Source organism: Haliotis rufescens, unplaced genomic scaffold (assembly GCF_023055435.1).
Source record: "Haliotis rufescens isolate VD_foot unplaced genomic scaffold, xgHalRufe1.0.p SCAF_12, whole genome shotgun sequence".
Classification (NCBI taxonomy): Eukaryota; Metazoa; Mollusca; class Gastropoda; order Lepetellida; family Haliotidae; genus Haliotis; species Haliotis rufescens.
The window spans coordinates 23,806,486-23,950,664 of NW_025963802.1; the positions used below are offsets into that span (position 1 = coordinate 23,806,486).

General features: G+C 39.3%; 3 protein-coding genes across 14 annotated transcripts; 2 read left to right on the plus strand and 1 right to left on the minus strand.

The window, feature by feature from the left end:
- The first annotated feature begins 18,285 nt into the window (after positions 1–18,285).
- On the plus strand, positions 18,286–77,080 carry LOC124111698 (LIM domain-binding protein 2-like). 8 transcript variants are annotated; one of them, XM_046471462.2, is made up of 12 exons: positions 18,311–18,391; positions 20,167–20,251; positions 29,298–29,417; positions 46,052–46,127; positions 65,840–65,942; positions 66,177–66,349; positions 67,024–67,146; positions 67,937–68,017; positions 68,867–68,996; positions 71,090–71,191; positions 73,378–73,538; positions 74,810–77,080. In XM_046471462.2, the coding sequence occupies exons 2-12, from the start codon at positions 20,217–20,219 to the stop codon at positions 75,044–75,046; spliced, it is 1,341 nt and encodes a 446-aa protein (XP_046327418.1). In that variant the 5' UTR covers positions 18,311–18,391; positions 20,167–20,216; the 3' UTR covers positions 75,047–77,080. The 8 variants fall into 8 exon arrangements, with proteins under 8 accessions (XP_046327420.1, XP_046327418.1, XP_046327415.1 ...); XM_046471464.2 differs by lacking the exon at positions 20,167–20,251 and having other exon boundaries at positions 18,286–18,391; XM_046471459.2 differs by lacking the exons at positions 18,311–18,391; positions 20,167–20,251 and adding an exon at positions 18,396–18,533.
- A 10,770-nt stretch (positions 77,081–87,850) lies between these two features.
- LOC124111697 (serine/arginine-rich splicing factor 10-like) lies at positions 87,851–96,538 on the plus strand. 2 transcript variants are annotated; one of them, XM_046471458.2, is made up of 7 exons: positions 87,851–88,001; positions 91,669–91,699; positions 92,965–93,073; positions 94,796–94,907; positions 95,241–95,270; positions 95,640–95,696; positions 96,125–96,538. In XM_046471458.2, the coding sequence occupies exons 1-7, from the start codon at positions 87,937–87,939 to the stop codon at positions 96,201–96,203; spliced, it is 483 nt and encodes a 160-aa protein (XP_046327414.1). In that variant the 5' UTR covers positions 87,851–87,936; the 3' UTR covers positions 96,204–96,538. The 2 variants fall into 2 exon arrangements, with proteins under 2 accessions (XP_046327414.1, XP_046327413.1); XM_046471457.1 differs by lacking the exon at positions 91,669–91,699 and adding an exon at positions 90,185–90,289 and having other exon boundaries at positions 87,855–88,001; positions 92,970–93,073.
- Positions 96,539–98,646: 2,108 nt separating this feature from the next.
- On the minus strand, positions 98,647–105,740 carry LOC124111696 (serine/arginine-rich splicing factor 10-like). Of its 4 annotated transcripts, none has more exons than XM_046471455.2 (7): positions 105,583–105,740; positions 103,544–103,648; positions 101,409–101,512; positions 100,807–100,930; positions 100,581–100,610; positions 100,164–100,245; positions 98,647–99,008 (listed from the first exon to the last, which is right to left on the minus strand). In XM_046471455.2, exons 1-6 carry the CDS (start codon positions 105,645–105,647, stop codon positions 100,176–100,178), a joined length of 498 nt encoding a protein of 165 aa, XP_046327411.1. In that variant the 5' UTR covers positions 105,648–105,740; the 3' UTR covers positions 98,647–99,008; positions 100,164–100,175. The 4 variants fall into 4 exon arrangements, with proteins under 4 accessions (XP_046327411.1, XP_046327409.1, XP_046327410.1 ...); XM_046471453.1 differs by having other exon boundaries at positions 100,180–100,245; positions 105,583–105,739; XM_046471454.1 differs by lacking the exon at positions 100,581–100,610 and having other exon boundaries at positions 100,180–100,245.
- Between the last annotated feature and the right edge of the window lie 38,439 nt (positions 105,741–144,179).

Here is a 144,179-nt window from a genome sequence, read left to right on the forward strand (position 1 = left end):
ATTGAATTTTTCGCTAACTCTATCGTAATCAATGTGAGTGGCCGCCATGTTGTTGATATTGCCAACCCAGTATTGAGGCTGGTTTGTAACTCGCATTCTGATTGGTGCATTAGACTGAGTAGCGTAGCAAATCAAATTGGATCCAGGGGTTAGTGTAGGTTTACCTAAATGCCAGCCCTGGAGGTACAGAGGATGGGACTGTCAGCACAACAAACAATGTGCCCTTACAGATGGACCATGGCAAATGACCTTGGAACTGAGGTCAAATATATAATCATATTTGGCCATCCTTTCTTTGTTATATAGTTTACTCATGTATAACAGATGCGGGTCAGCATATTGATGGAGACAAAATTAATTGCAAACTGTCTTGAAGGATAAGATGTTTATTTTCAGTATGATAAAAAATATTGCTTCTGTCAGAACAGTAGATAATTTCTTTTATGTGTTATGATTCAAAACTAGAATTGATCTGTTGATATTTAAATGTTTGAGCACTGATGTATTGCTGCATTTTATATCTTTCCTATTTTGATCAACACAAGATATCGGTAAAGGTTGATCCGTACAGTGTCACATGTAGACTGTTAATCAAGTGAAAATATTTCAGAAGAATAAAGCACACCATGTGTTTATGTCAGCTGAATCCAATGTCTGTCATTCAGCATCCACAGCCACTGACCATCTTCCATGATGGCTGTCACTTCCTGGTGTCCATCAAGGGGGAATTCCCATCCAACTGAAACATTGCTGCTACCTGGCATTTCATCCTGCCCCGAGTTAGTCGTCTTTGGATTTTGAAAGTTGTATCACTTTCATAAACTGATTTGTTAATATCTGTTTCTAGATGCCAGCTTATTTAGAATTATGTAAAGGTGAAGGTGTGCATGTCGGATGCAACACTACCAAGGATGATGTCAATACACACATGGAACATGGGCTGTGTTGTCCTGAAGGGGTGCATGGTGGAAACACTACCAAGGATGATGTCAATACACACATGGAACATGGGCTGTGTTGTCCTGAAGGGGTGCATGGTGGAAACACTACCTGACTTATGGCATCCCGAAAGACCAGCTGATGATATGACATGGGTAGTGCATGTTATTACATGCTGCAAATCGGGCACAAGTACTGGGAATGAGGCACGTTATTCCCCGTTAAGTAAACAACAAGTCAAAAATATCATGTCGGACATTTTAATTAAACTAAAGACAGAAACACAAACCTTCATTGCCACACTAACCAAATCGCCCCAAAATGAAATGTTTCTATATATTCATCGAAAGTGAATAATTGACCACTTTCTGTTATAAAGTGGATAATGGAAGTTAATTCTAATATTAGCAAAGGCAATCTCCTGACTGGAGCTCTGAGGACGTCTTCGTCCCACAACGAATAAATGTCAACTTCCACATGTTACCCCGTTCAACGTAGTGGTCCGTCACATCAGCATGACACGCACGAGATTTACCAAAAACAAGAACATGCGCAACGGGTGTGTTTGGGCGAGCACTTCCATATTAATCGAGTGTATTTGGACGAGCTATACCAACCCAACCAAGAACAACTGTTTCCTTTTGTTCATACCCCCCTCCTTGACAGATTCCTGGCAACACAATAAATACAATATCAACACAATACTAACACTTCTAGCTTTTGCAATGAATTGAAATACAGTACAACACGGATATAACGAACTACTAGGGATCAGAGAAATCAGTTCGTTATATCTGTTGTTCGTTATACACGTTTTCGCTCGGAAATGTCCGCCATCTTGGATAAGACAAAACACAATACACACGTAACTGCAGCATTAATTGTATTAGCAGTGATCATTCAATTGATATCAATTTACAACATTCATTTAATAACATTAAATTCATAACATTTTCTGAAGATTGTTATCAAATACATGTACAAAATTTAAACATATTCATCATTTTTCAATTTACATTTACTCGTAAAATTTATATGTTTAATGTTTGTTTTACAGACAAGATTACATGTTACCGCTGATTGCATACAGCCAATTGTCAGTGACACTTGACACTGAGTGAGATTTCTCAGTTCGCTATACACGTCCCTAATTAGTGATAAATGGGCTTGTCGGTGATCAGACATCAGTTCGCTGTATCCGTTAGTTCGCTGTAGAGAGTTCGTTATATACGTAAATTTTATATGATATTATATAGGAGATAAATCGGGGATTTTTTAACAGTTCGTTGTATCCGTTTTTTCGCTATATCCATGTTCGTTATATCCGTGTTCTACTGTAAAACTGTACCATACTTACAAAATGAATTGAAATTATAACAATCCAATAGTCCTTGAATATCCGTGAATGCTCATATCACATTTTACAATGTCACAGTTCAAGAGTCACAGTTCACAACACATTTCAGTTTCAAGAAGTCACTGTTCACGACGTCAGTTCATGAAGTCACATTATCCGAAGTCACATTATCCGAAGTCACATTATCCGAAGTCACATTATCCGAAGTCACATTATCCGAAGTCTCAATCCCGGATCACAGTTCACAGTTGACCACTCCAGTGGACAAATCTTGTTTGCTGCTCTAGTAATCACTGATTGTCCGATCCGTACATCCACCACACACACATGTCCATCTCTTCCTGGGTATGTCTTGACAATTCTACCAAGTGGCCACTGTCCCCGTGGAGTGTCAGGAGATATAAGCACAACATCATCGATCCACAGGTCTCTGCTTGGAGTTCGCCATTTCCGTCTTGGGTTCAGACCTGGGAGCCATTCCTTCATCCAACGCTTCCAAAAGTGCCTCATCAGTTCCTGAATACGTCTCCAGCGCTTCCTTTGGTGATAATCGGTTGTGTCTACGGATTCCGGAGCAAACATTCCTCCAATCTGGCCATGCAGGAAGTGATTCGGAGTCAGAAGAATCTCATCTTGGGGATGAGTCGACTGATATGTCAGACGGCTCGAGTTGATCAGCGCTTCAGCTCCGGTGAATGCCGTTTCCAGTTCCTCATCTGTGACGTCACCATTCCCCAGGATAGCGAAGATAGCACGCTTAGCCGATTTTATCATCGTCTCGAATACCCCTAAAAAATACGGCGAGTATGGAGGGTTGAAGTGCCATTTCACTCCTCGATTGGCCATGGAACGCCGAACAGCATCTTGATCCAGCATGTGAAGAAGTTCCTTGAGTTCTTTGACGGCACCAACAAAGTTTGTTCCATTGTCAGATATGACATCTTGTTGTAGACCTCTTCGATTTACCATTCGGTAAAACGCATTTAGGAATGCGCTGGTGTCCAAGCTGTATGCCATCTCTAGGTGAACAGCTCTTGTAGTCAAACAGGTGAATAGACACAAATAACGTTTCTGACGTGATTTTCCTCTGCCTTGGACTGTTATGAAAGGTCCAGCATAGTCAACAGCAGCCTGGCTGAATGCACGGAAGGATGTTCGAAGTCTCATTTTTGGTAACGGAGCCATCATTGGATAGGCAGGTTTTGCTTTGTCCCTATGACATCAAGCACATTCTTTCTCCCATTCACGTATTGCTTCTCGTGTTGAGATAATCCAGTATTTAGATGACACTGCAGCCAATGTTTGGTTTGTGCCCAGAACATGTTTACCATCTTCGTGATACTGCTTTATGATGAGCTTTGTCACCCAACTTCTACGAGGTAGAATTATAGGAAATCGTGCTCCAAGTGGCAAACATTCAGCATCGCCTAAGCGTGCACTCAATCTCATGACCCCATTTTCATCTAGTTGTGGCTGAAGTGTAAGGAGTTTGGAACTGGAAGCCAACATCCTACCTGACAACAAAGTTGCATATTCAATTGAAAATGCTTCCGCCTGTGCACCGGCAATGATTCTGTGCTCAGAGTCTGCTATTTCCTCTACCGTCAGTTCACCTTTCATTTTGTAATCATCTGACGTGGAACAGTTATGCAAGAATCTGAAAATCCAAGCATTCACACGTGTCAATTTTCTCCAGCTGGAGAATCTGGAAGGGTCAAGTCTCCACGTCTCAAGGTCAGATTTCTGTATTGAAACTAGAGCAACCTGCTCATTGCTCGTTCTTCTTTCATCATCATTGATCATGTCAAGGGAAAATGCTTTATCAGATGGCCATTCAGTTTCATCTCTGAGCAAAAACGTAGGACCAGACCACCATAAGTCATTGTATATGAGTTGTGAAACAGACAGACCTCTTGTTAAGTGATAAGCAGGATTTTCTGCAGATGGTACGTGTCGCCATTGAGATGGATTTGTGGTCCAGTGTATTTCTCCAACTCTGTTTGGCAACAAACGGTTTGAAAGTACGACTATTGTTTCTTATCCAACACAAGACATTCCTACTATCTGACCAGAAGGTAACTGTTTCAATCTCAATCTGAAGGACTTTGACCACTTCAGAGACAAGTCTGAGGCCAAGTACAGCTGCCATCAGTTCAAGGCGTGGTATGCTACAGGCTTTCAACGGAGCTACATGACTCTTTGCAGCAACTATCCTGCTTGACTTCTTTCCGTCCATGTAAGTATAGATGGCGTAAACAATGGTGCCATATGCATCCTGTGATGCATCAACAAAGGTATGAATCGAGACTGAACAAACCTCAGCATCAAGGTGCAAACAGCTGGTTACCTGAACACCTTGTACTTCTTTCCATTGTACCAACCATTTTTCTATTTTCTGTTGCAGGTTCTGAGACAGTTCATCATCCCAATCGTTTCCTGTTAACCACATTTCTTGTAACAGAATCTTTGCAGTGATTATAAATGGTCCTATGAATCCAAGAGGATCAAATAGTCTTGCAATTTGCCTGAGAAAACCTCTTTTAGTGGTTTCTTCTTCAGGAAACGTACCAACTTTGAATGTGAACATATCTTTTTCAGCCACCCACATTAACCCAAGTGCTTTCACTGATGGTAAATGGCCTTTACAAAGATCAATTTCAGATGCCCTATCTTCTTCAGGAATGTTATCAAGGACATTCAGGGAATTGGACAACCATTTCCGAGCATGCATTGAAGCACTGGACCATAACTGAGTTAATTGTACAGTTCTATACCTTCATCCACATTCTCTACCGAGTCCATACTGTCATCCATGTATGTGGATTTTATGAGTTTCTGCAGCCATAGGCAGATCTACAAGATGTGCCTTAGCATGTTCCTGGGTAACATACTGAGCCAAGAAAGGAGAAGAGGTGTTCCCGAATACAAGACGACTGAACTCGTATACCTCAGGAGGCATATCTGTATTCATAGATCTCCAGAGAAATCTGTGGTAAGGTCTATCTTCCGGTGATATTTTGATCTGCAAGAACATCTCTGCTATATCACAAATGAGAGCTACTGTTTTTTTCCTGAACCGTATCAGCACATCAAATAGCTCACTATGAAGCTTCGGACCTGGACTGATTACATCATTCAATGATGTGTCCTGATACTTTGCCGATGCGTCAAAAACAATACGGACATCTTCCCTCGATTCCTCATGATCTACTTTATGGATATAATCTTTTTCAACATACTGCAAGATGATATTGTCATAGGCTAGTGCCGTGTCCTGGTCTTTGGATAACTTCTTTTCAGTGCTAAGCAGCCTACGAAATGCCATGGCATAGTCATTTGGTAATGATGGAACGTTCTTCCAAGGAATACCAATCTGGTATTGGCCATTCATATACACTAGTGTCTCCTGTGCTTTGTGAAGAGCTTGCTCGTCATCTGGTATAAGGCGTTTGAAAGGAGTCTTCAACTCTTCAATTTCCCAAAATGACTTCACCAATGAGCACAATTCACTGTCTTTGCTGTATGTGTGGTATGTATATGCACAGTGTGTTTGGGATGTTGCCTGACTGCTTACATTGCCTATGCATGTCCACCCAAGAGGCGTTCTCCTTGCAATAGGATCACCTACATCTCCACAAACATCTTCGAATGACTGATGTAATTGCACATGATCAATACCTATCAGGAGATCGATAATTGGACGTCGCCCAATACTTGGAAAGCTTATGTTCTTCAAGTGACTCCATCTGTGTCTACATTTTTGCCAATCAATCACTTGCAAGTCGCCCATGACCCTAGTAGTAGTCAGTGCTGTCATTTCCATATCCACCCTACCATCTTCACTCTCAATTCCAAATACCACTGGCTTGGTCTCAAATGTCTCTTTCTTACCATTCAAGACACTCACAGATATTTTCTCTATTGACCCCTGCATCCCTAATTCTGAAGCTACATCAGCATTAATGTATGACCTGGTACTTGCATCATCCAATAATGCGTTGACACGGATCCTTTTAGTTCCATTCTTCAGCACTACTGGGACTGTCCGAAGTGCTGTGAACGGATGGTCAAATTCCAATGGCATAGTTGCATGTGCTCTTTCAGAAAAGCCCTGGTCATGACCTTTTGTTTGAGAACCTACCTTATCCACAACTAAACTATTTTCTGCAAAATCCAAATTGCCTTGTGCAATGTCAATTCTGGGTATGTTCTCATGTAAGAGTCTATTGTGGGTTTTCGTACACCCATTGATCCCACACCGATATGCATATCTACATTGTGAGCCACGATGATTACCACCAAGACAGCGAAAGCATACTTCCATTTTCTTAGCAGTGTTCCATCTCTCAGAAACATTCATATTCTTGAACACATTGCATTTCCATAACACATGCTGTTCACCACAAACTTTGCATATGACCTCCCTCTTTGAACTTCTATTCAGCTGACTGACAAATGAGCATGACTCTCTTCTTTGAACTCTAGTCTTTTGCTTTTATCAGAAACACCATGTATTGTTTCTGCAGCTATCCTTTGGTATTCAGCTTCCTGAAGTACCCATTCTCTTAGAGTCTCGACAGACTCTTGCCTATCTCTGTCATGAAGCCATCTTTAGTATTGTGCGATCATTGACTCAGTCATTTTCTTTTGTAAAGTGGCATACAATAATCCATTACCAAGCTCTTCTCTTCTATCTGCTTCTTTCAGACTAACGACTGCAATGTCCAAGACATCAGCAAATCTTTAAACATCTCTAGCATTCCCTTGGCGAATAGGCTTCAAATTTGTCACTTCTTCTAACTGTAACGCTACTTGACGCCTCTTACCACCATACTTTCTTTTCTAGGCGCTCTAATGCAATGTCATACGCTATAGCGCTATGCCCCAAACCTTGTACTGTTTTCAAAGCTTCACCAGAAAGATATTGCCTCAGCTGTAATAGCTTGTATTCAGCAGTTGCTGGTGCTTGGTCTATGCATGTCAGAAATGCAGCTTTCCAACTTTCATAGCATTTAACATCACCAGAAAATACTGGGATAGAAACACGTTTGAGTTGTTTCCATAGCTCAGTGCCTATTGCATAACTGTATGACTTTGCTTTATAGGCACGTGTGTGTTCATGTGGTATGCTATGAACATCATGCCCAATGTCTTTCTGAATACATGGCTCACTTCCCGCAGCCTGTTGTTCAGGTCTATACAATCTATTGCATCCCCTACTTGACACGGAAGTCACATCTGACCTATTATCTAAGTGAAATTGTGCCTGTTCAACTACAGCATTAGTTTCATCCTCAAGATGACTAATCTCTCGTTCAGTTTTAGCAACATTTTCACCTTGCTGATTCTTTGCAAAAGCCAGAGTGAGTTGTGTCATAACATCTATTGCTTTCACCAGACTTTCATTTACTTTATCTATACCATCTCGTATGTCTATTCGAGATGGTTGGTCAGAAGATGCTAGTAAGCTGTACAGCTTGTTTTTGGCTTTTGTAAAGGTTGATTTAACATTTGCTTTTTGTTGTTTTAGTTTCAAAATATTCTCCAGTTTTAACAGAGACCCTTCTGTTTCTTGGGCCAGAGACTCATTGCTCTTTACAGAGCCTCCCTCCTGCAGATACGACATAATTAGTTTGACTTACCTTTTTGAAACCATGCTCTGCTACCATATGGGAATGAGGCACGTTATTCCCCGTTTAGTAAACAAGTCAAAAATATCATGTCGGACATTTTAATTAAACTAAAGACAGAAACACAAACCTTCATTGCCACACTAACCAAATCGCCCCAAAATGAAATGTTTCTATATATTCATCAAAAGTGAATAATTGACCACTTTCTGTTATAAAGTGGATAATGGAAGTTAATTCTAATATTAGCAAAGGCAATCTCCTGACTGGAGCTCTGAGGACGTCTTCGTCCCACAACGAATAAATGTCAACTTCCACATGTTACCCCGTTCAACGTAGTGGTCCGTCACATCAGCATGACACGCACGAGATTTACCATAAAAAAAGAACATGCGCAATGGGTGTGTTTGGGCGAGCACTTCCATAATAATCGAGTGTATTTGGACGAGCTATACCAACCCAACCAAGAACAACTGTTTCCTTCTGTTCAAGTACCAACCCAGTGTTTTCGTTGTTGAAGGAAGCACAAGGCTTGTCCATGTGTGTGGTGATGTCCTCCACTGCTGGGGAAAAATGTTGTTTCCTCTGGATCACCCACTTTGCCTGAATCATGTTCACACATGGATTGTCAGGATCTCTTGGTGTCAGTTTGGCTTTGGATTTGGGATGGGACCATCTACTCCATGATGTCCAGCTCCTTGAGTCACTACAGTATGTCTTCCACATTTCATGCTAGTGAAATGATGTGCATCTGTGTGGCTTCTACAACGGGCTTAACACAGGAGATTTATGTGCAGTCTGATTTGATTCCCACCGAATTCCTCACAATGTCCTTGTCCAGACTACTTGCACTCAATGCATTGATAGTGGGCGGCTCCAACCGGCATGCTGTGTCAACACCAGTGAGAAAGGGTTACATAGGATGTAGTAGATTTGGTTGTGTACTGTCACCTTGAATAGTTAAAGGAAATATATTTGGTCCCTGAAGCCATTGGGTAAAAACTTTTGTCTGCAGTCGCAGATGTGAGGCAATGAGACAACGTCAAAATGTTTAACACGGTGCATTCCATACCATAGTTACAGGCTGTACGACGGATTCAGTGGGATAAATGACTTCAAGATTTAAGTACTCTGGGCTTTTTTCACAAGGTAGCTCTCAGGTAATGCTGAAAACATATCTGAATCAAGATTGATGCACACTGGCTTTTTCTGAAACAAGAAAAGTAGAAATGCACTGGTGAGTCCATTATAGAGTGTCTGCCTGGGATCGAACCCATGACCTTAATCTCTCCGGGCAGACACAAGACAACGAAGGCGGTCTCAAATTGTAGATGTCTTGTAAATGTCTGTAATGTTTCTAGCTTGTATTACTTTATGTCACTCTGCAGATGACAAATACAAATACAAATAAAACAACATTGAAACATTCAATCAGGCTTACTGTAATGGCTGATTGCATGACATCCGGCCCGATGGTGTGGACCATTGCTCATCCTTTTAGTCTCTATCTTATGACAAAACTTGCATTTCCGATATGATCGATATATTAACGCAGAAAGACAATCACTAAAACTTGAACTGTGGTCTTTTCCCTGAAGACAACACGTCCCCTGTCATGGAGCCCTGAAGACAGCACCACCTAGATAATAGATCCCTGAAGACAGCACCTCCTAGATAATAGATCCCTGAAGAAAGCACTCCCCTGTCATAGATCCCTGAAGACAACACCTCCCCTGTCATAGAGCCCTAAAGACAGCACCTCCCCTGTCATAGAGCCCTAAAGACAGCACCTCCCCTGTTATTGATCCCTGAAGACAGCACCTCCCCTGTCATAGAGCCCTAAAGACAGCACCTCCCCTGTCATAGAGCCCTAAAGACAGCACCTCCCCTGTCATAGAGCCATGAAGACAGCACCTCCCCTGTTATAGATCCCTGAAGACAACACCTCCCCTGTCATAGAGCCCTAAAGACAGCACCTCCCCATCTATGACAGGGAAAGTGTTGTCTTCATGGCTCATATGACAGGGGGGGGTGTTGTCTTCATGGCTCTATTATCTGGGAGGTGCCGTCTTCAGGGATCTATGACAGGGGAGGTGTAGTCTTCATGGCTCCATTATCTGGGAGGTGCTGTCTTCAGGGATCTATGACAGGGGAGGTGTAGTCTTCATGGCTCCATTATCTGGGAGGTGCTGTCTTCAGGGATCTATGACAGGGGAGGTGTTGTCTTCATGGCTCCATTATCTGGGAGGTGCTGTCTTCAGGGATCTATGACAGGGGAGGTGTAGTCTTCATGGCCCTGAAGACAACACACACACACACACACACACACACACACACACACACCCCACCCCACCCCCCCACCCCACGTCATATGAGCCATGAAGACAACACCTCCCCTGTTATAGATGCCTGAAGACAGCACCTCCCCTGTTATAGATCCCTGAAGACAGCACCTCCCCTGTTATAGATCCCTGAAGACAACACCCCCCCACCCCCCCACCCCCCACCCCACCCCCCACCCCCTGTAATATGAGCCATGAACACAACACCTCCCCTGTCATAGAGCCCTGAAGACAGCACCTTCCAGATAATAGAGCCATGAAGACAACACCTCCCCTGTCATAGATCCCTGAAGACAACACACCCCCGTCAGGGATCTATAACAGGGGAGGTGGAATGCAATACGTCATCCGGGCACGTGGCGGTTATACCCGCGACTTATCTGTTTCACGTGCCATGTCAAGTAGACTTCAAGGAACATTTTCACATGAAACATCAAACGTAACTCGTTTACCTAATCTTGCAGCTCCATACTTTTTTGAGGTATTGTCTAAGGTTAAAAACAGTACCTGTGTTACCATTGTGTTTTTGTCAGTAAATTTCAATCACAACTCACCATATCTTCTTTATTTGTTGTCAAATGTTTGTTCTATCCAATGACATTGGTATCGCCCAGCTCCTGTGGTCAGTCATCCCATGCCAAGATTTTTGCCATTGGTCATGGTTCAGAAATAGGGGTGTGCTTAACGTTTTTCTTTGTGTATATATACTGAACCGCAAAAGAAACGTCACCCAAAGTAACATTGCATGAAAAGTTGTCATTTAATATTTGGGTATTTTTTGTCAACGTTTCTAAAATTTAACAGAACCTTGTCCGGAAAAATTAAATTTGATGATAAAAGAAACAAAGCAGATGACAATAAAAACGATGATAAACGCACCACGGCAACGGCCATGATAACCCGATGCACGTGAGTTCCGTGCAAATTGAAATTCACATCCGTTCCCCCATTTCTTGCCCTATAAAAATCCACCCAGATCGGATTACATTCATTCGTTATTGAGTTGCTACCACATGCAAAGAATAACAAGAAATCAGCGACACCAAGCCCTTGGACGATTGCAAAGCTTGACAAACCGCACGGCAAGTAGTCAATGCATTTCAAGTCAACGTAAGGACCATATACAGGCTGCAGCAACGGTACCAAACCACCAACACTTCAGATGACCGACCACGTAGTAGAAGACCAAGGGTCACCACCCGACGTCAGGATCGTCAGATTGTGCGACAGCATCTTCAAGATCGCTTTGTTACTGCTGTGGAAACTGCTCGACAGACCATGGGGACACACCAGCAACGCATTAGTGCGGACATCGTGCGTCGACGATTGACGAGCAGACACCTCCACTGTCACAGGCCACACCGAGGACCCATTCTGACACCACGTCATCGCCGGAACCGTCTTCAGTGGGCAACACAGCACCAGCATTGGCGCCACCAGCAGTGGAGAAGAGTTCTCTTCTCAGACGAGAGCCGTTACTGTATCTCAACAGCAGATGGCAGAGAGAGAGTCGGATGCTTGTGTTGTTGAGAGAGACTCGTGGGGTCAACCGACTCAGTCATTCCATGTATCGACGTTGCACGGCAGTCATCAATGCACATGGCGGACACACGAGATACTGACTTGTGATGGCATTTTCTCAGAGGCTAGTGTTGTGTTTCACATTAAGAACATTTGACACTTCAATTTCAACTTTGATTATCAGTTTTGCCAAGTTTCATCTTTTTAATATCTCTCAAAGTATGTTTACAGTGTTTGGACAAATAAGGTTTCTCATATATCTATCCTTGGTGACGTTTCTTTTGCGGGTCAGTATATATTTTTGTACATTCCAAACGAATACACATAGACTCTAAATACACCAGACAGTTGCGCATACAATTCTCATCTTTAGTTTAACAGTGATAGTCGTTGTAAATAACCATATAAAAAATGCTGTGTGTTTTTGTGGGGCCTTGCATGTCATATGAACTATACTTTTACTTATGATGAATTACACACACAGAGGGCGGTTAGGAGGAAAAGAAGGTTGGTAGCATGAGAGTTGTATCATTAAATGCGTCATGTTTGGTATCCCGTGAGGATTCCGTGTACGAATCTGGTTCCAGATCAATTATTTACAGACTACCGCCCTTTAGCCTGGGATACTGCTGAGAGTCGCGTTAAACAACAGGGTATTGTCCAGAGAGCAACGCGTCTTTGTGTATATAGGGATCGAGCGGTCTTGCCATGCATAGGTTATACATAATGAAAATTAAAAATATGAAATTGGGAGAGACAAAAACATTTTGAGAATTACTAAACGGGTCAGATTGTTCATCTCGTACCTGGGAGGATCCGGGGTAGAACTGGTCTTCAGCAACCCATGCTTGTTGTAAGAGGCGATTATGCTTGTCGTAAGATGAGACTAACGGGATCGGGTGGTCAGGCTCGCTGACTTGGTTGATGCATGTCATCGTATCCAAATTGGTTATATCGATGCTCATGATGTCAGTCACCGAATTATCTGGTCCAGACTAGATTAATCACGAACAGCCGTCTTAAGCTGGAATAGTGCTGAGTGCGGCGCTAAACAACGAACAGAATAGACATTGACCTCACAACTGAGGCGTACATTGTAGGCACACTGCTGTCAACTTAACATTTATGTTTAGTAGAAATACACAGCTAAGGGGCATAATACAGCGAGTAATAGTTTTACTTTGACGTGATTGGGGAATGTATACCTGCAGTGAACGCACCTGATGTGGTGAAATATTATAAAACCATCACTATACGTAATGCTTGAAGAGATCTTAACAATGTTATGCGCATAATGGACAGTATATCTTGTGGCAAAACATGAGACATTATAATACTATTTTGAAAACAAATCGCACCGGAAAAGGTTTGGCTATCATGTGCAGGTTCCAAGGAGGCTGCTCAAAATAAATACTGCAGGGCTGGTAACTAATACCTATGTATAAAGTGATGAAATACTGTCTAATACATCTGAAACCAACACATTGGTTCAGTGGTTAAAAATTATTTAACCACTGAACCAATGTGTTGGTTTCAGATATTTTAGACAGTATTTCATCATGTTGTGAGCAACATCTAACTACTGAACTAAGCCACCTCAAACAAGTATTTACACAGTATAACCTCTATCCTGAGCAACTAGTACAACAGACGATAAAGAACATCACCAAGAAATCTCAGAAATCCCCACGTCAACAGTCTGCACCCTTTGAGATCAGCCTCCCCTACTTTGGAAGTTAGCCACAAAATCCAGAGAATCTTAAAGAAACAGGCCAACATTGATGTAGTTTTCAAGAGAAGTCATACCATTCAGAACACAATTAAAGCCACAGGGAAACCACCATCCAGCCACAAGCTAGAACCATCAGGAGCAGTGTACCACATTCCATGCAATTGTGGACAAGCTTACCCAGGAGAAACATCTAGGCCCCTCAAAACCAGAATAAAAGAACATCAAAGCTCAGTCTCCAAAGATGACTCTAAATCAGCTCTATCAGACCTCATCCGTGACAACACAAGCCACAGCATTCAGCGGGAGACAGTCACAGCCCTCACCACCAACCTCAAAGACTTCAAGATCAGGAAACTACAAGAAGCCATCAACATCAAAAGACTCTAGACGTCAATCAACCGTGACCAAGGCTATAACATACCCCCGGTGTACCATCAACTCATCAAAGACCCCAATCAGCCATAATCCCCTTGTTTATATTACTGGCTTCACCCTTTGTTTATGTCACTGACTTCACCGATGATTGTCATCACTACCCTTGTGTGTACATGACAGGCTTCTCTACTCCAGTATAACAATATCTACTCTAGTGTATAAACATTGCCTCCTACTTGTATATATACTTGCCAACCACACTCTGTATATCACTTGCTTGATAACGGTGTTAGAATCTACACCGAAACGTCGCTCTTAATTGTAATAAAGAAGTTGTTCGTCCATAAATTCTTATCCTTAGTTAGTACTCCAACTTCTAAATGCCTATCAAAGAAGAGTCTATGCATAGTCCAATCTAAATCGCGCAACGAAATGGTTCGTAAACTGCCATGCAGATTACGGTCTATTGCAGGATTTGCAAAGCATGTGTGCACCGCAAACTCGTTGTCAACAGATGATTACCAAATTTTTTCATGTTTTTAATCAAGGTGCTCACGTGATTTGATGCAAGACCCGTTTTATCACAATATAGATCTTGATTATCGATCAGGTCTCCTGACGTGGCGAAGCAAATGCAAGTGATACGAGAAGTGGAATCTGATTGGTCCATAGGAGAGGCTTAGAAGGGACATAACTGGTAATAGCCACTGGTGGCGCTACGATCGAGTCCAGGAATTCCAGCCTAGTTCGGCAAGGGTGGAAACTGGACTTTTAAAGTCAGTTAACTCTCTTGCCTCGGGAAGATGCACTCAGCAATATTCCAGCAATATTACGGCGGTCTGTAAATAATCGAGTGGGACAGACAATCCAGTGAGTGACATCATGAGCATCGATCCACGCAATTGGGATCGATGACATGCGTCAGCGACCCTGACCACCCGATCCTGTTAGTCGCCTCTTTACGGCAAACATAGTCGCCTTTTATGGCAAGTATGGGTTACTGAAGATTTGTTCTACCCCGGATCTTTATGGGTGCATTATGGTTATATGGTTATAGTGTACAGTATGAGATATATGGTTATATAGTGTACAGTACAGTATGAGATATATGGTTATAGTGTACAGTATGATATATATGGTTATAGTGTACGGTATGAGATATATGGTTATATAGTGTACAGTATGAAATATATAGTAATATAATGTACAATGAGATATGGTTATAGTGTACAGTATGATATATATGTTTATAGTGTATGGTATGAGATATATGGTTATATAGTGGACAGTATGAAATAAATGGTAATATGTGTACAATGACATATGGTTACAGTGTACAATATGATAGATAGAGGTTATCACGCAAGTATGTTTGGGGATGGTAAATATCCTGCATTCGGAATAAACATTGTATTTAGCGAGCCTTGGCGAGAGCCTTTGTCAAAGGGGAGCTACTCTAACCCTAGTCTAGTGACCTCACGGCCACGTTCAGACGTTGCTGACAGTCGGCCTGTCCTGTCTTAACGTTAAGTGCAGTTAGATGTACACACAGCGAGAAAACGGACATGGTAACAATACAAACATATTTCGGCCAAATGTAACTATTTTAATTTGTAGAAAAGGTTTCAAGCCACAGAGGTCTAGATCTACAAGCACAGATATGGCTACTGATCCCGCTTGGCTAGGCCTTGTGCCCTCGCTAAATTGTTTCGAAATTTATATCTCCAAAGTTGCCAAAACTTATAAAATTCCTTAGCTACGTCACAGTTGGACACTGATTGTCAGTATATTAGGCTTTTCTTTTTATAATTATAGCAATTATCCCTTTAGTTTATCCAGATTATGACTCGATCGCCGAATGACAAGGGCGACGCCATGTTTGTTTATAAACACTGAAAGTAGTCCCTACTTGACCTTTGATATTTGCATCTCTATCCGAATATGACCCCAACGGATATCGTTTTTATCCGTTGGCTTTATCCTGCCGAGAAACCTACGCATTATATGATAAACATGGTTATAGAGTACGGTATGAGATATATGGTAATATAGTGTTCAATGAGATATTTGGTTATAGTGTACAGTATGATATACATATATGAATTAGTGTACAATTAGATATATGGTTATAGTGTACAGTATGAGATACATGGTTAAATAGTGTACAGTATAAGATATATAGTTATAAAGTGTACAGTATGAAATATATGGTTATAGTGTACAGTATGACAAATACTGTTAGAGAGTACAGTATGAGATATATGGATATAGTGTACAGTGTGAGATACATCGTTATATAATGTACAGTATAGGGCATATGGTTATATAATGTACACTATGCGATACATGGTTAAATAGTGCACAATATGACAAATATGCTTACAGAGTACAATATGAGACATGGTAAAAGTGTGCAGTGGGAGATACATGGTTATAGTGTACAGTATGAGATACATGAATAAATAGTATACAGTATGAGATACATGGTTAAATAGTATACAGTATAAGATATATAGTGTATAGTGTACAGTATGAAATATATGGTTATAGTGTACAGTATGACATATACCGTTATAGTGTACAGTATAAGATATATAGTGTATAGTGTACAGTATGAAATACATGGTTATAGTGTACAGTATGACATATACCGTTATAGTGTACAGTATGAGATATATGGTAATATATTGTACAGTATGATGTATATGGTTAAAGTGTACAGTATAAGTTCCATGGTTATAGTGTAGAACAGTATGAGATATATAGTTATTGTGTACAACATTATATATTGTTGACATTGAAAATTGTAAACAAATTATGATAAAGTCCTTTGTTTGAAATTTATGTTAAAAAATACAAAAGAGAATTAACAGTGAAATGAGTCAGTTAACATGAAGGAGTGTACCTATATAAACAAGACATTTACTGGCTTGTCTCAAGTCTAGGGAATCCCAGCTACAACTTTCCTGGTTTAAAACCAAAAGCCACGATGCAATCATGTCTTTGGTTAATACTTGTATCTGCATGGCGCATATAAAGCAGATAACATAAGTGTCCAAAGAAATACCTGCATTGAAGCTTTATCTAATATAAACTTTGTATGGGTTCTACCTGGCATACCCAAGAATTGAGGCAATCAGACTGAAGCGCCAATAAAATATCTTCTATTTCTGTAAAATCAATCCAAGAAAATACTAAGGGATGTGTGTATGTACAAACATCTGCTTTATTGTTAACATGACAAAATTACTCTATGCGCTATAATATTTTCATCCCTGATACAGCAGTGCAGTTTTCATCGAGTATTTTTTCCTTTAATAACAACAATAATTATGAAAGATAGTATATATATTTTTTATAGTTTTGATAGTTATCGGTCGCATTCTTTGTTTCATTCTACCAGATTTATAACCATTTATCGAAGACGATTGTATATACAATCTCTCTCTCTCTCTCAGAATTTCCCGTTATCATTCATGACATTTCAATAGTTCATTTCAGTTCAAACGACTCATTTCGTGGACAATGCTAGTCACATGTCACATACATTAATCAAACATCTTCGATATATTATATTGTCAAAAAATCGGTTGGAGATGTCATATCGTTAATTAAAACAAAACACAATACTTGATATTGATGCGAAAATGTGACATGTTCTGCCCTGACCGAGCTACAGACGGGAACGTTGTTAGAGAGAAGGCCAATTAAAAGTCTAACTATTACTTTTTGTTCTTAATCGCACCTCATATTGATTAACGAAAGGAAAATGGCCAGATGTCGCCATATAAATGCAGCTTCCGTCTTTTGTTCTAAAATGTATTCACACCAAGCTGGTATAACAAGCGATGTTATCAGCCATAAATATTTGATGTGGTTTTATATGAAATTAATACAATGAAATTAATAACGAGACCATTTGACACACAATTAAAAAAGAGACTCTGGAAATGTGTTATAAGAATTGATATTGCCCAAGTAAAAAGTTAACAATGTGAAATATAACCATGTGTGTGTTTGTCATACTTTTGTTATAAATAGTTTCCCAGGAAAAGCGACGCATAAATTTACTCATAAGTGTTTGGTTTTATCTGAATTTTTATATCATGTTTATATAGAATAGTTGTGTTGAGCTTTGGACTAATTTGCATACCGTTTTGAGATGAACGAGGCCTCTGTCATGTCAGTTTTTTCGTTAACAGTTTCAAACTCCGTGTGTTTGCCATCATTGTTTATTCTACTGTCTCAAACATGATCTCATAAAATACATATAATGATAGATATTATTTACATTTATAATATTAAATCTACTCTGTGAACACGGTATTATTCCTTTGTCAAATATATCCCCCAGATAGACTGACGGTGTACCCGATTTGCCCCCAGAATGCAAAGCGTTCTTTCATGTTCTATTTTTAGCTCAATTGCCATCCCTCGCTCCATCGCGATCGACTGCGCGTAGCAATTTGGAAGCAGGAAATCCACATCTTTTCCAGTGAGTATTTTGTATAAATCGTCATTTTGGAGGGTGATCCGGGTAGGGAGGCCACAAAGTCCGCTGCAGATTTGAGTTATCGCACAATGGACCGACCACCAATGATCCCGAGGATGTTTCTAGCTGCGAATCAAAATTCAAGGTTCAATCACAAAATCGCATGTTGTGATGGTCGAGTCTTCACCATTTTTGACGATTTTTCGAATTTTCCCACGGCCTTGAAACTCTGTCGACCACCCGACATGATAGGTTTTACATTTACGCAACCGCCCGACCTAACATTGTTTTCTTGTTCTGCGTAAAACAATCGTAAAGCAGTAGATTATCAGTTGCTTAGAGATCTACCGGAAGGTCAGCGAGAGAGTGACCCGATGATACAGGCCGAGCTAGCGTCTTTGTGTAGCCCGGGGGTCGGGCCGGGGCTGGGGGGTCAGCAGCTAGGGTGATGATGTCTTATGGGCTACCGACGCCACCCTAAGGTTACGATAAGGAAGTAGCCTACTTGATATGATCAGTGAGTTATCACTATCCACAAAGACCAAAACAATATTAGTGTGGATTCTCGTGTATAGTAAGTTATTATGGAAAAGTGTTGGGTGGGACCAACTCACTAGTAGGGTATTAGATTTACAACGAGTGATTGTATTTATGTTAATTCTGGTTATAAAATGTTAATGTAAATATCAAGGACCATTTGTGTATAATTTGAGTCCAAATAATAGCACATTGGAGACAGATGCATAACCGCTGGCCCGTTTAGGTTTATACTTCAACCTCAATAACTATGTAAAGCTTGGATCAAAGGCAGGACTCACATCTGTTTGAGATTCTTTATCTATTATAGACTTAATAATGTGACATTTTCATCATAGATTATCCTAGTATTAACTCCATTTACATTATAAATTCATTGAAAATTGGACAGTACATGCCATGACATACTTGTAATTAATGTTACACTGAGGAATAGAGAGATTTGATTTTGTATAAATATCAACATCCCAACGCAGATGTGTAGCAAGCAAAGGGTTGTAAAGTTTGTACAAAGTCTGTGGTTGGAAAGGAATCAAACCATAAGAGTATCTCATCTACATGACATCATGTCTATTCCTGCCTTTGATTACATCAAACTTGAGTCTGTTCAAGTTTCTTTAGCTTTTCTAATCTAAGCTTTTATCTTACCTAAGCTTTTATCAATGCATAATATCACATATGCTATCATGGTTAGAAGAGATGACTAGTATCTAAGTCATATTATTTAAGCCTTTTTGACTGAAAAGAAATTGACGCCACAAAGTAGACAATCCCACAAATAACATGGGTGAGACCTTCACTACATATCATCACCATGTCAGTTTGCTTCCAAACACTTGTGTTTACATATCAAAGTTTAAGGAATGATCTGTCAGTACTAGCCATGGTAGTTGCCTGTTAATGAACAAATCCTACCTATCACCAACTTGACCATTGATCATATTACTATATCATTACGCATGCATGTCAGATTCAGTAACAAAATGCTATTTCCCATGTATGTGCTGCAGTATGTTGATTGGTTCTGTCTATATGGACCATGATGCTTTGCATAGACTTAATCATTCCCAAGATAAAGAAGACAGTTGGTCTCATTTTTAAGATAGCAAAACACCTGATGTCTTTTTTCATGTAAACCGTGTACGCCTTAGAAAGCTTTGATCTTTTCTTATGCTTAGGACATGTTAAGTAAATGTCTGAATTATTTCTGATTTACAGTGTGTGCAATTGTTTTCTTTCAGTATTTCTTGCACATTCTACACCAGGGTCTGTTATTGGTGGAGACCCTCGAATGTCCGGATATACCCAGGTTCAAGATAACGACTGGTTCGTTACGTACAAAAGTCTGAGATAATCATTGGTACATTATGTACAGAGGCCTGAGATAACCAGTGGTACATTATGTACAGAGGCCTGAGATAAGCAGTGGTACATTATGTACAGAGGTCTAAGATAACCACTGATACATTATGTACAGAGGCCTGAGATAACCAGTGGTACATTGTGTACAGAGGCCTGAGATAACCATTGGTACATTATGTACAGAGGTGTGAGATAACCAGTGGTACATTATGTACAGAGGTGTGAGATAACCACTGATACATTATGTACAAAGGTCTGAGATAACGAGTGGTACATTATGAACAGAGGTCTGAGATAACCATTGGTATATTATGAACAGAGGTCTGAGATAACCAGTGGTACATTATGTACAGAGGTCTGCGATAACCACTGATACATTGTGTACAGATGTCTGAGATAATCATTGGTACATTGTGTACAGAGGTCTGAGATAACCAGTGGTACAATTTGTACAGAGGTGTGAGATAACCACTGATACATTGTGTACAGAGGTGTGAGATAACCAGTGGTACATTATGTACAGAGGCCTGATATAACCAGTGGTACAATTTGTACAGAGGTGTGAGATAACCACTGATACATTGTGTACAGAGGTGTGAGATAACCACTGATACATTATGTACAGAGGTCTGAGATAACCATTGGTACATTATGTACAGAGGTCTGAGATAACCAGTGGTACATTATGTACAGAGGTCTGAGATAACCACTGATACATTATGTACAGAGGTCTGAGATAACCATTGGTACATTATGTACAGAGGTCTGAGATAACCAGTGGTACATTATGTACAGAGGTCTGAGATAACCAGTGGTACATTATGTACAGAGGTCTGAGATAACCAGTGGTACATTATGTACAGAGGTCTGAGATAACCACTGATACATTATGTACAGAGGTCTGAGATAACCATTGGTACATTATGTACAGAGGTCTGAGATAACCAGTGGTACATTATGTACAGAGGTCTGAGATAACCAGTGGTACATTATGTACAGAGGTCTGAGATAACCAGTGGTACATTATGTACAGAGGTCTGAGATAACCAGTGGTACATTATGTACAGAGGTCTGAGATAACCACTGATACATTATGTACAGAGGTCTGAGATAACCATTGGTACATTATGTACAGAGGTCTGAGATAACCAGTGGTACATTATGTACAGAGGTCTGAGATAACCAGTGGTACATTATGTACAGAGGTCTGAGATAACCAGTGGTACATTATGTACAGAGGTCTGAGATAACCACTGATACATTATGTACAGAGGTCTGAGATAACCAGTGGTACATTATGTACAGAGGTCTGAGATAACCAGTGGTACATTATGTACAGAGGTCTGAGATAACCAGTGGTACATCATGTACAGAGGTCTGAGATAACCAGTGGTACATTGTGTACAGAGGTGTGAGATAACCAGTGGTACATCATGTACAGAGGTCTGAGATAACCAGTGGTACATTGTGTACAGAGGTGTGAGATAACCAGTGGTACATTATGTACAGAGGTCTGAGATAACCAGTGGTACATTATGTACAGAGGTCTGAGATAACCAGTGGTACATTATGTACAGAGGTCTGAGATAACCACTGATACATTATGTACAGAGGTCTGAGATAACCATTGGTACATTATGTACAGAGGTCTGAGATAACCAGTGGTACATTATGTACAGAGGTCTGAGATAACCAGTGGTACATTATGTACAGAGGTCTGAGATAACCAGTGGTACATTATGTACAGAGGTCTGAGATAACCACTGATACATTATGTACAGAGGTCTGAGATAACCAGTGGTACATTATGTACAGAGGTCTGAGATAACCAGTGGTACATTATGTACAGAGGTCTGAGATAACCAGTGGTACATCATGTACAGAGGTCTGAGATAACCAGTGGTACATTGTGTACAGAGGTGTGAGATAACCAGTGGTACATCATGTACAGAGGTCTGAGATAACCAGTGGTACATTGTGTACAGAGGTGTGAGATAACCAGTGGTACATTATGTACAGAGGTCTGAGATAACCAGTGGTACATCATGTACAGAGGTCTGAGATAACCAGTGGTACATTGTGTACAGGGGTCTGAGATAACCACTGATTCATTATGTACAGAGGCCCGAGATAACCAGTGGTACATTGTGTACAGAGGTGTGAGATAACCAGAAATACATTATGTACAGATGTCTGAGATAACCAGTGGTAGATTATGTACAGAGGTCTGAGATAACCAGTGGTACATTATGTACAGAGGTCTGAGATAACCAGTGGTACATTATGTACAGAGGTCTGAGATAACCACTGATACATTATGTACAGAGGCCTGAGATAACCAGTGGTACATTGTGTACAGAGGTGTGAGATAACCAGTGGTACATTGTGTACAGAGGTGCGAGATAACCACTGATACATTGTGTACAGAGGTCTGAGATAACCAGTGGTACCTTATTAACAGATGCCTGAGATAACCATTGGTACATTATGTACAGAGGTCTGAGATAACCAGTAGTACATTATTTACAGAGGTCTGCGATAACCACTGATACATTATGTACAGAGGTCTGAGATAACCAGAAATACATTATGTACAGATGTCTGAGATAACCAGTGGTACATTATGTACAGAGGTCTGAGATAACCAGTGGTACATTATGTACAGAGGTCTGAGATAACCAGTGGTACATTATGTACAGAGGTCTGAGATAACCACTGATACATTATGTACAGAGGCCTGAGATAACCAGTGGTACATTGTGTACAGAGGTGTGAGATAACCAGTGGTACATTGTGTACAGAGGTGCGAGATAACCACTGATACATTGTGTACAGAGGTCTGAGATAACCAGTGGTACCTTATTAACAGATGCCTGAGATAACCATTGGTACATTATGTACAGAGGTCTGAGATAACCAGTAGTACATTATTTACAGAGGTCTGTGATAACCACTGATACATTGTGTACAGAGGTCTGAGATAACCAGAAATACATTATGTACAGAGGTCTGAGATAACCAGTAGTACATTATTTACAGAGGTCTGCGATAACCACTGATACATTATGTACAGACGTCTGAGATAACCACTGATACATTGTGTACAGAGGTCTGAGATAACCATTGGTACATTATGTACAGAGGTCTGAGATAACCAGTGGTACATTATGTACAGAGGTCTGAGATAACAACTGATACATTGTGTACAGACGTCTGAGATAACCACTGATACATTGTGTACAGAGGTCTGAGATAACCAGTGGTACATTGTGTACAGAGGTCTGAGATAACAACTGATACATTGTGTACAGAGGTGTGAGATAACCAGTGGTACATTATGTACAGATGTCTGAGATAACCAGTGGTACTTTATGTACAGAGGTCTGAGATAACCAGTGATACATTATGTACAGAGGTCTGAGATAACCAGAAATACATTTTGTACAGACGTCTGAGATAACCAGTGGTACATTATGTACAGAGGTGTGAGATAACCAGAAATACATTTTGTACAGAGGTCTGAGATAACCAGTGGTACATTATGTACAGAGGTCTGAGATAACCAGTGGTACATTGTGTACAGAGGTGTGAGATAACCAGTGGTACATTATGTACAGATGTCTGAGATAACCAGTGGTACATTATGTACAGAGGCCTGATATAACCAGTGGTACATTATGTACAGAGGCCTGATATAACCACTGGTACATTATGTACAGAGGTCTGAGATAACCAGTGGTACATTATGTACAGATGTCTGAGATAACCATTGGTACATTATGTACAGAGGTCTGAGATAACCAGTGGTACATCATGTACAGAGGTCTGAGATAACCAGTGGTACATCATGTACAGAGGTCTGAGGTAAACAGTGGTACATTGTGTACAGGGGTCTGAGATAACCAGTGGTACATTATGTACAGAGGTCTGAGATAACCAGTGGTACATTATGTACAGAGGTCTGAGATAACCAGTGGTACATTATGTACAGAGGCCTGATATAACAACTGATACATTGTGTACAGAGGTGTGAGATAACCACTGATACATTATGTACAAAGGTCTGAGATAACGAGTGGTACATTATGAACAGATGTCTGAGATAACCACTGGTACATTATGAACGGAGGTCTGAGATAACCAGTGGTACATTATGTACAGAGGTCTGAGATAACCACTGATACATTGTGTACAGATGTCTGAGATAATCATTGGTACATTGTGTACAGAGGTCTGAGATAACCAGTGGTACAATTTGTACAGAGGTGTGAGATAACCACTGATACATTGTGTACAGAGGTCTGAGATAACCAGTGGTACGTTATGAACAGAGGTCTGAGATAACCAGTGGTACATCATGTACAGAGGTGTGGGATAACCAGTGGTACATTATGAACAGTGGTGTGAGATAACCAGTGGTACATTATGAACAGAGGTCTGAGATAACCAGTGATACATTATGTAGGTAGGTCTGAGATAACCAGTGGTACATCATGTACAGAGGTCTGAGATAATCACTGGTACATTATGTACATGAGGCTAAGATAATCACTGGTACATTATGTACATGAGGCTAAGATAATCACTGGTACATTATGTACATGAGGCTAAGATAATCACTGGTACATTATGTAGTCAAGGCCATTAGTTCTTGATGTGCGGCTCTACACAGGTAGACACATCTTCCCGAGGCAAGAGAGTTAACTGACTTTAAAAGTCCAGTTTCCGCCCTTGCCGAACTAGGCTTGAATTACTGGACTTGATCGTAGCAGGTAGACAAGGCCATCAGGTGCTTCATGTGTCTCTCTACACAGGTAGCCAAGGCCATGAGGTGCTTCATGTGTCCCTCTACACAGGTAGACAAGGCCATGAGCTGCTTTATGTGTCCCTCTACACAGGTAGACAAGGCCATGAGGTGCTTCATGTGTCTCTCTACACAGGTAGACAAGGCCATGAGGTGCTTCATGTGTCTCTCTACACAGGTAGACAAGGCCATGAGGTGCTTCATGTGTCCCTCTACACAGGTAGACAAGGCCATGAGGTGCTTCATGTGTCTCTCTACACAGGTAGACAAGGCCATGAGGTGCTTCATGTGTCTCTCTACACAGGTAGACAAGGCCATGAGGTGCTTCATGTGTCTCTCTACACAGGTAGACAAGGCCATGAGGTGCTTCATGTGTCTCTCTACACAGGTAGACAAGGCCATGAGGTGCTTCATGTGTCCCTCTACACAGGTAGACAAGGCCATGAGGTGCTTCATGTGTCTCTCTACACAGGTAGACAAGGCCATGAGGTGCTTCATGTGTCTCTCTACACAGGTAGACAAGGCCATGAGGTGCTTCATGTGTCTCTCTACACAGGTAGACAAGGCCATGAGGTGCTTCATGTGTCCCTCTACACAGGTAGACAAGGCCATGAGGTGCTTCATGTGTCTCTCTACACAGGTAGACAAGGCCATGAGGTGCTTCATGTGTCTCTCTACACAAGTAGACAAGGCCATGAGGTGCTTCATGTGTCTCTCTACACAGGTAGACAAGGCCATGAGGTGTTCATGTGTCCCTCTACACAGGTAGACAAGGCCATGAGGTGCTTCATGTGTCCTTCTACACAGGTAGACAAGGCCATGAGGTGCTTCATGTGTCCTTCTACACAGGTAGACAAGGCCATGAGGTGCTTCATGTGTCTCTCTACACAGGTAGACAAGGCCATGAGGTGTTCATGTGTCCCTCTACACAGGTAGACAAGGCCATGAGGTGCTTCATGTGTCCCTCTACACAGGTTGACATGGCCATGAGGTGCTTCATGTGTCCCTCTACACAGGTAGACAAGGCCATGAGGTGCTTCATGTGTGTCTCTTTGCACCCAGTTATGTATCTAGGTTTGTCAGCATCATAACCCTGCTCTATGGTTTCACCAAAGTGGTAAACATCTGAGACCTGCATCATTTTGAGCTTTCCTCCCACACCTTGATATAACTGAAATACTGTTTAAACAGCATAAACCCAACTCGCAGGGAAATTTAACTGATGCATGCAACAGGGTGGTCAGGTAGCCAAGTTGTTAAAGCATTCGCTCGTCACACCAAAGACCCCGGGTTCGATTTCCGACATGGGTACAATGTGTGAAGCCCATCTCTGGTGTCCCTTGCTGTGATATTGCTGGAATATTGCTAAAATATTCTTTTGCTTTTCTCACTTTTGCTTACAACAACATTCACTCACTTCATTGTGTTCACTGTTTCATAAGTCTTGTTATTTTAGAGCTTGTTTCTTATGAGTTGAATTTATTTACATCCAATTTGAATATGGGTACAGATAATAAGGGGGCTTGAGGTAGGGAGTGGGTAGTTCATGACGAAGGGAAGTGGAATGGGGACAGGTAGTTCATGATGAATTGAAGTGGAGTAGGGGACAGGTAGTTCACGATGAAGGGAAGTGAGGTGGGGGACAGGTAGTTCATGATGAAGGGAAGTGGGGAGGGGACAGGTAGTTCATGAAGAAGGGAATTGAGGTGGGGGACAGGTAGTTCATGATAAAGGGAACTGGGGAGGGGACAGGTAGTTAATGATGAAGGGAAGTGAGGTGGGGGACAGGTAGTTCATGATGAAGGGAACTGGGGAGGGGACAGGTAGTTCATGATGAAGGGAAGTGGGGAGGGGACAGGTAGTTAATGATGAAGGGATGTGAGGTGGGGGACAAGTAGTTCATGATAAAGGGAAGTGAGGTTGGGGACAGGTAGTTCATGATGAAGGGAAGTGGGGAGGGGACAGGTAGTTCATGATGAAGGGAAGTGGGAAGGGGACAGGTAGTTCATGATGAAGGGAAGTGGGGAGGGGACAGGTAGTTCATGATAAAGGGATGTGAAGTGGGGGACATGTAGTTCATGATGAAGGGAAGTGGGTAGGGGACAGGTAGTTCATGATGAAGGGAAGTGGGGAGGGGACAGGTAGTTCATGATAAAGGGAACTGGGGAGGGGACAGGTAGTTCATGATGAAGGGAAGTGGGGAGGGGACAGGTAGTTCATGATAAAGGGAAGTGGGGAGGGGACAGGTAGTTCATGATGAAGGGAAGTGGGGTAGGGGACAAGTAATTCATGATGAAGGGAAGTGGGGAGGGGACAGGTAGTTCATGATAAAGGGAAGTGGGGAGGGGACAGGTAGTTCATGATGAAGGGAAGTTAGGAGGGGACAGGTAGTTCATGATAAAGGGATGTGAAGTTGGGGACAGGTAGTTCATGATGAAGGGAAGTGGGGAGGGGACAGGTAGTTCATGATAAAGGGAAGTGAGGCGGGGACATGTAGTTCATGATGAAGGGAAGTGGGGAGGGGACAGGTAGTTAATGATGAAGGGATGTGAGGTGGGGGACAAGTAGTTCATGATGAAGGGAAGTGGGCAGGGGGACAGGTAGTTCATGATAAAGGGAAGTGGGGAGGGGACAGGTAGTTCATAATGAAGGGAAGTGGGAAGGGGACAGGTAGTTCATGATGAAGGGAAGTGAAGTGGGGGACAGGTAGTTCATGATGAAGGGAAGTGGGGAGGGGGACAGGTAGTTCATGATAAAGGGATGTAAAGTGGGGGACAGGTAGTTCATGATGAAGGGAAGTGGGAAGGGGACAGGTAGTTCATGATAAAGGGATGTGAGATGGGGGACAGGTAGTTCATGATGAAGGGAAACTGGGTAGGGGGTGGGTAGTTCATGATGAAAGGAAGTGGGGAGGGGACAGGTAGTTTATGACAAAGGGAAGTGGGGTAGGGGACAGGTAGTTCGTGATAATGGGGACTGGGGAGGGGACAGGTAGTTCACGATGAAGGGAAGTTGGGTAGGGGACAGGTAGTTCATGATAAAGGAAACTGGGGAGGGGACAGGTAGTTCATGATAAAGGGAACTGGGGAGGGGACAGGTAGTTCATGATAAAGGGAACTGGGGAGGGGACAGGTAGTTCATGATAAAGGGAAGTGGGGAGGGTACAGGTAGTTCATGATGAAGGGAAGTGGGAAGGGGACAGGTAGTTCATGATGAAGGGAAGTGGGGAGGGGACAGGTAGTTCATGATAAAGGGATGTGAAGTGGGGGACAGGTAGTTCATGATAAAGGGAAGTGGGGAGGGGACAGGTAGTTCATGATGAAGGGAAGTGGGAGGGGACAGGTAGTTCATTATAAAGGGATGTGAGGTGGGGGACAGGTAGTTCATGATGAAGGGAAACTTGGTAAGGGACAGGTAGTTCATGATAAAGGGAAGTTGGGAGGGGATGGGTAGTTAATGATGAAGGGAAACGGAGTAGGGGACAGGTAGTTCATGATGAAGGGAAGTGGGGTAAGGGACAGGTAGTTCATAATAAAGGGAAGTGGCGTACGGGACAGGTAGTTCATGATAAAGGGAAGTGGGGTAGGGGACAGGTTGTTCATGATAAGGGGAACTGGGGAGGGGACAGGTAGTTCATGATAAAGGGAACTGGGGAGGGGACAGGTAGTTCATGATAAAGGGAAGTGGGGTAGGGGACAGGTAGTTCATGATAAAGGGAAGTGGGGAGGGGACAGGTAGTTCATGATAAAGGGAAGTGGGGTAGGGGGTGGGTAGTTCATGATGTAGAGACCTGTTGTCAAATGTCTGGAATCAGCTCCTTTGAACTCCAGGTCTGTAATAGTATGCATTATCTTAACATGCTTAAGGTGGAGTATGACTGGCCCATTATATGACTGTATTGATTATGCTGCCCATGTGGTGATCAATATACTCTGAGTGGTTGTTCAAACGTTGTTTTTGTGGTTATTTAGTATTGCTTAACATGCATGCTCACATATATTTTGACTTTTCCATTCAGGCCAACTAACAGTCGTTTGATGAGTGGACTAGCTCGACAACACTGGCTCATGTGAGACTTGATCAGGCAGCCAGTTTACTACCATTCCCCTTGTGTGTTGCTGTTACCCGTGTATGTTAGACGCTTGCAGTGAAAGTAGTAAACTGTCTACATGATGGTGTAACATCTCCTTCTTCTGCTTCTTGCAGGCATATTTTGATGCACGACAAGACCGGATCAGTCACTCTGGACGGACTACCGGGACTCCCCCCTCCCAGGATGCCTTCCCAGCCGATGCCCAGTCCCATGGACCGGGAACACGGCATGGGGTGAGTGCACTCTCCTTCGCTCTCACACCTACGTACCCGCTTGCCACAGCAACCTGGTGATGATTGCTTGCTGTTGATACAAGTGTAAACCTGGACAGGTGGAATAGGGTCCATTCTACTCGCTAAAATAAATTAGTTATGACTGGTTTAATTACACCTACCACCACCCACACAGCCACCCCTACCCAACCCTAGCATTTTTGACAGTCAAATATTGCAAAATGCGTTGTAATTAGCTTTTCAAGTTCACAACTAAACATAACCGCTACAAACCTAGTTGGCAGCATATCAACATTGTCACCTCCTATTGTTGAAACCCTTGATTATATTGATAAAACTAAAATTATTTTCAAATCATCAACTGTCATCTCACCTGCACATTTATTACAAGCAATGTCAAACCATCTCACATCAATTGACATTTTTTAAAGTGTCTCTGAGATGTCCAGAAGGTGATGTGACCAGTTTTCGTGGTGTATGTCACAAGACTGCTTGCATTCTTTCAAGCACTGTGAAACATGTTTATTAGATTGTCAAAGTTATTTTGTTACTAAATATGAGAATGCCCCAAAATTGAGGTCGTTCTGACGTGAACCCTAAATGGGATGTCCTCAGATCTTTGTTTAGCGGTAGCAAGAACTAAGATCTGATTTTAATGAGATTGAAATTGATATGAATCATTTTTCCCCAGTTCTTTCAAACATACATGATATGTTCAATCCAAGTTTCTGCATACTTGAATAATTAAATATTCGTTGTGTTCATTGAATCGTTCTGATTAGCTGAATTGGTCACGTGTTATTGCATTCATTTCCCAATTAAGCCACGCCCACTACGCCATTCTAACCCACATTTTTCCAAGTGTGTCTTCACGTTCTCAGGGACGTTATGTTTGAATCTGGCAGTAACTGACCATGTTATTTGAAACAGCTGCCTTCTCCCGGACATATTTGTTCTGGTTCGTTACAGTCTTTCTGTTGCACTTATTCTCACCATTTGCCTTGGTTGGCAGGTCCAATGAACATTGTTTTGATCCTACTCTCCGTTGATTGGCTGCTGACTTTGTAGGCGTATAGGCATGTCAAGTTATGTGCATAAATTAAACAATCACCTGATTCCTGTCATGCCAGTCTGTATTCCAACACCTGAAATGTTTATCAATGTCATCATTTTTGTCTGCTGTGATATATACAACTTTGGGGTTAAAATATTGTAGATAAAACATGTTTCTTTGTCAAATTATATATGTTTTAAGCATTGACTGTGTATTTTTTTCGGTTCATTGAGTTATGAATAAAAAAAACAATGTGCAAACTTTTGTAAGAATCCGCGTAACAGTTTGCACATGGGCTTTTCGATTCAAACCTCAACATGCTCAATAACCTGAAAAAATACACAGTCAGTCCTTAACTGGATTATATTGTGCATAGTGAGGGAGTCCCAAGTAACAAACTACAGCCATGAGTCCTGTGTGTGGTTTACTGTGTCTGTATCACACACGCCATGAGTCCTGTCTATGGTTTACTGTGTCTGTATCGCACACACCATGAGTCCAGTCTATGGTTTACTGTGTCTGTATCGCACACGCCATGAGTCCTGTCTATGGTTTACTGTGTCTGTATCACACACGCCATGAGTCCTGTCTGTGGTTTACTGTGTCTGTATCATTATGCCATGAGTCCTGTCTATGGTTTACTGTGTCTGTATCACACACGCCATGAGTCCTGTCTATGGTTTACTGTGTCTGTATCGCACACACCATGAGTACTGTCTATGGTTTACTGTGTCTATCACAAACGCCATTAGTCCTGTCTATGGTTTACTGTGTCTGTATCGCACACGCCATGAGTCCTGTCTATGGTTTACTGTGTCTGTATCGCACACGCCAAGAATCCTGTCTAAGGTTTACTGTGTCTGTATCACACACGCCATGAGTCCTGTCTATGGTTTACTGTGTCTGTATCGCACACACCATGAGTCCTGTCTATGGTTTACTGTGTCTATAACACACGCCATGATTCCTGTCTATAGTTCCGGTGTCTGTTTCACACACGCCATGAGTCCTTTCTATGGTTTACTGTGTCTGTATCACACACGCCATGAGTCCTGTCTGTGGTTTACTGTGTCTGTATCGCACACGCCATGAGTCCTGTCTATGGTTTACTGTGTCTGTATCATTATGCCATGAGTCCTGTCTATGGTTAACTGTGTCTGTATCACACACGCCATGAGTCCTGTCTATGGTTTACTGTGTCTGTATCGCACACACCATGAGTCCTTTCTATGGTTTACTGTGTCTATCACAAACGCCATGAGTCCTGTCTATGGTTTACTGTGTCTGTATCGCACACGCCTTGAGTCCTGTCTATGGTTTACTGTGTCTGTATCGCACACGCCATGAGTCCTGTCTATGGTTTACTGTGTCTATCACACACGCCATGATTCCTTGGTTTACTGAGTCTATCACACACGCCATGAGTCCTGCTGTGGTTTACTGTGTATGTATCGCACACGCCATGAGTCCTGCTATGGTTTACTGTGTATGTATCGCACACGCCATGAGTCCTGTCTGTGGTTTACTGTGTATGTATCGCACACGCCATGAGTCCTGCTGTGGTTTACTGTGTATGTATCGCACACACTTTCATGATGTTCATGTCCCATATACTTGTTCAGTTTACCTGTACTGAAGTACACTGATCATGTGTACTTGCCCTAAGTTCCACACACTTAGGAGTATTTGTCCCTAATCACTTTCAGGTCCCAACCAAATCAAGACGATGCTTTTGAGAGTTTTTGCTGTTATGGTGATGTGACTGATATAATCATTTTGTATGGATTTCAGGTGAACATGGTTAATATGTTGATAAAGACAGTGTGGAGGGTCTGAAGCTACCTCATGATAAGCAAGGAGGGGTTGGGGTGGTGTTGCCATGGTTACACAAATTGCAGTTTACCATCTCATCCAACGTCCAGTGTATCACACTTACATATGTACCATTAACATTGATTGAAGGGTTCAAGTAATATGTGTTTTCATACTGACAAACACCTGCAGACGGAATCCTGAATAATTTATTATGGTCACAACAAGCGTGTGTGAAGAACCACCATTGCAGCTCTGCAGTGTCCTACTTTGTCCCAGACTGTTTACCTGTAGTTTGTAGAATGACAGGGCATTATATTTTATGAGGTGTGAGCCGAGTTATTGTATTTACCCTTTTTACTGACAAAACTTACTGATGGTGACAGTGTGTATAATTATTAATACCATGATTAACCATGCAAATTGAGTAGCAGCTCATTGACCAACACGTCCATCAGTGATTTAGAGATTGAAATAACTACCATGTAGGCTTTTGCCATTAGAAAGTAATCATGATTATCAAAGAGATGCATTTGGATTGATGAAATGTGTATCAGGTTTGATCCTACTCATAGATTAGTGACACTGTCTAAGCGCTTAGATGATCGTACTCCCATACTTTAACATAGGCTTACAAACGTCGTAGTGCTAAGATCGCTTTGTGAAAGTGGGCCCTGGTGGCCTATATAGTGACATTGTCTGTATACAGACCCATGTCCTGGTGGTCCATATGGCGAGACTGCTTGTATACTGACACACATCCTGGTGGTCAGCATGGCGACACTGTCTGTATACTGACACACATCCTGGTGGTCAACATGGCGACACTGTCTATATACAGACGCACATCCTGGTGGTCAGCATGGCTACACTGTCTGTATACAGACACATGTCCTGGTGGTCAGCATGGCAACACTGTCTGTATACAGACACATGTCCTGATGGTCTGCATGGCAACACTGTCTGTATACAGACACATGTCCTGGTGGTCAGCATGGCGACACTGTCTGTACACAGACACATATCCTGGTGGTCAGCATGGCGACACTGTATACAGACACACGTCCTGATGGTCTGCATGGCAACACTGTCTGTATACAGACACATGTCCTGGTGGTCAGCATGGCAACACTGTCTGTACACAGACACACGTCCTGATGGTCTGCATGGCAACACTGTCTGTATACAGACACATGTCCTGGTGGTCAGCATGGCAACACTGTCTGTACACAGACACATGTCCTGATGGTCTGCATGGCAACACTGTCTGTATACAGACACACGTCCTGATGGTCTGCATGGCAACACTGTCTGTATACAGACACATGTCCTGGTGGTCAGCATGGCAACACTGTCTGTACACAGACACACGTCCTGATGGTCAGCATGGCAACACTGTCTGTATACAGACACACGTCCTGATGGTCTGCATGGCAACACTGTCTGTATACAGACACACGTCCTGATGGTCAGCATGGCAACACTGTCTGTACACAGACACACGTCCTGATGGTCTGCATGGCAACACTGTCTGTATACAGACACATGTCCTGGTGGTCTGCATGGCAACACTGTCTGTATACAGACACACGTCCTGATGGTCTGCATGGCAACACTGTCTGTATACAGACACACGTCCTGATGGTCTGCATGGCAACACTGTCTGTATACAGACACACGTCCTGATGGTCAGCATGGCGACACTGTCTGTACACAGACACACGTCCTGATGGTCTGCATGGCAACACTGTCTGTATACAGACACACGTCCTGATGGTCAGCATGGCAACACTGTCTGTACACAGACACACGTCCTGATGGTCTGCATGGCAACACTGTCTGTACACAGACACATGTCCTGATGGTCAGCATGGCTACACTGTCTGTATACAGACACATGTCCTGGTGGTCAGCATGGCAACACTGTCTGTATACAGACACACGTCCTGATGGTCAGCATGGCAACACTGTCTGTACACAGACACATGTCCTGGTGGTCAGCATGGCAACACTGTCTGTATACAGACACATGTCCTGGTGGTCAGCATGGCAACACTGTCTGTACACAGACACATATCCTGGTGGTCAGCATGGCAACACTGTCTGTACACAGACACATGTCCTGATGGTCAGCATGGCAACACTGTCTGTACACAGACACATGTCCTGGTGGTCAGCATGGTGACACTGTATACAGACACATGTCCTGGTGGTCAGCATGGCGACACTCTCTGTATATGGACACACGTCTACCAGGTGTACCAGTGGAAATAAATGTTCATGTTGAGCTTGATGCTGTTTGGTGTAATGAGATGTTGTTTGTCAGCTTGAAGGCAGGAGTGTGTCTGGAGGTGGCTTATCAAGGCAAATGGTAATTGGAACAGCTGGAAGCAGTGCACACCTTTCACACACCACTATCAGTGATAGGTGGTCTGCTGCTCGACAGTCTCGGGAGACCCAACTCTCTGGGACTGTGAATTACTGTTCATTGTGTAGACAATGACTGAATATGTTGTGTGCGATCAACCCAGTTATACATCAGTTGTTGGATAAATATTGATGGACTTACATGAAGAATTCAACACATGCATACTCCCAATGTAGTGAAATCAAAGAAAAATTACACAAAGCAACCAGAAAATGTTTATTTTATATGAGACCGCCTCTGGTCCTATGGTAGAGCGTCCGCCCAGAGCGCGGAAGGTCCGTGGTTCGATCCCTGGCCAACTAGAAAAACATGGTACTTGTTACCCTGTCTGGGGCTCAGCAATAAGGGGCTAAAACAAGAACTGGTCGGCTCGGAGTCAGTATACTGTGTCTGAGTGGGGTATTCATGTTATACTGTGGCATGGTATCTCAGTGAGCTAGCACTATAAATCGGCATCAGTCCGGACTAGTACAAGAAGCCACACACACACACATGTGCATGCACATCGCTATATAAGTGCAATAATCTTGGACGCGACGTTAAGCCCAATTTCACCTCACCTCACCTGTTAGAGATATAAGTTGCTTTTCAAAATATTATTTTGACTTTGACATAGAATTTATAAAGATCTGGCTCAAAATTTAGACATTTTAGTTGCGGAATTTATTCTGGACAAAGAAGATGCTCAACACAAAAGAAGAACCCAAAGTAGTGTTAGTGTGTTAGTGTGTGTGTGTGTTAGTGTGTGTGTGTGTTAGTGTGTGTGTGTGTGTGTGTGTGTGTGTGTGTGTGTGTGTGTGTGTGTGTGTGTGTGTGTTAGTGTGTGTGTGTGTGTGTGTGTGTGAGTGAGTGAGTGAGTGAGTGAGTGAGACAGAAACTAGAGAATACAGTCAAGTCTAACACAAGTAACAGTGAAGCTCAGTTCTACTTGTCAACTGGAGACTTGTATGGCTTGCAATTCAGGGATGCTGCATCCTAGTTTTTGTTTCTTGTCATATCATAACTATCAAGGAATGAAAATAAATAAACTATTACCACAGTTGAGGGAGGATAAGATACGGATGAACAGCTTCTTTATTCCAATTTGGAGCGGTTGGAGTAGGTTCTAACACCATGGTAACCCTTGACTGATAGTTAGATTTGTCATTGATTGGTACACATTGGAAACATCTTTTCATCACAAACATACCTCTATATGTTTCTATGGTTCGCATTTCTTTTGGTGGTAGGTATCCTTCAGTGTGAAGTTGAGAAAAGTGATATTTTCATTGCAGTGAACATTATAACACTTTGACGGAACTATTGTCTTCCAAGAGTTACCTCCCCACAGATTATTTCCTCACAAAGTGTCTAGCCCCAACACAAACTGTTAACTTCCTATTTACTATGTTTACGTTAGTTCCACATCAACATGGCAAAATAATGACAGATGGTCACTTATGGAGTTAATGTTGCTTCTTGCTATTTGTTATTCTCTTGAAAATGTTTCGTTATAAACTGTTATTTTCTCATTTAACTCCTCAATCGAGACTTTCGTTTCGCAAAGTGCGCATTTTGGTACATGACCAGAGTGTATTCCTTCACTTCCAACAGTGGTCATGTAGATTTTTTAAGAATTTGCAAACTGCAACAGGACTCCAGTTCAGTGCAGTTGCAGCAGCAATGAGCAAGGGAGGTAACTCTTCCATCCTTATCTGTAGGGTGATCAGTTGAGGACATTCTAAGATTTGCACTTCTGTGTGCCAACTTGCATCGGTTGATACTTCATCCTCAAGAAAGAACACTGGGACTTTAATATAGATGCTCATTGTTTCTGCTAACAGTTTTAACTCAACATAAGTTGTATTAGGATTCAAGAAGTTTACAAATAAGATTTTGATAATATTATAAGACCCTCAACTTTGTATCTTGATTCAATATTTATTATGGCACAGATACTTTCAGTGTGTTAGGATAGTTATGGAGGCTAGGAACAACAGGTTTAAGAAAATCCAGCGTTCGGCAATTATCAGGATTATGGTCATTTTTGTTGCATCACACATTTTTGCAGAACTTGTTGGAGGGAAGAAAATTGACTACCATATTTTCTTGAGTATAGTGCACACCCATGCTTAGTGTGCACCACCTGTAAGGGGTGCAGTAACTTTTGGGAAAAGAATGAGCATTTTGCGCAATTGTGTGGTATAGCTTAAAAATTCAGCGGGTGATCGGACAGGAGATAATAAACTTGGTCAATGAAAATTTGACATTTTGCAATAAATCATCACTAGACATGATGACTTGCCATTTACATCGTATTTCCTGTTCTGCCCCCAAACCCCCCTAGAATGCTTCACATCTACGGTGCCAGCAGCTACTGCATCCAAGGGGATCCCAGGCTTTTAGGGCTTATCTGCATCATGATTACTGCATGTATTTGTCTTGTAAATGAAGCTGGAAACAGGTATCAGAGGTACTCAAATTTTCTTCAGATCCTTTTGTGATTCAGTTAAAAATGCCCAATAGTATGACTAAGACAAATTTTGATGCAATCATAGAAAGAAATTGTATCCTAAACTATAATTTTACCAGCAATAATATATTATGATATTGTCAAATTTTAGTTGCAGCTTTGCTATATATGTTTGAAAAACTAATAATCGTAAGCTGAGCACTTTGGTGTATTGACAGATATGTATTAATGTTTTGTTATCTGCGCCATTTGCATTAATCACAGATGCCACAGATAAAACCAATGACCATGGCAGCAAGATGTCTGCAGCTTCTTCTCTTCTGAGTTAATTTTGGTCTGGGTTAAGGATCAATGATGCCTGATTAATTTGTCAAACTATGATGTATGATGGAGCACTGTACATGTTGTATTGATTTTGTTGATGATTTAAAACAAAAATCTGAGTAATAACTACATTTTGCAACATGTGGGAGGAAATAATATCAGTAATAATTTTTTTACTTTTTCCACTTTTGATGAAAGTAGGGCCTCTGGATCCTTGATCCTACAAATGAAACCAATTTAATGGTGTTCTAATAATGCGCTCAATGAGTGAAGGTTGAAATATGCTTTGTTCCATGTAAAACAGATATGATAAAGAGGCAGGTAGTTTTCCTATTCAACTGGCAATTTGGTTGTTTTCTGTCCAGTCAACATGATAAAGCATGATAAAGCCTGATTATATATTTATTAGCTGGCAACCTATGAGGTCTGGATTATCTGTCCTGAACTTTCATTTAGGTTATTGTATATTTATACTCGATGTACTTTTATAAGAAGAGACTTTGAAATGTCAACCCACACCAGCGATGGTATCCTGTTCAGATGACGCAGTATGACGTCTACTTCAACTAAAGTCCTTGTGAATCTCAAAAATGCACGAACAAATATTGTTTGTTATAACACATGATTTTTCTATTTTAATAAGTACTGTTTCCAATTTCTCTACCTGCTTTAATATTTCATATGTCAGACCTTTATTACTGACTTGCTCATCAAATGAAATTGACAATTTCACCATGTTTTAGTGGGTTTAGATGTATCGGTCCTTTTTGAGATGATCTTCTGCTGCATTTTTTATATGCTTAAAGACGTACAGAAGCAGCTGTCTGCTCATCGAAGCATAATTGCAGTTTTCCCATAACAGTATGAACAGAGGATAATTTGTTCTATAAATAATTCTGATGTCATGCGAAATAATCAGTGATAGTCATGTCATATCAAAAAGATTCTAACAATAGCAGGTCTTACTGACAAGTATGATACCTCTCTAAAACAGAGAGGGCATAGGTGATTGGGAATGTGATTTGTTGTGTTGCTGCCTGGTCCTGCTGATCAGTGTTCTTATCCCAAATAGGGCCCAGGGTGGCACAGTCGTCTAAGGTGCAGCAGTTAGCTGTGCATCCCCAGGGCACGCCAGAAACCTATTGTTGTGGGTTCGAATCCTGATTATGTTTCTTGGTTTGACAGCACCATACCCGTGTGCAGGGTTTCACCAAAGTGGTAAACGTCTGAGACCTGCATCAATTCATCTTTCCTAAGACATTAAGCTGACACACCGTGGAATACTGTTCAGAGCAGCATTAAATCCAATTCACTAAGTCACACACATATCCCAAATGGTCCCAGCTATGATCCTTGGTCTTGTCAGCATCACAGTGGGCTAAGCATCTACGACTGCATCCACTTTTATCACGTGTTTATCCCACATTCTATCATGAATTTGGGAAATACATACTCTGTCATGAATTTTGGAAATACTCAATTCTGATTGATCAGTCAGAGGTATCAAATTGCAATAACCTGATTCAAACAACCAATTTGACAACCGTATCACCGAGGAAGATAATATTAATAGCAAAGTTCTTCTTTCTCTGTCATTGATAGTTTTAAATAATTATATGTACACTTATTAGGTTATAAAATCAGATTTGCTGTAACTACAATAGTTATAGTGTGTGTGGCAGTATGATTTGTGCAGAAAACATGGTAGAAATCTGAGAGAATGTATTTCAAGTTTGGGGGACATCAGAGAGCTTGAAATTGTGCGCTTTTCTAAGCTGACTGTGACGTCATATTTTCTGTCACAATGAACAGTGTCACGTCATAATCGTGACATGCAGTGTAGAACTAAACCTTGCAGAGCTTGCTTACTCTTCTTTAGGGGTGCCAGCTTCACGCTGGCTTACGAACTTGATGAAAAATGATTTGCACATTACGCCATTATTTCTTAAATGGCTTTTAAGTATTAACAGTGTTTTCTGAATTGAACAATTCAAAACTATTCATGCCGCTTCACATAACACTTTTGCTGAACCCACTGACTGAAAACACTGTATGTGTTTCTCGTAATTAATTCATTAGCCCTGTGATATGGCTTAGAAACTTTTTAACAGTGTTGAGTGGAGATTACCCACATATTCGGTCACATGCCCCCTCACATGCCCCATCAAATGCTTGCTCTAATGCTCACTCAAATTCTTGCTCACATCATGCTCAAATTCCCTCTTGTGTTTATTGTGTAGTGACAGGAGATATAGGGAACTAGTATTTTTGTGTTTCCTGCTTCATGCCTCAAATGTGTGTACGACAAGAGTAAATTGGTTTCATTCCATCTCTTACTTGACGGATTAGTTATATCATAATTCAATGGAGCATATTATCATGTTGTCCCATTACGTCTTTGTTACATTCGTCTCTCTCCATACACAAAGCATTATGAAAGGATAGGGGTGAAAGACACATGTGTTCTAATTAAGTGTCATGCGCCAGTTAAGAAGCTGGAGTCTTAGGCTTTAACACAACCTAATTATGTATTAAGATTAAAGTTCTCTTCAGGGATTCTGGTGTGTGTTGTAGTCAGACAAGTGTATTGGTGATCATTAGTGTCTCGTCCTCACAAACCCCTCTCCTCCTCCCCCTTTACCCTCCCGTCTTCCACCTCCCCTCCCCAAAGTGGTTGAAGACATCTGCACGGCTAATGCGCTTCGTGTGCTAATAGGCTCCGCATTAAGAGGGGTTAATAAATAGACACATTCTGTGAATAACCCAGATTTATAGATTTGCTGACTGATGCCAGTAGAGTATCGAACACGCACAAAGGCCGAACAATAACCATGACAACAGTCACATGACCTGAGCCTAGTGACAAAAGGCATCGAAGCCATGCTTGAGTTGGGAGAATCTGTGTGTAGATAAAGTTTACTTCATTAGCTGGTCAATGACAACCGACTTGGATTTGAAATGAACGCCTGTTTGATGGTTTTAACCAGTACATGCCGACAGCAGTTGTGAATTTCAAGCCTTTTCCTTTTAAAGAATTTTGTGGACATTTTTTTAGCCTATTAGGTAGGTAAGAGGTGATTGACTGATTGATGACTGTGATGTTGATAGCATGTACATCTCGCAATCAATAGCAGTGTTGCTGATATTGTCTTTGTTGGCTGTATTTGTTTTAGCACTTCTTTACTCACTTCGATCATAAAGGAAGGTTTATGTGATAACATTGTATTGTTTGTGCTTGTCAGATCCGATATTATCTTAGTTAGGAGAGAGGAAATCTGTGAATGGAAGCATTTCAGTTGGAGTTCAGCTGGAGTGTGAGTTTGATTGTAAGAGTACTTTCAGGGTGAGTGTCCTGATAATTGGCCATTCGAACAAAGGAAAGATTAGGGAGGATTCTTGAAAAATAAATATTAGGAATTTCTGAAAATGAAATACAGCAATTTATGAAAGTATTTCTTTGATAGACTGATGTGTTTGCCCTTTTAAGTTCGATATGTCTGAAATAACCATCAACAGTGAATACATTTCAGCTTAATTAAACCAAACTTTTCCAGATAAATATTCAAACAACAAATATTTGAGTACTGAAAAATTATTAAATTGTTTTTCCATTCTGAGGAATATGAAAAATACTATGCTACCAATAACACCAGAATTTCAGGGGATTATCTCACATTTTGGAACTATAACAAGATGAAAATTAGATGTTATAATACCAAAGTTTCATGTGTATGTTGTTTTTGTAATTGGTGATTGTGTGTTGTTGGGCTGTCTGAGTAGTGAGTTGATGGATGTGTATTGGATGTTAGTACTGAGACGGTCTAATCTGATTACTTGTCACGACAAGGAGGAGGGGGCGGCACCGACATGGAATTACTCTCTACTTGTTCTGTTTCAAATAAGTCAGTGCTTACCAAGGTATAGATATCTAACTGATGGACGCAGCATTTCAACACAACTTTTTGTCTCTTTTTTTTTATCATATCAAAAAATATTCGACAAAAGTAATGATCTTGTTCTATTTTCACAGTAATCATTCATTATCGGAATCATTAATATGCAAGTGTGACGAGATGATGTGGTTACTAGTGAAGAATTCTATTTTAAAGAGCGCCTCCATTATCTGGTGCTCATGTCCTGATTTGGTCTAGACACAATAATTACTGTCTTGTTCGAAATTGAGACATTGTCGCTGGTATAACTTAGACAGACAGTTATTGCTAGATTTAAATTATCATTAAACTTTAGTTGGCAAATGAGAAAATTGTTGTTTTGACAGACCTGACTCAAAGTTGATAGCTTTAGCTACTCTTCCATGGTATTAATATGTGATAGTCTGTTTCCCAAATTTAATTTGAATGTCTTTAATGTTATTTGTGTGTGCTTTGTAATGGGAAAACATATTGTGAAATAACATTTATTTAATGCCCAACGCTAAGCAAAGATGTTGAGGTAAAGTGGAAATTCAAGATGGCCTTTCGTCAGAACTGTTTGTTATATTCAATCGCACCCTAAAAAAGGTTATGCAATGTATATATACAACCAGGACCCCATCTTTGTCAAAAGGCTTTGGTGCATTTGAAAAAATAATTTGTTCACAATATATTGAAAATAAGCTTTAGGATTTACACACAAAATATTTGCTGAACATGGTGGATGTCCTGAATAAAGTATGTAGTATTTTTTATATAAGTTGATAAGGTCCTTTAAAAAACAACAGTTGTGTCTTGAAGCAGTGAATGAACAGATATGTTGTCTTTTATAGAAAATCTCAGCAGGATTTTAAGATCGTGATCTAGTCAGAGTTTTAGATGTACAAATGTATTACTTAATTGCGTGGTGCAGATAGTTATCTGATTGTTCAGTCACACCTATAGTATGCCTATCTTTACTCTTAGAGTCAGCAGTACGGCTGCATCATAGAACGTGTGAGCAGAGTTGTGCGAGGAAGGAGGGAGGGCCATGATGTCTGATCCTCAGTGTAAGCCTATCACAGGGAGCTCCTGGAGTCTGTCCATAGCCAGCTTATTGACATTATAGCAGTGGGTAAAGCCACGACAGGTTTTAGTCTACAACTGTGACAGTTTACAAACCCACCCATCTGGTTAGGAAATGTTTGTTCAGTATAATCATTATTAACATGCTCTTTGCATATCTCTATAAAGCTGTATACTATATTGATGAAGTTCTTCATCAGTCTCTCATGTCTTCATAATGTTTTTGTGTAGTGACACACAATTTCCATCCATGTATGCCAAACAAAATTAAGCTCCATGTTTGAGTCATTAAGTGTTATGTAAAAAGTTTTCGGTGGAGGCATTATTGGTTGACTTCACTAGCTTGATGATAAGTTGAAGGGAGGTAACTCCTGCACTCCAATATGGCCAGACAATGACACAGGCAGATATATATTGTGGCCAGAACCTGACATGGCGGAGCACATGTATCGTGATGAAATGCACAGATTTATGGTGTTGGATGTTAGGTCAACCAGATGTAGTTTCTATATCTGACCACAGCCCAAAGCCTTCTACCAAATAATAAATAGACATATTTTACAGTGTATTACGCTACCTGTTCTCATTGATAGATTGGAATTATGAGAATGCAAACCAAGACACAGTGACTGAATCATGATAACAAAATAAAAATTAATGTCTGTAAGAAACTTAGTTGTTCATTGATAAGATGCATGGTATACTGGTGTTTCTGGTCCCTGCAAACATTTTGTACTGGAGAACCATCTCAGACCATGATACTTGACCTTTTTGTTCAAGGAGACCTTTCTCTGCAACAGAGAATGTTTATGTTAGATAATTTACTTTGGCACCAAAATATGCTTGTGTTTACAAGTTGTTTCTAGTTCTTGCCCCCACACTACACCTTTTGTGGCACATGAAATATGTAAGACAAACATCCTTTGCCGATCCAACCCAACTTTTCTCATGTTAATAGCACTTTACCCCTAGCCAGGAGGATAACCAATGTTGGAAGTATGTCACTTATATTATATTTTTTATAAGTTTTTAATTGTTTTCATTAAATCCTTCAATTCAAATGTTAATAATCTTTTTTGGAGAAAGTATTTGTTTCTACATATATAAATCATAATCTCTTCCCGACCTACCTTGGTTTTCCAGCCTGTTAATTGTTTTGACCCAACAGTATTTTTATTGAAGTTAGCAATAAAGGTAAGAATTAAGCTCAAGACAGTTGATAGAAATGCCTCGAGTCTTTTCAGTTTTTATTGGCCCAGTTTTCAAGGTTGAGCAGTACGCTGTGCTGAGTTGCATCCCTAAGTTATGCCAGAATCTGATGATAGTTGGTTTGAATGACAGGTTTGTTTGACAATGATTCTTAGTTTGTCAGAGCCATACCCATGCTCGTCAATTTCACCAATGTGGTGATTGCTTTACTTGGGCTTTCATCATTGAACAAACTGTGATGTGACTGAAATATTGTTCCAAGCGTGCACACTCTCATTGTCAGGTGTATTGACTATGGATAGATTCAAACTGCAACATGATGTAGTTGTGATAGTACTGAGCATGTGATTGCCTGTGTCTATTTCTGTCCGTGTATTGTAACTGCCATCATCATTAAGTTATCTTTTCTAACTACTTACATATGTAAATAATGTATCTGAGCCTTGGTGTTCCTGTATGTCACAGTAGGTCGATGTGAACAAATGACAGTGTTGGGTTGAATGTATACCAGGTTAGGGTAACGGTATACTACAAAGACTTACACCACAGGTTAATACATGTCACAGGGGTCAAACTGTTGGGGCTCAAAAACAGGAAATAAATGCTATTTGACCTAGATTTTGAACAATACATATTGAGGTAATGGAGAATATAAAGTGTGTGTCCTCCACTGTCTTATCTGTTCCCATAGGCCATTCCTTGACCTTAATTCTCGCCATTTCTTTATCCACAGAGCTTCCCTATCCTTCCTGGAGTCTTTGTATTATCTTATTACAAGCATACCAGCATGAACACCGTCTGTCTTCCTAAACTGATTACACTGGGGATGTTTTGTGCAGTGGACATTTTGTCTAGTGTGGATGTAGTCGATCCTCCGTTGGTCTTTTGGGTAGTTTAAGATTTGAGGAATAACTGTAGCTGCTAAGACTATGTTACTTGTCTCTTCTGGTGGTTCCTTAGTTCTAGACATGGCTTACTTGGTCCTGTTGAAACGGAACAGAAAACAACAAACAGAACAAGCTTGATCAACATGCTGATGTACCTTTATCCTTGCTTTCATATCAGGCTGGATAGTTTATCTCAAATGTCACATGAAACACTTCACTGCAGGTTACTGTTCAAATTGGATTGTTCCTGATGTTTTTACTTGCTATTTTAGTAGATTTCTATAGGTGTTTGTTTTAGTTGATCGGATGTTTGATGAAGGAACTGATGTGAAAAGGAAATGGTTTTGAGTTTGCACACTTCACAAACAACCCAACACCACTCAAAGACTTTATCTGGATTTCTTGAAACATCAGTTGACATAACTTTTAGAAAACATTTTTACAGTAGACTATTCCTTCCTCTTTTCATATTAAACTGTTTAACTTCTGTGAGTAGTTCTAGTTAAAGTCAATATTTATTCAATTGCCATAGCAAACACTGTTTGCTGCTAGACACCTGAGGAATTATGTTCAATGTGTATCTTCTCTCCTCAAGATATTTGAAGTTTTGAAGTATATCATACAACCGGCCTTCAAGTCTGAACTTAGGTTAATATCCACACCTGGAACAATAAGAAGATGAGGAATGTAATTTGATCAGGTTCCATTTTGGTGACCATTGATTTTACAAGCTAGAATAAGCTGTGCATTCCTGGCTTTGGGTGTGTATGTAAATATTTCATGAGAACATATACATATCACATGTGTTGCAATGATATGCCCAGTTTTGTAACACAATCCTAGCCTAGAACATCGTAAATTGCCTGTAAATTTCATCACCAAAATCAAATTAGTGGGTCGTAAGTGGATGAGGGAATTTAGTCTTGATTAAGCTTGACCTGTGAAGGCACCTCGACTTCAGTAGTGTATAGCGTACTATGTTCTATATGCAAGCACTTCTCTAGCCTCAGCTTAGATTCACTCTGTTTGAGTTACCGGAGCCCTGCGCAGACTAAAAATAGCCTGTGACCGGCTGATAGCACATGGACCACTGTTATATAGAGCTGAGGTGGAGCTAGCAAGTGGCATCAGGATGGGGGAGCAAGCATTGCAGCTCCCAATATTGTGACTTCGCCAGCATGGGCTTGTCCAACCTTCAAGCATGTGGTTTGCCTTAGTTACAATAGTACTATCATCTACAGAGACTGGAATCATGTGTGGAGAAACTGTGGCTTTATTGTTGGAATGTAAACAGCCAGAACACCCCATGTGCTTGGTGTGACTGTCAACCGCTGGTCACTCTGCCTTTCCTGTGTCAATTTCAATGTCCAGCAATTGAGTGTCCATGGTGGCGAGATTGATCGGAAAAGCTTGTAATGATGAACATGAACCCTGACCCGTTCTATTCCTCTCCCTTCTCTACCTATTACAGGAGGCCCACCCCCTATATGGGCCAGCCAGACTACCGTATCTATGAACTTAACAAAAGACTGCAACAGAGGACGGAGGTAAGATGTTTATTATTTACTTTCATACACCTAAATAACATATAGAAGTTTATTTCACTCTACAGCGATATTCCATGTTGTGTGCCTTACTTTTCTTTCATGGTCATGGTGATTTTATGACATACGTCCCCCCACCCCACCCGTATATATAGTGTGTATTGTGATTGTGTGTATATTCCTGAGAAGCAGTGAGCAGTCATACCTCACCTTCTCCCAGTCCCAGTGTTATGCATGAGCTAGGTTTCTGTACTGATGTTAACCCTTCCCATGTCATTGCTTGCTTCAAGAACACTCAGCCCGCTTGTCATCACAATCCATCAAGTTTGCTTTATCTGTTTGTTGGTGACACACTGTGTTGTATCTACATGAGTGTTGTGATACACAAGATTGTAATAGGAAATGTACCATTATTTCTATCTGGATCATATGATCAAAACCCTCTTACAGATTAGAGTATGCATCACTGTAGTCATTTCAAGCAGTACAGATACTCTGAATAAAAAAATGAAAATGATTGCTGCTTTGGTTCACAGGTAAGAAAACTAATGTATTCAGTGGTACAGGGTTACTCGTTTTGTAACACAATCAGGCATCATAGTACGTTCCATTTGCATATTACATGTACATGTATTTGGTGTATGTTTCATGTTTTGTTTAAAAAAAATGAATTGTATTGAGTTTCCATGTATTGCAACACGTGCAAATTACAACAATGAAGTGTGTCATCTTGACAAATTCAGGAACTGGAAGCATATTGAAAATAGTCAATAGCTGCTTGACAAAATAATAGACACAACATGTGTTTGAATAACAGCTTACATGAAATACAGCTTCAAATGTTAACCCTGACTATTAGGGCCTTTTTTAACTGCTGCAGTTGTATTGCAATAGTATTGCGATAGTGTGAAACAAACTTTAAGGCTTGATCATTATATTAATTAATAGAAATGAATCAAGTATTGGGGGACGATGTCAAAGTCAGCGATTTGCCTCACTGTTGCTGCTCAAACCAAAGTGAAGTAAGTTGCCGTAATCCTTGCTAATCAACACAAGGCAGGATTGAAATTTGACTTTTCTGATGCATAATTTATGTTATATTTAAGGCCATCCATATTTTTATTATGTGTTTCACATCTCCAACCTCCTAATTTCCACAGCAGCAGGGAAAATTAAAATAAGAAAACGTTTTATTATTTCACGTCAGAATGAAAATTCAGGGCGGGCAGGAGATAGGAAACACAGAAAAAAAACCTGACAGCCTAACTAATTGTGACTAATGAGACTATCGATTGTTATCCATACTATCGACAAAACTATCAGCATTTTTAAATTCCTATCAATATAATAGAATTGTTGGGTAAACAATAGGGCTGCAACAACACAGGAAGGTCAAGATACGATACATATCTCGATACTCTGGTCACATTACACTATGTATCTCGATACTCTGGTCACAATACAATATGTATGTGATAATGTCGATACTCTGGTCACATTACACTATGTATCTCGATACTCTGGTCACATTACACTATGTATCTCGATACTCTGGTCACATTACAATATGTATGTGATAATGTCGATACTCTGGTCACATTACACTATGTATCTCGATACTCTGGTCACATTACACTATGTATCTCGATACTCTGGTCTCATTACAATATGTATCTCGATACTCTGGTCACATTACACTATGTATCTCGATACGCTGGTCACATTACACTATGTATCTCGATACTCTGGTCACATTACAATATGTATCTCGATACTCTGGTCACATTACACTATGTATCTCGATACTCTGGTCACATTACACTATGTATGTCGATACTCTGGTCACATTACACTATGTATGTCGATACTCTGGTCACATTACACTATGTATCTCGATACTCTTGTCACATTACAATATGTATGTGATAATGTCGATACTCTGGTCACATTACACTATGTATCTCGATACTCTGGTCACATTACACTATGTATCTCGAGACTCTGGTCACATTACACTATGTATCTCGATACTCTTGTCACATTACAAGATGTATGTGATAATGTCGATACTCTGGTCACATTACACTATGTATCTCGATACTCTGGTCACATTACGCTATGTATCTCGATACTCTGGTCTCATTACACTATGTATCTCGATACTCTGGTCACATTACACTATGTATGTCGATACTCTGGTCACATTACAATATGTATCTCGATACTCTGGTCACATTACACTATGTATCTCGATACTCTGGTCACATTACACTATGTATCTCGATACTCTGGTCACATTACACTATGTATCTCGACAGCTGGTCACATTACACTATGTATCTCGATACTCTGGTCACATTACAATATGTATCTCGATACTCTGGTCACATTACAATATGTATCTCGATACTCTGGTCACATTACACTATGTATCTCGATACGCTGGTCACATTACAATATGTATCTCGATACTCTGGTCACATTACACTATGTATCTCGATACTCTGGTCACATTACACTATGTATCTCGATACTCTGGTCACATTACACTATGTATCTCGATACTCTGGTCACATTACACTATGTAACTCGATACTCTGGTCACATTACACTATGTATCTCGATACTCTGGTCACATTACACTATGTATCTCGATACTCTGGTCACATTACACTATGTATCTCGATACTCTGGTCACATTACACTATGTTTCTCGATACGCTGGTCACATTACACTATGTATCTCGATACGCTGGTCACATTACACTATGTATCTCGATACTCTGGTCACATTACACTATGTATCTCGATACGCTGGTCACATTACACTATGTATCTCGATACTCTGGTCACATTACACTATGTATCTCGATACTCTGGTCAAATTACAATATGTATCTCGATACTCTGGTCACATTACACTATGTATGTTGATACTCTGGTCACATTACACTATGTATCTCGATACTCTGGTCACATTACAATATGTATCTCGATACTCTGGTCACATTACACTATGTATCTCGATACTCTGGTCACATTACACTATGTATCTCGATACTCTGGTCACATTACAATATGTATCTCGATACTCTGGTCACATTACACTATGTATCTCGATACTCTGGTCACATTACACTATGTATCTCGATACGCTGGTCACATTACACTATGTATCTCGATACTCTGGTCTCATTACACTATGTATCTCGATACTCTGGTCACATTACACTATGTATGTCGATACTCTGGTCACATTACAATATGTATCTCGATACTCTGGTCACATTACACTATGTATCTCGATACTCTGGTCACATTACACTATGTATCTCGATACTCTGGTCACATTACACTATGTATCTCGATACTCTGGTCACATTACACTATGTATCTCGATACGCTGGTCACATTACACTATGTATCTCGATACTCTGGTCACATTACACTATGTTTCTCGACAGCTGGTCACATTACACTATGTATCTCGATACTCTGGTCACATTACAATATGTATCTCGATACTCTGGTCACATTACAATATGTATCTCGATACTCTGGTCACATTACACTATGTATCTCGATACGCTGGTCACATTACACTATGTATCTCGATACTCTGGTCACATTACAATATGTATCTCGATACTCTGGTCACATTACACTATGTATCTCGATACTCTGGTCACATTACACTATGTATCTCGATACTCTGGTCACATTACACTATGTATCTCGATACTCTGGTCACATTACACTATGTAACTCGATACTCTGGTCACATTACACTATGTATCTCGATACGCTGGTCACATTACACTATGTATCTCGATACTCTGGTCACATTACACTATGTATCTCGATACTCTGGTCACATTACACTATGTTTCTCGATACGCTGGTCACATTACACTATGTATCTCGATACGCTGGTCACATTACAATATGTATGATCATGATGATTCTAAAAAAAACCCAGATAACAGTACTCGAGTACGCCAGCGTTTATTAAGTTTCAAGACTTCAAACATGTCAAGATTGGACCTTTCATGATTTTGGAACAGTTACAATTATTTTATGATAACAAGACTACTGAAGTTGTTAAGCTTCAAAGTGGAACTTTCTCTACTTTCCTTCCAAACACTTCAAATTTCAAAACAGCTGAAAACTTCAAAGTTCAAACACCAGAAAATAATCAATGTACTTCACAGTCTGAATAGTTCAACTTCAGGTTCTTTGTTATAAAAATTAATATGTCAGCATTGTCAAAGGGATAGTGATGCCCGCTGGGTACTGACAATGTCACAATTGAGTGTCAACGGAGGTGGAGGTGGAGTTGTAGGGACATGGTCTGCCTACCAAACAGGATCTACGATGTGCGTTTCACAGTTTGAAAAAGTTTAGAATTGTAGTTTTTTATGATTCATAGTGTAATTCAGGTGAATTCAGGTGAACGAACAGGTACAACAAACTTCTTGAAACTTGGTCAATAAAAATATGAAATTTGATTTTAAACATCACTAGACATGATGATTTACCATTAAAATTGTATTTCCTGCCCTCATAGGCATGATTTTATATGCAAAGTATAAGATTACTGTGTGTATTTTCTCGTAAACTAAGCCAGAAAAAGCAATCAGCTGTACACACGTTTTCTCCCATTCTACCGGTGATTCAGTTAAAAAGTACCCAATGATAAAACTTCAACAAAATCTGATGCAATTGTCGGAAGAAATTGTATCTGAAATTGTTTTATGAGGAATAATATATTCCAATTTAGTTGAAGCTTTTACTACCGTATTTGACGTAATAAGCGCCCACAGCGATATTTGCTAATATATTCGTGTTTAATACGCACTCGTGTTATATGCACCCTTAATTATGGGCAATTAAATTCTGGAAAAATAAATCTCTTGTATATAAACATTTCAGGCTGTCAGCATAACCATGAGATTTATCTTTCAACTCTGTTTTTATCTACAAAATAATATGCCAATAAGAGCCCCCTATTTCTTATTTTGAGAGCGCCCTGGGCGCTTATTACATCGAATATGGTATATATATTAAAAATTGTAAGAACCATAAGTATAGCACTTTGGGACAGGTAATTGCTATTGCAAGATATGTTAGTTAGTTTGTTGTTTAACGCCACACTCAGCAATATTCCAGCTATAAGAAGGCGGTCTGTAAATACTCGAGTCTGGACCAGACAATCCAGTGATTAATATTATGAGTATTGATCTACGCAATTGGGAATCGATGACATGCATCAACCAAGTCGGCGAGTCTGACCACCTGATCACGTTGGTCGCCTGTTACTGCAAGATTTGTTTATGTATGGAACAATTTGACCAGTCCACCGTAGGGACTTCCTGCACTTCATGTTGTGAATATTGACATAAAATAGTCAAATTGCCACAAATATGACTTTAAACGACTATTTAATGGCATTTAATGTATATGTATCCATTCTCTGGCAACTAATGTTCACTTCAAAGCATCAATAGCGGGAATCTTACTGTGGTTGCTGTAAATAATGGTGACTTGTTTGATCTACTGATCAATGTTGATAGAAATTTTGAATAAAATTTTGAAATTATATTACAAACGCAAGTCCAGATATACAATGAACACATTCTTATAACCAGATAATAAAATAATGGGATTGAATTGCATAGTTCAGTTCAGATTTGTTGACTGGTATTTCCGGTGTTACCTGCTCATGGTGATAGCTGATAATGTTTTTTGAGATAGGGAAAAACATTGTGTCAGTGTAAAACTTGAGCTTATTTAAAATGTAAGTAAGTTTTGGGAGCCATGCATTGGGTGCAATAGTTAGGGTTTCATGTACTTAAGATTTGCGTTCTGTATCACGGCGTATTGATAAATAGGCCCACGTGTGTTGTGTATTGTATCTTGGGTGAAGTACGCGATGCATCTGAATATCGGTGTATCGTTTCACCCTAAGTAGCCATTCCTGATACATCGATAGTTTGCTATATCGACTAACAGGTTCGGGTAGTCAGACTATTGACTTGGTTGATGCATGTCATTGTATCCCAATTGCGTAGATCGATGCTCATGATGTCATTCACTGGATTGTCTGGTCCAGACTCAATTATTCACAAACTGCTGTCATATAGCTGGAATATTACTGAGAGCCATGTTAAACAACAAACAAACAAACAAAACAAAACAGTGGGTCTATCCCACTCATGGATGGTTGCTGTCAACCATTATTATTTTTTAGGCCAAGACTGCAGTAATATTGATGTAACATTGCTGTCTATAGTGTCAAGTGACATTGGCTCACTCACTCACTCGCTCACTCGCTCACTATTTTAAACATTGTTCCCTTCAGCGTTTTGTGAGAATTGTAATTAGATTGAGAAGAAAGTGGGATTGTATGATGTCCTCTACAATCGACTGGGACCCAGCTGTGATGTTTACAGGGCCTTCCATGTGTACACAGAATGTTATATTATCAGATAACATTTAACAGGGGCAATAAACCAAGTAGATTTGGGGTATGGTAGTTTATTTATTAGTTTTGTTGATTATCAAACATTGTCAAAAGAGTTTGTCTTTCTTTTAATCTGAAACTAACATGTGAAGGAATTATTGTTGATTATGAAAAGCTATTGGCCTCATTTCCTGTAAATGTCATCTGAAGGATTTAGCCTGATTTAGTCCTGGAAGAAGGGTGGCCCTGAGTAGTACATGAACAACACATGAAGTTGCTCGTATTTCTATGGTACGTTTGTAAATTATGGAAACCCTGATAATCATCAGAAAGGAGTTTTATTAAAAGTGAAATTCAGAAAAAGTATCAGAGTTCATGGTGCACATATCATGTCTGATACAATTTCAGTGCGGAATGTTTTGTTAGGCAGACAGTGTGACGAAACAACAGGTGGTGCAGCTTCTATAGGCTGTGTTCCATGTAACATGTGTCGTGCAATATCTGGGATGCTCTCAAAACTAGTTACACTTGTTACAGTACACAGCATGTCAAGATAGGTCACACTTGTTACAGTGCACAGCATGTCAAGATAGGTCACACTTGTTACAGTACACAGCATATCAAGATGGGTCACACTTGTTACAGTACACAACATATCAAGATAAGTCGCACTTGTTACAGTACACAGTATGTCAAGATAGGTCACACTTGTTACAGTACACAGCAAGTTCAAGATAGGTCACACTTGTTACAGTGCACAGCATGTCAAGATAGGTCACACTTGTTACAGTACACAGCATGTCAAGATAGGTCACACTTGTTACAGTACACAGCATGTTAAGATAGGTCACACTTGTTACAGTACACAGCATGTCAAGATGGGTCACACTTGTTACAGTACACAGCAAGTTCAAGATAGGTCACACTTGTTACAGTACACAGCATGTCAAGATGGGTCACACTTGTTACAGTACACAGCAAGTTCAAGATAGGTCACACTTGTTACAGTGCACAGCATGTCAAGATAGGTCACACTTGTTACAGTACACAGCATGTCAAGATAGGTCACACTTGTTACAGTACGCAGCATGTAAAGATAGGTCACACTTGTTACAGTATGCAGCATGTAAAGATAGGTCACACTTGTTACAGTACACAGCATGTAAAGATAGGTCACACTTGTTACAGTACACAGCATGTCAAGATAGGTCACACTTGTTACAGTACACAGCATGTAAAGATAGGTCACACTTGTTACAGTACGCAGTATGTCAAGATAGGTCACACTTGTTACAGTACACAGCATGTAAAGATAGGTCACACTTGTTACAGTACACAGCATGTCAAGATAGGTCACACTTGTTACAGTACACAGCATGTAAAGATAGGTCACACTTGTTACAGTACACAGCATGTAAAGATAGGTCACACTTGTTACAGTACGCAGTATGTCAAGATAGGTCACACTTGTTACAGTACACAGCATGCCAAGATAGAATGGACATCAAGAATATTAAGATTGAGATTGGGTATGTTTGGCAGTAAATGCTTTTTCTGTTGTAATGAGTTCAAATGCTGCATGGGCAGTACTGGTATTAACTTATTTACATTCACATCTAGATTATGCCCACATCCTCTTCTCATTCTCACATTTCTCTTTTTAATTTTTGTGTGGCCAGTAGCTTAAACTTTTGATGATTATTATTAAATTTCATGTTTCATTGTTAATGGTGAGTTTTTATGAGTGTTTATAAAGTTAGATATGTCAAAGTGGCATGGTTGATTTCTTATTGGAAACTTTTGCTGAAAATGCTGTGTCCATCTGTCATGATTCAGCTCCCTCTCTTGGGGTATTTATATGCCAGTGAGTCTGATGTTGCTGTTGCCATAGCAACTATCCTGCTATTTCTGATGGGAACTAAAATGGTTACTGTGTTATAAGATGATGTAGACTGTCTTGATTGTAATTTGCTTTGACCACAGTGTTTTTTAATAAATGTTCAGTTTATTAACAACAAGTGTATGAAATCACCTCAATGAAAGTTGTGTGTATGAGATATTAAAATTAGCATTGTCAGATTTGAAATCATTTAAACTGCATAGTTCCTTTTGGCTACTTTTCAATTTTTTTGTTCCAAGTGAATATATTGGCCTATTGTAGCTTTTCTTGATGACCGCTCTGATGTTATATGTCTACAATCAAGGCATTAATAAACCTGAGAATCAATTCTTTATTCAGATATAGTTTACAGTCTTTGATTCTGAATGACATATCTTGTATTTCAAAAGAGTAATTTGTCTTGATATGTTAAGACTGAATTTCTTTTTCAAATCAACTTTTGGCAAAACGCTGATGGTTCCATTACTTAGTAAAAATCATTATTCTATTTCTGTCAAAATATCGTAATGTCGAACATAATGTTGAAATGTTTGCTCAGAAATATTTGTGGATCTTTCAGTGTATCTGCATAAAGGTCACTGCGTCTGTTGCCAAAATGTTAAAAAATTCCCAGTAAATGCTAAAGGGTAAATGATCATAACAGTAAATATCAAGATATGAAGCAGTATCTATTTTATTGTGAGACACAACTGCAGGCATACATTGTTAAGAGTTGTATTGCCACCCAAGCATGACTTACCCCAAGTTGATGCAGAAAGCTATTAGTAAGCAACTATACATTATTGTTTCAAAATAAACTTCCTTATTTGAAATTGGAATTGATTCTCCTCCGTTTAATTTCATTTGGGAATTTAATTCCTAATTGACAGTTGTTATTTTCCATTCAGCTAGTAAGTTGTGCAGTAAGTGCTAGTATGTTTTTCATGCTGCTGTGAATTCAAAATAAATGACGTACTGTTAAAAACTATTGATGATGGCTAAGTTTGTGGTTGCCAGTCTGAAAGGGGAAGTCCTTGGTTTTGCCTTTCTACATGCAGTTATACACTGACTTTCTCCCTTGTCATAGTGGACCTTTCACCTCTGTTTCCAGGGTAAAATATAAATTAATCCGATTCTAGCTGACCCTTGTCCTGGGTAGCATTAGAGCCTCATTATAACGCCAGATTCTTATAACAAAGCTGGTGCATTTCTGTAATTTTCTTTTAAAACTGTCCTGCTTTGTTTTTGAATGTTTGTTTTATATCAAGTATAAGTTTGAGATTTTAGGAGGGATTTTGAACTGACCAGCGACGAATATCCCCCAGAATGCCTTATAATGAGGGATGTGTGTTGTGCGTGTCAACCAGTACTCCCCGTTTTTGAAATGAACTCATCCATACAGTCTGACCTAATCCTTGAAATCATGAAGTCAACTTCAGTTAACCCTTTCAGTACCCACTTTTAAAAATGTTTTCAATATTATAATGCGTTCTTGACATTTGTTTGTGATAAAAATTGTATGTTTTTAGTCTGAGATTGTTTTATAGGAATTTTAAAAATTGATAAGTAGTTCTTCGTTAGTAAACATTTCCCTCATTTATCAATATTAAATTTGTTTTTATGGAATTGAGGGCACAGGTGGCACAGTCGTCTAAATCGTTGTAATTTGCTGTGCAGAGTAGTTTCCCTTGGACACACTAACAACCTGTGATCGTGGATTGTATTCCTGGTTCAGCCCGATTATGTTTTATAGGTTTGTCAGTACCATATCCATGCTCATGGGTTTCACCAAAGTGGTTAACATATGATACATGCATCACTCCTTCTTTCCTCCAACATCAAGCCTTGATATAACTGGAATACTACTAAAAACTGCGTCAAACCCAACTCACTCACATGGAATTGCGAAAATAACTATCCATAATCATGATAAAACCTGTTTTTATACGTCAGTATGATTGTATTGTAATTAAAGTTCAATTTTGTCTCTCTTTTTATTTATCAGTATAAGTGGGTTTTTAAAAAAACCAAAACAATTCTTAGAATGCTTTTTCAAAAAATAGTTTATTAGAAATACATGTAGCCTTAAAATATAGACAATAACATGTATACAATGTTCCCTTCTTGTCCTTTGTGAAATATCTTTCATAACAGAAGAGAGCAAAAGAGAACTGACATTTTATGGGTTAATATGCCATTTCTTTTTCAAATTCACCCTTTTGCTTTTTAGATGTTTAGAAAATGTGCAGTTTAAGGATTTTTCCTGCCAACCCCATGATTATTATCAAGCAATACCTTTTTTACATTTGCAGTCTTATGACTAAATCCATATTACAATTCTTCATGAGATACAATAATCAACGAAAATATGCTTTCTCTTCAGATACTGCCCCTCAAAGGGTTAACACAGGCCTAATGTTTACAGATTAACCCATAATACCTTAGCAACAGCTAAGATGAGAGAATGGACAAGATTCTTGACCAAAAACCTTTAAATCGGAATGAGATGGTGTTAAATCGGAAGGGCTGGCACAACTCCCACTGGCAGTAAATAATCATGTTTGCAGCTAATTTCTAAATCCAGAATCGATGAGCTAGGGGGTTAGGAGATACAGGGTTAATACAAGACTAATGTTCATGGGTCGAACTCAACATGGCCTGTATCTCTGCGTTGCTTGGAATAATCCACAGGTCTGATCGCAAGGAGATCTCGGTGGTGTTTGCATATTTAATCACAACCTTAGCATCTCTATGCATGAGTGATTGCCCCCTCCCCCTCCCGCACAGCAGGGTGCTTTACCAGCTGGACTTGCCATCTCCACGCCACCCATTGTCTTTGGTTGTGCATCCAATCAGCATATTTATCGAGAGGACAAAGTATCAGTATTGATTTTTTCGCCACCGGAACATAATAAGTTCAAACAAACAGGTTTGGGACAGGCTGTTACTTGAAATCTGATTGGCGATGGTGAGATCGAAGCTCACTGACCTGTAGCGAGGAGGATCCAGGTCACATGCTTGTCCTTATGGGGACTTATCTCTGGCTAATCACAGCATTCTTGTCATTTGTCCACAGCAGTTTTAATGAACAACATACCAAAGCGAGAATATTTTTCTTTACTTTGAGTATGACAGAATATCTTTTTAAGATGGGATATTGAAAATAACTTATATTACATCCGGTCATTGAAGATCTCAAATATTTTTAATAATATTCCAAAGCATTTGTCTCAAGAAAAAAAGAATTGAAATCAAATGTTACATTTTGGATATTTTTTTATCTTTACTCAGTTCATGATGATGTGATATATCTGGAGTCAATGAAGTACAAAAAGAAATTATCCTCAGTGATGTGACTGTGTGATGATCATCTCCTACAGTTAATATAAGCTACAATGGTTTAACCAGTGATGTCAGTCAGTGTCACTGTGGACTTGGGATGCTCATAATTCTACATGGTAATCTCTGCAAAAGAACTGAATGCTTTGTAAATCCATGATGGATTTACACAAAATATTTTCATAATAACATTTACAAGTAATCAGATTTTAGTTTGCAAATCTATTTTGAGTGTACTGTGGACAGCTGCTGTCACTACAGACAATTCACAATCCTCCACTGCCTTTCAACTTCAACAATACAATTTGTGACAAAACCTTTTGTGCCTGCTAGCCTGAATTTGCCTTTTAGTATCAGGGTTCCGACTTAGGGCTCGGACTAATGGCTAATGTTGCAGATTGACAATATATTCACAAGAGTCTGTATGCAAGTTATCAGCCAAAGTGCAGGCCACTGTAACTTAATACTGACCTCGTTTTGCATAACAACGGGCAATTATCAATCATGTTGCCATAGGCCCTCATAGCTAATCTGCATATACTAACGTAACCAAACACAGTGTCAGACTGTATCGGAATGTCTCTGTCGACTTGCCTGATTGACTGAGTGCCTCACAACTCAACTGGTGATACATTGATCGATGATGTCCCGTCCATATATTCCAAGAAAACAGCGTTTCAGATGAGTGAACACTCAACACATGGCAGATGGAAGATAAGGTGAACACTACAGCATCATGCAACATTTAGCGAGCATTCTGATACTTCGGACATCCTTGCAGGTGACAGTATCAATCATTGCACTGTCACCCATTTCCATGTCAATTATAATCATTGCATTGTCAATGTTCATCAAACTCCAAAAAAAGTTACCTTTGATTAGGTTAAATAACATCTTCCCGAGGCAAGAGCGTTAACTGACTATAAAAGTCCAGTTTCCTGCCGAACTAGGCTGGTATTATAGAGTTACATTTTGGCTGGACTAACGAGTCTATGCATAGTCCAATCAAAATCGCGCACTGAAATCAAAATCCGGTTGGTAAACTGTCGTGCAGATTTCGGTCGATTGCAGGATTTGCAAAGCATGTGCCCCGCCAACTCGTTGTCAACAGATTTTTTCCAAATCTTTTCATGTTTTTAATCAAGGTGTTCACGTGATTTGATGCACTTTGCGATGTAAGATCCATTTTATCACAATTTAGATCTTGATTATCAATCAGGTCGTCTTGACCGGGTGCCGCCATTTTGTTTGAAGCAAATGCAAGTGATGGAATCGGATTGGTCCATAGGAGAGGCTTAGAAGGCATGTAACTCGTAATAACCACTGGTGGCGCTACGATCGAGCCCAGTAATTCCAGCCTTGTTCGGCAAGGGTGGAAACTGGACTTTTATAGTCAGTGAACTCTCTTGCCTCGGGAAGATGGTTAAATAACAGCTCTCTGATGTTGACGGCCAGTGTCTCTCTAACCTCTGTCGTGTCTTTTGTGTGAATAACAACCACAATACATTGCTGTTTGATTGGTATGTTCGGGGGTATTAGCATGCTAAGGATACACATCCTCTCCATTTTAGCTGTAAAAACATCATTGCCATAGGGCAGTTAATGGCAGACCTCAGTCTCCTGCAAATGATATTATCCTTAAAAATGGCGTTACTCTATTACTACATTTATCAAGTATGACAGGCTTGTCTATGGTGTAATTCATTCTCGTAGGGAGGGCCAACTAAAGTGAGGATGGGTGGCTGACAGTGTGAAGTGTCTGTGTGTCAAACATACTGTCCTCTAAGCGTGGTCCTATGCTCATGTTGCAAACACAACTTGTAAGGCATTCTTATAAAGCCACAAGTTACGTAGCTCTATTAACAGTATTATTTTAGGTCGCAGGATGATTCTACCCATGTCAATGATTATTTAAGCTTCAGGACATTTGTGAAAGGTGAGCCACAGAACCTATGGCTGTGGTGTTGCTGTTCTTGATCCTGTGACAAGTAATAAAATCCTATTTAGTCACACATTCTAACAAAACTTCAAGTGTTTCATTCAATGTCAGTTGGTATAGACATTTTGTGCATCCATCATAAAATTAGGCCAGTGTCACTAATTCATATTTCCAGGTAATTTCCGTATCATGTTGTTCCTCTTCTTTAATGATGGTATCAAGTGGGGAGGTATACACAGAGCATCCTTGTTGTGAAGTCCACCAATCTGTCATCAATAGACAACAGACAGGGTGGTGAAAGTCACTGGTGCCGTATTGATTTTTAGTGGAGCAAATTTTGCCAGTTTTACAGTGAAATACATCTTCTTGTGTTAGAGGCTGCAGAATTGTCTGGGTAGAAAATTTGCGGGGCCCAGGTCACTTGGTAACCAATGACTTGATTAGTTCTTGTGCCCATTAGACTCGGCCAGACAGGGCCGGGGAGCATCTCATGGTAATCAAATCCCAAACCTGTGACGGGCAGGATTACATTGAGGACTGGCATTAGTATTCTTTGTCATCAGCTTAGGTCAAAGACGAGAATAATTCTTTTTTGATCAGCCATTTTCATCTCATATTGATGTTCTCTGCGATCAAACTTTTGTATATGATTCAGAAAGATACGTGTAAGATTTGGGGTATATTCTTTTGTCAGTGTATTTTGTTTGGTGATAAGTTTGAAACCACATTACAGATTTGGATATGTGAAGATGGAAGAATAATTATTTTTTAAATAATGACAATGATTTCTGGGACAAATACAAATGCAGTCAATAAAGTAGCTTTGAGGAGTGAACGGTTGGACACAATGGTTGTTTTGACACCAGTGCACTAGTTGCTTTTGCTTCTTTAAATCAGTTTTGAATTTACATACCTTTCGTATTTTGAAAATATCAGCAGTTTACAGATCACAACATACCAGACAGGTGGTACATTGAAGTAAACGTTCATCATGACTTTCACCTTATATCAGTATATCAAACTATATTCATGTCAGCTTGTAAGGGGTTAACAATACCTGGCAAAAAAGTTTTGTGATTTTGAGACTTTCCCCTTCCTGTTGGTGAACAGACCAGCAGACTGAGCTGTTATCTTGTGACCTAGAATAAATAACTGGAATTTTATTCCTTGTTCTGCAAGCTTGTACTTGTATCACTGATTTCACCAGTGATAACTAGTGGTCATCAAGGCAATTAGGAAAATAGTATAATTTGTAGTACACTACAAAGTCCTATTTGTCCTGACTTTAATTTGTGGACATGGTTTTAAAACGTGTATTAAATGTTGTCTTTTTGCACTCTCTAACAGATAACTACTTTCTCATTAAAAAAAAAAATACTTTTAAAAAGTTTCTATTTTATCTATCTTTTAAGTGAACACACATTTTCAAGGATAATTATTTTTTCTGGTAACACTTGTAATCCTATCTCAATTCAGATGAAATATATGTATAATGTGGGGGCACTATCAAAAGTTCTAATGTGACATTTATGTGTCAGTTTACTGAATAGCTAACGAGTCCTGCCCCTCCGTGAAATACGTCAATATGACACAAGCAATGAATTATTGAAACAATATTGATTTTCACTCTTGAGGACACCAAAAGAAGATGCATATTTGCCACAAGTTTTTTGGTCACCAGACTTTGGGGATCTAAATCAGACAACTTTCTCCCCAAGCTGTCGGCTAGGAAAAAATACAGGCTAAATTGAGACAGTAATTTGTCTGACTTAAAATAGCATATGGACTTCAGAAAATAATTGCATTGATATATTATAACTAAGTAGAATCAGTGGGAGACATGTAAATATTCCTGTATGGTTTCTATTAGAGTCTCTGTCCTTGAAAATCACTTGTAATCTTTGTATTGACCTGTAGTAGTATTTAGGTTCAGGTGCCTAATTTAGCAAGGCCATGTTTAGGGATGATCAATCAAAAGCCTATATGGTATGGCTGCAGTTAGTTTATCTGCTCACCTCACACTTTGAAATCTGCTTCTTGGCAATTCTTATGATGACAGATTTGCCATCATGGCAACATTAAGATTCTAGGATTACTGTAGGGCTGTGATGAGTTGAAATTTACTCCCCGGATACCTGAGCCCCTATTACCCGACCCTACTGTAGTACCGGCTGTAGGTATGGAGTTGGCGACAAGATGTCCCACTGGGAGTTGTTTTACCCGTAGCCCTAGCAAAAACTATTGACATACACTTATAAAATTGGCTCACAAATTTCAAAATCAAAAGGAATGCAGCATAGTCACAATGAAATGCAAACTTTGGCGACTTGGGTAACCATGAAGTTTTACTGTTACTGTCATTAAACAATATATCATGTGACTAGCCACGGGTCAAGGTAGTCCTGTGGGTCCCCAGGTCATTCTCAGCATCCACTAGACCCGAGTACCCGAGTTACCCTTCTCAGCCATGGTACAAGGATCCTACAGACACAGTTTTTATGTTGTTAAACATGAAATTCCTTGTGTTAAAGTATTCATAGAGGACATAAGTTTTGGCCAATCTTGCAAAACATTTCAAATTAATAGTGTATTTCAAACTCTGTAGCAAATCACATACCATATAGTGCTGTTTTTAAGGTGAGTTTTTCTGCCTAGAATATGGGGGTTTTCAAGGGGGTTCGTCTTATACACAGGGTTGAAGACTTTTGAATTTTTTTCCCCAACACAAAGACATTACTGTGAGCAGGTAACACCGGAAATACTATGTCAACAAATCCGTACTGAATTCGGCATATTCATCATGTAATTACACTGTCTGGTTATAAAAGAGTTCATTATATATCTGGACTAATGTTTGTAATCTATTTTATTAATTGTATTCAAAACTTCATTCAATTTTGTTTATATTCATTTTGGCGAAATCATATGTGAAGTGATCGGAAGATCGCACAACTCACCATTATTTACAGCAACCAGTCATCATATTACCGCTATTCAACACGCCTTGAAACGAACTTTAGTGGATAGAGAATGGATATATATATATATCATAAATGCCATATATTGCATCACCCAAAGTCATATTCAGTGTAGTTTGACTACTATATTTCAACATAAAGTGTTTGCTATCACGAGCGCGAGAGCATCAACGGTAATTTGTCATATTGTTCTATACGACAAAATATCCGTTAATAGCGATCTGCTGTACCAAAGTGGTATGCTTATTAATTTATTTAAAATATTTTTGGCTAAAGCTGAAATAAAATAACATGATATTGGAATAAATTATTCCTGATAAAATAATAGTTTCAGATAGTTTTCTCTGATCATTGTATCAAAATTCTTTAAGGTTATATTAGTGGGTAATTTTTAACCGAATGACCAGCAGATTCAAAGAAATGTGTGTACAGCAGATTGCTTCTTCCGGCTTAGTTTACGAGAAAATACAGATGGTAATCTTAATCTCTTCATATAAAACAATGCCTATCAGAACAGGAAATACAATTTAATCGGTAAGCCATCATGTCTAGTGTATTTTTTATCTTAAATTTCAAATTTGTCTTGACTAAGTTTCCCTGAATTCGCTGAAGGCATACAATGTATTTGTTTCTGCAGAAGACAAACATGTTTTTATTGTAGGGATTGTGTTTGTGCTTATGACGTGCTTCATTCCGATTTGCTTTATAGACGGGGTATATAAATTTGCATCGAATTTTGAAGGCTTGTACAGGGGGGTCCCCCTTTACGTGGGGGCGCTTTATAGACGGTGATATACGGTACTAGTTGAACAATTATGCCAGTTATCAATACTTGAAACTGAAAAAAGTAATTTTGATGATATTGAAGATGTGAATTCTAGTTTGGTGTTTCGACTGTACAAACTACTCGGTAACATACTCCTGGGTATCTTCATGGCATGGTTGTGCCGACAGGTTGTGCCGACAGGTTGTGCATGTCTACTGGTATGATGTTCTGCTGCAGGGCTTGACCTGTTATGTTAGCTGCATGGCTTGACCTGTGTATCAAAATTCTCCAATGACCTTGTTTGTCTGTCACCTCCAGGAAGCATGTACTAAACAGTCAAATCATCAAACCTACATAGTTTCATATTAACAGTGAAATAATTCCAAATGGACACAGCTGGCTTATTCTTTGTGGAAAACGTGAACATGTGTTGCACCTTTGCCTTGGCCTTCCCTGGCCTCCCATCTGTAACCTTGATGCAGGATGTACAGCATTAATGTAGCATCATGTAACTTAACATGTTGTTGAGGAAATGATCCTATGCCCAATGCGTGTAAAAAAAGTGGCCTTCCTTATGTATATGTTGTTGAGGAAATGATCCCATGCCCAGTGTGTGTAAAAAAAGTGGCCTTCCTTATGTATATGTTGAGGAAATGATACCATGCCCAGTGTGTGTCATTAAAGTGCCCTTCCTTATGTATATGTTGAGGAAATGATCCCATGCCCAGTGTGTGTCATTAAAGTGGCCATCTTATGTATGTTGTTGAGGAAATGATCCCATGCCCAGTGTGTGTAAAAAAAGTGGCCTTCCTTATGTATATGTTGAGGAAATGATCCCATGCCCAGTGTGTGTCATTAAAGTGGCCTTCCTTATGTATATATGTTATTGAGGAAATGATCCCATGCCCAGTGTGTGTCATTAATGTGGCCTTTTTTATGTATATGTTGTTGAGGAAATGATCCCATGCCCAGTGTGTGTCATTAAAGTGGCCTTCCTTATGTATATGTTGTTGAGGAAATGATCCCATGCCCAGTGTGTGTCATTAAAGTGGCCTTCCTTATGTATATGTTGTTGAGGAAATGATCCCATGCCCAGTGTGTGTCATTAATGTGGCCTTCCTTATGTATATGTTGTTGAGGAAATGATCCCATGCCCAGTGTGTGTCATTAAAGTGGCCTTCCTTATGTATATGTTATTGAGGAAATGATCCCATGCCCAGTGTGTGTCATTAAAGTGGCCTTCCTTATGTATATGTTGTTGAGGAAATGATCCCATGCCCTGTGTGTGTCATTAAAGTGGCCTTCCTTATGTATATGCTATTGAGGAAATGATCCCATGCCCAGTGTGTGTCATTAAAGTGGCCTTCCTTATGTATATGTTGTTGAGGAAATGATCCCATGCCCAGTGTGTGTCATTAAAGTGGCCTTCCTTATGTATATGTTGTTGAGGAAATGATCCCATGCCCAGTGTGTGTCATTAAAGTGGCCTTCCTTATGTATATGTTGTTGAGGAAATGATCCCATGCCCAGTGTGTGTCATTAAAGTGGCCTTCCTTATGTATATGTTGTTGAGGAAATGATCCCATGCCCAGTGTGTGTCATTAAAGTGGCCTTCCTTATGTATATGTTGAGGAAATGATCCCATGCCCAGTGTGTGTCATTAAAGTGCCCTTCCTTATGTATAGGTTGTTGAGGAAATGATCCAATGCCCAGTGTGTGTCATTAAAGTGGCCTTCCTTATGTATATGTTGTTGAGGAAATGATCCCATGCCCAGTGTGTGTCATTAAAGTGGCCTTCCTTATGTATATGTTGAGGAAATGATCCCATGCCCAGTGTGTCATTAAAGTGGCCTTCCTTATGTATATGTTGTTGAGGAAATGATCCCATGACCAGTATGTGTAAAAAAAGTGGCCTTCCTTATGTATATGTTGAGGAAATGATACCATGCCCAGTGGGTGTAAAAAAAGTGGCCTTCTTTATGTATATGTTGAGGAAATAATCCCATGCCCTGTGTGGGTCATTAAAGTGGCCTTCCTTATGTATATGTTGAGGAAATGATCCCATGCCCAGTGTGTGTCATTAAAGTGGCCTTCCTTATGTATATGTTGTTGAGGAAATGATCCCATGCCCAGTGTGTGTCATTAAAGTGGCCTTCCTTATGTATATGTTGAGGAAATGATCCCATGCCCAGTGTGTTTGTCATTAAAGTGGCCTTCCTTATGTATATGTTGTTGAGGAAATGATCCCATGCCCAGTGTGTGTCATTAAAGTGGCCTTCCTTATGTATATGTTGTTGAGGAAATGATCCCATGCCCTGTGTGTGTCATTAATGTTCCTCCTCCTGTTCCAGGACAGTGACAATCTCTGGTGGGATGCCTTTGCCACCGAGTTCTTTGAAGATGATGCCACACTGACGCTCACTTTCTGTCTAGAGGATGGACCAAAACGCTACAGTGAGTGAATAGGACCAGTTCCATTACAAGATTACTATAATGTGATGAAAATAGATGAAGGGGCTCTGATAAGAAATATTGTATCTCAGTTTTCTTGTGTGTTTGCATTGAGCACACTGAGTCAAAGAAGCTTATTTTGTATTGCTAATTTGCCTCCAGTTTATTTAGAATATGTCGGAAAATATTGGAAGAAAATACAGAAATTTCTCTAATCGGAATTATTTCTGTTTGCAGCAATTGGGCGGACATTGATCCCCCGATATTTCCGGAGTATATTTGAGGGTGGCGTCACTGACCTGTACTATGTACTCAAACATCCCAAAGAATCTTTCCACAACACAACGATAACTCTGGACTGTGACCAGGCCATGATGGTCACACAGCATGGCAAGCCCATGTTCACTAATGTAAGTGGAACTTGAGGACTGTAGGGGTGTGGGAGGCAAGATAGGGGTGGGTACAGCTGAGTCGGGGATGCTGCTGGGGTGTGGGAGGGAACACAAAGGGTGGATGCTGCTGGGGTGTGGGAGGGAACAGGAAGGGTGGATGCTGCTGGGGTGTGGGAGGGAACACGAAGAGTTGATGCTGCTGGGGTGTGGGAGGGAACACGAAGGGTGGATGCTGCTGGGGTGTGGGAGGGAACACAAAGGGTGGATGCTGCTTGGGTGTGGGAGGGAACATGAAGGTGGATGCTGCTTGGGTGTGGGAGGGAACATGAAGGTGGATGCTGCTTGGGTGTGGGAGGGAACATGAAGGTGGATGTTGTGTTGGGATGGATGATGCTTGAGTATCGGGGAGGGGTGGATTGTGTTTAGGTGTGAGAGGGTAGTTTAGGAACTTTCATGAAGGTGTTCCGAAAGATCAGAGGGGAGGTTGAAGTGGCATTTGAGTGGAGGGGTTGGGACCGCTGAGAGCAATATTCATGTTTTTAGAGTGAGAGGATGGTTGCTTTTCATGTGGAAAAAGTCATATAATGTATGGCAGCCCTGCTCTCACAAAATGTCCTGATTGACTAATATGATTAATGTCTTAAAATTTATTTGAAATCTCGACATCATCTTCTGTATTGCTTAATGTTCAGGTGATCACAGAGGGACGGCTGGTCTTAGAGTTCACTTTCGATGACCTGATGAGGATTCGGTCATGGCATTTTGCGATCAGGCAGCATCGAGAGCTGATTCCACGGAGTGTCATTGCAATGCAGGTAAGCACGAGGTCTGATTCTTTGGCGTGTCATTGCTATGCAGGTAAGCACGAGGTCTGATTCCTCGGAGTGTCATTGCTATGCAAGTAAGCACGAGGTCTGATTCCTCGGAGTGTCATTGCTATGCAGGTAAGCACGAGGTCTGATTCCTCGGAGTGTCATTGCTATGCAGGTAAGCACGAGGTCTGATTCCTCGGAGTGTCATTGCTATGCAAGTAAGCACGAGGTCTGATTCTTCGGAGCGTCACTGCTATCCAGGTAGACCCGTGAGCAACCAATGTTTGCCGTAAAAAGCGACTATGCTTATCCCAGTTGCGTGGATCGATGTTCATGATGTTAATCTCTGGATTGTCTGGTCCAGACGCAATTATTTACAGACTGCTGTCATTTAGATAGAATATTGTTGAGTGCACTTTTAAACAACAAACAACGAGAAAAAGTTATCCAGGTAAGTGTGAGAGCTAATTCCACAGAAGGATATTGCTATGCAGGTAAGTGTGAGAGCTAATTCCACGGAATGTCATTGCCGTGCAGGTAAGCGCGAGAGCTGGTTCCACAGAGCATTATTGAAATGCAGGTAAGCACAGCCAGCATCTGCAGCATGTCTAGCAGACATTGTCACAAATCAAAACCATTTATGTATTTAGAAGTAATGCAGTTGTCATCATGTCATGAACTGGATATTATGGCAGTAGTGGACCTGAAGGGTTAGAGAGCCATTATGTTGTGCCCACTGACTGAACACTGAGATTTGACAGTGTTGTATATGTTAGGTTGTGTACACTTGCAGCAGGACCCAGCCATGGTGGAGCAGCTGTCCAAGAACATCACCCGGCAGGGCCTTACTAACTACACTCTCAACTTCCTCAGGGTAAGACATCCCGCAGATATTTCCCTCTTGAAATAAGGAAACGATTCTCATATTTGTCTTTTCATAAGTGCAAACTGCCAGGAAATGTTAGTTTATTGTTTACACGATTTTCTAGTTTTATCACCTTTGTTGTGAAGATGAAAAGGGCTTATACACAGAGTGGTAACAGTTTAACTCTTACAATTCTTAAACAGACCCTTTCGGCTGATCATGTTTCATGTCAGATGCATAGGATCCCTTGTGCTCTTTCAGACTTCAAAGGTGAAGATGTATTTTTAGCTCACCAGGCACGGAATGATTAAGGCATTGTCACAGGCTAATATTTGACCCTAGGTCTGCACTGATTGTCTCTCATAGTATTTGAAAAAACACCCCACCTATTAAAGAGAAATAGGACTTGATATTTTGTAAAATATGGCATTGGATCTAATGTTGAATACCACTTTTTTCCAAATTGCCATGCTTTGGGCACTTTAAAACACTTTTGAAGATAGTGACATCATTTGACCAAAGTAGTGGGGTTAAAAATTGTGACATAATGGTTCCTAATTTACCATACAGCATAACATTCGAAAGTTTGGGGGGTATCGTCAATATTTAATTGTACATTTCTCCATTTCTGTGAGGTTTCTTCCTATGTGAGTGAAACTGTTTTCTTGTCAGAATAACCCTCATCAATGATGATCCTTTTTGAAGCATCCTGCAACAGTTTTTGTGTCTGTGTTTATTCATGCATTGAAATTAGTTTTGATCACTGCAATGACAAAACATTGTTGATAGATACGTGTAAATGTTGGACTTCGTGTGTATGTGTGCCGTACTGACATGGCTGTTGTTTCTACCCTACAGCTATGTGTGATCCTCGAGCCCATGCAGGAGCTGATGTCCCGGCACAAGGCGTATGGCCTCAATCCTCGGGACTGTCTCAAGACCACGCTTTTCCAGAAGTGGCAGCGAATGGTAGCGCCACCTGGTAAAGGTAGGACAACACCTTAACTACTCACTACAATTTCCTGTACCATCTTGTGTGGGGTGTGTGTGGAAGATTTCATACCATCTTGTGTGGGGTGTGTGTGGAAGATTTCATACCATCTTGTGTGGGGTGTGTGTGGAATATTTCATGCCATCTTGTGGGGTGTGTGTGAAATATTTCATACCATCTTGTGTGGTGTGTTTGTGGAATATTTCATACCATCTTGTGGGGGGGGGGGGGGGGGGGGAATATTTCATACCATCTTGTGGGGTGTGTGTGGAATATTTCATACCATCTTGTGTGTGGGGTGTGTGGAATATTTCATACCATCTTGTGGGGTGTGTGGAATATTTCATACCATCTTGTGTGGGGTGTGTGGAATATTTCATACCATCTTGTAGGGTGTGTGTGGAATATTTCATACCATCTTGTGTGGGGTGTGTGGAATATTTCATACCATCTTGTGTGTGGTGTGTGTGGAATATTTCATACCATCTTGTGTGGAGTGTGTGGAATATTTTATACCATCTTGTGTGGAGTGCGTGGAATATTTCATACCATCTTGTGTGTGGGGTGTGTGGAATATTTCATACCATCTTGTGTGGGGTGTGGAATATTTCATGCCATCTTGTGTAGGTTGTGTGGAATATTTCATACCATCTTGTGTGTGTGTGTATGTGTGTGTAAAATATTTCATACTATCTTGTGTGTGGGTGTGGAATATTTCATACCTTCTTGTGTGTGGGGGTGGAATATTTCTTCTATCTTTCGTGGGGTGTGTGGAATATTTCATTGTATCTTGTGTGGGGTGTGTGTTGAATAATTTCATTCTATCTTGTGTGGGGTGTGTGTGGAATATTTCATTCTATCTTGTGTGGGGTGTGTGGAATATTTCATATGTTCTTCTGGGGGTGTATTTTATTAGCTATCCAGCACAAGATTGGTAAATGTGTGGTTTTCTTTAAAGAAAATGCTTTTCTTCAGTTTTCTTCTAGTGATGGCAGAATACTTAAAATTAATCAGTTTTGTATTTTGACAAAAATATTTATTACATTTCAGTGCTGTGTGACTGTCATTGGCATGTTTCACAACTATTTCACACTGTAGTGAATGACTTTGATCACATGCACAGTTCATGTATTATTTTCTCCAACATGTCTGAGTCAATGTATTGACTATATTTATCCTAACCAATCCAAAGTTGCGCATGACGCTCATGTATCCAGAGCTGGATGTACTTAATCTGAGTTGGTGTAATAAACAAGTGATTGACACACTGTTACAATGGTGAAGGTGTGGTCTGTGTGAGTGACATCTGTCAGTCAAGTTGTATTGCAAATGAAATCAATGTCTTTTATCATTTTTCACATCACTTATTCTGCTTTCTATATGTTCAACTGCTGGTTTTATTTCATGTCATCTTTGTAGAAATTGGTTTTTGTTTGTGAACAGTTCTCTGCCTTTTCATTTTGTTGCTAACTCCACTGCATCGTAGGGGTGAAAAGTGTGATACCAAATTGCTGTTTAAGGATTGTTGTTGCTATGGTTATAACACAAGTTGTACTTTTTCTTGGCTAAGTGTGAAAAACATGAGTCACAGTTTTAGTGTTAGAAAATGCAATGGATAATTCTGACTCATTTTAAACATATATGATATTTTTCATGATTTTGTATTAATTATCAAATGTTGTTAAAATTGATTTGAACCAATTCAAACAGAAAGATGTCTTCCCTTTTTATCTTGAATTGAAGTAAAAACATTTTCATACCATGAAGTACAGCAATAAGTGTTATTAGGTCCATAACTTGACCACTGGTAATATTCTACTGGCTTCATCATAAAAAGTTACCTAATGATTTTTAAATTTGTGACATTTTTAGAAAAGGATATATTCCTTTGGTACTTCTTTGATAAAACATATACCCTCTCTAAAGTTAATAAGTCAATGTAATATTTCTAGAAATTCTACGGGTGATATATTTTATTCATAAGAGTGTGGTAATGGTAGTAGTACCTACAGTTGCAGTGGAGATACAGAACCTGGCCCTAGTTTTCGTCTTTCATGTACGTACACCCTATCCTTTTGGTTTCTTCTCAGTCCCCCTGCCAGCTGAACACCCGAGCCGGCGAACCTCGCCGTCTGATCAAAATATGGCCAAACATACGGGAAGTGGGCAATTTATGCCCCAGTATTGGGAAAGTAAATACACTCTTATTCCTTGCTACTCACCAACTAATCCACAAGGCCCTTCACAGACAAGAATTAATGTTCAAACGCCTGTATGCCCCATCATGTCAAACCATCGGCAGGGAAATGTTTTTGGTGGAGATATGTGTAAGCTTAAGGTTACCATGTTACAATGTTCTCACACATCATGGTACGACTTTGGTGGTCAGAATTTGAGCATCCTTATCAGAAGCTGAAGTTCATTTCTTTCTTTTCTCATTTCATTTTCAATTATGAATTTAATACCTTTGGCGAGGTTCTGTAATAAGAAATTATCAATCCATTTCATTATGATTTTCCTTTAATTCAATTTGGGTTTGGCAAGAAACCGAAGTGACATAAGGCTAATATACAAGGCATTGTCTCCATGATGATGCTTCAAGACTTGAGGTCAGCTCATATTGTTATGGTCAATGGAAAAAATGCCAACCAAAGGGGGAATCTGTTTGTCTGTAAAACTGGTTCTTCCTGCCATGGTTTGACCGTCTCTGTCCCCTATAGTCGCAGTCCTCCCTAGTTTTCTACTGCTGGTTGTTGGGACCTGTCTGTTACTACTCACATACCAGGGGCAGCAGTCAAATAGGGGAAAAGCCACTACTCTTTGGAGAATTTGTTTTCATTTTCTCAATTTGTTCAGTTCTACTTTGAACAAGAAATCTTGATTCTTTGGGTTACACTTGAACGAATGGAGGTTACTCCCACATTTAGATTTTAATTCAAAAGGTTGAAACAGAGAAGACTTCTAAATGCTATTAAAAAAAAGTCTGTCATTCATTTTGTATTTGAATTTTTGCTCATATGTTTTTTTAACCTTGCTTTGTAAATGCAAACATCTGAATGTCCCGTTAATTTTATTGTGTCCAGATTATGTACCAATGGCACATTGGTGGCTTTATCTCATACTTGGTTCTGCCCCTTAATTTGCTTGTGGATGTGGAACTTTTGCATTGTAGAATCTAATGCCTGTGTTTGACTGGATGTGCTGGACACTGTAGGCCAGGACGGCCGCGTGTTGCCCCCTGGTCAATGTACTGCAGTTTGTAATACTTTCAGTCATACTTGTTTTCTTAGCCAGGTGAAAGCGGCAAATGTCAGACAGTTTGTCAGTCCAAACAACACTTGACTATAACACCCTAGTATAATGTTATTAAGTTGTTCACAGAGAACATAACTTCAGTTATTTCTAACAGGCTTGAATTAATTATTTCTAATATCTAATGACACAGAAATAAACATTTGAGAATCTGCTCTTACAGGAGTAAGCTCAGATATAGCTAAATCTCTAATTTTGAATAAAGTTCTGCTCTAATATAAAGTTTTGCAAGTAGAAGATAAAATTGTAGCATTAGTGATTTTACTTTGTCATTGACAGCATGTCTTCATGAGAGTAGTATCTCGGATAGTCTAATATACAGGCAGCATGGAGTTAATGGCCATCAGCTATACAACATCAGTGTATAAAGCTAAAAGGCAGTGTTGAGTTTTATAACTCTGATTTGATTCAAATTGATGTCATAATTTCCGTTCATTTGTATGATTCCTATTCTGTTGAAAAACAGATATTTCTTCTGAATTCAATCTATTTACAAAAAATCATTTGTGAATAATAACCCCCAAACAGATAGTAATATTAATTCATTGATGATCAGAATTCTGCCCAAGTTGCCTTTACCATCACACATTGGATCCGTCTAAATGGAAGTGATCAGAATAATTTGTAGAAATTTGTTTTGAAAAAGTGAGTTTATTTTTAACACAGCAGCTTGCTAATCGCCATACATGTATTGTTAATCAGAACAATGTAGGATCGAGTTCACTTACCAGGGCTCGTTTCAAATTGCAGACAAAACAGGTGATAATATTTTGAATATATTGAGAACAATTCTTTTTCAGTTTTTCAAAATTTGATGAATTAATAAATTAGAGCATATTATAGGATGTGTAAAATGTATAGGATGTCAAAATGATTATTCATGCTTTCATTGTGGACATTATGTATAGATATAGACTGAGAGGGAAGCTAGAGGTTTTGTTGTACATGTGCTTCTTGCCTTTTGTATTTCTGTGTTAATATGTTTGAATCAATTATAACCATTTTCCAGATCTAGATGTATCAATATTGTGGACAGACTGAGAGCTGGTACAATTTTTCTTTCTAGCAACAAGTCATGTACTTTCAGAGGCAACCCGGCCACCTAACAAGAGGCGGAAGAGAAAGGCATCCACGGGGAACAACACGGGCATCAACAGCCGAGAGGGAGGGCCAAACAAGAAGCGCTCGCCTCCCCAGGCCTTCAACATTGGGTCGTCAGTACCAGGGGTAAGTGGTGAGGATGGATTTTGTATTGTTGATTCTGTCTGACTGTCTGTTTTGTTTGTCTGTCCATCTGTGATAGTTTAATCAGTCTTATATAGCTGGATTTACCAACTTACCATTAATTTTATTTTGTTTCTGTCTGTATATAAAGTTTTACATAACATTTCTGTCTAAGATCTGTCTTTAGATGTAGTTTTTAATACTAAAAACTAATTATAACAGTAGCTACCTCATTCCCTATTTAATACCAGAGCTTACCATGACTAACCTAGCTGTAGCTCAGCTGGTCATTGAGCAGTGGAGATGATGTCATCATGTCTGTTGGCTGGTGATTACGTCTATACAGTTGATGCAGGTCGCGTCATGTCTCTACACGTGTGGTCAGGCAGTGGAATGCCAACCAATAAGGCTGGGAATATGTAACAATCATCCTTTGGTTGCCGAATTGCTTTAAGTTGAATGACAATCAGTTAAGACTGTTATTACTGTAGGGTTTAAATTTTAGTCATGTGACTTGGCTGCCTCTAGGTATGTCCCACTACTTTCTTTATGTTAATTTGTTTGAATGAGTTTTTGGCTTATCAGCGACACAAAACACTGGGATTGAAGTTGTGCCATGGATGTGAAATAGGAGATTTTATTGGGTTTGTCTCTTGAGACGTGGCAAAAACCCACATGTCAGTGGCTTTAAGTTTTGGTCTTATTCCAGATTTTAGGTCAACAACTTTCACCAGCTTTCAGATATGATAAAACTAGTTTGTGTTGCAATGTGATCATGTTAACCTTTAGCATCTGTGCTAGCACAATGAAATCAATATTTGTTTTCTATCCAATTGAGCACAGCCTCGCTCTCAAGTTCAGGTTACATACAGTTGATGTTTTATTGAAAATGATACATATCAGGATAGTATGAAAGTAAGTAAGATATTGTTCACATTTAAATAATATTCTTAACTCTTCTTCTAGCATTAATGGAAAAAAGAAAGAAACGGGATAGTGTACGAATTGAAATGACAGGCAAATTGAAGAAAGATATTTCTCTTTCAGAAATATCATTTGTGGTACTCATGAAACACATGTCATTTCACTGTTACTATTTACAGTTCCATGGACAGATTCTTCCTACATTCAGTAAGAACTCTCAAACAATGTATTGACAAATTGCTATATCATTCTCCTGAGTGAAGTGCCCCCATGTTCTCCCAAGTGTTTGTGTATCTGTCAGTAAGATGGTGAGGAGAATGTCCCCCCGTGTTAACCATGTTTCTGTGCAGGATGTGATGGTAGTGGGTGAGCCGACTCTGATGGGTGGTGAGTTTGGGGATGAGGATGAACGGCTCATCACCCGTCTGGAGAACACGCAGTACGAGCCCAATGCTGGGGAGGAGGAACAAGACAAGTTCCAGAACTCACCGGCGCTGCAGTCGGGGTCGTGGGGACAACAGGACAAGAAGACGCCACAACCCACGGCAACTACGCCCGTGTCCGAGACAGAGATCAAAACAGAATGAAAAACAAGATAGGTTTTGGAATTACCATGAGAATTGTGAAAAACTATAGAAAGGATCTCGACAGTGAAGGAAAGCAATGGGACAATCTAAGAGTAACACTGGGCTACACAGATACCGATATCTGATATTAACTGAAATGTGACTAAATTGTAACGTATGAAAGAAGGTCACTTTGGGGGTATTGATGGAGCTCTCGATGACGTTATTGTCAGCTTTTGTTCGTGAATAAAAAGTTAAGTAAATTATATTTGTAAGTGAAAGTGAATCAGATTGATAACAGAGATTTGGGAGTTACAATGAATAGAATATGGATTTGAAATTGACTCTATGTATGTACTTACTTTTTATGTTGTTTCAACATTGAAAATACTTTGGAAAGATCTGTATTTTGTTTCATTGATAATTGACCTGGTGTGGTAGATTTTCTTAAATTGAGATGTTTCTTCATGCTGTCGCAGGCTTACAAGTTCAATGATGTTGCTACAATTGACCTTTCATCTGATCGACATTCAGGGTTCATGTGGTATATGATACAATTGTCTGTGTAGTTTAGTATTTATAAGATTTCATTTGAATATTTATTTACCCTGATGCATTTCAGAGCTTCCAGTTATATCCAGAGGAATAATTAAGTTGTTTCAAATTTTGTCAAACATGAATCTCTACACTCAAGGATACTGAAAATTGTGGAGTTGTTTGAACAGAACTTCCCTACTACCGAGGTATAACACCTACAGCACAACTATGTAGGACCAGGTGACAGTTTCATAGCTGTCAATGAGTATTTATTTTGCTTTGAAGCATCAGAACTAAGGGCAAACAACTAATAAGCGTTTTTAACCGGACACTTACCGGGTATGTGCTGGTACAAATGTTATTATGAAGTCTTATCAAAGGGAAGTAACTCTGATGTTTCTCCAGTTGTCCCACCATTCCTTATGAAGCCTCATTGAAGGAGTACATATCTGTATTTTAAGTCACTTATCAGTTTCATTCTACTTCACTTTGAGTTTAATATTTTGTCCATAGTTTTGATTTCCTTCCTCTTTCTTATCCAAATAAACAACTGTTCAAGGCAGCTTTGAAGAAAGAGAAGTATTTCAACCTGTTTGGTGTTGTCAGCATAAGATTGTCCTGTTTCGTGGACACTGAACAAAACAGAATTTGTAAGGAACAAATAAATCTTTCATCGAGCAAATGTGTTGTCATTATCATACTTCAATACTGTTTTGCTGGTATGACGTAATACTGTATGTATCAACTGTGACTCTTTCATGAAGCATTATATATCATATATCACCGAGTAAATTACCATGAAAGCATGAAAGGCTCAAGAATGCATTAGATAGTGGCCTTTGATGTTCTCTATCATGATGAAGGTCACAAAGGAAGGTCTTTGAAAACTGAAATTAGAAGGCACAATGTCAGCTTATTCGCCCCCATTTGGAGATTAGATGACTGGTTTGTTTTCATAAGCAAGATGGGTCCTCAATGCGTCTGTCATAATGTTGCAGAACAACAGGGTGCATGCAACACCGCCTTGCATTCATGGGTGTTCTTTCTTTGATAATCACTCCACAATGAACTGCCACCTTGTTTAGCTAACCTGTGGATCTGACACAGAATCCCTTTGAAATATTGCAGACTTTTTTATGCTTTCAGACTGAACTGTATATTTATTTCCTTATTTCCTTTCAGAGTTGTAAATACAAATAGATCCTTATAAATGTCCTGTATGAACTCTACTGTGTGTAACCTCATGCTTCCACTAAAACTGTTGCAATGTATTCCTGAAAGTCAGTTGCCATTATTGGCACCATTATGTTTTGTTCCTGATATTATTTAGTGCCTGGCCTGAGTTTCTCCTTAAATCATTATATATACTCATGGGGCTGGGGGACACAGCATTGTACATTCTACATTTGATGTGTAATCATTGTGGTCAGTTGTAAATGTCCTAGTATTCTTAGTCAACAAAATTGTTGTGGGTAATTTTCATCAAAACATTGAATAAAACTATATGTTTTCAATGAACTCCCCAGCTCTGTTGTCTGTAAGTCTGCCAGTTCTTGTGGGTTCCAGGACATAGAGACTTTGGAAGCTTGGAGGATTCAAAAGATTGTATTGGCCAAATTGCAGCTTAAATTGGCTTCCATGAAGTGTCATAGTGGTATAATTGTTTGCTCACCGTCCGTTGTCCATTTCAGTTTCGTCTTTTGTGAATCAACTAAAGTGATGAATGGGAAACTTCAGGAGAAACATCAAATCAAAACATAATAATTCTTAACGATGTCCCCGGGTCTGTATTTAATTTTTCAAAGATTTAAAAAATCTAGTTAATTTGATCTAACTTTCCAATTGAAAATGAAAGGGTTTTACTCTTCAACTACCATATTCAATCTTTACTGAAAAGGCATAATTTATAGGGAATTCACTCACTGTGTTACAGTTTTGTCACATACTAATAAAACATGAAATTCATCCTCACTCTCCCCTAATTGGCAGTTTTTACAGATACTCATTTCAGCTACCCTTTGTTCACATTTATGTCTAAAATTTACATTGAAATTTTGTGATGACACTCTGAATTTACATTATGCCCTAACAAGCGGTTATCAACTAATATTCTTATTATATACTTCTCTGGTTCTATTGACCTTTTTCACACTTTTACCATCTTGGATCGAAAACAAGGCTTGGAGAGCAAAGCTCCATGCAGTGTGAGTCGCAATTGCGGATAGGGAACAGAGCGATTGTTGTGCATTTCACTGAAAGACATTTCAAACAAAAAATGGTATCCCGTGTATTCTAATACAGAAGATATTGCAAATTTAATACTGAGGTCCAACTAAAATATGCCTGCAATACACTTGAATTCGCATTTTGCTGTCAGGATCCCGGAAGTGAATCGAAAGGTGCATTTCGAGATACATATTTCCTAAATAGATTGTTTTATCATAACCTCGCCGGCATATGGGTACAATGTGATAGTATATTCAATGACAGAAGTTTAGTATCATAATTGAAGTACGTATCATGAAACACGTCTGTTTATTTTGCTAATTTGCTCAGTCAATGTGTGGCTTAGCCAACTCAGATCGTTGATCATGTTTATTTCACGTTTCATAGTTGTGTTTGTTGCACCACCCAGTATCATTTTGGCATGAGTCCAGTTGACAGACACTTTTTCTGCTATGATTTTCATCCAAACATGTTACCTACATGTAAATGAAATTAGTTCACAAATTAACTTGTTTGTCAAAATGAATATTCAGAAGGGGAGATAACTCTATTCAGTGTGTACAATGACTGATGAAAACTTTTCCTTCAAACAACACTTATTTAACCGATTATTGGTGATTACGATTGCACCTTGCACGACAAAAGTAACAAGAGGCCAATAGGGCCTGTATCACTCACCTGGAAATTTAGGTAATCATAACAAAATAACATGATTACATACCGGATATAAAATACTGCAAATATTTCGATTTTTTCACTCTCAGTATTTAAAAGGGGTGGATGGCAAATCTGCCCGCATGAACATTTATTTCTCTAGATACATATGGTTGATGTCCATCTCTTAATTCCAGAGGAAATGTCGTTTACAGCAATATAGCCAAATTACCCCTATTTGGCCCCGCCCCTCAGCCCCACCATTTGTACAATTTTGAATTCCCACCACCTAGGGATGCTTCCAACCAAATATGGTTGATATCTATCTCTTAGTTCCTAGAGAAGAAGTTGCTTTAAGCAATATAGCTAAATTACCCCTATTTGGCCCCACCCTTCAGCCACTTGAGGGGTCAGCCCCTCCTTTTGTACAATTTTGAATTCCCACCACCTAGGGATGCTTCCAACCTAATATGGTTGATATCTATCTCTTAGTTCTGGAGAAGAAGTCGTTTAAAGCAATATAGCCAAATTACACATGTACCCCTATTTGGCCCCGCCCCACCATTTGTACAATTTTGCATCCCTACCACCTTAGGATGCTTCCAGTCAAATTTCGTGAATTTCCAATTTAGTGGTCCAGAAGAAGAAGTTGTTTGAATAAATTGTCGACGTACAGGCAACGGACAACGGACTCCATGGAATGGCATAAGCTCACCTTGGTCCTTCGGACCGGTAAGCTAATAATGTGTGAAATCTTTAAAATACGTTAAAATGAAACTTAATATTAATATAAATAAATATTGCATGAAATAAAAGAAATATAAGAATTGATACAAACATCAACTTCTTGAACACCCTGACCTAATCCTATATGATGATGGAGAATTGTATATCAAAATGAGGCTACTAATACAATTATCCTGAATAGTATGAAAATGTCTTGATCAGATATGGGCACAGATAAAATAACAAGGTGAAAAGGAATCAACTTCAATTGGTAATCAAACCAAGATATAATAAATGTACCGGTACAAATTATGTTGATAGATTGAAACAAAATAAACGAATCAGCATATATCAATCACTGTAAAGAGGTTTAAATATGTGATGTGTCATCAAATTGAAAGCCAAATATAAGTTTTCTGTTCCTTTTTAGTCATAGCAGGATGATAATTAATTATTTGTTTGATTTCAGAATGACAATAGAAACCATGTCAGTAGATTAATAAAAGAATCTGGATCTGTAGATAGATTTTCTTACCCTTTAGTTCAGAGTGACAAGAATAAATTTAACTTGCCTTCTTCCAAACTTTTGTATATATATATTCTTTCTTTGACACTGGCTACAAAACTATTCATACACCAAATCAACTAAACAAAATTACACAAGAATTGTGGAATATAAAAATTAAATTTGACAACATACAAGATTTAGTTAGTGAAACAGGTTTTCAAATGTTTTCAAACCAGTAAGTGTGTCTGGTCTAAATAATGAAGTTCATGCAGATAAATGTATGATTTGATAATATTTATGACCAAACAAAAATATCAAAGTATTCTTTTCATAAAGTTTCAAAAATAAATCTACAAATATATATTTACAGTCTATTTGCACTCTATCTTGAAAGCTGGATATATGTGAATATTACATTGTTTATTAATTATCCAAAACTTATATTTACCATATCATACATGTAGATTATTACATTTCATGATGAGAAAATCTGAGTTTTGAAGGAAGTATTGAAATTTCTCATATTTAACAAAGAAAAACAAACCAAAATTTTAATGTCTTTTTGTCTCACAATATAAGCTTGTGTATCGTCCACTTCAGTTCTTCAGATTTTTCGATATTTAACATGACCTGGGTGTTTTTGACAGTCAAAAGCACCTAATTAAATTCCAGAGTTTTCTTGCTTGAGAATGGTACAATGTGTTTTTTTAGAATAGTTTTATTCAAACATCATGAGTCTGATAAATATTGGCCATGTTGTTGAGTGAGTGAATAAGGTTTTTCACTTCCTGGTCCTATTTAAGTGAAATGTGACAGGAAGCACATTGTAATCAGTGTGTTATTGTCAGCGGAAAAACTCCTCCAGACATCCATCACCGGATACTTCATTGTGTTGACTCTAGACTCAAAGCCTGAAATAAATAATTTAATAATATTGTAATAATATTTCTACTTCTATGATTTTTTTTTATAAAAAATGCATATTCACCTTCTCTCAAAATATTACTTATTCAGAAAACAACATTCAAAGAAAATATATGAAAAAGACTTGTATTGTTTTTGTCAAATGAAATGTTTATTTCATCTTGTGGTTTACTAAAGTTGATATTTTGACTTGTGGCTGTGCCACTCATAGAAATATTAACTTTGTCAGATCACAAGATGAGATAAACTCATGCTATCATCATTATTTGACAAGGAAAACAAATTTCCTCTATGTATTTATACTTTTTTATATTTCTTGTCTTGATTGAATTATCAAAATGATCACACCACTTGACTTGATTAAAATAAACTAAAGTTCTAAAGATTGTTACAAATAGCAAAGTATTAGATCTACATCATAACTATTAACAATATAATTATTGCACAATGATAAATTAATATGATTAATATTCAATGATACATAACATGACATTTGTTTGCACAAAAGAAATTATTTTGTTTTAAAAGTTGCTAAACATGTTTTGTGTACATAAACCAGATGGATTGCACAAATAAACAAAGGGAATAAATGAGTTATGGTTGCAATACCCATGTGAATTACACAACATTCATTAAAATAATTCTGTTTATAGTAATCTCAATCTCAATTTATGAATATGCAATGTTTTAATACACACTGTTAAAGAGTTGTCTGTTTCTGTACATTACATAAAGATCACATGTAGATTGAACATTTACTGGCCATTAATTAGTTAAGTTTTTGTTCATTTCATGACATGATTAACTTGGTTCAGAAAAGTAAATAGTAGAAATATTGTTTACAAAATTGCAGATCAAACTTTACTTCAGTTTAAATATTAACACACCCGTTATGTAATAATTCAGTTAAAATTCTACACCTCATGCTATCTAATCTGTCAACATTGACAATTAAAATAACTATCGTATTCGACGTAATAAGCGCCCACGGCAATATTTGCTAATATATGGGCTTGTGAACAATCCCAATTAGCACCTTTTCCGATTGATCAATGTACACAAGACTTATTTATTCGCGTATAATACGCACTCGTGTGTTATATGCACCCTTAATTATGGGCAATTAAATTCTGGAGAAATATATCTGTCGTACATAAACATTTCAGGCTGTCAGCATAAACCACGAAATTTATGTTTCAACTCTGTTTTTCTCTCACCAAAATGATGTTCTAATAAGAGCCCACTATTTAAAATTTTGAGAGCGCCCTGAGCGATTACTACGTCGAATACAGTACTGTTCACAATCACAGCAGCACAAGATCTAGTAGATCTAGAGGTCTAATATCTTATTGGAATGTATTCCAGTCCATTACAATTTACATCAAATACACAACTGTTGCAAAATTCTGATTTGTTTAAGATTCTCAATAGGTTACAATAAGATAAATAAAATCAACATATCAATTTAGTTAGTTTCTGACATAGATCTATCTAGATATGGTCCAAAGGCCAATATTTTCTACTCGACTTCAGATACAACTCGCAAAGTTATTAAAACACCTTAACTAAAACACATATATAAATAGTTTGGGTTAATGGTGTGTAAACAGTGACTTATTCTTTACACGATCCCTGTAGCAGGGTTCACTCAAGGATTTTTTTTACATGGGTGCTTTATGAGCTATCACTAAATTTCATCAACAACCAGACCTGTCACACGTTGAGACGCCCAACGCTTACACCGTATTCGTGCGTGCGTGCGTGATTCCCGTGCACCCTTTCGAGTTGAGTTGATTGGTTCAACTGTGTCATGTGGCCCTGTGACGCAGGGGTAGCATTATGTAGATGGCGGTTTCAATGAATGCTCGTTCCACCCGTGACGAACAGGTCTGGTTGTTGATGAAATATAGTGATAGCTAAATAGACAGATTTTTTATTCATGCACCGATTGTCTTTAAATGTAATATCCAGTTATGTATGACTGTTTAATAATCTCATACCAACTTTGACTGGAGTAGGTCCAATAGTTTTTCAGATATTGTAGTAAACGTCGGTACCTTAAATTACCTTCCAGACTTATATATAGGTATAATTGCTTTTGATGTTTGCTCATGACAATTTAGATGATAGCGTCAAGCCTAAATATTTATAATAGGTAACAATGTTTAGGCGATATAACTATATATGTCCATTTTTTTCATTTTTGGCGATGATCCCTCCATTTCTAAAAACAATTACATTTGTTTTTGACAAATTAAGTAAATGGACTCCTGATAGATCATTAAGCATCTTCCGATACAAGATCTAGAAATCAAATTTAATCTAACATATGCTCTCATTTTTAAAATTGTTAATATTCAATCTCTGAAATTCTTTTTCAAACTTCTGAAACCACAGGGCTGAAGATGTAGCCCATAATGTAACTTGTTTTTGAAATTAAAATATTCTTCAATGGTGGAAGATGTTTAAGCGTCATCTGAGAATAGGCTTCAGAGTTGACCATAACATTAAGATTAAGCATTGGGATTTTTAAATTAAAATTTAATAAAAAGTTGAGATAACTATTTTACGGCTACATCTCAGAACCTCATTTATCAAATGTGGTGATACCTCCATTATTTGTCACGAAAACATTGAAGTTTCTGAGCCTTAATGCGATGCACTGACTGTGTAGATGGAGTTGGTTGCTTATTATTTTTCAACAATCCACTGAGGTCCACAAACGTCTGCCAATGATACTGGAGGAGATGGACATCTGATGGTGCCAACTCAGGTGAATGCAGAGGATGTTCACTGCGTTTAAAGCCACACTAATGCGTTGCAGCTATAATGCCACAGGTGCATTGTCCTCGTGGAACAACACATTTGTAGTGAGTTTTCCATGACGTTAAGGTGCAATCAGCTGGGTCTGCTTCAAAACGATGCATTCTCAAGAAAGATGATGTTCCTGGAACGTTATGATGAGTCGGAAACCTTGGAACCTAGCATGATGAAACCTTTGTCTTGGCCAGTTCATTCCGCAGAATGTTCTCAACTCTCTCGTGAGAGATGCCTCCTGTATTGGCCCTGTGACCTGTTACATCATGTACATGTGACGTGTAATCATATGCACGTCATCAACATTTACCTCAGTCGTGCATGGCAGTGGAAGGTCTTCCTGATCTTTGATCATCTTCAAGACTTTCTTCCCCTGTTGAACATCGCTACCAACCTCCTCCACAGAATCATTATCTGAAGCTGCCGCCAAGTCTGCATCGGTGCCTGTAGGAGTGCCTTTCGGTTGGAGGTACTTGATGACAGCTTGGTATCCAATTGTGTCCAGTGTCATCAAAGGAGGATACCTAGTCACTTTGACGCCGCTGTAAATGTGCTACCTGGTGGTATATTCAATTCAAATGCAGCATGTATAGTCTTGTACTTAAAACATGCATACTGTTTAGGGCGTACTATACAGCCTTGGTAGTTTGGCTCAGAACTTTTCATCCACCCCTCGCACCCATGAGGACATCACAGTTACATGTTTAAAGCCTGCAACAAGCCCCGGGGCAATGAAACGACCGATTTGTGAGTGAATGAGTGCAAATATCTATCCCTGAATTATTTTCCTTCTGTCCTCACACATCAGTCACACTCCTCAGGGACCTACCATTTGATATTCTTTGGGTAGGGGGGTAGTTGGGATTTTGTATCAAGATTATAAATTGTTTTCAGCTTCAGCTGCAAAACAAGAAATATTTGTATAATATTATAACCATGAGCCTGAATATTTTTTCGAAGATCTTTTGTGGCAGGCAATTCCTTTTTTTTCATGAATATCAAATTGTCGGTCCCTCCATTGGGTGGCTGAATTCACTTCAACTTTTTACTTCGTACCAACAATTCGTTCCTTGTGTAAAGATTTGTATAATACACAACCTCACAATCGCGTCATCAAACCGAGGTTGTCTTATTGTAGCATCGTACCCCAACTCTAAGCTAACTGGCTTAGTGTCGCATCGTAATGTTACTTGCAATGATTTTCAGGAAAATAGGTGCCTCGTTAATGTTTAATTTCATTGGCCATGAAACTAAACATTTGATATAAAAAGGTCTTAATCTGAACAAATCAAGCACATTCGTATAATACACATACATGTCCGATATTTTTTTTTAAATGGATATCTTTTAGAATTCTGCTTTTTTATATGATTCATATAAAGTCGATGCCTAACAGGTTCTCATAAACAAACAAGCAACCTCAGTACTGTCTATTCCAGAGATATTTAGAAAAAACGTATCGGAAAAACTTCAGATTGTGTCAGCCTAAACGATTTTTTTCAACATCATCAAAATCATATCTTACTACTTATAAAACAAAGTGGTGGTAGCGAGAACTAAGATCAGATTTTAATGAGATTGGAGTGTTATAATGCCCTGAACGAAAATGTGAAAAAAAGGAAATGTATGTTAATAAATAAAAGCTATGTCGTCTTTCTTTGGCGTCGTCAAAAACTCAATACAAAGAAGTCATGACGTCAAAGATACAGTTGTCATTGTTTGCTGAAGTCGTTACATTTTTTATGAAAATTCTTATACTCCATCAATAATGGGCAACTTATTAAATTACACTCCAACAATCAGGTGAATGTCGGAATCTCAGAACTAGATTACAAGTGAGATTGGACATCCATGTCTGAACTGCGTTATTCTCTGTTCAATTTCATCATGTATGGTGATTTATGAAGATACCTTAAAGTATATAGTTTCAATATCGATATTTGTGTTGGAGCCGTTTCACTACTCATGAATAAATTGCTATGAAACTATGGTGAGCATAGATACCACTATATCAGCCCATGGAGTGACATTGCTGATTTATGCCCCCTTAGACTTAATAAGTGAGTCTCTTTTGACGTCACAAAGGAATATCGATTAAGCGATCATATGTATATATAGTGGGTTATTTTTGGTACCGAATGTGTAACGTCATACTAATGATACAATTCCTTTCATCTATCATTATGTCGTTCAGATATTTAATGTGGCAGTATTTTGTTCGCTCACAGATTTCAGCCACCATCAATCTATCCCGGTCGTAAGAGGCGTCTAAATCGCAGGAACTCGTTATTGGTCGGTAAATAAAAATATATACCCCCTATATGTGAGTAGAGTTACATATAGGGGTTATATATTTTTATTTGAATAAATAAAAGTAAATAAAAATATATACCCCCTATATCTAAGTAGAGTTACATATAGGGGGTATATATTTTTATTTACTGATCAATAACGAGTTCCTGTGGTCTAAATGTATGTTTTGTGCAGACTCGGTGCCTTGGTTGTTGCATGTCCTCATTGCGTGGATGATGCTCGTAATGTCAAATCCTGGGTTGTCTAGTCCAGATTCGATTATGGGTGCAGGCTGATACGGGGACTCAGCAAAACGTCACCGATTTCTCGGGTGAAAACGGCACCGCATTTGGCCACAGTTGTCACATATGATACAGCATGTTGATTTTTTTCTTACATTCTTCTCGCATGCAACACATCGAAAAGCCATTGTGAATAATTGTTATCTGACAGCACCATGTTAGGCCTCTTAAATAAAGTTTCAGCTTGACATTGAGTTACATTAAGTAAAGGTATACTTAAAACTTCAAAGCATATAATGTTTTCACAATAAGTAAGTTGCGCCTTCCAATCAGAGTCGGCGAGTAAATTGGGGTAGAGGCTAATTTCTAATGTAAAGTTGTTTTAACATTTCACAATGTAAGTGTTTGTAAGTGGCGATGTGAGTTTAATTTAATTTATTTTACTTCAGAGCATGTTGTTTTCACAATAAGTTGAGTTGCGTATAGGCTAAGTTGGAATATAGTTGGAGTAGAGGCTAATTTCTAATGTAAACTTGTTTTAACATTTCACAATTATTGGTGTTTTCGTTTTAAAATACAGTGCCTCAGAAACATTAGCTTGTGGTGTAGTATGCGGATAGATTAATACAACTATATGTCAGCATCATTTTACGTTTCAATAAAAGTATGTAGACAGAACTGTAGATGTAAAATTTCCCCTATATGTAGTGATATCACTGATAACATCGGATTAATTATCTGGTGTTGTCTGGGTGTGATCGAGGCACGTGTTCAACTTACCCCAACGAATCTGACATGTGACAGATCGAGACTATAGGATAGAGACGTCAAAGGTTGTCTAAAACTCAGAAGGCTTCAGATGCTCCACATGATTTTAACATTGAATGGCGTTCAATGACCAAACCATTATTGTATCTTCAACCAGCCAGATGATGGACGTCCAGTGATTTGTTGAGACAGATGGTTTCACGGACCATGTGTTGGAATCACCAAGAAGGTGACCAACACTGGATAAATATATATGTCCCACTGCACTGCAAAACAGGAAATGATGGTGTTTCCTAAAGCATTAACTTTAATTGTCTCAATGAAAACATCGTATTCCAATGACACGGACGGTCCATGGAACTTAAATTGTACACACACACACACACACAAACACACACACACACACACACACACACACATATGTATAAAGGTGCATGTGAACGGGTAGACACCAGAACCACTGCCATCACGAGGGCTGCACGAGGTAGGGGATATCACCGTCCTGTGCCATATTCAACAGACCATCTAGGAAGCGGACCTGTCATAGTCGATAGACGGCAGGTGTCCAAAGTGGTGCATCTCGCTGTTGCCAGAGGCCAGGCAACGCCCCTCCGCAATGTTGTTGTTGTTGGTTTGTTGTTTAACGCCGCACTCAACAATATTCCAGCTATATGACGGCGTAAATAATCGGGACCAGACAATCCAGTGATTGATATCGTGAGCATCCATCCACGCAATTTGGATCGATGACATGCATCAACCAAGTCAGCGAGTCTGACCACTCGATCCCGTTAGTCGCCTCTTACGACAAGCATAGTCGCCTTTTACGGCAAGCATGGGTTGCTAAAGACCTATTCTATCCCGGATTTTCACGGGTCCCCCTCTACAATGGGAGTTTATTGGAAATAAATGATGATACTTGCTATTATCATAACTTTGTCCCTTGAGGAGAACATCAGAGGGTTTGAATGACAGCAGTGTAAGTTGTTAAAAAATGTATTTTAATACGACCGATCAGGATTACACGCACACACAATGAACGTTACCGTTCGAACACAACTCTTGAAACTTTCGCAGAAACGCAGTATTCGTGGTTCGTAGAACATGATTTTATTACGGACTTAGGCGAAGGACACAAAGGCTAAACTCGTTATTTCCGGTCAGGAACATGCGCAGATAGCACTTCCTACTTGAGACGAAAGCTGGACGAAGTGAAAATGTCGCGATACACAAGGCCACCAAACTCATCTCTGTACATCAGAAATGTCCCCGATAGTACACGGTTAGTATGGCATCAAGTTGAAAAGAATATATGACATTCTTGAACCGTAGAAGGCGTTCTAGCTCTACGAAAAGATGCACTGGGGCCAACATGTTCAAATTCATCTGCGGTAGCAATGTAGATAATAAGCTCTTGTACCCCGTACACATGCGCCTCGATTACATAGGTGTGTGTTAGTGCATACGTGTGTAGAAATACATACGTGAGTATAATTATCATGTGAACGCGTTTACTCATGTGTGTATATTTACACCAGGAGCAAATTTGCATCATGTCTGGAGCAAATGTAAATTTGCACTGTGTGTATATGTTGCAATGTAAACGTTTGTCTCAACGTCAGAGGATGATCTAGGCTAATTAATATCTGTTCTTTTGCCAACACCAAACAAATTGTCAACAGTTGAGCAGACGGTGTTTTCTTTTGGTTTAAGGAGTCAAAACGTTAAATCAAACAGAAAGTTTTCGGTGAAGTAACACTCTACTCATTCGGGGCGGTCGGGTAGCCTAGTGGTTCAAGCGTTTGCTTGTCAAGCGGAAGACCCAGGTTCGATTCCAGACATGGGTACATTGTGTGAAGCCCATTTCTGGTGTCCCCCCACCGTGTTATTGCAAAGAGCGGCGTAAAACCATACTCACTCAGTCTACTCATTCAATTTTGATTGGAAAAACTGTTTTTTTGTTGAAAGTCGTGAACAGACTGACGATTATGTGTGCCTTTCACAATTTAGCCTGCAACCTCGGGGTATCGCGGTGCTTGTCATGTACGCTAAACAGAACAAAATGCACTCACTAACCTTTATGTTTAATCGTGTTCTCTGTATCAGATATCATTCATGTTATCAAACAATGCATATTTTACTGATAAAAGTTCATTATTTACATTAGTAGCTCCGAGTAAAAGCCGGGCCTCGCGCTTTGTTTGACAAGGGAGAGAACTCCATCGTATTGCGGTACAGAGTAAAGTTGTGTATGGAGGTCCGAATTGGACAAAAAGAGGACATAAATTCTACCAACCATTTGGTATGATCATGCCAGACATAAGTTATTTGTCCAGACAAGTGCAAAGACAGCACAAGTAAAATTCTAAATGTGTTATCAGCAATAGGTATTCAATGCATATTTACCGAAAAGTAAGAGAAAAATATTTTTATAAGTCAACATCAAAATATCAGAAATGATATTTTAAGATTGTTTAAAAAAAATTGGATGACAATAATTTTTCACAAAATGGAAAAATGTTAAGTCAACAATAAATATATAAAAAGCACTCCTAGTATGCCCAAAGTATGTATTTATCTTTTGGTTACAAGTGAAGAACGTATTTCTAAGTTTGGCATTATGGCCCTTATGATCTCCCAATAGATTCTGGGAACAGAGCGGGAAAAAATGTGCGGACTTCGTAACTTCCGTTACCTCATTAGTCGCCATGTATATGCAGATGATCTAGTTCAGGTCGATAGAGAAAGTTTACTTGGGGAACTGCGGGTTATATCGTTGGCCATTGATAGATGGGGGTAAGGCAATATTACAACAGATGCCAGAAATATGTATCAACGGATTAATAACTCCTTACTTACAGCAGACGGAACATTCCGAAGAAATTGAAATTGTTAGCGAAGTGAGCACTTCCTGGTTACTGATTTGCATTCATAGACAGCCGCTAAGAGGCGTGTCCCGCGTGAACTATCGGAAATCACAAATGCCGCGATACCATGAATGCCCGGTACCATGGGGTCCGAGTGCATACATTCATGCCACACACAGCTAGTACATGCCATTTACCAGATAAACTATACATACTTTATTTACACACCTAAGATGCTTTTCATGTGAACGCATAGTAAATTTTTGTAATTTTTTGGTTGATTTTTATTAGATGAGAGAAATATCAATCTGAAAATGATGAGTAATGTACACTGTTTGGAGACATTAAAAATAGACCAGATTAGCTACCTTGCTCCATTATGACTTTAGAAAAGCTACCCTGAGGTGTCAAGTGACTAGTTCATGTGATGTAACAGACATCGATTCAAACTTTTTCAACAGACTGAAATACATGCATTCGTTCAGTTTCATGAATTACAACCTAAGTGGTAGAGCAATATTGAATTTCCCTATATTTCTGAATAAAAACACTGAAATTTTTTTCATGCATTTTATTATTTCAATATTTGTCATTCTAGACCAGATGAGTTGCGAAGTTTGTTTGGCAAATATGGACCCATAAGTGATGTTTATGTCCCTACGGATTATCACACAAGAAGATCCAGAGGATTCGCATACATACAATATCCTTGGAGAAAGAGCTAAAATGGTGCGATGATAGCCTGTGACTTTAGCCACTAGACTGCAGATCGAGTCTAGTAAAATGTCTCTTGGTCCAGTAAACGGCTGTACATTAATGCTAAGCTCTACTGAAAATGTCAAGTGACCGGTTCGGGCTAGTAGTTGTAGACTGAATGTTTTGGGCACAGACTGGATAAATCCTCTTGACATGTATATGTTTATAGGCTGTGATGTTTCTGATTTGCTATTGTTACAATTTGAAAGAACACAAGGATGATAGATTGCTTCATTTATTAGGATATCAGATTGTTACATGGCAGCAGTTTTTCATCTATCATCTAGAATGTGCATAATTTACAATAATGTAATGAGATTGGCACAAAGGTATTTTATATTTTGACTTGATTGTCCATTTTATACAGCTCATAGATGTAGCGGTACTCCTCGAAGAATTCTAGGATGGACCATGATGATGATGTTTGAAAAAGCCATGAATCTCATTAAAATCAGATCTAAGTTCTCGTTGCCGCTAAACAAAGATCTGAGGACATCCCATTACGGGTCACGGCGGAACGAGCTTTCGCGAACTTTGACCGACCACTGAAACGACTAACAAGAAGTCGACATCAGCCAATTAGAAAGCAGCTTTCACAAGCTTTAAGGCACACGTTTTTACCTGGCGACTTCAATTTCAGCCTATGCTTGAAAAATATGTTTACACAGTTCTCGATTAAAATTTTGTAAAACTGAACAAACAAACATTCAGGAATGTCTGATACATGCTTGGGATTGTATGGCAGTGCTTCCCAGGTACTGTGCAACGCCTCCTCTGTTCAAAAGCGAGAGATAGAAGATAATTTTCACGGAATCAGTTGTACGAGCCGTAGCTGTTGTTCGGAATACCCTGTGTTAATGTTTTTGAGGTTGCATGATAAGAAAACACATTCAGACTGTCACTTTCATGATCTGATAAGCGATGCTTTGATTGGTCGGATGAAAGGTCGTTCTGCAAGACCCGTGATGGGATATCCTCAGATTTCTTTTTAGTCATAGAGAGAACTAAGATCTGAATTTAATGAGATTGAAAAAGCAATTTGCTGAAAATAACATTAAAGGGGAAAACACAGGAAATATTGAAAAACAAGTCTGTTGAAATGTTTAGTTTACTGTCTCATATACATGCTTAAGTTAACAAGGAGTCTTATTTTTCATTGTAGGGACATTTACTAGATATACTAGTGGCCATAGATCTTATATCAAGATGCATCATGATCAATTTATTTCAGCACACACCAAGGTCATGCTGTGCTAATCATGACAGTATTTGTATGAACGATATGTTATGTTTGCCGATGATAATCATTTTTCACTTTTTCATCAGAAATCAAAGTCAAGTTAGAGTACGTGGAAAAGTAAGGATCAAGTACAGTTCTATGCACAAGCCCCTTGTGTGCACGCTGGCTAATACCAAGAGACCATTAGATAAAGATACATCACAGATCAGTCTATGCTGTCATACAGATTTCTGATGACCGATCAGTCAGAGCTGATGTACAGATAACATTTGGCATGATCAAGTCATCAAACAGCACAAAAGCAAGTTGACATGTTTGACCCACAAGTCAAGCAAGTCGACAAATTTGGCACTTCCAAGTCAACTTTCTGCTGAATCTCTGAAGTCGACATTTTGGCGCAATCGAGTAGACAGGTTTGACCCACAAGTCAAGCAAGTTGACAAATTTGGCATTTCCATGTCAACTTTCTGCTGAATCTGTGAAGTCGACATTTTGGCGCAGTCAAGTGAAGTTTGGCATAAACAAGTTTACACAAGTTTTTCTCAAACAGAAAAAAGTTAAGACTCAAGTTTATAACTAAGTCAAACCCAGACCAAGATAATTAAAGACAAGTCATCTTACTCAAGGCTTCAAATACAGTGATTTAACATCTCTAGATGAGGGCTCCACTTACAGATACAGTGGGTACATTCTAGCAAGATGGTTTAGCAGTCATTTTTGTCAAGTCAGCCAAGTTAGAATATCCAATCAAACAGAACTATTTGTCTTTCTGCATGCTTCTATTTATTGTTTACACATCTAGTAAACGTTCTGGTTTTCACTGAGTCAATTTATGCTGGTATTTAACAGTTTCTTCAGCTGTGAAATGTATTGGCAGAATGTGTTAAACATATATTAACATGATAAATGGTGGTAATCAGGCACATAATATTGTGTATAACACAAAACAAAACAAGTAAGTCGGATAACATCAAGGTTTCAGATACTGTTGTTATTGTAAACTTTGCTAGGAGATTATATGCAGAGTAAATGTATAAAATACAATTTCATTTAAGAGTTGTGCTCTCTTATTTATTGTTATTAACAGCAGGATACCAGGGGCCTGGAAGAATGCTCTAAATTCGAATTTGTTGTATTCTCTTTCATTATTGATCAGTAATCAATCATATCTTGATTTTGGAACCAGTGATCAATCATATGTCTTGAACCAATTTTTAACACTTAACCTGATCATTGCAAGTACTGGTATTTTTGTATTAGGTATATTGTGTATATTAAATGCTATACTATAGTAATACATCATGTGTTTAGTGGCAAAGTTACTATGTTTAGCATTTGTTGGATTTCATTTTGCCAAGTATGTGAGTTGCGCCCTTAACCAGATCACATTTGAGGATGCACGAGATGCTGATGATGCGTTGTACCATCTGGACAGAACACGCTTCTATGGCAGAGAGCTTGAGATCGAGTTTGCCAGAGGTGACAGAAAAAGTGAGTATTACATGTATACACGAAAGGCAAAGCTGTTTGGTCTGTAAAGATATCAAGTAACATCCATAACTCTGCAGGTTTATTTAAGAAATAAACGAGTGGGAGTTGTTTAACAAGCAATAAAACACTGCACACTGCAGGGAGAATAAACCATGAGGGGCACAGGTTACTCTGCATATATTAATGCAGGGGGATAAAATTGACGCCCCGTCTGTTCGTCCATAATCATTTTGCTTTGGAGCGCAACTCGAAATCAGTTCAATATTCATCAACAAAACTTAGATATATCAAACAGATCCTAAAGTGGTGCCAAAGTGGAAACAATTCAGACTTACTCTCAAAAGGTGGGTGTAGGTGTCGTTTCCGGAGCACAACATAAAAACTGTGAAAGACACTTCATCCAAACTTGGTACATGTATTCACCAAGGGCTGAAGTGGTGCCTTTCGCTATTAAGGAATTTAAAATTTTATTTTTCCCTGTTTCCATGCTAACAAGTTATATAGACTTAGCTGAAACGGAGGCAGTTGTCGTTTCCAGAGCAGAACTAAAACACCATTCCAGATTTTCCGTCCAAACTTTATATATTTATATATACTTTTTCTGTTTCCAAGGCACTCACTCACTCTTTTTTATCCCCCCGGCATATAATGCGGGGGGGGATATAGAGATCACCTAGTCTGTCCGTCCGTCCGTCCGTCCGTCCGTCTGTAATCATTTCCTTTTCCGGGGCAGAATTCCAAAACCATTCAGTGTATTTGATCGAAACTTGGCAAATCTATCAGGCACATACTGAAGTTGTGCCTTTTGATATTTTGGGATTTTTCTAATTTTTATTTTTTAAAATATTTTTGGAATGAAGTTGGACCTAGACTCCATTGGGGATGGGGTTCGTTTCCAGGGCAGAATTCGAAAACCGTTCAGTGTATTTGATCGAAACTTGGCAAAGCTATCAGGCACATACTGAAGTGGTGCCTTTTGATATTTTGGGATTTTTCTAATTTTTATTTTTTTAAATTTTTATGGAATGAAGTTGGACCTAGACTCCATTGGGGAACGGGTTCATTTCCGGGCCAGAATTCTAAAACCATTCAGTGGGTAAACAATGTATGCTTCTTAAAGAACATTCAACTGTTGACTCATTACATACAGAATTGCACATTTACTAGTGGTTACTTTACAGACAGCTGCCGGGGGGATATGTCATCTTTCTGATGACTCTTGTCTGATCATGCTGATGACTCTTGTATAACTTATCTATGGCTAGAATAGTTTATGAATCAGGAGATCACTAGTGTCAACGGACAGACATGCACTTTTAGTAAGCATTTCACCTCAAAACCTTTCGGTCCAGTTATAAAATTCTGCAGTGTATTTGATGAAATCTTAGACAGATAAATGCAAAATTCTGTCATACTGCCATGATGTAGCTAGAATATTGCCGACTGCAAGCAACTGTGACTTAAAGTCACATCTCAACAGTTATATTGCTGAATGACTACAATTATGTTCTTTGTAGATCAACAGTTTACTTAGCATGCAGCATTTTGCACATTCTCTCCAAGATAGATTCATTGATGCAAACCAACAGTACCATTGTGTGAATGTGTATCATCATACTTTTCCAGTCTGTTTTTTTAGCATTAAAAAAATAACTTTCCCAAGTTTCTGCCCTCAGACATGTTTCCACAGAGACCTTGTTGACTGTTGACTTCTATCACCAGCTCCTAATCAGATGAGGAACAAGGAGCGTGTGCGTCGCTCCCCATATGGTCGAGGCTATTATGACGACTATGACCGAGGCAGTCGCTACAGGTCCAGAAGCCGCAGTCCCAGGTTAGTAGCGGAGGTGGAAGAAGATAAAATTCACTAAAAAAGCAGCACCAATTTTAGCTCACCTGGCCAATAATAGCATATTATAGTGTCGTATGTAATCCGTGAAATTAGATTGGTCACAGAAATTTTGCAATAATAGAATAAAAAGACAAATATATCTTCGTACTAAAGTGATTTTTATTAAGTGGCGAGAAATAAGAAATGTATTCTTTTAGCTCTACCAAGCTTTTAGGGGTGTGATTGCTTATTGTGTCTGCCAACATGAGGTGACCGAAGGATTTGCTAGTATCCACCCAGCACATACTCTTTCATTTCCTTGTGTTTCCTTTGCAGGAGGTCACGGAGCAGGAGTCCAAGAAGAAGGTATTGTTAAGCTATCATGTCGATTAAAGTGATGTGACCTGGCTGACTGTCATGTTGACTGCTCAACATGCAGGTCCTGTGGTGTAGCTGGAATATTGCTGGTTGTGGCATATTAAACAACATTCTGAAGAAGAATTCAATTCAAATTTGTAACCCCCCGGCCCTTTTATAAAAGACTACCGATAGTCCCTAAGTAGCTGTGAATATGTTCGAGTTGAAATTATGTGTTGTGCTTGTTTCCTGGCAATAAATTACTTGGAATTAATTTTTCTGTGGCAGACATTTGCTACCCTATTCCTGACAGACTCACTAATTTAGAGCCCTGATGTAAGTGGGGAAACTTAATTACAAGTTTTCTCTGGTCCTCAGGTCTCGCAGCAGATCCTATGACAGGAGAGGTTTTTCATCCCGATATTCATCTAGACGGTTAGTATCGCTATCAGCATACTGCATTACATAACTCTCAGGCGGAAAACCACTATAAACAAGTTGAATAAGTGAATGCGTGTGTGTATGCGTCATATTGCCTTTGCGTCAGTTCAATGCATGTTCTGTTTCCAGGTTCATATTTCAGAAAACTATACAAATATTTTTTCAAACACATGTGAAAGCAGCATTGAGCTCATTTCAAGGCCAGAACTATATATACAAACGATTAGATATTTTCCTGAAACTTTGGACACGTATCAGATGGTCTTGTGCCTTCTTGACATTTTCAAATTTCAGTATTATTCAACAGAATGATATCACGAGTTATAAGTTTGGTGATCCAAATATCAAATATATCGTTTTAGGTCAGTGAGCTTATGGAAAAAATCATGACCATTTCCAAACGTTTACCCTTTGTTTTCCAGGTCTCGATCCTTCAGTCGCTCTGTGTCACGAGGAAAGTCCCCCGGTGGCCAAAGTAGGAGTCCCTCAACTGATAACTGAGTCTGCCATGTCATTGTTAATCCTTCCTCTTAAAGCTTCATGAAAATTTTCAGAATCTAGTATAATCTCTTCTGTACATGTACTCGTATGTTCTTTGTACATAATGTATTGTATGTAAATCTCTAGTGGTGGTACATCTGATGAACAGAGCTTGATATGCTCCTTGTAAATATATGTTAGGACTTATGTTGTTGAAAGGACAACATTCTCCACTTGTTAAGTTAGAGATGCTTCTTTGATGGTATTACTGTTTTCAGCTGCTGTTAGTCACATGTGAATCTCTAAGTGTAGCTTGTGTATATTACTGTAATGAAATAAAGATATTTTCCATGTCAGTTTCTTGAATACTCTTACATCCATCACTTCATCCGGATCTACTGGTTTAGGGGGGCCTGCCCAGAGGTTCCATCCCCTCTCCGCGTCACTCATGAGAGTGTTGCAAGATGGTACTTGATGGATTGTTACTTTGCCTGGCGAGGAGTCTGCATAGACGTCATAAGCTATACAGTGTCTCAGGCTACCAAGACTGAGAAGTGTTTTCTGACTCAATCTTATTAAAATCAGATCTTAGTTTTCGCTACCGCTAAACAAAGATCTGAGGACATCCCATTACAGGTCACGTCACAACGACCTTTCGCGAACATTGACGGACCAATGAAATGACTGACAAGAAATCGACATAAGCCAATCAGAAGGGAGCTTTCTCGAGCTTTACGGCACTAGTTTCAAACTGGCCACTACGCTTCGAAACATTTTGACGTATTCTCGATTACAAAAGTTAAAACATTCTGGAATAGCTTATAGATGGCCTAGATTGTATGGATATAATCATAAAACCTGTAACTGTCGTTCGGAATACCCTGTTAAACATTTTGAGGTTGCATGTTTAGAAAACACATTCCGACTCACTTTCAGGATCTGGTAAGCAACGCTCTGATTGGTTGGATGAAAGGTCGTTCTGACATGACCCGTAATGCTAGCGCTAAACAAAGATTGATTTTATTGAGATTGTTTCTGACTTAACAACATGGAATATCATTTGTTACGGTAGTCCTGATTAATGCTCATAAAACATCTGGCCAGGAAATATGCACCAAACATGGTAACTTCTAATGAACCAGTTCTGTAGTCCAATGGGTTAGTGTCCAATTTCCGTCATCCATGAGTTTCAATTCTTTGATTTAAACACCAAGTCAAAACTTGATCTGTAAAACATGCCCAGATGTTATTATGAAGATATAATCCTGTATGCGGGTTTTAAATGTCGGTCAATTATTATCCTACAATTTTCCTTCCATTTCAACAAATCACTAATTAAATATGTCTTAGTGGGTTATGATACTGCCTACCAACAGGCATCCTCACTAATTACTCTTGGCATATAATAGAAGTGAATATTTGATTTCTATGATCAGTGGACAGCGGTTATATCCCATTAGTTAGATGTTCCAATTGTTAGACATTTTTATTTAGGCAAAGAGGGAGTATACCTACAGGTGTAATGGATCAGTCCTAATTAGATTAAAGTACTGAGTAGAGATAGGGGACTCAGTTTAGGGAGTATATATGTTACAATTTCGTTTAATTAACCTAAATTACCTTAATCTCATGCCTATTGAACCTGGGCTGAGAGAAACTATGGAGTAGCTTAATTGTCTTACTGTATGATCAGTTGAAGGAGTTGAGTTTAGATTATCTACTTATCAAACAAATATGATCTTGGGGTACGTATCGTTATCAGTATCGATATGGCTGGTTTAAGGAAAGTAGAGTACATCACCTCTCGGCGTGGAAGTAAGCAGTTGATATTAGATGGATATATTTACAACAGAAACCGCTAGAGGCAAACCTGCACACATTGGAGATGTGTCGTCAAGACGTGCAATGAGAAATGTATGACTGTCGGTGATAAATAAACTGTAACAGTTATTAAATGTAAAGTGTACATTACCAAAACTGTCACAAACTGTATAAAATTTATCAAATGTTAAGTATAATATTAAAGTATCTATTTAAAGCTACTTTGCTTTGTCAGATCTTATCTGGACTATTCCATTTTAAAGTCTGAGGTAACAAGCATAAGGATTAGTGTGCACTCAACCGTTTAAAGTGTTGTTATAAGCTGTCTAACTATTGGGACGTCTAACTAATGGGAGGACACCTGGACAGCACGACCTTGCTGTACAGCCTACAAAGATGTCATGTTCTGAATGAAATCCTGTTAACTCTGTATTTGGGTTCTCAATTGTCTGGGGCTTCATTTTGACATTCTAACTCCTTCAACATTCACTGAACATTGATGTTTACTGCAGTGTCACACCATATTCATTCTCATTTATCGATAATACATATAAGAATAGGACTACTTCAATAGTTTCTATCAGTCCCGTGAAGAACAGTGCACTTTACAAGTTGTCCTGCAGAAGAACAACAGACCAGGATCTACTAGCAACATTATCATTTATTACAGGATTAAAATACTTTTAAGAACATAAAATGGCAACAGTTGTGCACTGCTTGCATTGTTCAAGTAGAAAACCGCTTTCGGGTGACAGTCTCCTTGTTCAGTTCAACAGCTGTGGTGATGTAGCGAGACGAACACATGATTGGACACTGAGATATATACAGATGAAATGAGACAACACTGTCACAAGATGCTGCTGACATGTTCGAGCTCACTCTTCACATAATTATCAGATATGATACGTTGATCCAGGACAAGGGAATCACTTATCCCCCGATCTGCTTCGACTGCGACCACCGGGCGACTTGCCTCTTGATGGGGAGCGACTGAAGGATCGGGATCTGAAAAATGATACCATTTTAAGAAATGCCAATATTCAAGACAATTTAAATTGTGAGTGATTATGCGCGCTTTTTTAATCTTAAGTGATGAAACAAATTAACTGACAAAATACCTTTATACAGTCAATCTGAGATGGTTGGTTGCATATGATCACGTCAGATAAAGGAAATTAATTAGTATCAACGATAATCGGACACCTACACAATTGATAGCGATTCAAACAAAAAATTCACGTAATATTAATATTATGTTACATTGTTTCTTGAATGTTTTCTAATCATGCAACCTCTAAAACTAAACACAAAACTACTGTTACAGGCTGTATGACTGATTCAAAATATTTTAAAAAGCTGTCTGGAATGGAAGTCACCAGTTTGAAACTAGTGCCACAAACCTAAAGAAAGCCACTATCTTAGTGGCAAATGTCGACTTCCTGTTTGCGAAAGGAATGTCCTCAACAATAGCGAGAACTTGTATTTGATTTTAATGAGATTGAGGCAATCTAAGCATGTGATTAATCCTGTTTTGATTATTGAAAGCATTAATTGTTTATTGTTAAGCAAGTTTTTCTCTGCAGCCGTTGTAATATGCAGCTCCTAGCCGACTCGTCTTGTATCAAAACAGTGGGCTGTGTACTCACGGTCAGATGACCACGGAGTACGCTGATCACTGTCAGATTAACAAGACTGGTTAATGAGTGATTTCGGTAATTCGTTGCAAATTAGCTCTAATCAGTTCCCATCATTAGTGTCGGATAAAGCAGACTGTCGGATTAACAAGACTTAACTATATGACGACATTGAACGAATCTGATGAATACAACAAAACAATATTTTACAAACTTAATACGAGTTTCTTACCATTAACATCAGCGGTAGAAACTAACAGTTTACTATTGGGCAGTTAGGCAAAGACTACAGGACTAGTGCCAATTTCTAACGCTGAACATACAGGAAAAATATATTTCATTACCTTGTTATCTTGCTTACATAAGCCAATAATAGTCCATTGTAAAATATTGACCTGAATAAGTGAAACGCCTTTGTTTCAGTCCCCCTGACAGTTTGTTGCTTAACGCCACTGGAGGGGGGCAATATTTAATGAGTGGACTAGGTAATATGAACAAGATTAAAGGTAAGAATAGTCATATACACCTGGAATAATGCTCACCGTCGCTTGGGAGACATGCTTCTTTTTCTGTCATATGACCTGCTCCTTGATCTGCTGTAGGATCTCCTAAAACAGGAGTGTCCATAAATACTATCATTGATTTCCATATCCACCATGTTTATTGCATTGAACACACATGAACTTCCAAAAAAACCAGAACCACACTATGTACTGAATTGATGAACCCCCCAAAAATGGAGCATAGACACCAGATATCGTTAATATTTCATCCTATGGTACTTTAATCTAGGAACACCGTAAATCTCAACTTTTAACAATAGGCTTATTATAAGGAGACCCTTGGTTTTTCGTTCTGAATTTTAATTTTAAACATTGATTATGAACAGATAACACATTATGCCTAAAGACAAGCTACAAGCATTACATTATATCTATCTCACCTTCGCCTTGGTGATCTTGTTCGGGATCTCCTGTTGCAAGAAATCAAAGATTAGGAGCCCAATTTCATGTAGCATAATACCTCCATGGAAGTAAACAATTTACAGATTTGAATTCTATTAAAAGCAAGTACATATATTCTACAGGGCAGCTTTGATGTACTGTACTGGCCTATCATCAATTGAAAGAAAATGCTTCTACCACTTTTAGGCAAGCCTGTATACAAACCTTGGACTCCGTGATCGGGACCTGCGACGGCGGCCACCACGATCTCCCCGGTCGTATTCATCATACCCATGACCTCCAAATGGTGAACGGCGTGTTCTTTCTTTGCCTCTCATCTGTCCAGCAGCTACAAAATTGGTATTGCAATAAGGGGATTTGTCTTAAATTGAAGGGTGACAATTTACAAACCAATTCGTCATTTAGTCTAACTTTGTAAATACAGAAAGGAAGAGTCTAGCTCATCACCATACAGTATCAATCTCACAACTTTGGAGGGTTGAAGCAACACTATTATGACATTCAGAAGGAACAGAGCTATCATTTGACATGGGATGTTTGAAATTCAATCCTTCATGTTTTCCAGTCATGTGGTCATATGATTGCAACTTGCAAATGTTCTGGTTGGCACATACAAATATATTTGGGGCAATAACTTCACTGATATTTGCTACCAAATTAGTTATGTGTGAATGGCAGTAAACAGCAATGTCCATGTATTTTCTTGTAAATGCCACAAACTTAAACATTCAGCAATTAGGAATGTTAAAATGACAAGGCTCCTTGCTTAATTATCCTGCATCCCCAATTGCAATCTTTCCACTCACTTTTTCTGTCACCTCTGGCAAACTCAATCTCAAGCTCTCTGCCATAGAAGCGTGTTCTGTCCAGATGGTACAACGCATCATCAGCATCTCTGGGATCCTCAAATGTGATCTGGTTAAGGGCTTAACACACAGCTTTGGCAAACATTTTTCTTTATCAAAGAAGACAAGAATGCTGAACTGAAAAGGTGTATTGATGTTACAAATATGCACTCAAAACGTTTAACATGTTTTAAAAAAGAAATAAATGTTGAACAAAAAATGTTTTCTTTAACAAAATAATTTAACAACTTATAACAGGTGAACAAAATGATCAACATGCACCTTGCACCTTATTATTGTGATAGTACCAAGTTACAGTAAAATATGAAAACTCAATTTGCTGGATATAAGTCAACATAGTAGCCAAATAGACACCAAGAAACCGACCAACAGCCAACAAGTGACAAATGGCCGTTGTTGGCTTGCCTTGAAACAGCTTGAACTTGGAACTTGTTATGTCTTGACCTTGACTACTATGCCTTGTGAAATGCTTTTAGTGCCTTGAAACCTGGTCTTAGATTGCCCTGCTTGACTAACCCTTGCTTGGCTTGTAAAAGACATATGGACTTGAAATGGCTCGAAATTGCTTTGAATGCTTGAACTGCATTGGAATGACTAAGTGGGCTTGGTACTGGAAAAGACTTGAACTTGTACTGCCTCAAGCAATGGGACTAAGGAAAGCAAGGGAAGCCCAGTTACTTTGAACAGCCTGGACATGCAAGGGACTCGCTTGCTAAACCGTAGCAATTGACCCATGGTGTCAGCCTGTGCTTGCTCTTTGCCTGGCTATAACTTTGTCCTTTATAGGTTGTACTTGTTTAACTTTAACTTGTCTTTGTATTCTGATAAAAGAAATGAAATAACAAGTTTAATCAAGTTGGATGTCAGACAAATGAAAATTTTCGTCCCTTTTATGACAATCTGTTACTTGATTTCCCAGTCACATACTAATTTACAACATTGTGTCACAAATCATTTTAAAATTTGGCAACTAACATTTGAACTCTGAAACAAATAAAGGTTAGTTAATGATTATGGTATTGAGCCAAATAACTAACAAAATTAACCAAACTCCATTTTAAGTTGCGATAAACGATTAAACTGTGCTAAATTGGCTGACATTCAATGGAACATTTGAAAGAACTGTGAAAATGATCATAATTATTTCAAAAACATTTCCTAAAGATCTATAACAAACACGATTGAAAACAATTCCAAATAACAGTCAAAATCGTTTGGTTAGCAACCATGATAAAAGTAAAAATGTCACATTGGCAGAATATACATCTATTAAGTATTATGAATGAAATGTCGTCAGTCAGCAATATTACAGCTACATCAGTTTTAAGTAGACGGTTTGACCAAGAGTGATTAAAAAGAGTGAAAAACAATTCATGTTGTCAAGGTACTGTATTATGATGATGCCCAATCAGCAGCCGAGCTGTTATTATATCACTGTGGTCTTTTGCACATGACAAACTTGAGATACAGAGTCTAGCAGCCTACAAATATCCAACAGTAGAACATTTCTAATGTAGAGACCACATGGAACGGACAAACTGGAGAAATGACCAATCATGCCAATGGTACATCCTAGATTTCTCCCAGAAGTGATGCTAGATCTAGGACGTGCCAAAAATGGGTCATATGAAACATGACAAAGAATGGGCCACTGCTTGGGTCAAAAGTCATGCTTGTTCAGACAATCAAGGCAAAAGTAAATTAAACAAAAAAAAACTATGTGCCAAAATCGTCATTTATTGTAAATTATGCACATTCTAGATCATAGATGAAAAACTACTGCCATGTAACATTCTACTGATATCCTCATTGATGAAGCAATTTATCATCCATGTGTTCTTTCAAATGATAATAAAAGCAATTCAGCAACACAGACTATAAACATGTAAAGAGATGTATACAGCCTGTGCCAAAAATATTTGAGTCTACCAGCCCGAACCCATCTCTTGACTTTATGAGTAGAGCTTAAGGGACTTCTTAGACCAAAAGACATTTTACTAGACTCAGGCTGCAGACAAGTGGCTGAAGTCACAGACTGCATCATCCAAACATTCTAGCTCTTTCTCCAAGGATATTGTATGTATGCGAATCCTCGGGGTCTTCTTGTGTAATAATCCACAGGGACATAAACATCACTTATGGGTCCATATTTGCCAAACAAACTTCGCAACTCATCTTGTCTAGAAATGGTAAACCAATTAAAATGATTAATGCCGAGATCATACATAAATCTGATGGAAATGTAGCCAATACAATGGACAAAGTCATTCATAGAAACTTAACCGCATTGACATACAAGATATTGAATCAGGGACCGGGTGGACAATTTATGCATTGCATGCTGCATAAACTTTTCAACATCAACATGGTTTCATATGTTCGTGTTTCATGCAAAGAAGTCGTGACACAAATTTTTGTTTCAGCTTTGTCATCTAGTTCTGTTTCATTTTTCCGGATTAACACTTCAATTTAATCAGGCTTTAGCACAAACATTTGTTCAATCATAAATGATGAACTTCAATATTAATCTTTACTCAAGTGCTTGTGTAAGCTTGCTCATGACAAATGTGAAAAGTGCTTTTATGCAAACCAATGTTAATACAAACATACAATAGGCTGCACTGGTTTCTTTAGACGGGACATAAAACTAGTATCACAAGACAGGCTATACATATAATACACACATTGTCCTGACCGCTTCTGGTTAATTGCATATTGCGACTTTTCAATGTTTGTTGTTCAACACCGCACTCTGCAATATTCCAGCTAATGACGGCGGTCTGTAAATAATCAAGTCTGGACCAGATAATCCAGTGACTGACATGAGCATTGATCTACACAATTGGGATACAATGACATGCATCAACTAAGTCAGCGAGCCTGACCACCCTCTTATGGCAAGCATTGGTTGCTGAAAACCTATTCTAACCTGGATCTTCACGGGTATGTTTCGATGTAGATTCTTACACTGTTATCAAGCTGAAGTCACAACAACCAAGTGATGAGAGGTATATATGCATGACATGTTGTGATAAGCAGCAGAATAACTGACAACAGGTAACAAATACTCCCCATGGGGAAAACTAAGTTATAAACATACAGATATCTACAGCAAGACTAACAAGATCCAACAAATTTGCCACAAAGAATGGTAAGAAATGAGTTTCTCATTTTCGATCAGTTGATACAATGGGAGTAGCCTTGTGCATTTTACTGGGCACACTTCTTCACATTTCAATCAGGCTAGCATCGCATGTAGGATCGAACTTACATTGCCAGTCTGAAGACTACAGAGTTTTTGCTGTGTTTAGAATTTGAATTAGCCAACACAGCAAAGACTTTCCTCTGTATCCCTCTTCTAAAGGTATATATGTTTGCATTGCCCCTCAATACGTTACATTATGTAAGTGGGGTGGATAGGGGTGGGGGTGGTGGAGAGAGTCTCACGAAGGGGTGACTAACCCTAAATATCGTACAGTGTTTCCTTGGTTAGTGGAGCCAAACCCTTTAGAATCGTGAAGGGTGTTTGGTCGATGGAAATGGGCACCTAAACCTTACGATCCTAAAGGGGTACTTCATCAGGAAGTTGATCCAAGAGCATTCCAACCTAACCTACCCCAACAACTTACCCTCAGGATCGAAAAGGCATGCCAGATAAGTGAAGCCAGTCAAAGTCGGCTGCCTAAGTCTTATTCCTGGCAATAAATTAAACGACCATTGATCTTTTTCAACCCACACGATTAAAACTAAAAGCAAATTTACACAACTTCCTCGCTGCCACAACCAGAATTAGAAATGTGGCAGACATTGGCAATTAGCCTCGGGCCGAAGGGCATGAAATGTTCTACCAACGCACTTTTGTGAAAAAATAAAAAAGATATCACTACAAAAGCTGCAATTTGTGAACCACACGGCATGTACATCTTCCCGACTTGAATGATCATTTACAAATTAGGCTACAACGAGATGTTGGCTAGTGGAACTGCCGACATTTTTCTCGACATTCCTTGTGCCTTTCCGATCCAGTTACCGGCTTCTTTTCATGCGTAGGGCAGTTGAATTTTTCAAGCAAACAAACCTGTTTTGTCTCCTAGTAGAATAATACTATACTAACCTAGTTCCATCTGAAACATTTCTCACGTAAAGTGATGTATTCGGTGGTCTCGAGTAGCGTGACATTTTCTGCGTCTGCCTTGCTTTTTTCCAGCACGAGAAGGCCTACAAGAACAAAGCACTATTGCGCATGTGATATTATGACGGAAATTCCCGACAATTGCCGAAGAACTGGCTGCGTTTGCACGAATATTTATGTTTTGAGATTGTGAAACCAGAACGCAGATCAAAATGTTTAGCATAACACGACTTCGTCGCACAGACCCACGCACACATTAATTACACCATATAATAGTTCATAAATGGAAACATTTAAATGAGTGAGTGAATGTTGTTTAACTCCACAGTAAGCACTATTCAGCTGTATCACGGCGGCCTGTAAAATACACTGGCGGGCGAAAGAAAGTATACACTTGAAATTAGATTTGAGCCAAAAATTACAAACATTTTCAAAACGTTACTAGGCTGAAAACAGTCGCCGAAACACTGCAAATGGGCAAACACCTAAGATACCCGTATCAAATACATCATCATAAAAAAACACATTTCCTATTATTATCATTCCCAGCCACCATCAAACTTGGGTGTATATAATTTTTTTTTTTATGTCCGGCTGATTAATTGAGTATGGACAAGGTAAACGAAAAACATATAATGTAACCCTCACTTGCATGTAGAAAAATAACATATTCTTTAAAAGCAGCCTGAAGTTAGCAGCGGCATCTTTTTTGGTTATTCGTATTTTTCAAAAACTAGGCAACAACTACACAGTTGTACAAGGATGTATGAAGATAGACCACATATGTAAGACTTGGTATTACACAATCTCCTTCCAATTTCAGTATGAAACTCAATTAACCATTCCTGGTAGGTACTGACATACATTGGTGCAACTTTCATAACCCCTAGGCCTTTGCCAGCAAAGTGTCCTCATATACACATGGAATCTAAATAATAAATTTAATACGATTGTAATATTTAGAAAGGCTTCAAAATTACCAACATTAGACAAATATCACATTTACTTAAAAAAAACCGTCATTACTAATAGAGATTTTAACTTGTTATCCAATGCTCTGTCATCATTAACATCACTATTTGCTAGACAAAGCAACAGTAAGAGTTATCCTCCATTCACAACTTCATCAAATTGCTCGTCTGGTCCTTGCTCTTGAAGGACAAGTGGCTGAAGTTTCTGACATAAGATATTTTCTTAAAGATGAGACTGTCAAGGAAAGTGATTATACCTTGTGTGGTTTCTGCCCAGGCAATCAATCCAAGATGATTGAGTATTACAGTTGTGAAGGGGACAAAGTTTTGTTTAAACATATACAAAGCTTGTTATCAAAGTTCGCGCTATATGGCTGAAATAATGCCAGTGGCTAGAACAGTTCCAAGAAGTCCTCTAGAGGCAGGACGACTGCCAAGAAGACACAAGGGGGCACAGAAGAAGACGAAAGAGGCAAGCTTTTCATATCTTTTGAGAAAGAACACATCGAAAATAGGCTTGGGTTCGATAGTATCTTGTGTATAGTGCACACCCTTTCCCCCAAAGTGTACAGCTGTGTAAAGAGGGTGGGTTTGGGGGCATAATACACGCAGACAATGAATTCTGATTGTTTTTCACAACGCAAAGGCCGTCATATAGCTTGAATATTGCTGAGTGCGGAGTTGAACAACAAAGAAACCAACACAACACAAAGACATTATCGTGAGCACAAAACATCGGAAATCGCAGGTAAACATGTTATTACACTATCTGGTTATAAAAAGTGTTATTGTAAATGTTTACTTATGGAATCTATAAAGTAATATTTATTGTCCCATACGTGAAGTAAAATATATTAGGCAATTTATAAAATATATATATAGCAAAAGCAGCAACTACAATGCAAGATATAAGAATATATATTCCTGGTACAATGATACAATGCATATACAGAAGTGTGATAATGATGCTTATCCTTGGCTGTCATTTCTTACCGACGCAGGAACCCGGGTGCTCTTGGAGGTGAGGTAAGGCGCCGCGCTCACTGCCCTATCGTCGCCATGTGGATGCACGAGACCCCTGACAAGTAGGACGCAGACTGATCCACGGCGGATAGCGTACCTTCACTTTAGGACTAACTTACTCCGCACTAACTCTGCACTAACAACCCGCACTAGGCGCATACCCTCCAACGGAGCCCTATTTTTGTCCTACGGAAGCCGGATGTATATATATTATTTCTATAATCAATGACAAGTAATAAATGACGAACATAGTCCCAGAAACCGAATGTAAGCTTTATACTACACACCTTCGACTAGGGGCCCATTTTAGCTTCAAATGTATATAATAATTATACTATTTCATGCTTTTTGTCAAATACGATGTATCTCATCTCGTGAAATCTGAAAACAAGATGTGCGACAACCCTTCGCCTTGTGATATTTAACAGCTTTCATATTACACCGGAGCTAGTTTCATCCGTAGTTGTCTCCCTTGGTTCGTCTGCTGGCGTAAAAACGAAACAAACCAAAACAAAACTTTTGATACGATGCATCAACACGGCGGCAAACTCTGTTCATCAAGCTATATTTATAATAATTTTCCCAAATATTATTCGACACAGGCATTTTAGAACAATTTGAAAATATTAGTTTCAATTCATTTCCTCTTTTACACCTTAAACCATGTTCTTGACTACGAGATTACCTCCTTATTCATACTGAATGACACGAGTTGTTTAGGAATGAGTCAAGAATGTCGAGGCGTATGCCGGAAGCAGACGAAAACACGTATCTACATAATCGGAATGTGGAAACACACAGACCAAAATTGAATTGTCACAGACAATTGTAGACAAAATTGGAAATGCATGAAATTCCTATGCAATATACCCATAAACCGCCATGTCCCCGCAGACTTTTAACAGAACTATTACAAATACAGTGGAATGAGTGACAAACTTTCACCTTGTGATATTGACTTATTGTCATATGACTTTCACACTGCACAAAAATAACACCATGAGTGAGTTGGGTTCATCGAAGCTTTTAGAAGTATTTAAGTTATATCACGGCGTGTCCACTTAATGTGGGAGGAAAGCCCGAAGTGATGCAGGTCTCAGACGTTTACCACTTCGGTGAAACCCACGAGCACGGGTATGGTGCTGACAAATCTAGAAACATAATCGGGGCGAACCGGGATTCGAACCCACAATAATAGGTTTCTGGCGTGCCCAAGGGACTCAACTCTGCACAGCGAGTAGACGACTGGGCCATCCCATTCGTCACCATTCGCAGGTTTCCGTAACCTACAACAAGGCTCGTCCCCACTCTCGAAGGTCGCCATGCGTCGAAACGGCGCGTCACGATATGGGTACTTCGATCAATATAATCCCTAGTACTTAAATTATTTTTGGCAATATGCGTTTGTTAAAAACATGTTGAAAAAATGTAGTTGGTCAGTTCCACATCGCAGTGTGTAGAGATAACAGAAATTTCAAAACAAATTATTCACGTACCTATCAAACTCACATTGTGATAACTGTATTGCGGATATTTTTGGACATTGGCGATTTTTACAAATTTGATTGTAACAGACCAAGGTAGCCAATACTCCAGAATAGACATTAATAAAACAAGAGTAACTATCATATCGATAAATAAAATACGTGTCGTACGGAAATTTTAGAATTGTAAAGTGGACATGGAACTAGATCGAGATGGCTGAATTTGCTCAGGTCATTCATATCTTTTTGGTATGTAACCGAGGTATTACAACGCCTACAGTGGAAGAACGGCGACTACTCGTGGGTTGTTCATGCGACTTATTCTGTCTGGTTCTATCGGGGAAATGAAGATAGTCACACAAGATGAATGGAGAAATGATGATAAACCCTTAAACATAATATAGTATGGTGTACAATTACAAGAATCTATAATGAAACACACATACCATAACATTATTACAATTTGCAGTTACTGTACACTATGAACATCACTTTATCTAAGCATATATTACAAAGTACGTGACCCGTGAAGATCCGGGGTAAAATTGGTCTTCAGCAACCCATGCTTGCCATAAAAGGCGACTATGCTTGTCGTAAGAGGCGACCATCGGGATCGGGTGGTCAGGCTCGCTATCATGATGTCAAACACTGGATTGTCTGGTCCAGCCTCGTTTATTTACAGACTGCCGTCATAATGCTGGTATACTGCTGAGTGCGGCGTTAAACAAGAAACAAACAAAACACAACACCACTGACGGACTATACACGCACAAGCGTCACTGATGGACCGTAGTCTAATTGTTGATTCTAAAACAATGTCTTGTCTCATCAACATTTAAAGAAGTTGTTATCCTTTAAATTAAGTCTACCTTGTCATCCGTCAACTTCTAAGTAATGCCTATCAAACAATTTATCTCATATTTGTGTCAGACTCGGTCACTTGATTGAAAAACAAATGCTTTTGCTTTTTTCATCACAATACATTAAAAAAGTGAATAGTAAAGATCTAATGAAATTAATCGAAAGAAACTATGTAGTAAAATGACAAATGACTTTCTTTTTTTCAATATGTTACTGCATAGCAAAGTCAAAACGTCAGCGCCTGAGAGTTAGACTGACCAGTCTCGAATATCTGCCGAAACTAATTCCATCGGGCGTAAAAGGGATTATAGTGGTGACAATGGTAAGCACGTCCTGCGCTAGCTGTTAGCGTCCGCCACTCACACAGTCTCCCATACGAAGGCAAGTGTGTGTTGTCTAACGCAGCATGCGTCATGTGTAAAAGTAACTGAGTGACAAAGATGTAAAGCACACGTAAACTATTCAGGCAATACCAGTTAATGTTCAGCTTTGACATTTGTGTTATCGACAACGTTCTGTTCTGGGAATATAGTAATGTATCTCCGAGGAATATCAGTGTTTACAGCACGACCCTTCGGGTGTTGTATTTGTTGTATCTTCCGAAACTGCGACTGTTTGGGGCGAAGAAGCATAAAATACCTTATCCACGTATGTGTCTTCAAGCTTGGTGAAACTTGATAGTATTGACAGTGAATTTTTATACGGAAGCCTTTTAGGGACACTTGTTTTTGCATTTCTTCTCATCATCTTGAAATTTCAATTTGGCTAGTATCAAAACAAAACGACGGTGTGCATGTGTGCATCCTGTTGTAAACGAGCTGTGTTAGATATTATATATTTGGTCCCAGCTAGTAAACTGTAAGTATATAACCTTGGATACTTTACGATGATGGTTAAAGAAGAAAATATGTACACGTAGCTACTTAAAAAATATGGAGATATAATGCCCATTTATGGATATACATGTATGTCGAGTATTGACAAACGCAACCAATTAATAACGCAAGCCACAAAAAACAGGACAACAGTTATGTCTGTGTTATACCACAGAACTTGTGGTCATCACCTATGTTTGCTCTCACTCCTACGGCAATACTCCATGATCACAGCATGCAACAAAGAGATACTAGTAGCTCACCGGGACAATTAATCAACCAGTTCTGCAATAATTGTGAAATTCGAGCTGTATGTACGTGCAAGTGAAACTCAGTATTCCCTGGGGTTGACGTTCTGTATGACTTGGAGATTGTGCTTTGTGTTGGGACATGTGTTATGTTTGTTCATGTGCATTAGGGTGTTTAATCATGCTCTGTCCTTTGACCTTCATTTATGATCGTTCATCTGGTTTAAACCATTGCACCGTACCTCCTGAAAGCAACGGGTTAATAAAGCTGATGTTTCGTACACGTGAGAAGAAGCAGGAGTGTCCCACATAGCCGACTTAACTTCCATTTGCCAACTGACATTATGCAATGCAGTATTGGTCCATTACTGAGCCATGTATTCATTTAACAATGCACACATCAAAATGCAGTGAGTTGAAATAAAGCGTTTGATCATAGTTTAATCCCGATGTTAAGACCTTTGATCCTTAATATTCTAGAACAGTTGCCCGAGTTGCAAAGCCTTGTTGCTTTATTAGAAACACCGCTAGAAATCCTGGATGCCAAACTATTCCTAAGTTGTAGATCCCCTATAAAGTCATACAAGATAATTCAGTTTTGACCACAATACAGCCGTTTTGCAATTTTTAAGTATATCATATGTTTTGTGTTTCCCCCGAACAAATAACCTCAATTTGTGGTTTGACCGTGTGCCCTCGTCCCACCTCAGTGGCCCATGCTTGTCATACCGCAGACAGACCGCGTGTCTACTGCGTGTTGCTCATTGTGTTTCATCGAACCAGGCGGTGTGGTAAGAGCAGATTGATGGCCTAGTTTGTCCAGATAGATTATTTACAGCCTGTGGATATTTTGCTTGACTATGTGACTGTAGACAATGTTCATTCAGGATGCAAACTGGATAAGATGAGATTCATGAATGTGGCCACCACTGCTGCCACAATTTGAAAACCCACTTTTGGCGACTAAGCAGCTATTGGTACATTAACAACTGTTGCTGTAACTAGATTTTGTTATTCGTATTGTCATAGCGACCGATTTGGGACAACCTTTGTCTGAATTAACATTAAATTCCAAAAGCTAATTACCATGCAGCCATGACATGTATCGGTCTTAAATCACTTAATTGCTATTACTTATAAGATGGTAATCCCAATTGTTAATCCCCATTGTATTGTAGCCATTGACTTCAGCCAGCTTGAATGAGCTGTGCAACTATGTCGGTAATCCCGTCCACAAGTCACATGTCAAGGGCAACGTCTCACCATTGTTTGCCCATTAGGGACCGACCATTTGGGATGGATTTTTATTGAAATAAAATAAACTGTGCCAGAAAACGCTTGAAAAAAATACTTATGTTTCATGGACTCTTCATCAGTGTCTGATTAACATTCACTCAAACCAACCCATGTTCATTTTATTCATTGTCGAAGTGACACAACAGTTGTGTTAACACTATTTCCGTTATACCACGCCATGTCAGTTTGTGTGTGATGGTAGCCTGGGGCGATGCCTGTCCTGGGTGAAACTCACGACCACGCCATGTCAGTTTGTGTGTGATGGTAGCCTGGGGCGATGCCTGTCCTGGGTGAAACTCACGACCACGCCATGTCAGTTTGTGTGTGATGGTAGCCTGGGGCGATGCCTGTCCTGGGTGAAACTCACGACCACGCTATGTCAGTTTGTGTGTGAGGAGAGCCTGGGGCGATGCCTGTTTAGGGTGAAATTCACGACCACGGCTATGGTGCTGACTGACTGACGCACAAACCGAGATTCGAACCCACGATCATAGATTTTTCGCACGCCTAAGAAACGCAACTCAACACAGCGAGTTACAGCGCCACAGACGACTGGGCCACCCGGGTCCATCCAGAAATATAGACCCCAGGCATGAGGCTAGGCTGTAGGTTAACCATTAGTTAGGGGGGTTAGTGTATAAATATTACGGAGGTAGTTTGGGTATTAGTGGGGATATGACATTGCGGAATGGGACGTGATTGTGGATGGCCTGGATGGTGGTAGGTTTCGGAGCGTGGGTGTGGGCTTGTTTAGGTGTGTAGTGTATATGATCACATGCATCGTCATCATCATCACACACACACACACACACACACACACACACACACACACACACACACACACACACACGCACGCATGCATGCATGAGTGAAATAATCTTGAACGCCACGTTAATCCCCATTTCATCTCGCCATCTTAATGATTAGTCTGTTACCCCTAGTCTGTTACCTATTTCATACAATGGAACAACCCAAGAAACACGAATGTTCAATTCACTCTTTATCCCAGCCTGAGGAGATGGCCAACCGCATCTAGAAACTGCTTTGGGGATTTCACCTCTATTCAACTCGTCCTTCAGGCGGCAGAGACGGTTCTCCACCTCTCTGGACACTCTCTTCCTGCCTCTTGGAGCTGCTCCAAAGTCGAGCTGTAAAATCTTAGCTCGTTCTGCCTGTTCCACCTTCCTGACTACCTCCACAAATCGGTAGATGTTTGGATGTCGGTGAGGGAGACCTCGGTTGAGTCGGTTATGAAAGCCTTCCAGGTTGTTGTTCGTCCTGGGACGTGTTGTACCGTGATGGTTCCACAGTGGTAGGGGGAATCGTGCTCCGTGGTCGACCCAGGTAGTGACGATGTAGTCGTTGAAGGCGACAGCTCTTGGTACATCTGGTGTGTTGTCCATTGCGTCAACCCACGTGTCCTGGATCTTGTTCTGGGGGATCTTATTCATTTCTACTACCTCTACTCCAGACCTTAATCTCTCCTTTAGGTGAGTTCATAATGCCAGACAGGTAAATGCCGCGTGTTGTTTTAACTAATTGTAGGGGAACTGGGTTGTAGGGGAAATGGGATGTAGGGGTTTTGGGAGATAACCTTCAAATGTGGTGTCTGGCAGAATGCAGATAGGTCATGATGACTAGGTCTTTACTGTGGCTACTGACTGAGGACAACAGTTTGCAGACACGTGTTTTTCATAATTTGCATGTCTAAATTAGAAACAAATGGGGAAGACGGGGTCTTATATAGAGGAGATACGCCGAATGCTTGCTGAATACGTTAAGCAGACAAAGGGGATAGAAAGTTGGTATAGTTGGAAACATATTGAAACAAATACGTATTTTGAATAAATAAAGTTTAAAAGAAACGTATTGAAATGGTTTGCACTATAAGACATTCCAAGATCAGACAGACTGTCATCCAGCACTGGCAGTCTTATCTAAAACTGTGTCGCCGTCATGATGCACGCCAAAAACATTAACTAATGGACCACATCAACACTAAGTCAACAACACCGTAAACATAATGCCAAAATACATTCATTAATGGGAAAAGAGAACCATGTTGAATATCTTAATGTTGAAACAATTCCAAGACCAGAAAACATCTGTTGAATCCCAATATCCAACATTAACACGTACAAGGATGCCTCTTATCAGGAGTCACCGTGCCACGTAACAAGCTATAAAGTCGCAAAAAATCATTAAAAATATTAGTGAAATGATATTCGTAATCTCCAGAACTGTTAAAACATATGAAAATAATTCGACCTAGATTTTCCTGGAAACAAAAGTTCTGTTAAGTCAAGAAAATGTTCATAAAATTATCAATATGCAACAAAAGAACGGTTGAAATCTTGAATTGTATATATGCTTCCCAATGCAAGTATGTATAGCGATTCGGTTCATGTTGGATCAAGTAGAAATAGCCTTCTCCACTATTGCTATATGCTCTCGTCGCTAATGCATAGCTATGAATCCGTGGTATCGACCAGCATCATTCCTATGTGCGTAGACTTCACTTGAGAGGTAAATGTCTACCCCCGTGATACCCTTTACGTTCCGGGGTGGAATAGGCCTTCAGCAACCCATGCTTGTCGTAAGAGGCGACTATGCTTGTCGTAAGAGGCGACTATGCTTGTCGTAAGAGGCGACTATGCTTGTCGTAAGAGGCGACTATGCTTGTCGTAAGAGGCGACTATGCTTGTCGTAAGAGGCGACTATGCTTGTCGTAAGAGGCGACTATGCTTGCCGTAAGAGGCGACTAACAGGGTCGGGTGGTCAGGTTCGCTGACTTGGTTGATCCATGTCATCGTATCCCAATTGTGTAGATCGATGCTCATGATGTCAAACACTGGCTTGTCTGGTCCAGCCTCGATTATCTACAGACTGCCGTCGTATAACTTGACTATTGCGGCGTTAAACAACAAACAAACAAACAAACAAACTAAGAAACCACCTGTGACATTATGTAACAACTGAACTGAAATTACTATTATTTTCTCTTTATTTGACCCTTTTATGATGACTGAAGAAAATAATACATTCCATCTGTTTTTGTGTGTGTGTTTATCCTTCTATCCAACTATTTTCCTCTCTGGTGAACACTAAAAATGAAGCTCTTCTGCACTGATTAAGTTTCTATATAAATGGTGCTACACGAAGCGCACTATAACCATTGTGGAATGGTATATACTATGCATATTTCACGCTCATGTATATTGACCGATGGCCTGGACTAAATAAACTACGTGACTAGACATAACTAATTATTATCAATACAATACAACGGACCTTGAGGAAATTGAGGAAATTGTTTAACTGTGAAAAGTCAGTGAAATAAGCAAGGGTCTGTGACCTTTGAAAAATGGACACACTTGAGGAATGTGCAGTGATCAAGTACTCGCAGAACAAGGGGGCTTTACGCCAATAGCCGTCCATGAAGATAGGGGGACAACACTAGGGAAGGATGCCCCTCCCAATGCCACCGCAAAGAGGTGGGAAGCAAACTTTAAGCGTGACGTCTTGAAGACGGAACCCATCAAGTAACGTGCAGGTAACGTGCTGAAAACATTCTTGAACTTGTCAAATCAGCAGAATTGGCGCTTCCAGAAATGTCTGCACATCTCATGAACAGACGATGAAGTGGCATTAAAATACCTCAATGGAGTTACCTCCCATATGTCACAGCTTTGCCTCATATTGCTATCGAAGCGTTAACTGTTTCAATGTCGAGGATATTGATGCTATTATAAGAGTGTGGGAATGTACATTATCTTATCTTAAATCCCCAGTTCGACATCCGTCAACGTTGTGATCTTCATCATCTCTGCCAAGTCTTTACTTAGAGATAGTTATTGTCACTATCGTTATAATGGTAATATAAAATTTAAGATGGACAGGCCTCGATTTAAGTTGGCATGAAAAACCCTAGTAGCAATACCAGGATGCACCCTGGTCCCATAAATTGGTACAAGTTAAAACATAGGTGCGAAATCTAGTCTTAATATATAAATCTTTGATCTCTGATGACTGTGTCATGATCTGTAATACCGATAGTACAGGAACATGTGCACGCAATCTTGAAGTACCCACAGCTTCATGACGTCAGACCTAAGAAATCCGAACAAATTGCACACAACACAGGGATTAGTGAGGTATCATGGTGAATAAAGTCAAAGAGGTATAGAGTGTGTTCAACGATCGATGTTGCGTGGACAAGTATGGGTTTGTCAGACACAAATTAGATTTTTTTGCAAGAATGTAGACATCAATATTAGGTTGCATTTTAGGATGTATTTCATTAAACTGGTGTTCTTTTAACTTGTTCTTTTGCAGTAAAGCAATACCTGAATTCTTGTTTAGAATACGTTAAACGCTACACCTGCTTCTGACTGAGCTATTTTCAGCATGACGATAATGTGTTCTTCAATGGTCTAACGCCTCATACTGGTAGCTTGGTTTGTATACTCCTCGGGGGGCTGAGAATGAAATTTGTGCTTCAAAACCACAAGCATGGCTAAGACGGTAATAAAAGGATCGAGCCACTCCATTATGTCGCGTAAGATACTGTGTTTGGGCGAAAGCTGGGCATCCACTGTGTTGGACAGTCTCATTTAATTCATTGCATAATGATAATAATAATAATAATAATAATATTATTATTATTATCGACCAGGATTATGGACTTATGCACTGCATAGTACTATAAGAGTCGGTGAATAGCTGTCACTGTTGCAGTACCGAATCACGCACTATACATTCGTAGTGTAGCGTCCACATCCAAGCCAGGGCCAATAACACATTTGTTTCTAGGATCTCTGAATAAAGACTAAGTGCTAAAAAACATTTCCATAATCACAGGAAATCTCTACTAAAACCATAACAAATCTATTCCATTAAACGACCCTTTAAGCTAAACAACTTTTTCTGAGAAATGCAAAATTTGTCAACTTTCAAGAAATCTATGAAAACCCTAAAGAGATTAGTGACAAAGATAATGGATATTGTTCCATGGGTAGAACTCGAACTCTATCGTCCTAAAGATGCAGAGCACAGTAACCAGTGAGCTACCAACCAGCCCATGCTGAAGTATGCCAGCATACACTCGCACCCCGTGTAATACCTCGCACGTACATCTCGGGCACTTCTATTTCTGTAACGATAACGAACCTATATCAGCAGCTAACCGTAAGCATGTATATCCGACACATACTCATGATCCTTCGCTGACATTGTTAATTCTCACAGACATGAGTGATAGGCATTCCTCTAATTCAATTGAATGGGCATCAGTGATTATCTTGGAGGTCTTATTATTAGATCCGGTCATTTTCTCCGATTAACACTTTGGCCTCCCATGTCGGTATTCTACTGACCCTCTTATCAACTGAGAGGCACGACTGACAAGCTTATAATAAGGGAAGAGATTGCGGACACGACTTTAGTTTGGGCGGTTTTAAAGAAGCTTTACAGTTATATGGTAGTCATCGATTACTTTCTCTCCCGGGTGCTTGTCTCATTTTGGTGTGCACAGTTACGCCCGTTTGCCTTTCTAAGATCGGGGGGGGGGGGGTGGAGACGACAGAATTACCAATATTTGAGTAACTAAATGCAGACAGTGCAGTGAAGGTTTATATGTACTGAACCGCAAAAGAAACGTCACAATGGATAGATATATGAGAAACCTTATTTGTCGAAACACTGTAGACATATTAAAAGGACTCAGCAAAACTGATCATCAAGGTTGAAATTAAAGTGTCAATTTCCTTATAGTGAAACACAACACTAGTCTCTGAGAAATGGCATCGCAAGTCAGTATCTCGTGTGTCCGCCATGTGAACGCCTGACGCAGTTCAGATGCAGTTGTCGGCTTTGGTCGGACGTCATACAGCCGTCTTTGAATCTCGTCCCACAGGTACTCAATGGGATATAAATCGGGACTGAGGGCAGGCCACTGCATTGTTCTGATGCCATACTGCTGGAGGAAGTCTCTTGTTGCTCTCGCAGTGTGGGCACGGGCGTTATCATGCTGAAACTCGTGGTTGCGGCGACGTGCCAAATGATGTGGTGATGACGTGAAGTCAGATTGGGTCCTCGGTGTGGCCTGTGACAGTGGAGGTGTCTGCTCGTGAAACGTCGACGCACGGTGTCCGCACTAAAGTTTCGCTGGTGTGTCCCCATGGTCTGTCGAGCAGTTTCCGCAGCAGTAACAAAGCAATCTTGAAAATGCTTTCGCACAATCTGACGATCCTGACGTCGGGTGGTGACCCTTGGTCTTCCAAATGCATTAGCTACTTGTCGGGCGGTTTGTCCAGCTTACAATCGTCCAAGGGCTTGGTGTCGCCGATTTCTTGTCAATCTTGGCATGTGGTAGCAATTCAATAACGAATGAATGTTATCCGATCTTGGTGGATTTTCTTAGGGCAAGAAATAGGGGAACGCATGTGCATTTCAATTTGCACGTAACTCACGTGCATCGGGTTACGATGGCCGTTGACGTGATGCGTTTTGGCGATCGGTTTTATTGTCATCTGCTTTGGTTTTTTTATCATCAAATTTCATTTTTCCGGACAAGGTAATGTTTAATTTGAGAAACTTTGACAAAATTACTCAGATAATTAAATGACAACTTTACATACTTGGGGTGACGTTTTCTTTTGCGGTTCAGTATACTATGGGTGGTCGAGCCGAGACATAGGTTCGGGTCACCGCGTGGGCATTCTGCTCGAATCGCATAATAATGCTGTATTAGTGTTAAAGGCGCCGTAAAACGAAACTTGCTCAAATTTTCACGATGGGGGCTTTCAAAGTGCACCAAATCAAAACATTTTGTCCAACTGTTTAACGACTCCGTTGATCATTTACAGACATTGTGTTGATGAAATGGCCGTTGCCTTGCAATAACAGAACCATTAACACAAAATCTGAAGATTCGCGGATATTTCTTGCGGAAGGAGTAACTCAAAATTTATTATCTGACAGATACACGACAGCAAGAGAGATATTGATTTTATGCTAGGTTTTGCTAGAATCACATTCAAGAAGCAAAGCAAATGCTCCCATGAACTGTTGTGTTGTTATCCTGACATTGTTGGTAATGAAATATTCAAGGGCATTTCGTTGTCATTAAATGTTGAGGGTATTTAAAAATTCAAGACTTCTCAAGTAGAATCTCTGCAGCTGAATTCAGTTTTTTTTTCAAGTCTTTAAGAACTTTGACAAGATCAGATAACTTGAGTTTAAGGACGATTGAAGCATTCCTTGTAAATAGTCAATCACTTTGTGTCAGAGCCCATGCAGGTGTGGTGAAATGTCATTCAGCCTCTGAATTATTAATAATAAAATATGATTGATGTCACTGTGTATGCGTTTAACCTTTTCTTGTTATTAGTATATCGATGATCTGATACCGCTCAATAATGGTCATGGAACGCATTTCCCTTCTATTGATTTACCATCCCGAAATAGAAACATAATAGTTCCATTAAACCGCCTCAACTGTCATATTTAGATCTATGCATAAAAGTTCAGAGTAAAAAGAAAACAGTCCACTGTATAACGAGAAGGGATGACTTCAACTTCCCTCTGTTTCGTACAATTATTCCAGCAGCTACAGCGGATGGTGTCCCTATTTCACATCGTTTGAGGTACAGCCGAGAATGCTCTCTCTATGAAAAATGCAAAGAGCGGCATACGACTCTTGCTCAAAAGTTATTTGATCAGGTAAATACCATTTACTAAAGCTTGATGGTAGATATGTGGAAGACATTTCCAAATTTGACGCATCAGTGACCAAAACACCCTCATTAATTACTGAAACTAAGTCAAGTTTACAAGTACAGGGCCATCTCATAGAATGACTCAATATTCTAATCACTAGATAAAGTTATAAAAACGATTCAAGAATCATTACTAAATAAACTGACGTCCACAAGAAACTTTACCAACCGAAAATATAAATTTCAGACAAAGTATAATTTTTTTTTTGATGAAGTCTATCTAAAACACATAATCTAAATACAACAATAGTGTATGCAGAAAATGTTAATCGTCTGTTACATGTTTGCGAGATAACACGCGAAAAAGTGAACAACACGTGCACCACGGACAACTGCAAATGCACGTGCGGGTAAGGGTATAAAACGATTGCAACGGCAAGTCAGACATCCACAGTGATAAAAAAAACACAAAAGAAATGCCACGACTTACAGTCGAACAACGTGAACGAGTCTTTGGTATGGTACAGATACGAGCCACCCACGCCCATACGCTCGGTTCCTCCCGTGTTGCCGTTACCATCTTGATGCAACGTTACAGACAGACAGGGCGGACCGCTGACAAGCCAAGAACAGGCAGACCCAGGGTGACCACGCCCCATGATGACCGGTACTTGCGTACCTTGCACCTCCGAAATCGCTTCCTGACAGTGGCGTCATCGGCGACAAATGCAGTAGTATAGGTAATGGTGATTCTGGACCACTTCCACTGGAGCCAGATTTATATACCTATACTGTTACTACAGATGGAATTTTTTATGTGTAAATGACGATGCAATTCAACGATCGTCATGAGATTAAACTAAATTGTCTCTAGCTCACCACCACCTGGAGTAAATCAATGCTTCTATGATATAAACTTTAATAGGTAATGGTGATTCTGGACCACTTCCACTGGAGCCAGATTTATATACCTATACTGTTACTACAGATGGATTTTTTTATGTGTAAATGATCAATGCTTCTATGATATAAACTTTAATAGGTAATGGTGATTCTGGACCACTTCCACTGGAGCCAGATTTAAATACCTATACCACCACTACAGGGGGAATTTTTTTATGTGTAAATGATGATGCGATTCAACGATCGTCATGATTCGTATTAAAAGAAACATCAATATTAATTGATAATGAATAAAATTTACAATAGCCCACGAGGATATTGGATAGGTATAGGAGCAATAAAAAAATTAGCCACCGCGGCTAAGGTATCTAAAGATGTGGCCAATGATTGGTTAAAGAAACAAGCGATGTGGCAAATATATTTACCGGCACCACGTTATATACCGAGGAAGAAGTTTGATATTTTTACAACGAATGAAGTTCATCAGGCTGAGCTCTTGTTTCTTCCCCATGATAAAGTAACACGCAAAACGTATAAATACGCTTTAACCGTAGTGGATGTGGCTAGTTGATACAAGGAGGCTGAGCCATTATCCTCGAAAGATTCAACAGAAGTAGCCAATGCACTGAGTCGCATATATACTAAAATGGCCTAAGCTATTTCAAGTAGATCCTGGTCGTGAATTTATGGGATCGGCAACTAAACTGTTAACAAAGCACGATGTCGAAGTCAGGCGTGGTGAAAAAGAGGCCCACCGTAGTCAAGCTATCGTCGAAAGATTTAACAGGACATTAGCGGAACGTTTGTTTGGCTATCAGTATGGGATCAAAATGAAATCCGAGCGATTGAGATCAACCGAATGGATGGCACGATTATGAGTTGTCGATGACTTCTGCTCCTTCTGCGTCCTAAAATTTGAATAGAGCGCAGTGGGGTCGCCATACTCAAGAAAACTCTCTTTTGGTGTAATCGCTCCAACGACCGTTCTGCCTTCCTTCTGCGACTAAATATGTTACTTTTGTCAATGTCACTGCGTTCCCTGAATGACCTAGGCGTTCACTGTGCGATATCTCTGCGTCTCCTCTGCGTTCCCTCTGCCTCCCCTCTGCCTCCCCTCTGCCTCCTTATTGTTAACTAACTACCGCGCTGCCACCCCTCTACGACCAATGGCGATCGCTCAACGACCTTTCAGCGATGCCTCTGCCTCCTAGGCAATCGCCGAACGACCATTCAGCGATGCTTCTGCCTTCTTTGCGACAGCTGAACATCCTGACTATAGCAGGCTCATCTGAAGACGATTTTTTATCAGTCTATGTCAACTCCTGGTGATACAACTAGTGATGGACAACCAGCGCTTGAAAATTGCTATCATACAAGGTAATCAAGCACTGTTGTTACACCAAATGAGTATTGGTATAATGGAACGCAAACTGAACAGACGAAGAAGGAAAATGAGAACCTCGTTGGTTCGCCCATGGTTGACGCATCAAAGAAGGTTCCAATTCGGACATTATAGCCAATTGTTGCACGAGCTACGTTTTGAGGACGAAGGTTCATTTTTCAATTACCTTAGAATGGAACCAAGAATGTTTGATGAAATACTTCAAAGAGTAAGCCCAAGAATATTAAGACAAAATACTAATTACAGAGAAAGTTTGGACCCTGGTCTTAAACTTGCTGTGACTCTCCGATACCTTGCTACAGGAGACAAGTATCCTTCGCTACAATACCAGTATCGTGTATCACATAGCACTATCTCTGTGTTTGTACCTAAGGTTTGTAGAGCAATCCGAGAAGAGTACAAACACGAAGTTGTCCAATGTCCAAGAAACCCCAATGAGTGGAAGACAGTTGCAGATGACTTTAAGAACCGATGGAATGTACCTCATGCATGTGGTGCTATTGATGGAAAACATGTGACCTTGTGATGTCCTCCAAACACAGGAAGCTTGTATTACAATTACAAAGGATTCTTTTCTATTGTGCTTCTTGCCTTGGTGGATGCTAACTACAAATTTCTATGGTGTGATGTTGGCGGGTTTGGTTCGATGTCAGATTCCCAGATATTTAATGAATCTGAATTGAAGGAATGTCTTGAAGACGATACAATCAATTTTCCAGTTTCGGAGCCTCTGCCACATGATGACATGGACATTCCATTCTTCATTCTAAGTGATGATGCATTTGCTCTTAGGACATAAAAACATGATAAAACCTTACTCTACAAGAGGACTGACTAAAGAGCAGCGTATCTTCAATTACCGTATTTCTTGTGGTAGACGCGTGGTAGAGAATGCTTTCGGCATTTTAGCTCAGCGTTTTCAAGTATTCCTCACAACAATGCAGCTGTCTGCACAATTTAATGCGCATGAGATATCCAGCTCTACAAAATGCAGCACTTGATACAGAGGATGAGAATCATAACCTTATTCCTGGAAACTGGCGACAGCTAGTAAACATGTGTGATGTCGATCAAGTAGTCTGACCAAACTGTGCAACACGAGCAGGAAAACAACAACGAGAGTATCTCAAGTTGTATTTTAACAGTGCAGCTGGATCTGTACCTTGGCAGGAACGCATGATTTGAACATTAATGTGACACTTGGTATGGAGTTAATCATACTTAACTGATCAATTTTAAATTGGTAGCATTTTGTACATTTGGAAACGGTTGTTATTGTCTTTATTTATTATTTATTTTCTCTGAGTTACCAACATATTAATTCATTTGTTGTTTTTAATGTTATTAAACAAATTATTAAAACAAATGTGTTGAGAATGCTTAAATTAATTTTATAACAAATGAAACGTACTCTTAGAATAAGTGAAGTGAAACATGCTTTAATAAACTTGATTTAATCAGAAAAAACATAGCAAGCATTGCTATGAACACACTAATGAAAGTTTACAATAAATTGAACACTGAAATGAAAAAAAGAGAAAATAAAGATATTTGAAGTTCAAATATAACGCTTATTAAATGTAAAACAACACCAATTATTGAAGCATCAATACACATCCGTAGGAACAGTCAACACAATATGTTTCCAGAATGTATTTATAATAGCATCAGTCGTTAAGCTTTTTTAAAGCAAGCAATATAAATATATTACATACTGTAAAACAAGTGTCCAGGTAAAACGCTGTTTATCAAATATTAATTACAAACACCTTTGAAATATATTATGTTACATAAAACACCATTTAGAAGATAAAAATAAGAACATAAAGGATATGCATATGGTACATATTGTAACAATGTATGAGTCTAAAATGGTCAATATGAACACAACTTGCCCTAATCAGAGTCACTTGCATTCAATCGCAGTTGGGGAGTGTTCAGAGTCTGGTCAACCTCCATTACCAGTTCTTGTTGTGCCTGAGTGATTGACGACTTGTAGAGTGTTAGTATCAACATCTTGGAGAAGGCTCAACCGTGACGTTTCTGGTGTGCTTGATGGAGTAGTTATCCATGGACGTGATGATGATCCTGGCAAGTTTATCTGGGGAAACTCCTGCTGCAACCAGTGTGGATCCATTGAATCCCAGACTGAGGTGCGATTATTCACCTGTGTTGGCCACTGGCTGGGCGGGGGCTGCCACATATGCTGACCACATGATGTTGATGACGTTCCAGGGTAGCTTGATGACACAGAATGTGCAGGAGGTGGAATTCTAGCAGATGACATGGGTTCTGATCTGCGAGTTGACTCATTGTCATCAATGTACCGCATCAACAGTTGTAGCATGTCTTTTTGACATCGTCGCCAACAGTCATGATTCAGACTGAGGAGCGTAGATCGCACAAACTCTACGAACCAAAATCTCTCTTGGTCACCTGGTGGTTTCAGATGCTCCAGAAGTTTTTCCTGCATTGTCATGAGATGTGCTCCTTGATCTCTAAGGGACGACAGAAACGCATCATCTGCTTCATCACCTCGTCTTCCACGGTTACTGACTTTGTGTCGAGTTGCTGTTGTGTGACTTGAAATACTGCAAGGTGGAGTAGGGTCTCCAAGATCTTGGGTATCAATGTCATTATTGAGATTGTCACAAGTAACTCCAGCATGTTTTGTTGTCGACGCTGTGACATCTTGAGGGGCTGTGCACTGGTCAAGCTGGAAAAATATACATAAGAAGTTGGTCAAGAATTTTCAATGAGATACACAAATGGAAATGTGTTTGAAAATGTGCAAAACAATACAATAACAAATACTCACACTGACTAACGGCCGCCTGTGAACACGTTCAATGTGGACCCTTAGAAACTCTAGGTTACTGAGTATCCATCTATCCCATTCAGTCAGCTCTTGGTCTGCCACTTGTCCAGACTTTGTCTTCAAGAGTCTTCCAAGACGTGTTCTAAGACTTTTGTACCACACTTTTAAGAGCGTGACATCTTTATTAAACTCCTTGGCTTTATCTTTCCACAATGATTCTTTTTTTTGTACATTTTTATAGTCAATCATTCTTTTGTCATAGAACTCTGGATGATCCCTGAGCCATTCTACCATTGACTATTCTTCTTGTATTGTCATAGTTGATGTCACCTTCTCTTTATTCTTTCTCTTTTCCAGTGCTGTGCTGTCAGATACTTCGGATTCACTAGTTGATTCAATCACACCCTGTTGTCTTTCATTGTCAGGACCACGACGCCCGCGTTTTAGACAACTTGTAGCTGGTATTTCATTTCTACCCTGGGTATTTACTTCCGATTGTTGCTGAGCGCCTGAACCACTTTCAATTGGTGTTTGGATTTCTTCATTTACGTCATCCTTATTGGTTTGAGGTTCTACATCACCCCTTACACATCTACGTCTTTTTGCTCTAGTTTTTGGAGGCATTTTTATCGACCTGTGCTCTCTGAGCGTCTGCAATAGACTGACTCTAATACTCTATTTATAGATATTATCCACTATTTAAAGCTGTCATGCTTTATTTTTAGAAATATCACGTGGCTTTATGAAGGCAGAGGAGACGCAGAAAGGAGGCACAGGGATCGCCGAGGACGTACAAGAGTCGTTATGGTCGGCGAATAAAGGCAGAGAGGTCGCAGAGAGGTTGCAGAGAGGACACAGAGAGAAGGCACAAGGTAAACAGGATTACATCACAGATTCAGATGAAGACCATTCAGCGACCTCTGTGCGTTCTATCTGCGACCATGGCGATGCCTCTGCCTCCTTTCTGCGTTCCCTCTGCCTCCGTTCTGCCTCCCTTGAGCGACTCACATCGACGGCGATCTCACTGCGACTGTTTTAAGCAGGTTCAAAACTTTTCAGCGACAGTGGCGCTGTTGGCGATGGCTGAGCGTTCCCTCTGCCTCCCTTGTGTGCTCTACGCGACCGTTCTGCGACCCCTCTGCCTTCAACGCCGACCTGGCAAAACTTAAGAACACAGAACGGTCGCAGAAAGGTCGCCGTCCGGTGTAATGGGGATATAAGCGTACGATATTTATACCAGCCAGGTGAACTCGAAGGAGGCCTACGTCGCGCAACCGATCCGATTCGGTCTCTTAAAAGACATATAACATTAGTCGATTGGTTATGAAAGAAGGAGAGCCTGTTCTTGAGTATCTAAAAGATGGACCGGGCAGGGCATTTGTACGAGAAGAGATGTTCATAGTTCCCAACGATACAGTATTACCGCCCTAAATAACCATAAGCATAGGTAGTTACACCATCCTTATCAATCCATCTCTTTGTATCTAAGGGGGATAATGATGTCTTGCTCATTCTTAATCCATATATCCTATGATTGTAACTTCTTAAAGAGTTCATCTCGTGTTTGAATGTTCTACCATTGAATAATGCTTCTTATACTGTTCGTGTTTGATATGCTTTTTTACCACATACTTCTTAACACCCTTAGCTTTTCTTATCTCTCCATTATTGGACTTCTTTATAGAATACATCTTAGGTCTTAATCCTACATACTCCGCTATAGGGGTCCCAGCACATTCATCCTTCATCTTACCTAACACCTTTTTATTTACTACGCTGTGCAGTGGATTATCTTTTGGGTAATCGCTCGTGTCGTACATATCTTTTTTTATGCCATATCTTTATACACATCCTCGGTTTGTATTTCCATCAACAAAGAATCTGTGTCGGTATATAACACCTCGCATCTATCGCCGTATTGCTTCTTAAGTTCGTTGTAATAAAAGTCATACATTAAGTGTTTTGACAAGTCGAGAATACTCATACCGACGTACACCGGCCTGTTGAATTTTATATTACTCTTCTGCATATGTAATGCGGCTGAGTCGTTATCGAATATCTTGCTTCTGTTAAAAGCCGGACTGGCTATAAGTTTCCTGAGTCTTTCTTCCTCATTAGATCTGACTAATTTAACATCAACACGCTTCCTTAGATTCTCCATAGTTTTACCAAATACTGAGTTATTCATGAGCTTATATAGATTCTTTTTGAAATCGCTCGTGGCTATCTTTCTTAAATCTGTGTTCAGCCTTATGTAGGGCTCAAACCAAGGGCTTTGATCAAACTTTAGAACTCTGTGTATATTCTCTAGTTTCATACCTAATGATAGATAAAACTGGAGATTTCTGTAGTGAACTATATACTTTGTCTTATCCATCAAATTGGTACGAGTTTTTCTAAGTTAGCTAACCTAGTGTTACCCATCAAGGCGTGTTGATATTCCGACATCCCATCTTTATTTACCATTAATCTTTCGGGAGCTAGCGGATAACTGTTATGGTCTTTATGTAACGAATTTGGATATTCCAAGTCAACTTCTAGTATGTAACTTCTTTGAGTGGCATTTAGAAGTTGGAATGGTAACTAAGACAAAATTGTTATGGATGAGCAACTTCTTTATTACAATTGGGCGACGTTTCGGTGTAGATTCTAACACCTTTATCAAGCAAATGATGTACAAACTAGGTATGAGCATGATATATATACATAACAATAGATAGATGTTTATATAACAGATAAGGTTGATGTACACTGATTGATAGGTAGTTATGATAAACAAGTTTATACAAGAGATAGGGTTGATGTAAGTGATTGATGGGTATGGGATTAACACAAGGATTACTAAGAAGGAATGTATGGGAAGCCAGTGGGGAGATAATAGTTCAGTGTGTTTTTTTTGCGAGCTGATGAGATCATGGTAAGCTGGAGGGATGTAGTATCCTTGATCTCTGTTTATGGCTGGCTGAATTCTTTTGATGTAAATGGCTTCTCTAAATTTTCTGAGCTTGAAGTCTTTCTGGTTTGTTGTTAAGATGTTGACGTTGTCCCACTTAATAATATGGCTGGGGTGGATTTGGGTGTGGTCAGAGATAGCAGATTTAGAGTCTTTTTTTTTAGGATCATATCCTTCCACTAATTTATTATTAGCCTTAGAATACCTTTTCGCCGCCATCGATATACCACCTCTTAATCCTTTCTAAATAAACAAGTGCATATCGTAATCGGTGAGTAATTTTAGTTCTACGCCGGTCTTCTTCAACAATGCATCCCACGATAGTCCGGGACTGGAATAGTACCATGCCGGGTCCAAGCTGTATTGTTTTAAACATGTCTTTCTTAATATCTCAAATATATCGGCGATTAACAGGACATCGGTTTTTAAGTACAGATTGTGATAATCGCCTAAATTCTTACAACCTAATTTATCCCACACCGTCAGAGCGTGTTCATAATCGGCATCTGTTATTTTAGATTCTGTTAAGTTACTATAGAATGATTCAAGGGGTGGTTATTTAGTTTCGTCAAATCTAGACCAATCATCCATATATTCGTAAGGATACACACCTTTTCTCAGCAAAAAATGACGCGTTAACCTATCAGTATATTGATTTGTTATCGCAAAGTCATCGGGATTGTTCGCATTAGCTAAATTGTCCAGGGAAGATAACAGAAACTGTATGGAGTCTATGAATCTAAGTCCATTACTGTGCTTTCTTCTGGCTTTCCCATCCTTGTCCCTATAATGTATAGTTTTAGTCAACGAGAACGATATGTATTTTTCCATATTATTAGGAATGCACATTAAGCCGCCGTCGGTCTTTGAGATAGCTTGCACAATGAGATGTGAATCGTATCCTCTAAGGTTATGAAACACAACGGGGATGGGTATTGTTTGAGAATTCATTTTTATTTTCAAGTTACACTCGTTATGCACTTCTCCCCGATAATTACCCGTGACGTTGCAATGATCTCTTACGGAATCCCTATTCAGGGGTTTATTACAAACATGACAACTCCTTGACCTCTTATAGGCCCTCCAATTATCCCTCGTCATACACATGAGTTTCTTACGCGATAAATTTTCCCTGATTATTCTCTCTTCATTTTGTAGATATTCTAGGAACTTTCCCGCTGCATCGGGACACCTGTAAATCACGGGCGGGTTTGTTTTCCCATCATACCTTACAACTATTTATCCAAACCCACAAGGAATATGTTCTTGAGTTTGTACGTAAAACTACTATCTTGATTATTGCGTTCGGTATTTTCTATAGGTTTGATAAGCGCTTCGAAGTCGGCGTAAATTACGTACGGTACTGGCATTTGATTACAATAATGTTCAAATTTTAATATATTTTTCCCCTCTTTAGGCATATCAATCCTGATAGCATTCTGTCTAACACCTCTGCAGTCTTTTTTATGCCCTTCTAATAGATCTTGTCAGCTGTACCCATGTTGGCATCTTTGGCAGAAATATTTCTTTCCTGCATGTTTTGTTTGATCGCATAATAGTCTACTTAAACTCTTATCCATGTATAATGATATTTTCCATCTTTTTCGATCAGAAATGAATTGATTCTGGAAATATGTTCCGGAGCGGAGCTTATCCTGTGTACAACAATTCCTTTATAAGAATGTCTGAAAACATTTATAGCTAAAGTAATTTGCTCTTCCACCTTATCAATTTGTGATATTGGTGTAGGTTCGTCTATACCATCGAGGTTGAGCCCATCGTTAAGAGGATAGCTAGAAGGTCTATCTGGATGTTTGTCTATAGAGAAAAATGCAAATCTTATCATCATTCTTAAACAGTCATCGGATTTATTTTTTACATTAATTATGGCTTTTTTCTTTTTATAATACAGTGATCCCTCGCTATTGTGCTCTTTCGATAAAGCGCTACCTCAGTTACCACGCGCGGTAACACATGGCTCCCAAAATTTATGTACACTTTTAATACTGAGAGTTTTACACAGAAATAATTGTATTGTTGTTCGTTTTTCATTTGCACATAACGCTTCTCATTGCATAATCAACCGTTTATCGCTGAATGCAGTTCTAATAATCTGTTAGAAAACATCCGCGGCAAGTCCCGGAAATACGATTGTTCAACTAGTTAACTTTTCACACAATACATCCTTTGATCTTAGAAGCGCTTGCATGCAATAAAAGAGAACCACAAGCGAAGTTTATATTCTTAATTAGTGGGCAATCCAATTTGAGGCGACACTGTCACACACATGTAGTTGCTGTCACAACACGGCGGTCATTCCTTTTGATTCGGATCAAGTACCCGTATCAAACCAATTAATCTGGCTTGAATGTGTATCTATATTTGTATGAATGTGTATGAATGCTCATAGTGCTGGTCAAAACTCTCGTTTTCCGTATTTTAAGCAACATGACCAATCAATGCCACTCAGGGGTGGAAATTTGGCATTTCCCGACTCCCGGGGCAGGTAGAAATACGAGGTCGGGCAACAAAATCACTTATTTTTACTTGTCCGGAGGCAAGTAATATCGGAAATTACTATCACTGTCTACATGTTTAACTACTGGTAAAATGGTACAGTAAATTAGCTGAGAGAAATTTCGTAATCGCGCTTTCATAACATCGCCTGGTTTTTCATTGGATTAAAATTTGTTTCTAATGACACTTTCTTGCCGAAATGTGCTACAAGTTTCGTGATTGGTCAATATTGAGCACGTGACCTCAGGCAGCCAATCAAATTATAGCTGTGATACCCAGCTCGTGTTTGATAAATTTCAGAAGTTGGCGAAAGATTTTTGTTAAATCGTGTTATTCTGAACGTTTTAAGCAGGAAATCACGATATATATTAAAAATATGGAACTTCGTGATTGTATCGTGCTAGGTTACGAGCTGTGACAAAGATTTTTCATGCATATATTTTTGCATTAAACGTCCGAGCCGAGAATTCAAGGCGTCGAAAGCCGAGATGTCATTTGACTTACATTACACGTGATCGCACGAAACGATGGAAATAATAACTTAGATGTAAGTTTGATTACTTTTAGATATATTTTTGTTGATTTTATTTATCACTTTGTATAATATATTTAAAGATTTGCTTAAAACGTCTTTATTTTGCTCTTTGACATGTTCAATGCAGACCCGTTGTCGAAATGTGTGTCCGAGAATTTTATTTTCAATAACATCGCGGGAAATAGTGAATAATTTTGTAATTTATCGATAAAAAATGATAAATTGAAATGGAATACGTATTTCAGACATTGTGAAATGTGACAGATTTAATAAATGAATGATATTACAGGTAGATCTAGGTCCATAAAAATGTATACTATTTTGACGTGACGTGAGATAAACACATATTGATGATTTGAGATTTGACGAGAGCGCTCCCCCGCCTCAGCCTCGGTTAAACGGCTAATCGTCTATAACGCCCACCAATTATTTGGACCCCATTGGTAGCGTTGTAGCGAGGGACCACTGTATGGGGGTAAATCTATTTAAGATCCACCTTTGAAGGGCATATAATTTGCTATATCTAAATATAAACTATCGATTTTATCCACACCCCAACCCGAACCTCTATTAGTCCAGCGTTCTAAAGTTTCCTGTATCCTCTGAATTGATGTATCTAATGATGCGTTTATAGTATCGGAATCGGTTATAACTTCTTGATTGCTTCGGAAATATTGTTTGGTATATTCAGTGCTATTGTCTGTGCTACTTTTACTCAATGACATTTTAATCGTCAGCTGGTATTTTATACTATGTAAATCATCTAATTCCTCGTTAATTTTACTCGATATGATGGGCTTAACATCATTAACATCCATGTTGGAATTAATATCCATCTTCCAACCTCTTAGATATTTACCAATGCCGGCGGATGTTGGTACAAATTTTAATTCTTGTTGTTTTTTATCAACATCATCTTGTTGTTTTTTATCAACATCATTATTATCTAGTAAAGCGATCAATTCAGCTTTTCTCATTCGAGAATAACCTCTCAGCCCACTGTTTTTTGCTTGAACTTTGAGTTCTCTAACAGTCTGGGGTTTGTTGTATTCCAAACCGAGTAAATCGATCAATTCAGTTTTTCTCATTCGAGAATATCCATGTAGACCACGTTGTTTTGCTAAAGCCTTCAACTCTCTCACAAAAACCATTGTGGTTTAATGGTATATGCAAAATGAGTCAAATGTCTAATTGGTTGTTTTTCATATATCTAAATACGTATTCTCCCCAACCTATTCCTCTCATTGATGTAATCTCTCTTCCTAGCGTAAATAATCTGGTTCCTGACCCTATCGGCACCGTGTTTCTTACATAAACAATAACGACCTTTGACCCCTATCCCACATACAGAACATGTATAATTTACATTTCCCCGCCTGATGTAATAAGAGTGGATACCAGAGTAAATACCAACAGAACGTTGGTTACATTGAGTCAGCTTCCCCATGAGTGTAAATCTGCACAGATTCATGGTTATACATCTATCATATCATTTGTCTAAATGCAAATAACATCTCCACTGGTGAGACATGGCTATTTATAGATTAGCAGTCGGAGTGACTCGCTCGCCGGCCCTAACTAGGTCATGGTGTATGCGTAGTTATTGTGTAGCTATAAATAGCCACAGCAGTCAATCCCAACATGATAAATATGATCTCTCGGTTTTTCTGAGCCTCTGATTGTGTATAAAACTGACTTATTGTTGGTCTCGGCATTGGGTCAAGTTTTTTCTCATAAACGAGGAAGTATTCGTGCATGGCAGATTCGACATCCTTAAACGTTTGAATTGAATGTCCCTGCCTACTCAGTTCATCATTAATAAAATCTAATCTCTCTATTCTCCATCTGGTCCATTGTGACTGGGCTGCTTTGAGTTGTTCTAATGCTTTATTATGTCTTTTACTCTCCGAACCTCTCATACTAGAAAATAAAAAAATACTCCCCGAAAAAGCTCGAGCATTAACAACAGCTCCACCAACCATCATCGCAATTGTTGCCATAGTTATATGAATATAATATATTCAAATGTTTAATTACTTCATTATGTCTTCCGGGATAAGCCCTTGTTTGATGAGCATATCTTTTGTTGCCATAGCCAATCCTATATGAAGAATGGCCATACCGATATCATAACCATTAAAATATAGCTTGGGAGGTGTGGCTTTAGTAATCTTTTTAGCTATACGGGCATAGCCAATGGCCAAGCCGCTGACCACTGCTGAATGATACGTTGCGTTTACCAACATTTTACCTTCTGTAACTGGAGTAGTCATGCTTCTTATAGCATTATATGAGGGCTAACCTCTAATTGAACTTGTTGTGTAATCGGGGGTGACGTTTTCTCTTCTTTTATAAAACAACCATACAGCCGCTATAGCAACAACTCCTACTAGTGCCCAAGTTTTAATCGGACGAATATTTGAATTATTCATTAGTTTCGCTTTCCGTGCCAGCCTGCCCTTTCTACCAGCTGCGATTTTTTTGGGGTTCTTCCTTGTCACTCCGCCTTCCTCATTCACACGTTGTGCAATCGGGGTTATTATTTCCTCATTCACAATCTGTGGTGATTGTATTTCCACAATCTGTTGTGGTGTCACTTGTTGAGTCTCCATTATTATTAAGTGGGGATGTATGTTTAAATTGACAATACCTAGCCATTATTAACGCTTTGGTGAGTGGAGCTAAGAACTTTCCGTATCTATTATAAAACTCACAGCTCACTGAGCTTATAGCGTGTTCGATGAATGGGTCTTTCTCGAGAGATTCGCATAAATACATGCGATGTTCTGCCTGGATAGGAAGAAACGTACTAGCTACGACTGTGTATAGTTGTAATATAGCCGACCCTATCATTTTTGTCATGGTAGCTCCCAGTCTAGACTCGTAACGCGCGTACAGTTTTTTAATTTCTTCGTCGGTCATGTTATCAATTTTTTCGATGGTATAATTTCCCCCCAAATATTGGGATCATTTTCCACTGGCTACCAAAGCCGTGAGTCTTTCTCTTTGTTTATCTAAAGATTTATCTGTCATAGGTACTGGCTCATCTTTGAGCATTTGTTCGATGAGTTCGTCTCATTCCATAATGTAATACCTAAGGAGATATTTAAGTCTAACATAATAAAATATGACATATCCAATACAGCCTGTAAGAATAAACTGTTGCGAAAGAATGAGGATTTCAAGCAACATTATGTCATAATAACCGCTAATGTTCAATTTATCGTATTTTTGCTATAATTTTGCTATAGTTGCTATCTTTTTGCTATATTTGCTATAATTTTGCTATGATTTTGCTACATTTGCTAAGCAATTGCATAAGCAGCTTTGTTGCTGCTAACAGTTTTCTGACTTTTCTCATTCGAGCTTGGTATAAATAACATCATTTTCGCGTAAACATTCCTCGAATGAATTTCGGTCTTTGCAATGAAACAGGGCTACCCATTTGGTCTGCTCTCTAAGATCTTTAAGGACAGAGCTGTATTTTTGAGTAAGTACCAAAACGCTATGCTGAGTATGCCGACCGGAGAATGCTAAATATTAAAGCATATCTTTCTTTTTAATTAGTTCTTTACCAGCACTGCAATCGTCTATTATGAAAAGGGTTGATTCTCCTTTGTAATTTTCGTGACATACTCGTAAACAGTCTTGTAAACGATCGCCCGGATCAACTCTGTGTACCCCGTTGTCATTCATTACCCAATCTCTCGATAGGTATGTTTTATAAACGCTTAAAGTTGGGCACAGAATAATAATATGGTCGAAAACGTCCCGATAATGACTTTCTAAAATATCTAGAATAAAAGCTGTTTTTCTGCACCCTGTTTGCCCGCAGATGATAACGCAGTGTGGTTCTTTAGGTAAAAGATTATCAATAGATTGCTTGCACGAATCGTCCATTCTGTATATTAAGTTGCGCGTCCATAATCACGAACAAATATATGTTTAATTTACCAGCTGATTCCTGGAGCTTCCTTATCTGTATAGTGACACCCTCGCTGGCATTTTCTATTCTCCTCCCACTGCCATGTAGTTGGTCATCATCTGTGGTTCGCATGTCGAGCCATAGCACGTACTTTGTGGTGAGGTATTCACCCATCGATACACCCCCGAGAGACAGATCTTTCGTGACCGCGTTAACTTCTGGGCTTTGTTTTATAGAAGGGAGTTTTTTTTATCTCATTCCATTGTTGATACGCTAGCATTCCTTGGCTATATCGTTGATTAGGAACGCCCTCGATAGTCAATTCTACTTTTGTAATCTTGGGATTGTAGAACTTCTCGGTATTTCTTTTAAATGCATCGGAGGGGTCCTCGAACAACATTAAAATACCCTTCAACAATCTCGTGGGGACGTTTAGATTGATATTCCACGTCGTATCTTTTTTGTTCCTCATGATCTTTCGATGTCGAAGCACGAGATCGTACAAAATAGCTAAACTTCCTGTATTTCTGGTTACGAATTTGTCTGGCTAATTTGGGATCTGTTATCATACTCCAGCGAGATATTGTCAATGGAATAGCTAGCATCTTCAGCAGCTCTGATTACACTACCGTAGTCATTAAAAGTGAGTTCGTATTCTAACCTATCACCTAAGGATGCTTGATAAAAGGGCATGTTGGAATCTAGTAATTCAAAATTGAGCGGAATATAGAATCGGTTACCTAATGGGCCGGCAACAGCGAGATCTTTTACGACGGCATTATCACCATTTTCAGCACCCACACGCAGTCTCAATGTGTTCCGATTACAAATACCTTGGTACTGTAATTTTCCCGCTCTTTATCCGTTCTCGAGAGATCCATGTAACAATAGTATACATCACTATCGTCAATACTCAAAACCTCATTACCACTAATTTTAATCGCGATTTTCTTAACGATAGCACGACCTATGTTCTGAACAGGCTCCCTGTTAACTTCTGTAGAAGTCAAACTAATCGTAAATGCTAGTCGGACAGTTCCCGGAACTAACACATCATGTGCGCCGAGATTAGGAAAGCGAACCAGAAGCGTTTGATTCTGATCGATGGTACTCGGGTTATTAGTTATAGTTACAGACTGACGAATTGCTTTGACCCCTAATGGATCTCTAAGTCTACGTTGTGGGTTTAATCTTGGATACCTACTACGATAATTCCACAGTCAGTGTATCACCATATTCAGAGTTCAGTATTAGGGAATTACGAGGTCTTGACAAGGCAATGCGAACAATGCGGGGAGAACTCATCAATAATATAGCCAAGCTATCCGAACTCAACAAGCATATAGCTTATGAGAAAACAAAACTTGAACAGGCGGTGATGAATTCAGTAGACGTCGTGTTGCAGAAAGATGACGTAACTTAGAAGACGAAAGATCGGCCCGCCTCAGAGTTGCTTCCAGTAATAGAAAGGCACTTCGTTCACAAATCAGTTGAATTCGAGAAACTATCGATTAAGTCCTCAATGATGATACTACACTGGCTGAAAAAATTTAAACATTGTTCAGAGAACAGGGGATAACCATTGCCAGTATTTTAACCGTATTGGGATTTATTATAACGACTTTGATTCTTGCGTTAACCGGTGGCACAGGTGGTGGCACCCCCCCTAGTGATAGGGGTGGTATAAAAGAGTGGATAAAAAAGCATTTAAAAGCATTAGGTTCAGTACTGGGAAAGCTCGCTGGGAAAGCCGCGTCTGCACTTCCCGGTATAATAGGAAGTATTGTTTCCTGGCTCTTGAATTTATTAGCTAAGACCACCACTTGGCTTAGTCAAAACTTGTGGGCACTGATCGTAGCAATTGCAGGGCTGTTGTACGTATCCGCTAAGAACTATTTAACCCAATCAGCTCGCTAAGAACTATTTATCCAAATCATGAGTAAACCAGCCGTGACTCCACCTACTATAAGTGCTGTTTTTTCATCAATATGTTGTTGATTTTTAGCTCCAATATGCGGTGGCACTTGTGGTTGTGCGTTAGTAGATGGTTAAGCGTTAGTAGATATTTGTGGCTTGACTATTCCCGTTTCGCCTGTGTTTGTTTGTGTTATTAATTTGGTGTTAATATCTGAATTTATACCTGGTTTTTCTTGATCGGTAGCAATAACAATTTTATTATTATAGCCTATCACTTGACCGATCTTAAGTTCCATATTACTCGGAGACATGTATAGTCCTGGCGCATAAACGTAGTCCACTTTGGATTGAGCGTACTGTAATACATCTTGATAACACTTTATAGAAGATGGTATGTCAACTGGTGAATTAATAACATCCTCCACGTTTGCGACAAACTGTTTTTGTGCATCGAGTGCCGTCCCAGAACCGATGATTCCCGTTCGTGTTTGCGATTGAGCATCAAGAATTGCCCATACATAAGCTCTTATTGATTCATTAACTCTTACAACTCCTGGGTTAGTAAAATTATTTTCTGTTTTATCATATAGAAATTCATTCCAAGCGTTTGCGGTATCGTTCAGTTGTACAAATTTTGTAACAATATAAGCCAAACCACCCTTAAAACTCATAAGATCTCCTCTCCAATCGTTACCCGAAAGTTCCCAGCCATGATTAAGATTATGCAATCTTACAAAAAGATTGTTTTTTCTGTAACAACTTAAATGGATCGAATGGTTGATGAGTTTATTTAACTTAATCATCGCTTTCTTCTTTAACAGGTTTTTGTCCGCTGTACGGAACACCTAGACCATGGTTAATTCCCTTAATACGCCAATTTTTACAGTAGAAATATTAAATTCCTGACAAATACGTTCATACGCGAACCTATTGTACGGATTATTTGATGCATTCCATGCTCGATCCTGCGGTAATGAGGCACTAATTTCTTTAAGTATACGTCTAATCTGATAGTACACGTGACATGATAAAACAGACTTATTTAGTTCAAATCCTGGAGCATAAAGAGATACACCACATCCTGTTGTGGCACACCATATGGCAAAGTTTAACTGACTCTGCCAAAATTGCATCAGATTGTGAAACCAATCGTGCACCATTTTATCGCTAGTTGCCGTGACCCTGTATTTTTCAAAGATATCAGGGAATTCAACGAAAAACTTAGCACCAGAGGCACTTACTAAAATTGACTGATTAGTAATATAAGTTGATTTCATATTTAAGTTATGATATAGGATCATTGTATATTTGATTTGTATGTCACACTCCCGGGAATAACAAATGGTCAGTCTATTCAACTGCTTCATACTATCGATAACTCGGCTGGTCAACTTGAAGTCGCTTTCTGTGATGTAACGTATTACCTGCGGTGGACCAATATAAGTACTGCAAGAGGTAATAATAATATGTTTATAAATGGTGTAGGCATGTACATTATACCTGATGGGTATTACAGCATATGCTCACTCAATGATGACATTTTTAAACCTTTGGGACATAGTCTCACACAAAATGAGTCGAATGGGATGCTGATTTTTAGAGCTGGAGAAAAGGCTGGAGTAAAGCTTCTCCAATACTTAGAAGTTACACTTGGATTTGAAAGCGGAGAAGTAATACCACCCGGCGAAACATTGCATGGAGTTAAATTACCCGATTTAGTTCCCTATAAAGAGTTGTGCATCCATCTTGATCAGATCAGTACAACGGATAATATTCAACTCGAAAGTCCTTCAACTCTACTCAGAGCTGTTCCAGTCAAAGATGAAAAATATAATAGCGGTAGAACGGAATCTTTCTCAACATCACAATATAAAAAATAAAAGCTGGGTATTATTTCAGATCTCAAAATTTCTGTATTAGATGTAAAACACCAACCTGTACATATAGGATACTTGAGTGTAACACTCCATATTATAAATAATGGTTGATTCATCAGGCCCTGGAACACTCAGACAATGTAATACAATTGCGCTTTCCGATCTCGGAGACACAGAAGGATTCGGTAAACCCGGTACCGATGGTAAGTTATACGCTTTACACTTACAAGATAATGTATACAAGCGGAAAGAAGTTACATTCACAGGTAATCTAGGAGATTTAAGCGATGTCGACGTTAGTAGTCTCCATAAAAACACTTCGTACAATCTTACTCACAACGATGATAATAAATGGACTATGGTCGAAGCAAACATCGAGTGGCTACTGAATATCGTCATTACCCCACCGTATGTGATGACGGGTAAGGCACATAATTTAACTCAGATAATAAATAGTGGGATTGTACTCGCGGCTTATATCCCATCAAAACGAAAAAGTGTGTTAGTCTCTCCCCTGCCAGAAAACCCAGGTCATATGTTATATAGTCGTCCAGCAGTAAAAAATGTTAGTTTAACTTTGGTTACTGAATTCAATGATATTAAACAGAACTTGAGTGCAATACCAAATCTTTCTACGCTTATTATTGAAGTCTTGTTCGGAGATGCACCGGAAGATGCCTTCAAAATATTACCAGGTCTAACGATTAAATGGCTCAAGAAACACCAACATCAACGTTGCAGTATTATTTATATTGGAGCATCACCCGTTGCAACCCTTAAGGGGGTCCAAATTATTAAAAGTGACAGCATTTCTCTTACTAAGATATTCATGCCGTATAATATACATTTGATAAGGTTGATGAATACTCTCAAAACATTTAAGCAAGACCAATTAAAGACTATTATATGACCGTAATATACACTATGGGTTTATATCCGGCGCTCGATGAGGCATATGAAAAGATGGATACTGTTGATGGATTTCGATTACATCAAATAAGCGACATAAAACATCAAATAGAGAGGAGAGGGAGTTGAGACTTGGATTGTATAAAAGTATCGCAGAGCCGTGAATGCTCTTGATGGAGTTGACACCGCGCTTGTAACGGCTGGCATGGGACTCGGTGTAGCCGGTGTCGGTTTACTACTATAATCGCCGCGCCTATTGTACTTGGCATGGAAATAGCTGCCGGAGTCTCAGGACTGGCAGGAATAACGATAAAATTCATCTCTCGGAAGTTGCAAAAGAAAGAATTAAAACATGATATTTATATTTGAATACTCGCCGAAGCAAAGTTGAACAGCATTGAGGATCATATTTCAACAGCAATGGCTGATTGTAAGATATCCGAGGAGGAGTTTCATTTAGTGTTGTCAGAACTCACCAAATACAACGTAATGAAGCAGGAGATTCGATCAAATTCTCATAAGACCAGTGGTATTAGCAAAGACGAGAAAAAAAAGTTTATGGAACAGGGGAGACAACAAGCGCGTCAATTATTCCGTGCCAAAACCAAAGAACTGGTTGGAGATTAAAAATAGATTGCTTCCTATCATTAGATCACATTTAAACGAATGCTTACATAAGTATATAATAATGGAAAATTACAAACCAACAAAGGAAGAACTCGAAAAAGCTATCGAAGCATTTATGCTCAGGGACAAAATTATCAAATGGAGAGAATTACCACAAGGTATATATTATATCAGTGATATCAAACCAACGAAATACAGTCATCAATTGTTTCTTTCCAATTACCAAGAAGAGTATATAGTCTGGTCTCCTAGTAAAATTAGTAAAAAAAACTAAGTAAAAATGTTGAATATCACTTCATTAAAAATAATGGTATACGTATTATTAAAAATAATAGAGAATATTTTCATGACAATTTAGTTTAATCTCATGACTATCGTTGAATTGCATCATCATTTACACATAAAAAATTCCCCCTGTAGTGGTGGTATAGCTATATAAATCTGGCTCCAGTGGAAGTGGTCCAGAATCACCATTACCTATAAAAAATTATATCATAGAAGCATTGATTTACTCCAGGTGGTGGTGAGCTAGAGTCAATTTAGTTTAATCTCATGACTATCGTTAAATCGCATCATCATTTACGCATAAAAAATTCCCCCTGTAGTGGTAGTATAGGTATATAAATCTGGCTCCAGTGGAAGTAGTCCAGAATCACCATTACCTATACTACTAATGCCTTAGGTCACAGGGTTAGTCGACAGACAGTGGCCAGGAGACTCAGGGCTCATGGAATCAGGGCTTTTAGACCATACAGAGGACAGCTATTGACAGCGCAACATCGTCGTCTGCGATTGAGATGGGCCCGGACTGTACGACGTTGGCATCGACGTGACTGGCAGAGGGTTGTCTTCACTGACGAAAGTCGATTCTGTATGTTTAGGCTGATGGAAGACAACGTGTTTAACGCCGAAGGGGTGAACGAACGGCGGCGTGTTTCGTGCAGGAGGTCGTACCATATGGTGGAGGGAGTGTAATGGTGTGGGGAGGGATCTGTGGGCAGGAGAGGACACCGCTGGTCATCGTTGACGGAAACTTGACAGCTCAGCGTTACATGGATAACATTCTTCGGTCAGTTGTCCTACCATTTCTCCAACAGCAGCCACGTGGTGTCATTTATCAGCATGACAACGCTGGAGCCCATACAGCCAGAATTGTCACTAACTTCCTCGCAGCCAACAACGTCAACGCCCTGCCGTGGCCTGAACGCTCACCCGACATGTCCCCAATAGAACACCTCTGGGACTTGATGGATCGTCGTTTTCGACAACGACCACACTCTCCAGCCAACCGGCAAGAACTGATCTTGGCCCTCCAAGAAGAATGGCGTCATATCCCACGTGACCTCATCAGACGACCAACTTTTTCTGTGCGTCGAAGGGTTTTTGCTTGTATTGAGGCATTTGGTGGCCACACACGCTACTAATGACTTGTTATTGAACGTGAGCGATTGTTTATGTACTCTGCCTAATGTCCATGATTCTGAAAGCTCGAGTTTTGTACCACACCCAACTTTGGGGGGCTCTGACGTCATTCTCGGTCGCGGTATGATTGTCATTTTCAGTGTTGATTATGTTGATATATTGATCTTCTCAATACACTTTACCTCATGCATGTATGTTTTGTTGTTTTTGAGCAAGAGTGATTTCAAACTCTGGTAAAGTTTCTTTTGGACGTCAGTTTAGTAGTGACATTTAGTCAAATGATACTCGTAAATCACTATTTAGAATTGCTTGCCTTTGCATGTGTTTGTGACGGTTGCCATCAGTGAGGCTCGACACGCTCACATTTTCGCGAACTCCTGATATCATTCATAAACACAGATAGTGATTCATAAACACATATAGTGATTCATAAACACAGATAGTGATTCATAAACACAGATAGTGATTCATAAACACTGATAGTGATTCATAAACACAGATGGTGATTCATAAACACAGATAGTGATTCATAAACACAGATAGTGATTCATAAACACAGATGGTGATTCATAAACACAGATAGTGATTCATAAACACAGATAGTGATTCATAAAAACAGATTTTTATGATCACGGAAAGGGTTTTGACGCATTTATTTGATTTCCATTTTATACTCGTCTCAGTCAAACAATCGTACACATCTGTGTTGTTAGATCAGAAATCAGTGTCAGAAATAAAATGTTCTTGGGGCTGCATTCAATAGAGAAGTCTTCTCTTGTCTGATTTGTCAGCAGAAACGCTGATCGCCAATTATTATTTTTTCAGATGCCGCCGACTTTAATTTCATTTTCATATATATACTTTTATTCCTCCATAGGAGAATAGACATATTATAAGTTAACAGGGAAAAGGAGAGATTTTACATGGATTAAGAGTCACTTTGGAAGTTGCACATATCATTAGTCTGGTTATCACAGATATTTGGAACAGTTCTTGATCCTCATTGGACAAGGAAACAGGAGGCTGGTAGGACAGGAGACTGCAGACAACACCAGTGTCAGATCTATCTTGTAGATGGACATTGAGTTCCACAGGACCAATGTTGATGATGTCACCCCACAGCATGTCTCGATACATGCGTAAAGTCTCACCCAGGACGTGCGTTAGGAGGTCGTCGTAGTTTAGACCACAGAGAAAGCAGCCTCCTTGAACATTGCCAGGTCTCCAGAAGGCCCATAAATTTGGTTATGATGGCATGCAATCAGTCACGCAAACGAGTCTCACCCGATCCAATTGGTCACCTCTTACGACAAGCACAGGTTGCTGGCGACCTCTAGCTGGACCCGGACTCTCTACGGGCTGGGGAATCTGACAGGTGAGTCAGTCAAGCAAACCACTCCCTTTCTTTTAATCTGTCTACTGCATAAAACACTAAAAGAATGACCGAGTCAAATAACTATATGATTCGAATTCAGTGTGATTGGAGAGCGGGGCACCAGTAATGATCTTTCCGCATTGTAACCATGTTGGAAATGTTACGCGGGGGTGACGAGCGTAGGTTTCAACAACAAGGAAACGCCACCGCAGCCAACAATGCAGGCATTAAACTCTGGGAACCAATCTGTCGACGAATCCCATCAGGGACTTTTCAAACGGATGTACACCAAAGACTGTCAGACAACTACATGTAGTTACAACTGACGGCACAATGATGGCACGACAAAAGAGTTCGAAATTGTAGCCCCCATCAGCTGGTAATGACCGAACTCTTTGACGCAATATTCGGTCGATATAAAAGATTTTTTGTATTAATCTCGGTTCATCCTGTTCAATATAACTGCTACCGCGGACATAATAGATTCCATTCAGTCGCACACGCTATTAAGCAGCATGTCTTCTGACAAATGTTGATAAAGATCATGTCACCTTTACATTATATACGAGTTCATGTTATTCATGAATACTAATGTTTGCGCTCTGTGTAAGCTCTTGTGTTAGCGCAAGTTTATTCGTAATCAGTTTTGAGATGATACCAGTTGCGATACGTATGAGCAAGGCATTATCTGTACTTTCCTCTAAGCCTTCATTGCATAGCGAAGCGGCATACTTATCGATTTATGACATGCTACTGAACTATAACCTTTCATGCCAGTTTCTTACTGAGCATAGAAAACTGCATACTAAGCTTTCTCCGACAGTCTGAACTGCGTTGTTCTGTACCGAAACCAAGACACCGCTGGAATAAAGGCCATTTTGTTGAAACGGATGATTGAAAACATTTCATTCATGACTACGTGT

What these genes read in the sequence shown, in the direction of transcription:
- LOC124111697 (XM_046471457.1), top strand. Translation starts at nt 87,937, where the DNA reads ATGTCGCGATACACAAGGCCACCAAACTCATCTCTGTACATCAGAAAT. An exon ending in AATGTCCCCGATAGTACACG is followed by an intron (nt 88,002 to 90,184) that starts GTTAGTATGGCA and finishes TTGTCATTCTAG; the next exon opens with ACCAGATGAGTTGCGAAGTT. An exon ending in TCCAGAAGCCGCAGTCCCAG is followed by an intron (nt 94,908 to 95,240) that starts GTTAGTAGCGGA and finishes TTTCCTTTGCAG; the next exon opens with GAGGTCACGGAGCAGGAGTC.
- LOC124111696 (XM_046471453.1), bottom strand. Translation starts at nt 105,647, where the DNA reads ATGTCACGCTACTCGAGACCACCGAATACATCACTTTACGTGAGAAAT. An exon ending in AATGTTTCAGATGGAACTAG is followed by an intron (nt 103,649 to 105,582) that starts GTTAGTATAGTA and finishes TACCATTTCTAG; the next exon opens with ACAAGATGAGTTGCGAAGTT. An exon ending in CGAGGATTCGCATACATACA is followed by an intron (nt 101,513 to 103,543) that starts ATATCCTTGGAG and finishes TAACCAGATCAC; the next exon opens with ATTTGAGGATCCCAGAGATG.
- LOC124111698 (XM_046471459.2), top strand. Translation starts at nt 18,478, where the DNA reads ATGGACCGACCACCAATGATCCCGAGGATGTTTCTAGCTGCGAATCAA. An exon ending in GCAAGCCCATGTTCACTAAT is followed by an intron (nt 66,350 to 67,023) that starts GTAAGTGGAACT and finishes CTTAATGTTCAG; the next exon opens with GTGATCACAGAGGGACGGCT. An exon ending in ACACTCTCAACTTCCTCAGG is followed by an intron (nt 68,018 to 68,866) that starts GTAAGACATCCC and finishes TCTACCCTACAG; the next exon opens with CTATGTGTGATCCTCGAGCC.